General features: G+C 37.7%; 5 protein-coding genes and 1 long non-coding RNA gene across 10 annotated transcripts; 1 reads left to right on the top strand and 5 right to left on the bottom strand.

Annotated features, from left to right (window-relative positions):
- Positions 1 to 12,613: 12,613 nt before the first annotated feature.
- Positions 12,614 to 34,091, bottom strand: LOC584986 (kidney mitochondrial carrier protein 1). Its single transcript, XM_030981978.1, has 9 exons — positions 34,010 to 34,091; positions 30,845 to 31,366; positions 23,181 to 23,328; positions 21,705 to 21,885; positions 19,667 to 19,768; positions 17,272 to 17,396; positions 16,026 to 16,179; positions 15,037 to 15,117; positions 12,614 to 14,298 (listed from the first exon to the last, which is right to left on the bottom strand). Exons 2-9 carry the CDS (start codon positions 30,903 to 30,905, stop codon positions 14,257 to 14,259), a joined length of 894 nt encoding a protein of 297 aa, XP_030837838.1. The 5' UTR covers positions 30,906 to 31,366; positions 34,010 to 34,091; the 3' UTR covers positions 12,614 to 14,256.
- An 803-nt stretch (positions 34,092 to 34,894) lies between these two features.
- Positions 34,895 to 41,664, bottom strand: LOC587286 (myosin-1). The gene is made up of 4 exons (XM_795351.5): positions 41,539 to 41,664; positions 38,523 to 39,089; positions 38,108 to 38,189; positions 34,895 to 37,512 (listed from the first exon to the last, which is right to left on the bottom strand). Exons 2-4 carry the CDS (start codon positions 39,060 to 39,062, stop codon positions 37,298 to 37,300), a joined length of 837 nt encoding a protein of 278 aa, XP_800444.2. The 5' UTR covers positions 39,063 to 39,089; positions 41,539 to 41,664; the 3' UTR covers positions 34,895 to 37,297.
- A 15,826-nt stretch (positions 41,665 to 57,490) lies between these two features.
- On the top strand, positions 57,491 to 60,068 carry LOC105437288. The gene is made up of 3 exons (XM_011663731.2): positions 57,491 to 58,112; positions 58,881 to 59,114; positions 59,600 to 60,068. Exons 1-3 carry the CDS (start codon positions 57,808 to 57,810, stop codon positions 59,763 to 59,765), a joined length of 705 nt encoding a protein of 234 aa, XP_011662033.2. The 5' UTR covers positions 57,491 to 57,807; the 3' UTR covers positions 59,766 to 60,068.
- Positions 60,069 to 61,004: 936 nt separating this feature from the next.
- Positions 61,005 to 64,652, bottom strand: LOC753608. The gene is made up of 4 exons (XM_001182828.4): positions 64,440 to 64,652; positions 63,123 to 63,294; positions 62,608 to 62,756; positions 61,005 to 62,140 (listed from the first exon to the last, which is right to left on the bottom strand). Exons 1-4 carry the CDS (start codon positions 64,447 to 64,449, stop codon positions 61,962 to 61,964), a joined length of 510 nt encoding a protein of 169 aa, XP_001182828.3. The 5' UTR covers positions 64,450 to 64,652; the 3' UTR covers positions 61,005 to 61,961.
- A 3,557-nt stretch (positions 64,653 to 68,209) lies between these two features.
- LOC115922668 (hyalin-like) lies at positions 68,210 to 117,335 on the bottom strand. Of its 5 annotated transcripts, none has more exons than XM_030981972.1 (15): positions 117,076 to 117,335; positions 108,258 to 108,506; positions 106,406 to 106,663; positions 104,544 to 104,801; positions 103,971 to 104,219; positions 102,259 to 102,516; positions 101,686 to 101,934; positions 86,402 to 86,650; positions 80,316 to 80,555; positions 77,914 to 78,027; positions 75,683 to 75,810; positions 74,965 to 75,169; positions 72,879 to 73,022; positions 69,822 to 69,952; positions 68,210 to 68,582 (listed from the first exon to the last, which is right to left on the bottom strand). In XM_030981972.1, the coding sequence occupies exons 1-15, from the start codon at positions 117,290 to 117,292 to the stop codon at positions 68,394 to 68,396; spliced, it is 3,138 nt and encodes a 1,045-aa protein (XP_030837832.1). In that variant the 5' UTR covers positions 117,293 to 117,335; the 3' UTR covers positions 68,210 to 68,393. The 5 variants fall into 5 exon arrangements, with proteins under 5 accessions (XP_030837832.1, XP_030837831.1, XP_030837835.1 ...); XM_030981971.1 differs by lacking the exon at positions 117,076 to 117,335 and adding an exon at positions 108,831 to 109,605; XM_030981975.1 differs by lacking the exons at positions 103,971 to 104,219; positions 117,076 to 117,335 and adding an exon at positions 108,831 to 109,607.
- Positions 82,596 to 85,358, bottom strand: LOC105445797. The gene is made up of 2 exons (XR_004063546.1): positions 84,830 to 85,358; positions 82,596 to 84,485 (listed from the first exon to the last, which is right to left on the bottom strand). It is a non-coding gene; the product is annotated as an uncharacterized LOC105445797 (long non-coding RNA).
- Positions 117,336 to 144,179: the final 26,844 nt, after the last annotated feature.

Below are 144,179 nucleotides of genomic sequence, written 5' to 3'. Positions count from 1 at the left end.
TATTGTTATATTATTATTATTACTACTATTATCATTATTATTTGTAGCGTCAAATGAACTTTGATATGTACATCGAATTACAAATCAACCATATATATTTCCCTTTAAACTCAAAATTCTCCCCAGGCAAACCTTGGTCTGAAACGCGTTAAAACGCGTCATAATGACGCACATAGTCGAGTTCATTATTATGATGTTATTGAACATGTATTATGACATTTACAGTTCATTGTATGACCGTTCCTACAAATCTCAAATATTTCTGGTTCGTCAACACTCGGGTCAATGACATTTTCCTCGGTAATCGACATTGGAATTCCAGGTGCTTTGTTTGACTTGGATGTCTGTGAGCTGGGGGGGGGGGGGGGGGGGGGGGGGGTAGTCCGGCAGCCAAATCCAGATTATTGGCCTAACCTTGTTTTAGGGTCTATAGTTTTTTTTTCAATGGATTATGATAGCCTAACCCTTCTATTTGAATAATCCGATTGCTGACACTCTGTCAGCCTTGAGCAATTTAAGTTATGACGTCATACAAAATGGCCGCCAAAGTACATGATTTTTCTCTAAAAATATATAATAAATATATAATAAGGATTTTTTTTCAACAATTTGGGCAGCTAAATGTCTGCATCTCTCTAGGACCATCACTAAACAATTGTTTTGTGATGTTGCATGGCCATAGATGACAAGCTAATTTGCATATTCTGAAATAGCGCCCTCTATAAACGTGTTAATTTACATGAAATATTTGTGCCCGCCAGCGTTATTTTTTTATGCGGCACAGATTGGGGCATGGCGCGTGTTAAACCTATGGGAAGTACGTTCTTTCCCTTCTGAATAGTGTCTGCACGTACGTGAGACTAGTCATGTTTATAGCTAGCGCATTAGCGCTGCGAAGAAGTTTGTATATCCATCGCGAACTATGTGTTTAGATAACATACCTCTTCGTTTAAATTAGTTAAGTTTTATTGACTAATTATTGTGATGTTCTCCTTATTGACGTGCTGCCTCCTCTTCAGATTTCCAATTTGATTTTAATTGTTGATGTAATGATTTTCCATGCGGTAGTGGATTAAATATAACACTATTAAAAACTGACCTCTACTACTTATACTGTCTAGTACGCACACGACCAGTATTAGTCTGTAAATCAAGACCCCTTTTAAAAAAAAGCCCCAATCTGTGCCGCATAAAAAAATAACGCTGCCCGCCAAATGCCAATTTCTTAGATCTACGTCACGTTAAAAACATACAATTTGCTATGTAATCTTATATGCTATGTATGCAACAAATTGGGTCTAAATTTAGATACATATCAAGAAACAAAAAGGCCTATAAAAGAATATATTTTTCATCAAATATGTGAGAAGTATTTAGTTTTACGGCACACGTTATTGTTCCATTGATAAGCTATATTTAGACCGGCTCTTGTTTTAAAAAAGGGTGCATTAATTGTAACCAAGTATATTACAAGTTTGTTTGCAATGTTATGTGTTTATTTCAGCAAGAGAACAATAACTTATTTGGGTCAATGGTTTAAAGGAAATGTACATGCTGCCTTTGAGTGATCAAGTTACAAAATGTAAATGTCAATTCTATATGATCAATATAATCGACGCCTAAGTTCGCATGTTCTACATCATTGATGAAACAACCATCCACTTTCATTAGTTCATGAGAATTGAACAAAATCAGGGTGTATTAATTCATCATCAGAATACTTGTAGAACCATGCAGACTTTTTTCAGAGAACATGATTTCTTCATAGTGGCCTGATCTTTTCATGTTCTCCTGATATATCACCTTATGACGATGCAATAGACACTGCGCAAGCACTTCTCCTTTACATGAATGGTTCAAGGTAAGTTAATTTGTTACTTTTTTCATTTAATTTAGAAGTTGTTTCTGATATTCGATTTAGTTTGTTTAATGATCAAACATGATTCTTGTTTCGTGTGAAACTAATTCAGAAATAATTTGCTTGTTTGGTTAAGTACTTGTATTTATAATCTTTTAGAGGGCCTATAACCATGTTCAAAAGGATTTGTGTGATTTTGTTCTACAAGGTGTCACTAACGTTACTTTTAATTAAGCAAAGGAAATGCGATTTAAATCAATCTTAATGAATTTAGCACGTTCAGTCCCTGAGCCAGTTGAAGTTGTTGGAGATGATTCGTCACATATTGTACATTTTTGCAAGCACGTTAGTGTAAGGGTAAGTTAATTATATCACAATAGTTTATCTAGAATGAATAATTAACTATAATAAAAGTCAATACTTTTAGGTTATAACAGTAATTTGCAGGATGATGACCAGTGTCATGTGCATCCTTTTTCCTTCAGATCTGACGATTTTCAGACCTCCGGAAAGCGGGTAATGTTCCAGAGAAGTGAGAGAAAATGACACCGTCCCTGTTGAATTGAGATACAAGGTTCTAAAGGTAATTTATTATCAAAAAATGTATAAAATTACTTGATCACATATTGTACTTAATTAAACTTTACAAGTATAGACCTCAGTTGGAAAGCTTTCTCAGGGTTTCGAACAAAATATGGCTCATTATAACTTCAATTGACAACTTATCAGGTCCGTTTTGTGTTTAGTGTGAAATCTAACTATAAACCCAAAGTACAGGTATCTAAAGTAGTCAAAGAATTAGCCCTGTGGGCTAGGATATCACAATGATCATATAGCACATTTTTATGGAAAATAGAGAGTATGCAAATGAAGACTATCTGAAGCACGCATACATTTTCTTCATCATCGCTCACATGATTTTGATAAGGCTTCAACATAATATTTCTGAATGTCTTTTTTATTACAGATTTTGACGGACTGATATCTCCAAATGGAGGAAGAATGTCTCTTTAATTGGAAGTTCAAATGTGACGCAGGCAATAAGACGAAATGCCTAGGCAATGTGACAGCTAAACGTATAGAAACTATTATTAAATGTAGTGAACAATATGAGGACAACATTCATGAAGATCTTCAGACACGATATGACAGCAACAGAAACCTTGTTCTTAGAGCCCACAGGTCATGTGTTGATACGTACTGTCATCCAACTCAAGTGAAAAGGGCTATACAACGCCAGCAATCTCAAGATGGGGAGGGTACCTCGGGTATACCAACAAAGAGAGCAAGACGGTCTGAGATCCCCCAGTTTAACTTCATACAGCACTGCTTCTACTGCGGTGAACTTTGCAAAACTGAAAGAGATCAAAAAAACCCGTCCAGATGGAGGTCAGCATTTGTCTGTAGGCAGGTTGAAAGGATCGGACAAGGTCAGTCTTTGAAAGAAGAAATCCTACATAAATGTGATGAGAGAAATGACAAATGGGCATCAGAAGTCCGGCTCAGAGTAGCTGGCGCTGTTAGTGATTTGCATGCCGCTGATGCTCGTTACCATGTTGACTGCCGTACGAGGTTTACATCCCAAAGATCAGTAGCTGCAGCTGTGAATGTAAACCAAACCAAACTGGAAGAAGTAGATCAAGCTTTGGCGTGTATCATCAGGATACTGGAGGAAGACCTGTCAAGAATATGGAACTCAGTAGAATTGTACGATATGTATATTGAAAATGGTGGCTCTACTGTGTCTCGCAGACTTCTAGTAAGCAAACTATCAGAACACTTCAAAGATGACCTTCTAATCCTATCCTCTCCAGGAATTGCGACCATCTTAGCATTCAAGAGCAGAGCAAGCAAGGCTCTTCGTGTCATTGAAGATCTAGAAGACGATGATTCTGATATTGCACTAGCAAGGGTGAAGAACAAGATTTCTCAAGAAGTCAAAGACATGAGATTCAATAGAAATACGTACAATACTCGTTTGAATCATGAAATCATCACTGAGAATGTAAGCAGCACTGGACCTCCTTGCACGTCTAACACCAAAATTAGATAACACATTACCATCCCTGCTTATTGGTAATATCATTACGTCTGTCCTCACAAATCACCCAACCCAGTTACAGATCAGTTTGGCAGTACTGTTAAGAGATTCCAAAGAGTTGGTAAAGACTATGGGTGACTTTGGAGTGACCTGCACGTATGACGAACTATTACGGTTCAAGAAGTCTGCAGCTGTAGAAGCATCTAAAAATACTGAACTGACGGCAATTTCGAAGGCCGAAGATGGTCTAGTCCAGGTTGTTGTAGACAACTTTGATGCAGATATTGCATCACAGAATGGAAAATTGTCTACCCACTCTCTAGCAGTCCTGTTGACTCAACCAGACACAAATGAGCACCAACAAGCCCAAGAAATAAGACGCCTCAACAAGGCAGAGATGTCTAGACCAATCCAATATGAACTTGACATTATGCGGTATGATGGCACCAAGAAACCAGAAATGCCAGCTTTGAAGAATCAAGTCCCTCCTCTGAGTATTTTGGCTCATATGGTTGTGTCGCAACAGAGGGCCTGTGAGAGTGACCTACGTTTCCTGACAGACATTGTACAGCATGATGGCTGTCCTGAGTTCAATGGTTATAACACACGCATGTGCCGCGAGCAAGGACACGCACCACGACCCAAAACCAGGGCAGTGTATCTACCTCTGATTGACATGCCACCAGCGCATCCAGATACAATCATGACAGCCATGAGCAAAGCACAGACGCTGACAGAAAAAACAGGCCAGGATTTCACCTTGTTCACCGCTGATCAACAACTGTACAAAGTTGCAGTACAAGTAAAGTGGGTACATCCGGATCTGTTTCCATGCGTCATCCCTAGATTAGGAGGTATGCACATGCTGATGAGCTTTGTTGGTGCAGTCGGAACCCTGATGGCAGAGTCTGGCTTGACAGATATTTTGTCATCTACATTTGGTGGTGTCTACAAAATGTTATCAGGGAAGAAGTTTCCCATGAACATGAGAGCTATGCGCATGGTGGCTGAGGAGCTACTCAGAGATATCGTTGGGCAAAGTCAAATGAAGTGCCATGATGATCTTATGAAAAAGCTTGATGACTTATCCAAGAGGAGTCGCACAACGAAGATGTGGGTTGACATCTTGATCAAACCAGTGCAGATCATGATGCTTTACATCCGTGCAGAACGAGAAGGAGACTGGCCTCTTCATCTGCTGGCAGTCAAGCTCATGTTGCCATACTTCTTCGCATCCGGGCATGTTAATTACGCACGCTATGGTTTGTACTATCTCAGAAGCATGGAAGCTCTTCCATCAAATGTACTTCAGCACTACATGAAGGGTTCTCATGTGATGAGACACATCGAGGGGTTGTGGAACGGAACGTGGAGTGACATGTTCATAGAGACTACCTTCATGCGTTATGGGCACGGAAAGGCAGGCATCATAGGAATCACACTCAAGCCTGAGACCCTGAAGACATGGGCGCTTAGTTTGCATATATGTGGTCAGCTAGTTGAAGATGTTGCAGCTTTGAGAGAAAATGACAAGTCGTCAAACTCTAAAACCACTCACAAGGAAGAATCCAAAGCAAGAATATCTGCAGACAACGTTGACAGAGAAGGGTTGCGAAGGAAATTGGAAGTTAGCATCAATCCGATGGATCCAGATCAGCACCCAGAGAACATTATCAATGTTGTCACTGGACGCATTGCTCCAGCGTCAGTGGATGTAGATAGAGCTGTTGAAATCGGTACCAAGCAAATGCATGAGTTTCAACAGAAATTACCTGGTGGATTCTATGACACAATTTCCAAGAAAGTGCACACCATGGCAGCGATGAAAAAGTCCATTAATGTTGGGGGTACAAAAGTGTATGACACCAAGTTGATCTACTCCAGAGTGATAGGGTTGCAGGCAAGCTCGAGAGATGTCGATATCAAGGACATTTTGACGTGCGAGCTTTCACCAGTCCCAACAGCACTCTTTGATGATTCTGGGAACATGCGTACTCCCAAGTCAAAGGCTGACTTGAAGAATTTGACAAAGGTTGAGATGTCAGCCAGGCATGAGACACTTGAACAACCTTGCACAGTCATTGATGGTTGTGCTCTTCTGTGGATACCCAACTGGCCATCAACCACGCCTACTAAACAACCTACAGTGATGGACTTTGTGAACAAATTCAAAAGGCAGGTTGAAGAGAGATTAAAATCTGGTGATGTTTGCTTGGTGTTTGACAGATACAAGGACTATAGTACCAAGTGTGCTACCAGGGTATCTAGAGGTCATGACGGATCAAGAGTCTTCCAACTGAGTCCCAATTCACTGCTGCCCTCCCAGAAACTATCTCTCACTGTTACTGACAACAAAGTACAGTTGATCGACATCATATGCGCGAGTCTGCAGAATGATGAGGTGTTCAGAAACAGGCAAAAGCACAAGCTGGTCATAACCGGTCAAGATGAGGTTCCTGTTGAAGTGATGCCAGGCGGTGATGTCATATCAAGGGAAGATCTGTCCACAACACATGAAGAAGCAGACAACATCATAGTACAGCAAGCGATTCAAATTGCTGCTAATGAGAAGAGACATGTTAGGGTTCTGGCGGATGACACAGACGTGTACGTTCTACTTTTGCATCATTATCTACACAAAGGACTTAGAACGCCAATGACCATGGAGTCGCCAATCAAACAGCGAACTGTTATTGATATTCCTGCCACTGTAGACAAGTTAGGTGATATCATTCCATCGATGTTGGCAGGACATGCGATGACGGGATGCGACACTGTTGGGGCTTTCTTTGGAATTGGAAAGGGTACAATGCTGAAAGTGATGAAGCAGAAGAGTCGACTCCCTTTGGACTCCATTGGCAATGTTGATGCAGCATGGTCAGATGTCATCACGCAATCTACTAAATTCATTGCTTCGTGTTATGGACAGCCAACAGCCAGCTCAATGTCAGAGGCTCGTATCAACGTGTGGACATCAAGGGTAGGACGACCAGGGGCTACAAATACCCCAAACCTTGCCTCACTACCTCCAACTACTGAAGCGTTTGAAGAAAATGTCAAGAGAGCCCATCTGCAAACATGTGTGTGGAAGCACGCCTTACAGGCCCGACCCCCACCATTGGATCCTACACAGTATGGCTATGCAAAAGAAGAGGAAACCAAATCCCTGATCCCTGTCACAGTACCTACAAATGTACAACTCGCACCGGACAACATATTAAGGTTAATTAGGTGCACTTGCACGAGTGGAAGCCCATGTAAATCAACAGGGTGCCGATGCAACAAAGCGAAACTAGCATGCACAATTTTCTGTGGTTGTCGCGCCTCTGTCGAGTGTTGTAACGATCAAACTAAAGCAGCAGTTGATATCCATTGAAAGGTAACCATGTATTGTCATTTTGGATGGACATATCGCCTTATTGTTAGCTTTGTAAAGACTTACAATCTTTGATTCTTTTTATTTGAACCTCATGAACCTCTTGTAAGAGAGGAACCTTTTCATGATAAGTTTATTGTTATCTATAATTTATTGCTTAGCTGCAAAGTGTAGATGACTTGCGTGCTATTGTAAACGCGATATTTAAGCTGTCAGTTGTATCTTCACCCTTCTTTTCAAACTCTTTTGTTTCTTCACTCCCTTGACATTTACCATATAAGGAAACATACTGATAAGACTATAACTATGATACCTACAGTATAATATTGCTTAAAATATATCAATAAGTATACTTTATATTTGTAATTTTGCATGAGTAGCATTTTTATATTGATACATCATGTATCGGGCAAGTGTTTTTTTTTTCAATCTTAAATGACTTTTTAGGACATTGGTGAATGTTCATGACTCTAGATCAATCAGTCGAAATCAGACTTTTAGGAATACAATAATAACAATGTCATTTATTGCAGAAGTACTTTCAAGCCCCTCCAAAGTGTTGGGAACACATACATTGCATGACGTGGAAGATGATGAACCAAATTACAAGTACAAGCATGTACAACAGAAAAATTAAATTCTTTTATTTTTAAAAACATTTTTTCTTTGTATACATAATGAGATGTTTTGAAAAATCTTGCAGAATTAGGTGTTAAATGACACACTCTTCCGCATGGAATATTTTAGGGTTCCCAAAACTTTAGAGAAACAAATTTCTGAATTAAACTTATAAACATATATATAGTCCAGTACAATTAATGGGAGTTCGTACTATTTAGGTTCATATAAAAGAATCTATCACCTTAAAATACTAATTTAGTTTCGTAACGCTTTCACTGAAAACGGGCATTTATAACCCTATGCCACCTTATATTCATGGTACAGAATGCATGAAATTTAAGCGTGTTTTCTTCGAGTGTTGAATTGCAAAATAAAAAAATAAATCACACCAAAATGTTGAGCACAATTTCTCCTTATTGTATCCAGTGCATCTGACTTAAGAATTTTTTTAATTTCATGTTAGAAATTGGCATTTGGCCATCATTTTGAATTATGCTAGTTAACGTGTCTATAGAGGGCGCCATTCCGAATTATGCAAATTTGTGGTCATACAACATCACTAATGTTTATTTAAGTGATGATCCTAGAAAAAATCTAGATATTTTATTGCCATTTGATGTAGAAAAATGCTATAAACAATATTTTTATCATTAATTTTGGTTAAAAAGGGAATTTTGGCGGCCATTTTGTATGACGTCACATATCTCAAATTGCTCAATGCTGACAGAGTGTCAGCAATCGGATTCTTCAAATTGATGGTCTAAGGAACTGTAATCCCCCCCAAAAAAAACTATAGACCCTAAAACAAGGTATATCGCGATGGCTGCCGGACTAGGGGGGGGGGGGGGGGGGGTGTGTCTATTCTCTGGATGTAGAGGCCACCGATTACAGACAAAACTAGCCACCAATTACCGAAAAATATATTAATGTCAATGTCCCAACATCTACAAATTCAAACCTTTAAACCCGGGGCCAGGAACTAAGTTATATTTAAGTTTTCCCCCTCCCGAGCAAAGGAAGGTTTGAAACTTCATTAAATTATTTTTCTTTTCCATTTTCTCCTTTTCTTTAATTTCTTTCTTTCTCTCTAGTATAGCCATCCCCCATTTCAGGCAGTGGTAGACCACTTCGTTATTCTCATTGATTTTCCGAGTTATTATTGTTATGATAAATTTTTCTTGATTTATTATTAAATTCTGCATTAGGTCTTTTTTCATAATAACTGCTTGCCTAGGATACAGACTTTGAAAGGATGTCTGTGTAAAAAAAAAACAACGGAAGAGTTAACATCATTTAGGGCCTCAATTAAAAGACAAATTCTCCCAGCAAATCCTTCCTCCTCCTCTGTGAAATACCCCCCCCCCCCGCCAACGTACACACCTCTCTCTCTACCCCCCCCAACATACACACACCTCTCTCTACCCCCCCCCCCCCCCCCATTTCCCTTCCTCTATAATCCAAACTAGTCTCACTTGAAAGTGGAGAATGTGTTGCTATCTGGCTTTCTTCCTCTCTCCCACACTCCTCAGCTTCCAACGACAACTATCCAACCTGGGTTTTTAAATGGGTCCCCCTTAACCCTGCCATACCACACTATCTATACTGGATCTTCATCACCACCATGGCAAGGTGTGGCCTTCAAGGTATATTCAAGGTATATTCACCTCAGTCTCTTCCCTCTCTTTACCTTTCAGCTTCCTCAATCATACTGCTGTTTTTTTTAAATATTTTTCTCGAGATGAAGGCCCATCTCTACAAAGTCAAAACTTTAAAAAGTGATATAAAATTCTTAGTTTTCTTTTGTTGGTTACCATATTTATTTACTGGGTATATAATAATATACTGTTCTTGTGTTCTCTCTATGTGCTTCCAAAGGACTTCAGATATTATCCCCCCCCCCCCTGCTTTTTATCAATGTTAATTATATTGATAAATTACACTTCACTATCCTGTTATTGTTAAAGGTCAAACTCCTTAGCACTTTCAACCATCATGAAACCAATGGCAAGCCCCCAATGGCAATTTTTAAGCCAATAAAGTGGACAAATTTGCCCTCTCTAAAATATGAAACAACAAGAAGTATCCTCGTCAGAAGCTATTCCTGACGAGGATACTGCTTTGACAAAAATAAAAATAAAAGGGAAAAGCCACATCCTTGTGATAAAATGTTTATTCAAAAGAGTAAAGAAAGATAAAACACACAAAAGTGCATTTCATAATTGCATGAAATATTCAGTTATAATAGTTTGGGGAGACACTGAGGCAGAGCAGGTCAAGATTAATTGCAAAACAAAGAAGAGAGTAAAATTGAGAAAACAGAGATATAAATAGAGAAATAAATAAAAGGGGGAGGGAGGGGGAGAGAGAGAGGGAGAGTGAGTGAGGGAGACAGAATGAGGGAGACAGAATGAGGGAGAGAGAATGAGGGAGAGAGAAGAGAGAGAGAGAAGAGAGGGAGAGAGAAGAGAGAGAGGGAGAGAGAGAGAGAGAGAGAGAGAGATAGAGAGAGAGAGAGAGAGAGAGAGAGAGAGGGGGGGGGGGGGGAAGGAGATATAGTTTATTTGTTAAATACCCAAACATTCCAAACAATTTTCCAGTAACATATATATAAAAGAAAAATTAAAACCAATAATGATCACATCACTATTAAAAGTAAGGGATCATTTCTATTATTAATAAAAACATATTTTTCTGTACATACAAATATATAAACTTTCTAGAACTGACAAACCACATAAATTTCATTAAAAAAAAATGCACAAAATAATATACTAGTACTTGAAATCAAATGAAACATAAGCAGGCAAGCAAACAACCATGAAGTTGTCACACACTGAGCAATTTTGTAGCCCATTTGATTTTTTTTCCCTTCAATGTAAAATAATAAGACAATTGAACGGTTTGAACCTTGCACTTCAAAGATGGTTAAAATACAACAAAACAAATGTAGCAATCTTGATCATTTCCTTGTTCTTTTGAAAAAGATAAACTCTTATGGATTGTATATTTCCCTGCATGTCTGGTAAGTGTGCTTTCACCTTAAATATATATATAAATAGCTACATTCATAATGCCCACATATCAATCCAAAGGACTTTAACCATTTGGTAAATATCTCATAAAACCCACTAGGAAAAGAAAGAAAAAAAGGTCATTAGACCCACACACATTCTAAAACTCCTGCAAGTTTTCTAAAAATGTATGCCTCTTATAACAAGGAACCTAAAGAAAATATGTGAAACAATATTCTTGCTAAAAAGAAAAGCAGAATAATAATTATACTGTATGATGGGTGAAAGGTATCATTAAATTTGATAATGCCCTTTTTTTTAATTTCGAATTTCGAATTAAAACTGAAGTTAAAGACAACTTAATTACATTCTTTCATACAGTAGTTCTTTAATGAAAGATATTGCAAATTGCAAAATGACTTGGTTTCCATTCCTATGACAAGCAATCAGAGTCACACCCAGAGAGCCAGTTGCAGAAATCAGTTGCTGTCAGGCAATCATCACAGCATCATTATACACAATGGCACTCAAGTGCTTTAAAAAAATCAAATAAAAAAAATAATCTTATAATCCATTACAAGTGATTCCAAAGATTCCCAATAATAAGCGTAAGCTTTTTGTTTCATCTATTCTAGCTTTCTCAAAGAATCAGGCTGTATGTATATTGCCCTCAGCTATTTTTGTTTCTCTGTGGACCCCCCTGAGAAAATATTAAAGGGAACCAAAACCTTCATACTAAGTTACTTTTATTGTAAAGTTTAAGATATTTGAATAAAATCAGTGAAAATTTGAACAAAATCGGGCAAGGAATAAGGAAGTTAAAGCGTTTTGAAATGACTACCTTAGTCAATAGAGGGCGATATTCAATTTGATGCGTCATTTGTGGACAACTCTCCATGCCTTTTGTATTTCAAATTTCATGTTTTTCCTTCTTTCTTGTGATTGATATAACACAAATAAATATGAAGAAAACAAAAGAATTGTGAAATTTGAAGTACAAAAGACATGGAGAGTTGTCCACAAATGATGCATCACAATGAATATCGCCCTCTAGTGACTAGTCATTTCAAAAAGCTTTAATTTCGTTGTTCCTTGCCTGATTTTGTTCAAATTTTTACTGATTTTATTCAAATATCTTAAACTTAAACTACAATAAAAGTAACTTAGTATGAAGGTTTTTGTTCCCTTTAAGCTTAGTACAAATGAAACTGAAGCCATGGTGGGTACAATGAAGAGTGAAGTGGAATTTTTGCAAGTGAAGAGGTAAGGGTTTGCAAATACTTGATGAACAGGCTTACACTTCTACTCTTAATCATGGACACATGCAAAATGCTCCAAAAAGGTTAGTACTTGCTAACAAAAATGTCTGACATTTAGAATACCCAAACGCAAGTAATTTCATATACCCTGCAGATAAACATAATACATAACAAAGGACTAGCAAAGTGAACCTGATCACAAAACTCTGTGACTTGGTTAACATTTCAGCACAGAAAATATCTAAAGGATAGTTGTTGTGACCTCATGGAAAACGGAATAAAAAATATAATTTATGTCATCTCAAGATTCCGTATTACAGAAAATAGCATCAATGAAGAATAAATATAACTTCTCATTTTGGTTAGGCATATACTATGCATTTCTATGTGAATAGATCAAAAGATTACTGTACCTATTTTTTAAATTAATATTCTTATCTTTCATTATTTTTTTGAGTATTAGAAAGTGAAATTGGAATCGGCTCAACTTTGAAACACAATACCTTCACTTATTAACAAATATTGAGAATGGTTGCGTACACATTGTTCATACTTGTTTTCTATTAATTATATGCAGATTGCGTAGTCAATATACATAAGGAGTAGGCTTTCAACATCGATTCTTTAAGAAATTCTTTTGATAGATATCTCCTTAACTTCCAATCAAAAAAGTACAGTCGGTTAGTATTCCTACTTTCCCACTGTCAATAAAAATAAATAGTGTAGGCCTATTAATGAACAATGCCATGGGCCTGTAATCTACAACAAATTAACCCTGATGGTGTGCTTAAGAATTTTGTTGAACAAAGGAAATTAGTCTGAGATTTCAGTTTTCCTTTGATTGAATTTAATAGTAGAATATGCACCATAGACTTTTTCTCTCTCTGTTTTGTTTCAAAACATTTTCTCACTTCTTTTTAATGCTTTATGTTAATACATTTATTTCAGCATGTACAAAATGCACCTGTATTTTATATCATAAAACAAAACATAGCACAATACATGAAGAAAAGCAAATTGGTATTGCATGTCGATACTTCAAACGATAGCCAATGGAAAGTCTGAACAGTGCATCAGATCAGAGTTCTGCAAATTCAGAGTAACACGGTTTTGTTCACATACACAAAATAAATAAATAAATGCACTTTTCAAAGTAAAAGAGTTAATCTCCTAGCTGCCTCTTTAAGTATACAGTTTATCATAGCGCACTAACTGTTAGCATGCAGCAGAGTTTCATATAGTAGCTGCACTTTATAAACGGACCTATTTCTATTAGTATTGTTACAATACACCAAAGCAAACCATAACCAATGCTTAGATTTGCTACACCCTTCAGCAAAAGCTGGCCATGATGGCCCAAATTAATGAAGGTTTATCTTAACCTACGGCTTTCAATCCTCCTGTACGTGCATATTCATGTGAAAAAAAAAAGACAACAGACATGCCTCAGTTTGTAAGCAAAGACAGAGAGCTGACCACAACATGAGACTACTGCATCAAGGTTGATTAGACAATATTAAATAGTGTTCTTTCATGCACTACGACAAAGTCATATGTTCTATCCAAAATTAGGACTGGCGGCCCCTGAAGCAATCCCTGGCTGTCATCCTTGAGCTCTTGATAAAGTCGACATCTTCATCCTCCTAGTGCTCGATAGCAGACATGATTCATAAATCATCGCATTCGCTCATCCATTTAAAGCCCCACTGCACTATTTGTAGCTACTTGCTCCCTCTATATGGCAAACAATGCCTAAGCGGTGCCCGTTGGTCCCCCATGATCCTCTTTTTCTTATGTTAATTGAGAGCCAAGTTGATGAGATAACCACCTGTCAGTGACCACGCTGGGTGGTCTAATCCTTCCTGGTCAAACTAGTACAGACGGGCTTTAAAGCTATCTAATGACAAAGGTCCCTGCATCGCACTAGACAAGAAAATAAGCGAGATACAAGCTACTATGAAGTCATCTGGGTAATCTGTTTTCAGCCAAGTCATGATTTGCTCTCACTCTTATCCCCGATGGCCATCTTCATAAAGGAGGTTTGAGTGATGTCGAAGACTGCGATTACTCTAGCACTCCAAGGGCAGTCATCATAAGGGTAGCCGCTGCATTTGCTCATATGCCATGAAGAACTGATGGATGAATGCAGAGTTAAGGTCAAAATAGCTTATACTGGCAATGAAATGTCAGTTATGAATAAGATTCCTTTGTATAAGCTTGTTCCGATATATCAGTATATTCAAACTGCCATCATTTTAAAAATGTATATATATATATTTTCACGTATTCATTGAGCTGTGTCATAAGAAACAGAAATGTGGAGCGTTTTACACTTACGTTATCATTTCGAAAAAATATGGCTGTTTTCCACTGCGTAACTGAAACAAGGCTCAACGATGACTTGCAATGATTTCAATGACATAAAATCACACTGTGCAAATATCTCCCCTAGGGGATGTTAATTCAGGGGTGATAGTGAGCACTGTAAATAAAAAAATAAAAAAATTTCTTCCCCCCCAACCACACCCCCCTTGAGTAAAATAACAAAGAGGATTCAGGGGGAAAAAATGGAATCTTCCAACATTCCCCCCTTTTTGAGTAAGAAATATTGGGAAATAATAGGGAAGAATAGAGAAAATAAGGGGGAAATCAGGAAAATCAGGATAAAATCGGAAGAAAAAAAATATTTAAAAAAAGGTAAAAAAGTCGGGAAACCGATTCAAATCGGCTTTTTATCAGATCTGTAAATTTGATATTAATTTGATGATTTTTGCTTTTCAATCAAGAATGAAAGGTGGGCTGGTTGAATTAGGGCCTTTGTTAAATACTTTTAGATGTAAGCCTTAAGATGTCACATTTGAAAAGGATACAATGATGTTCCAAGGGCCAAGACGAACCCATGTCGGTACAAAGCCCTTGTAGAGTGCGATGAATCCCTCATACTTTGCAGTCTGGAAAATAACAAAACAGATGAAAATAAATTTGTGTGAATCGCAAAGTCCCATTTGACCAGGGTCCAGGGAGCTCTGGGGTTGTCTGATGCCCTCTGAGCCATAATATGAAGCATTTTCAAACAAATGTTAAGACTAATATTTTACAAATACTCATTGTTCCATTTTCCCTTATATTTTATATAACCCATGACTGATTTTGAAACATGTCGTTCAAAATGTTGCTATTGCATGTTAAAATTGCTTGGGGATCACCCTAGAATGCATTACTTAAAATATACTGATAAAGTGATCAAATTATAAAATATTAAATAAAGTGCTGTGAATGAAATGGATTCACTATGTTATAACAATTTGGTAGAGCAGAATCCTACTACAGTTTACATAATGAAAAAATTAATCATGCATCAAAAAATTCACCCTTTTGATGAGGAGAGGTAATTTTTGTTTTCCTTTTTTTCTTTCTTTTTTTCTTTAGGGGGAAGGGGGTGATATCATGAACTCATTAAACAATTTACATACCTGCCAATATTTGAAAATAAGAATTAGGAATCTTTAGCACTGGCAATACGCGGTAAATCTGTACCAAATACATATACGCTGCTCGATCATGAAGCCATTCAACGCAAAAAATATGTGAACTCTCAAATCGCGGCACTGCTTTATTTTGCTTTAGCACCTTTAAAAAACATATCAGTGAAAAAAAGGAAAAAAAGAAAAATTTGAATATCCCAGATTTTCAGGTCCTAGAAATCCAGAAAAACAGAATATTCCGGATTATTCGTAAAGGTTGGCAGGTATGAATTTAGGTCAGCCTGACAAACCTTTACAATGATTAAAAAGCTGACAACCTCAACTGAAAAAAACTGAGTTGTTATCTTTCTCCAATGGCGGACTATCGTACACACCTTCAGTAAGCACTCAATTGAATTCTGGTACACAAAGTTACTAGATGAAGAGGCCACACCTTTCCTCAGGTTTCGCTGGTTCATCAATCTGGTTCTCACCACATCAACAGGGTTGGATAAAATGGCACCAGCTAAACCAGCCGCGAAGCTTGATCTGTCAAGCGTAGAAGCAGAGAAACAAACTGATCAGCAACATACAGTACAAGCATTACATTTTTTCTTCTTCCACAGATACATACATTTTCAAAAGTTGTAGTTTTTAAGTTACATGATTCACAGACCACACAATTTTTTTCTAATATATTTAACATTCTAGAATTTTTTTTTGAAGTACACCTGTATGAGAATGTTTAACAGGCAACAAAAAACAAACATATACATGTAGTACATATTAAACAAATACTTATCATTCTAGTCATACAATGATATGAAAATTATATGTATCTTATATGTACCGGTAAATATTTCCAAAACTATAGAAAAAAACGTAAACCTGAATAAAATACATTCTATTTTCATCAGTAATTAAGACTGTTTCCTATCGCCTTTCAGACGGATTATTTATATAATATGGACTGGGCTTGAGGGAGATACCACATAATATTTCCCAAACTAGACTCATATTGCCCCGAGTCAAAGACAAGGGCAATATGGGTCTTGTGAGGGAAATATATGTGGTATCTCCCGAAAGTTAAGCCAGTCAATATTGTTATTATTATCTAAATCAGACATCTAGAGCAAATACATACATGACAATCTCATAGAACTGAACAAGCTTTGTAAAACCAGCACTGTGCATCAAGCTGTTTGACAAAATGTTTGATACACTGCAAACAGTGTACCCAATTTGGTGTGATTATTACGTCACAATAGAGTACGTGCAAAGTGCGCAGGTTCTCGTACGCATAATAGATGCGCAATGAAAATGACAAAATACGGCGCGGTGAATATGGTCTTATATTTCATGCTTTTTTAACACTTTAAGTCCATAGGCTTTTTCATGAAAGGTAAATATGGTCTCATATTCCCCGATTAGCCCTTTTAGGATTACCAGCAAGTGTAATATGAGTTTGTAAAACCACTGCTCAGATGTCTGATAGGGGTAATAATACCTATTATTTTCAAAAGTAGAACCATTAATTCTCAAAAATTGTTAAACATACATCAAACTGGTTATGATCAAAATCAACAGGTGTGAGCAGTTACAATATTGATTTGATAACAAGTAACAGGTTTATTTACTTACAAGAAGTGCAGTTTGACGTTATCCTCCATCAGCCTCCTGTCTAGGACTGTCTTTTTACACCAGTCATACACCGGTAGTGCTACACCTGCAACTATTGCTACTCTCTGTGCAGTTGGTATAACACCCTGTAGATATAAACAATGTACAAAGTTTAGTGTATTTTAACACCAGTCATACACCGGTAGTGCTACACCTCCATTAGAGGCAGCTTGCACACAGATGGGATAATACCCTGTAAATATAAACAATGTACTGCTGGTCAGTATCTTTTTACACCATTACACCAGTCATACACCGGTAGTGCTACACCTGTGAATATTGCTACTCTCTGTGCAAATAGCACAACAACTTGTAGATATGAACAATGTGTTGAATTCAGTGTATTTAACACCAGTCATACTAGGCCTGAGTCAAACCGTTTAACCGACGGTTATCCGACCGCATTCATCAAAACCGTTTAGCATTTCTCGCTCCGGTTAACCGTTATTTGCATACATTTTGGAATGTGCTAATAGCCCATGATAAAGATAATCAAAGAAACCGCAGTGTAATATTACACCCTGGCCGCTGCGCGCCAGCTTTCTGGCAGCAGTAATCACCATGAATGAATTTGTAAACAATAAAACAACCAGTCCCCTTCTCTCTTTTCTCACCCTCTTTATTCCCTTCTCTCTGCAATGTGTTCATCGCTCATGTACCTTTTCTTATTACTGCACTCTCAGCTCACAACTTTCTAAATGTTTACACATTCGATGGTCAGTTCCTCTCACATCCCTTAATCTCCCCCGAGTCTCTCTCTCTCTCTCTCTCAATATTAATAGCCATCCCTTGCCGACTCGCCCCCTAAAATAATGTTCATATATAAATAAAATACAAAAATATTGATAACAATAATAATTGAAGTTTTAGAAATATCAATCAACAAAGTCTTGGATATTATTTGTGAGTAATTTAAGTTTTTGATCATTCTTCAATTCAGCCGATTAACACAGCCACCCTTTCTTACTTCGATCTTCACTCGTGTCCCTGCCTCGTCCATGCAGGGACATGCAGGGACATGCTAGCCCATATGCTCTCTCAGTCACACACACATGTACACACAAACCTCCGGCGCCCAAATACACTGTACATACACACAGATGGAGAGTTCATGCTTGTCACATGCACACATGTGGGCGTGGCTTCTTGACCTCCCACTGAACTGGGTACGGTGAAAGCACGCGCGGTCACCAACCTGTAATTTATGCTGGTATCAAACTCCACCCACATAGCTAGAGAACCTTCCTGATTGGTCACTAACTTGGATCAGCTCATTGCAGGGTGTGTCTTGGGTGTGTGTGATACACACTTCTACATAATTTCATATGGCAATGATACATGCAGGGAGCTCTCTCCCTGATCCATGTGCAAACATTGCATTGCAAAGGCATATATAAACACGTCACAGATCAGCTAACTTCACAGAGTAACTTTGCAAGGTTAATCTTGATATCAAATTCAGATGAGGAATAATAAGACATGTTTTATGTTGTTTATTACTGGTCTCTGTTTATCAGGATGACCTAATTTGTGCCATAGTCCGGGGCTGGGAATGCTCAGCCCGACAGTCTGAAGACCAGCAGGGTTCCGAGCTACAGCACTATTAAAAATACTGTATTTTCACTTTTTCAGATTATTATTAAACGGTTAAACGAAACCGCCCGTATACTTTTAACGGTTAACCGTTTAGCACAAAAACCGTAATGACTCAGGCTTAAGTCATACACAAGCAGTGCTTGTCGAAGAAATTTAAAAACTACTATACGTATGGGGACTTCAAATTGGCTGAATTGGTAATGTCTCTGTGAATTAATTTTAACACACAAAATGAGCATGGCTTCAGAGGGTCTTTTCTTTTCACAAAACTTATAATAACATACCACCGGTGTCCACAATATTTTGAGTAGTGCCCCAGGGAAAAAGGCACTAGGGAGAAAAACAGAAACTAAAGGTATTTTTGTACACGACAAATAGGAAAGTTGTCCGTTTCTACCTTTACAATCTGCTGTCAACATTGCCAATCTGAGCAATAGTGATTTCATATTTCAGATGCTCTCTTATTATTGGTCCGATTCGTTTTAAACTTTTGCCATTCATTATGTTTTAATGTTGATGTTTGTTAACTGATGTAGATTTTCATTGTTCTTTTATGCTTATGTTATCTGTTTTTCATTTGCTCTACATGTGTGTGTCAAATGTGTACAATGTAATCTGTTACCTTGTATATTTTTCTGGTTTTTAATGTGGAAAATAAATGAAATGAAATGAAACTTATTACAAGGGTTGGATTGCCCATTAATATAAGTTTTAATGGGATTCCTGCTAATGGTAATAATGATAAGACTTTATTGCTCACCCTCCAAAGCCCTTTTGTGCCTTCCTCTTGATAAATGGTGACAAAAGAATTGAACATTCCCCCTGCGTTGGCAAAGCTTGCACTCTGGGCCTGCATACGCACCTGGATGGGGGAAAACAGACAAATAAGGGACATGTTATACAGTTATCAACCTGCTTTAGCATCCACCTGTACAACCTCAACTCAAGTGCAGATCAATCGTAAAATAAACTCTCGGCATTCGGCATGCATCATTTCTATACTGTCTACTGTCGTGGTCGAGTGGATACGTCGCCGGACAGTCGACCACAAGGTCCGTGGTTTGAGTCCCGCCGCGGCACTAATGTCCTTTGGCAAGACATCGATCTTCATTTGCCATAATCGACCCAGATGTTGTAAATGGGTTCCTGGCAGGAATTAATTCCTTGAAATGCTAGAGTGCTGTAATGGCCACCTTGCTAAAGCCAGGGTAATAATAAGAAGCCACCATTATTATTATTGATTAAGAATTGAAATGTACAACTAACAGAAGAGATTAAAAAGTTCTTGAAAACTGCACGAATTAGAGATGGTTGAAAAGAACCCAACAAATGTAATCCCTTGTATTCAAGGCCACCAACTCTGAATAAAAAGGACCCAGGGAAATTCACTGCATAGCCCACCATAGGTGTATGTCCTCATCAGCTCGAGATTGCCGAATAGCCAGCTATTTCTGATACGAAAAATAAGCCTGAAGTTACAAATCGCGTCTTCACCAGCTAGAGACTCGAGCTCGAGAAAGTAGCTTGAGATATTTTGCTCAGCGTTCGCGCATAGTGCAAGTCTTTGGGCTGGTGAAGATGCACTGGACAAGTAGCAGGATATTTTGCAAACTAGCCCAAGATATCTTGGGATGATTATCTGGACAAAATATCCTGCTAATTGCAACTGTGGGCTGATATAGAAGCAAATAAGCTGGATAATTTACGATTGGGATAGTTAAAAGAGCAGGATATTGGCAATCTCGAGCTGAAGGCAGGCCTCATGTGGGGGGGGGGGGGGGGGTTGATTGGAGAGTGCCTTGGGGAAAGCAAGATGGAAATGACAGACAGCATGGTTTGGAAAGACGTAAGAGTTTAAGAATATTTTTACAAAAACTGATTTGGATTTAGGTAAACCTACAGATGAGGTTTCAAACTAGTGAGAGGTATTAAAAGGGCTGGTTACATATCGCCAATAACGATATTGATTTGATAATAATGAATACGCCTACATACATGTATAAAAGGTAATGGATCCAGAAAAATTAGTGCTGAAGACTCAATAGCAAAAATTGGTTTGCACCAAACTATTTCTACAGAGTACAGACCAATTTTATAATTGTCAAACTAGTATCGACCATCTTTGATATGCAACTAGGGCCCTGTCTTCTAAAAAGTCAGTTTGCAGGCACAGAGTCTAATTCAACACTTATACACTATTCCATAAATCCTTGAGCCAAGCCTAGCTCTGTCAGTTTCTGCAGCAGCTAAAGAACAGAGTCTATGGGATGCAGTAGATCATACAGTCTATATAGTCTCGCAGTTATTAGACACTGTTATGCACAACGACTGACAAGAGTTTGTGCTTGCAAACTAATAAAGGGTTGCGATTGATTTGAATCAATCACAACTCAAATTCAATCGCAACTGAGTACTAAGAGAAATAGAGGAAAATAAAACTAAGACAACAGATTTGAATATTACTAAGTGGAAGAAGACAATTACTGATTTACAGTCTGCTATCAAGTAAATAGAGATATATATAATTTGATTTGCTCTCATTTAAACATGTGATTAAGTGATTTGTTATAAATATTTATGTACTACAATGTTATCCGTGATTTGATCTGAAAAAAGATTTATTTCAACAATAAAAAAAAAATTAAAAAAGAGAAATGACATTTGAATGTGCGATCGAGTGGAGGACTCGCGTATAATTCAAATTGATCACAACTCTATAGTCTATACTACATTAGATGGGGCACAGTTCTCATCTGCAGAGCAACTGTCGCTAGGGTTACGTTTCATATTACTCCTACCTTGAGTACATCAGTGGGGTTTGCTATGGCCGACGCTATGACTCCTGCAGTCATCCCGCACAGCACGTTGACCGGTAGGGTCTCATTCTCAGGGTTATCTACCAGGATCCTCTTGAAGGAATGGTAGCAGCCTATCTTGATGGTGCCATATACAGCCTGTCGCAGGACGGCAGGTCGGATCCTGAAATGAAACAAGAGTACAGTGACAGATTCAATATTTTCTCATGAGAAGCAGTTCTATTATTAAAAGGTAATACAAAGTTTTGGGAAATTTTGAAAATTGGCTGGATAGTGATTCTTTACAATTTTGATATATTTGGATGCCCCTGTGGATGTATTATAAGCACTAGAAAATTTAGCCCCTATAACACTTCTGCTTTCGAGAAAAATTGAATATAAACATTTACCGGTCCTCGCTGTAAATTTTGATAAATTTCAAATAGCGCTTACGGCCATACAATGGTAGCTGCGACCATGAAAATGTCAAACTATGTACATGTATTTGTGATATAATTTCCAAACGGAAATAGCCAATCCGTCGATTTTAGTCAAGAAACATTGTTTAATGGCTTGATTAATATCTTGACCTTGAGAGGGAGCTATACAACATAAAGAGTTTATTATTTACTATTTCATAACTTTAGACTCGATTTCAACCGCGACAACGATCACTGAATATTGTAGGACAGCATATGCTTCCAATATGTTCATTTGAACCAAATTCATGACCAGCCACCAAAACTTTGTATTACCTTTAAGTCCTATTTGTCAACCAACTTAAAAAACATTTTGGTTATAATTAATATTTGGTTTTATACATGTAAGATAAAACACAATTAAATTGGCTTGATTGCTGTAATACATTTAGCATGAGGAATCCTGTACAATTCTGAAAATAATAAAAAAAATTATAGATTTAAAGAAATTTAGGTTACTCCATGTTCATGTCGTTATCTGAGCGTTACCTTCTCTTTTTTTCTCTTATTCATTCTCTCTCTCTCCTCCATTAACCATCTTTACCTGCTTGTCACTGCTTGACACTTGTCTCCCTCTTTCTCTTCCCCCTTCCTCATCTACTGACCCTATCATTCTTTTCTCTCTCTCTCTCTCTCTCTCTCTCCTTCCACCCCTCCCTCGCTCCCCCACTCTCTCTCTCTGTCCTTGTTCCACCCCTTCCTCGCTCCCCACTCTCTCGTTCTCTCTCTCTCTGTCTCTGTTCGAACCCTCCCTCGCTCCCCAGTCTCTCTGTGTCTCTGTTCCACCCTCTCTTGCCTTCAACCCTCTCTCTCTCTCTCTCTCTCTCTCTGTTCCACCCTCTCTCGCTTCCCACCCTCTCTGTTCCACCCTCTCTCGCTCCCCACCCTCTCTCTCTCTGTTCCACCCCTCCCTCGCTCCCCACTCCCACTCTCTCTCTCTCTCTCTTTTTCCTTCCACCCCTCCCTCGCTCCATCTCTCTCACTCTCACTCTTTCTTTACCCTGAGTATAGAGCCTGGATGCCCTCCTCCTTGGCAATTCTTTTGAGGGCATGGAACATTCCTCGATACTTGAGCTCTCGAAAGCTGGCCTCCATCCTCTGGCCCTGCACTTGAAGCCTCGTCTTCGTCAGGTCGAGTGGGAAAGTCCCTACAGGGGAGAATAAATCGTCAAAATTTAAACTCTACTGTACATGTATCATTTATAACCCCTTTTTTTCCCACAGGATTTATTTTGCAAACTTTGTGAAGTGTTGTAGGGTGCCAGATTTTACAACACACCAACATGATCTGGCAATACACAAGTGAAGTTAGTGAACGAGCATACAATGGAATAAGCCTGACCAGGGACGTGATAGAGAAGGACTGGAATCAAGCCGCTCTCCTTTGACCCCATGCTCCAAGCCGCCGAAAAGTTATGCGCTAATCTGCAACTGTTGACCAGGTGGTGAGATAAAAGAGCGCATGAAATTTTAGGATTTAGAATTCCTACATCAGAAAATGGTATCACTGCAACTGTTCGCTGTCCCTTCCAATGATTTCTCATCCATTGTTGAATGTGTAAAGAGTAGAACAAGCGAACACAAACTTGTGTACTTTCATCCTTTTTTAAACTTAAAAAATACAAAAAACACGCGAAAACACGCATTAGCTAACTTAATGTTATTGAAGATTGTAAATCATGGATCAAATAACGGGACATTAAAGCATGCACAAATTAGCGCATCATCCTAAAATATTGAGTTTTTGACAGGATGTAATTTTTCTTTTACCAACTCTGGCACACAAATTAAAGGAAGGACGGAGTTCTAAATTTGAAAATTTGTTTGATGCACTATTCCCAATAAAATCCCCATATAAAGTTTTTGATTTACACTGACATTTTGCCGGTAATTTAATATTTTGTAATAAATGTAAAACTGGTGCCTGGCTTCCGAAAGTCCCCGCAGTGGAAGCGCGGTTCGGAGCATGGAACTTCAAAGCCAAGTGGAATGTTACACATCCCATTGTTACGCTTTAGAACTCAAGAATGCGTTTGAATAAATTACAAGAGTTTCGCCTCCTTTTCTTTCACCTCCCTGGCCTGACTTAATTCACACAAAAACAACAGCTTTCAAAAATATAAGTTTGAGTCACCCACATAAATATTAGTACATGTATGTACAAAAATACAATTATTCATTCACTTCATTTTTCATTTCTTTTTTCATTTCTATTTACAAAAAAATAGACAAAAAAAAAAACAAAAAACATCCATACAATAGAAGAATAATATCAAAGAACAACATGTTGTACAGTAACCCAGCCAACAAGTTTATTTTCTAAAGATAGATGCAATATGAGTTTGAGTTTTCTTTAAACAAAACTACTGTACATGTAGCATGATTGGAGGCTCAAAGACATTGTATAAGAAGTACATGTACATGTACATGTTCAGGGGGAAAATGTTTTAGGCAAGGGAAATATTAATTAATAATAATAATAATGTAACTTATATCGCGCCAAATCCACTCTGTGGAGTGCTCAAGGCGCGTGTAAACAGGAAAAAAGATCAAGACTTGAAAAGAAATGTTTTGAGATGAGTTTTGAAAGAATCAGAGGATAAACATTTTTTGATGTCTTCAGGAAGGCCATTCCATAATTTAGGACTAGAGTATGCAAAAGATCTTTCCCCCCACGTTTTGGTAATTTTGGGGGTTACAAGAAAATTGGAAGTGGATGAGCGTAGAGGTCTTGCAGGAGTGTAGTTTTGGATTAGAGAGATAAGGTATTGAGGAGCAGAGCCGTGAACGCAATGAAAGGTGAGCAACAAAATTTTGAAAACAATGCGATCTTTTACTGGGAGCCAGTGTAGCGACTGCAAAACTGGGGAAATGTGGGTACGCTTGGTGGTCAGAGAAACAATACGAGCTGCAGCGTTTTGAAGCTTCTGAAGCTTGGACACTAGATTCTGGGGTAGATTGATTAGGAGGGCATTGGCAAAATCAAGACGGGAGGAAATCAGAGCATGAACTAATTTTTCGGTGGCAGACTTGGACAAATATTTACGAATAAAACCGATATTACGCAAGTGGTACCTTACAGATCTACAAATATTAAGAACTTGGTTAGACATTGTCATATGTGAGTCAAACATAACACCGAGATTGCGACACGTTTGTGACAAGTGAATTATGTGGCCAGAAAATGAAATGCAATTGATATTAACTTTACTAAGCTGTACTTTGGAACCAAATATAAGGAATTCACATTTGTCTAAATTTAATTTCAAGGAATGTGCGAGCAACCAATCAAGAACGTCAGCCATGCAAGATTCAAGGCGATGAACGGCTCGTTCTGCAGCGGCTTGATCTGAATTGAAGGAAATCATAAGTTGAATATCGTCTGCATAAATATGATAATCTATGCCATGTTGTAACAAAACTTGTCGCAATCCAATTAAATAAATTGAGAAAAGAGTGGGCCCGCCCACAGAACCTTGTGGTACTCCACAAGAGAGAGGCAAAGCAACTGATTTGCAACCATTAATACAAACGATCAGAGAGTGGTATGACAGATAAGACTCGAACCATTTGTATGCCTCACCCTTGACACCAAGTGAACTAAGTGTGTTCAAAAGGATAGTGTGATTAACGGTGTCGAAGGCGGAGGACAAGTCTAGCAGCAGGAGAGCAGTTGAGTTACCCCTATCCATCCCTTAACTTTTTAAGATGTCTGAATGTAGATCTTCCTGACAGCATCTTTGATTTGACAACAAATAAATATCTACATGTAGATATTTATTTGCATTCTTTCTAGATGGGATTAGATTGGATTACTATTGGCCTGTAGACTAAAATACCTCTTTTGTTACAGGGAGCTATTTTCTTATTATTTGATATGATGTACATGTACATGTACATGGACATGCAGTTTTGCCACAACAGTTTTATTTGTCTTTTACATTTCAACAATAAAGCAAAAGAGCTTAAATCTCTTTTAAATAGTTACGGTGAGTCTTGAATTTAGATATTTGTCCCGGAATTTCAGTTTCAGTTTATGGGAAATAATCTAATGGCTTTTTGTTTGTTTCTTCATTAATTGTTTGTTTGTTTATATTTATTACAAGGTTTTTCCTCCCCCTCCTCCCCCTCCCCCCACTGGATTGTTGTATAAGCTACAATCAAATGTACATAATTCATACATACTGTACATGTAAATGGGATATAGCCTTGAGAGAGAAATATTCTGTCATACTCCATTCATGTCAGCACAAAGGTTTATAAAATTATAGCGATAATTTTATTAATATGTATACACAAAAGTTTTTTCGAAGTACGGGTGTATGTTACATGTTTATTAAGCTTCTGCACAATTCACTTTGTGTGCACAGGCTTATTTAAGTTTACAGCGCAGTGATGCATGCACCATATAATAACCCTGGTAAAGTAGACAGTATTGTGACCTCCAGGGTCCAGACTCAATCAATATCAAATGGATGGGTTGCCCTTTCAAGCACAATACATGTGTACATGCCCAAGACCCGATGCCTGCTGTGCTATTCAGATACCTTTTATACCAAGCAGAGTGTCTACTCTTCATAAATGACTACTACTATTGTGAAAGGCTTAGGGGCACAAGTACATGTATACCTACTTTTGTACCATGTACAGTACCGGTATATTCTATATTCATGATGATTAATGATAATAATAATAATATCGAATATTTAGAAGCACTAAAAACAATAAGTACCATAGCGCTTACAATAATAAACATAACCGCCAACCTTTCGTTTCACAGCAAAAATAAGGAATACAGTCTATTTTGCATACTTTTCACATACAGTATATGATACTTCAGAAAAAGAGAGTAATCTAGGGTAGTGCTGTAGTCAAACGTTTAACCGTCCGGTATCCGACCGCCCATGGCGGATTCCGTTTTCAATTGGACGGTTTCGTTTTCCCGATTTTTTTTTTTTTTTTTTTTAAATATTTTTTTTTTTTTTTTTTTTTTTTTTTAATAATTTTTTTTTTTTTTTTTTTTTTTTTTTTAAAGTTTCGATTTATGCCCCTCCACCTGGCACTATGCCTGGCAATGTCTCCCAGCTCAGTAATCTGTGTGTTGACTCACCACTCCAAAACTAGAACAACACTCCAATTTGTCTGTCATCTTGGTTTGAAAGTAATCTTTGTAATAGATCTCATCATCTCAATATGTAGTTTATAATAATAATTCATCCAACTTTTACACAAGGTTCTGTCCTAGGTCCTCTACTGTTTTTAATTTACATTAATGATCTTACACATTCTTCTAAAAACAACATTGTTACTATTATTTGTGACAAGTTCACAAGCACAAATCGGCCCCTTTAAATGCACCTCGCAGTTAAATGAAAGTTGCCGACAGAGGTAAAAAAAAAAAAAAAAAAAAAAAAAAAAAAAAAAACACGATTTTTTTTTTTTTTTTTTTTTTTTTTTTTTTTTTTTTAAATTTTTTTTTAAATTTTTTTTTAAAAAAATCGTTTAACCGAAAACCGTCCGGTTTTGACTGGCGGTTAAACGGAATTGGAGATATCCGTGATGTTACAGCACTAATCTAGGGTTCAAAAGACCCCAAAATAGGAATCATTCTCCCAAAACAAGAATGGTTGGCAGCTATGAGTAAAAAAAAAAATATTAATAACAAAGTAGTGACCACAGTCGGTATTAAGTTCAATACTTATCTTAAGAATATGAGTATTTTACTCAGTATCTGGCCTGGCTGAAAAACTTAGCCAGCTTCAGTATTGGCTACAAAGTATTTGACCCTATGTTTGAGACAACTTTCTATCTAGACTTGCATTTGTCAGCAGATTGTTGCGGATGCCTTGATTGGCTGGTATGTGATTTCAAATGCAGTAATTATAACCTTAAAGGGATAGTTGAGTTCTGTTGCAGGCTACACAAAATATTTTTTTGGTGAGATAATGAAGTGTATGTTACATGCAGTGTTGCATGCAGTGTGTGTGTTGTACGTGTTTATGTGTGTGAAAGGGGGTGTCACGGTGTTGGTGTGAGAGTGTGTGACAGGATGGTACTATGTAACTTTAAAACCTTCCTCTACTGTTATTTGACACTGTTACATGCAAGAAAAAATGTAGAATCATGTAGAATCTGAGATTTTTTTTAATGTTCAATGATTGATGTAACTCATGAAGTGTCTTGTATCAAAGATCTTGTTTTATATTGCTTATTTTGATGATTTCTTGTTAATGTGAATTTTTTGTTATGTGAAATTATGAGGAAGGAAATAAAATATCATTTAAAATTAAAACAACAAAAAAAATAATGAAAAACTTAGTGTCAAATTTGAAAGAACATAATACTTAAATGACAAAATCATCTTTGTTTGATCAAAATCGGTTCAGAGACGGCTGAAATATAACGATTTTTAAAACTTGTGTACCACCACAAATATTAGATATTTTGCAAAATTTGAAAAAAACGTTGAAAAAAACGAAATAATGCCTTTTACATCGTACTTCACTTTTTTGTTGGCATTTTCGTGTTGCTTATATTACCCACAATCAGCCGGCTCATGTATTGTTATTTTTAATTAAATAATTAATTAACGGTAACCGTGTTTTTTTAAAAGTGGAGCTGAATTGGTATGATCGTATTGGCTAAATTTCACACATTTTGGGGTCTAAAATTACCTTCATAGCAATTTTAGGTTCTAAAAGGGCACTATAAATGTCATAGATAAGAATAAAAGCAATTTGTAGGCATTTGCGGTCTGAAAACAGAACTCAACTATGCCTTTAAAGCCTCTCTAAAGTGTTGGGAGCCCCAAGAATTTGATGGCAAAATTTCACTTAAATTGTATCATAATGTGAAAGAGGATGTCATTTAATACACATTTTTGCAAGGATTTTCAATACAAATATGTTTGAAGTCAAATATTGATGAAAGAATACAAATTTAGGTTTTCTGCATCCAACAGAAAACCAAAAATATGGATTCTACATGTACTATCAATAGTTGTCTTTTTTTTTTTTGGGGGGGGGGGGGGTTATTTACAGAAGTGTGTCTTAAATGATATATGTTCTTTTGCATTATGATACAATTTAAGTGAAATTTTGCACATCAAATTTCTGGCAAATTTGGGGCTAGGCCTACAGTACCAACACTTTAGAAGGGCTTTAAAAGAAGCCTTAAAAATTCAACTTTCAGTCTTTTATTGGATGATTGAGACAATGTCTAGGAATAAAGTGCAATACCCCACACTGACTAATTTCTTCCTTCCTCCATGTGTTATTAGTCATACTAGCATGTGCTGGGAATCCTATGAATAGAATAGTTTCCTGACATGGCATGGCAGTTATAAATACACTGTGAATGTCTACTTTAGAATGTTGCCCAATACTAGTATGTACATCTTAGCCTAATTCACTAGACTAGCAGTGGTCCCACATCAAGCAACCTAATTTATTTTGTTTAAAGGCATCGTTTAACAATGTTAAATCTGAGATGTACATGTATGGCCCTACAAGCTATCAGTGTCTGTGATGTGGTGTAATATCACCATGTAAGGCTTCCAAATGGTACAATAAATCAGTGTATTCCATATCTTTAGCGCAGTACCCGGCTGACTGACCAATATTGTTTTTGTATTGCTCAGTCATCCAGGAACTTTAACTATCGATATCTACAGTGCGTCCCAGAAAAACGAAACCGAGAATTATCAAGGGGTTTTATCATAACTACAATGTAATTCACAATTATAAATTAACAAATATTTCACGCACGAGTGATTAAAATAACAATGTGAAGAGGGGGTACCAAAAATTCATTTGGCGGGTGGTATCTGAATTTCAAAGAGAAAAGCACATTTTTAGAAAGTTCACTTTCTGCCCTTTCATATGACACCTCAATCAGGTAAAATGAGCCAGGAATAACAAAGTTCTGTTTTATTTTAAGCAATACTTGCATTTCCATAATTTGATTAAACAAATTTGTTTTCACTGGCTGCCTGCCGTAGCAACAAACAGAGTATACACAAGTCAATTTTAAACTCAAAGAATGAATCTAAAAACAGATCACTGCTTAAATGCCTACATGTACATGTAGATGCATGTGAGTTAATATGGATTATCCAACTTTGTGTGCACTTCAAAATGAAGACCATCTTATTTTTTGTTAAAACTTAAAAGCATGAATTAAGCCTTCTGATAATGGATTCTAGCTCTGCATTCAGACTACTGAATCATGCAAAGAAAAGTTGTAATATACTGGTAAATATATAAAGAAAACGCCTGTCTGAGCATCGTTTTGAATGAAAATATGATCAAAGAATCAGCATCTCACTCTAGTCTCTGAACGTCGTATCATACGGAACTCGTATTAATGGATGGGACACATAACAGATGATTACTTACCGTTATACAGTAGGCTTACGGTTGCACCATGTGAGAGAGGGGGGGGGGGGGGGGGAGTATGAATTCTTGCAGGTTGTGCAGGTGTACCATGCAGTAAAAAACAATATCATTTTTTAATCTACATGTAATCAAATTTGATACCATATCGAATGACATTGTCATATCTTTTTGTTTTAAATACTGAACAGTGTTTGACAAAAATAACAATATGACAGATGGAGATAAAACACTTGCTTAGTTTTTACAAATATTTTTCAAATATACTTACCGCATTCTGCTAGAACAGATGCCGTCCCTCCATAAACAAACGGTTTCCAATCGGTTGGCATATTACTAGTTCACAGACACAATATTGTTGGCAAGCAAAAGTGCACTTACTGCAAAAAGTTCAATTTTATGTTTTTTTTGTCTGAATGAAGTTTCCTTCCAATGATCCTTTGCAAACGAAGGAAAAGATGAGTTTGTATTTCCTTCATATGTTTGCAAGTTTCATCTCTCTGTGTCTTTTTCGCTCACCCCCAACAATCAAGAACCTGCTAACGTTGTTCCTCTTTACTTGGAGCAGCGAAAGGAAGATGGCCATTTTCACAGCGAAGAGGAAGCCATTGAATGTTGCTTGACACCAACCGCCAATATCAAGAATGTGTATTCTATATACTGTACAGTGTAGTAACCTGCTAGTTCCAGGAGATCTTGTAAGGATTCCACAAAGTCCTAAGGTACTGGTAGCCAAGGATAATGTAGACAATGTGTGCCTTTCAGAGAGGATGCGTCCACTTGGGAATATATTCTGTAAGAGGAAAGGGAGAGATTCAAAATAATAGCATAACTGATTGTTTAAAGGGTGATGCTGGTGAATTACTGATATGAGATAACTAAAATCTATGAGAATCTCATATCAGCGATTTGGTTAGTGGATTGTGAGACGTAAAAAAAACACTTCATTTTACTCCTACATATAAGTGCCTTCTCCCTTGGGGCACTACTTGAACTATATTATGGACAGCATATTATTAAAGGTTCTCTTAAAAAGAAAAAAAAAAGAACTCTCCTGAGACACACGTTTCTAATATATTAGTCATGAGTTGAAAGTTGAAACAAATGAAAAAAATTGTCCAGCACTATGTCATAATGACATCGCAGGTTCAGCCAATTTAAAGTGCTATACATATAAAGATTACAACTGTAAAGTTCACAAGTTCTTATTTTTGTACGGCGGCCGAGAAGTTGAGGTCATATAGCTAGCCGTGTAGGCTGCTGGCGCCAGAGTATGAGCACACTTGTGAACTAGCCGCCATACTTGCACAGTTAGAAAAAGGATTGCTTTATCATGAAAAAACGCCTAAAATTCAACCAGATGAGCTTCGATGATGACCTTGGACTAGTTATTCTGCATCAAGAAGGTATATTTGATCATTTTAGTATCTTTTTAAAAGTTATTTGAGAGCATTTTTAGGATATGTTCTGAAAGTTTTACTTTTTTGCTTTTTACCTTTTGCTGACGACTCAAATATTTTTTTGTCACATCGCGATCTAAAGCAATTGACGTAAATACTAAATAACAAACTTAGAAGTGTGGCAAATTGGATAAAAGCAAACAAACTATCTCTTAACTTAGACAAAACTAGTTACATGCTATTTAAACCTATCTATCTAATGAAAACTACATGTATCTTGGAAAGCGCACACTGACAATATCTGCAAAATCATTGCTCGCAACACTGGTATCCTTAGCAAATTAAGACACTTCCTACCGTATTATATTATGTTTTCCTTGTATTCTACGCTTATTCTTCCTTACTTGAATTAAGGACTTATTGCCTGGGGCAGTGCAGCAACTTCCCAAATTAATAGACTCTTTATATTACAAAAAAGAGCAATTCGTATTATTAATAATGTAGATTTCCGGGCACACACAAATAATCTTTTTCTGAATAATAACATTTTGAAAATTAAAGACTTGTATATTTTTCAGCTTGGACAGTTAATGTACAAGCTCAACACTAAACAATTACCTTTGCCTTTTAATGATATGTTCGTAAGAAATGATTCGATTCATTGTTACCTCACTCGCCAGGCGAGCTCTTTTCATCTACAGTGTACCATTAAGATTAAATAGAACATCTTTTGCACAAAAGATGTTTGTTTTTACAGGTCCAAAACTGTGGAATTCTCTTTCAAATGATATTATACAGTGTAATTCGATACAAATTTTCAACAGGAGACTTAAAAGCTTTCTTCTGAATAGTTACCAAAAAAAAAAAGTGATTTTTTTTTGTATTACTGAATCAGTTATTGTTATTGTTGCTTTTTTCTCATAAAATAATAATTCATGATAATAACTTTTACAGGAGGGCTTACACCCTACAAGCTCTGCTTTTTAGTCGGCCCTCCTTCCCTTTCAATTTCATGTTTATTTTTTTAATGTATTGTATTGTGCAAATTGATCTATACATGCATATAAATATATGAATATGTTAAAATGTACCATTATTGTAAATATGAACGGAAAAATAAATGAATTGAATTGAATTGAATTGAATCTGGCCAGAATCTGGAGAATTTTTTTTTTCATTCACTCTTCTGATCTTCGGTAGGTTAACCCTAAGCCAAACGAGGATCGTCTTCGTTAAAGCGAACAGACGCGTCTGCAAAATTAAGGATCGTCTGTATTTTCGCAGACATTTCATATTTCCGATCCGCGCGTTGGTGATGCGAAAAAACAGATTTTGCGATGATTTTCTTGATGCATTTTATATAACCTCTGTACAGAGACTTTCACGTTATGAGCGATAAATCCTTGTGAAGACGGACAACCCGTAAAAGTAAGCGGAATCTGTTTTTTGCATTGCCAGCGCAGCTCAGACTCCTCAGAGCATCGATGAAGAAAAAAAAAACGTCTGTGAAAATGCAGCTGCAATTTGTCCGCGTTTCCAAGGATATCCTTGGTGATGCGGACGATCCTCATTCTCGGACCAGCGCCCCTGGCCCTACTGATCTTCTAAAATTAAAGAAAAAAAATCTTTTGTTTTTATATTTTTTCTGCCTCCATTTTAACTTTTTCATACAGAATCACCATTTTGGCCAAATTCATTAGGTCAAGTTCATTTCAGGTCTAGACTCTATTTAAAGTTTGGCAGACACTTAATTGGCTTATTCACAAGCAGTCACTGATTTCACTTTCACTTTCAGTAATCTCACATACTGTCTAGATCTACGTCTATTTGACGTAGAGTCTAACTTTAATAGGCCTACACAAAACAAAAATCCCTTGTCAACTCATTCACTGCATAAAACCCAACGTGCGGGACTAATAACCGGCGAAACCGCGGTTGACTAAAACAAGTTTCACCTTCTTTACGTGGATAATTTGAAAGGTTCTCGAAATAATAACAGTTCTCGGTAACAAAAAATAAAATAAGAAATAACTCACATAGAAATGATGAGGTTTCCGGAAACCTTTGAACCCAAATGGACAAACTGGTGTTTCTGAAGACCTCGGCACGTACGCATAACTTCATAAGGAAGATAACAGCTGATGAAATTGCGCTTATGCGGCATATGCATGCATGATCATGATAATACTGTCTAATTTGGCGGAGTACGAGTGCGGCGGCGCATGCTTGTTCCTTATCCCAGTGTGATTGGTTAATACAGGGGAGACACAACAAAAGCCCTGTCGGTCGCGTTATTTTTTTATGCGGCACAGATTGGGGCTTTTTTTAAAAAGGGGTCTTGATTTACAGACTAATACTGGTCGTGTGCGTACTAGACAGTATAAGTAGTAGAGGTCAGTTTTTAATAGTGTTATATTTAATCCACTACCGCATGGAAAATCATTACATCAACAATTAAAATCAAATTGGAAATCTGAAGAGGAGGCAGCACGTCAATAAGGAGAACATCACAATAATTAGTCAATAAAACTTAACTAATTTAAACGAAGAGGAATGTTATCTAAACACATAGTTCGCGATGGATATACAAACTTCTTCGCAGCGCTAATGCGCTAGCTATAAACATGACTAGTCTCACGTACGTGCAGACACTATTCAGAAGGGAAAGAACGTACTTCCCATAGGTTTAACACGCGCCATGCCCCAATCTGTGCCGCATAAAAAAATAACGCTGTCGGCGTGTGGTGAATTTTTTGCACGTACGCATTGCGTGGAAAACAAATGTGGAAGACTAGGTTCTAAAAATAGACTCAACAGGGAAAGGGGATTTCCCGACCTTGGAATGAACTGTCAATGTTGGGGCAATATTTTGAATAAGAATCGGATACTGAAATGTGTTTCATCAGAAGTCAAAGATGTTGTTTGAACTGTAGATAACAACTTTTATTAAATGATATTTGACATTCTTTCCTATTATAACATTTTCAAAATATTATAAAAGAAGACTACCGTAGCCGACAACCCGGTACTGCAATTTCTGTAATTTAAATGGAATGCAATCGATGGAAGTGCAATAGATCTATAATCAGTAATCACAGAGCTGGAAAATCTGCTCAAATGTTTCAAGTCCATTAATTTTAAAATTATAACATTAAAAACATTTAATTTCATTTTTCCATTTTTTTCTTACCCTCAAATGTATACTGAAATTTTCGTGTATCCAATTTGTTTAAACTTTCACAAATCCGTTTCTGCTTTTCCTGCTTTTTTTTAGAGCAACTTGCTATGATCAAAGGTTGGATTTCACTTTTCTCAAGCCCAATATAAAGATATAGAATTTTGTGAAAGGTATATTAAATTAAAAGGGTTAACTATACCTGCGATTGCATAGAAAATAGGGCGACTACAATAGAACATAAATAATTTTATAAGCTACAAGTACAAAGAAAATTGAGCAAGGTAATTGGATTTTCAACGAATTTTATCAAGAAAATGTCAACGACGTAAAATATCGGTACAGGTATCAAACAAAGACAACTAATGAAATACACTACATACTGTACATGAATACGCAATCCGATATGATGAAAAATTGAGGTTGGGACATTTTTTATAGGCAGGGTGGCCCATTAGCAGGCCCCCCAAAATGAAATCTTCTGAGTATAATCAGCATTTTGAAGTGAATATTGACTAAGAATCATCAGAAGATGTATTTACTTCAATTTGTACTAAGATTGATAACTTTTTGAACAAATAACAAAAATTGATTTATTAATTCTCATATTAAGTTGTGAAAACATAATCCAAGTCTACTGACCTAAAATGGCCTTTGACCTTGACTTTGTGTAATTTGATTTGTCATATTTGATAACCCTTGGTACAAGTTTCCTGGAATTTGAACTAACACTTTGGAAATTGTGCTAAAACTTCAAAATCTTAACCTTCGAATGTAACATAATGATGCATTGCAAAAAAGGGTATACCAACAACAACAAAAAGAAAATTGTTGTGTCCTTGAGAAAAACATTGAGAAAAGAAATACTGGCAAGACCAGGCAAGAAGTCGATCGTATTTTCTAAATAACTATTTAAACAATATTTTAAGATACAAAACATATGTAGAAATCCATGACAGTTAGCACAATCTGAGCTGTTCTGGGTTGGTTGTATCTGACATTCCAAAATATTCCTTACTCTTAAGGATTTTAAATCAAAACATTAGCTATTTCAATATGGCATTTACATTGCATATTTCTCTGAAGCTTTTGTGAGACAAATTACGGATTTTCATGACAAACTAAACAAGTGTTCTTTATTCTGAAAATAAAAGTAACACCTTTGAATAAATAAACAAAATCTCCAGATAGAAAGAGTTCAGAATCACACAAATTTCCTGACTAAACAGGGCAAAAGGGGTTATGGCACTAAGTAGAAGCAGTATATTATGCTGGTCTATTTGAAAGTAACTAAGAAGACTTAAACACTAAAATACACTTGAAATTTACATCTATTTACAATGTAGATAAGCATCTACGTACAAAAAGCACCAATGAACTGAGTAAAATCTTACAAAACAGTGCTTGGTGACCAACATAAACAAGTTATGATATAAAGCAGTATAAAAGACAACAAAGGAAGGAGCAAACAAACTAATTCTAGAATTTTCAGGAAAAGATATTCTATCACATCAATTAAAGAGTATCAATCACCTGAAAAATAATCAGAACAAAATAATCCAATCAGACATATTCCCTGGACAAAAAATTGTTTTCCTGAGAACAATCACCAAACTATCAGGACCTTTGGTCCTTTGCCCTCAAAAGCAACAGCCATCCAGAGAATCACCCCTAGAACATTTACCCTGTAGTGCAATCATATCCCAAACATGAGCCTTTGGACAATTACATTTCCGGGGAAATGTTAATCATCCTACAAGAAAAATCCTCTTGATGGGCAATAATCCAGATGGAAATTTTCAAAGTGGGAAATACAAATTTTCTTGGGTGTACACATAGAAGTCTCATGAATAGTTGTCCTAGTGGTAAGGACACTTTTTCTTTTAAATTTATATCACACACTTGAAAGATTATTTTTGGCAATGACTCAAGTATCATCCCTCAATGCCCGAATCCTCTGAAGCCACAGATAATCAACAGTTTATTTCCCCATTTTCTTGGCAAGTTCAGTTTCTTCCTTGTAGGCTTTGCTGTTCATGTGGGCGCTGTAAGGTTGGGGACCATTGAGCTGCCTGGAGTTGGTGCACCACTTGCAGGAGCAGAGCACCAAGAATTATCCTTCGACCCTCGACCCTAACCACGTCCGCAGCTAATCCTCGGTGTACTCCCCGTTCTCTTTGGCAAGTTGTACCTCTTCCTTGTGGGCTTTGCTGTGAATATGGGCGCTGTAGGGATGGGGGCCGTTGAGCTGCTTGGCACACCACTTGCAGTAGTACTGTGTTAAATCGGTAGAGGCGGGGCTGCTGTTGCCCGGGGTTACGTTTCCCTCCCTGTTGTAGGCCGACACGTACGCCTTCCACACGGCTGATAAAAATAAACATATTAGAGAAATTAGAGAAAGGCAAAGGTTGGGCAGAAAAAGAGCGAGGGAGATAATGAGAGTGAGCAAGACAAAGAGAAAGGGGTAGAGGGATGGAGAATTGAAAGCCAAAAGATACAAGACACAATCAAATACATAGAAAGAGAAAAGACCAATAAAGACAGATAGAGAAAAGAGAGAGGGAGAGGGGGAGAGAGATCATTATTTCTTGGTGGCAGAAATGTAAAAAAAAATTGCTGGTGTGCGTATCACTCTGAGATATATGCTTACAATTGGGGGGGGGGATCATGCAGTTGAGACAAAGTGGAATAACTTGACTTCCATTTTTTCATTATGAAGAATTGGATAAAATTGGAAGCAAAAATAAAAAAATTGAATATCCAAATTCATGGCAAAAAAAAATCATAATATAAGAATCATCAATCTACAAGTGATTTGTGAATGTTTGTTACACTATTTAAAAAAAAAAAAAATTTTCAGGGGGGGATCGTCAAGATTCTTAAACTGTTCTCAATGCAATATCTGGGTTTAATGCAATAATATTCATTTTAAGGTTTCTTTTTGTTTGGTCATACTTACGCTTGCATTTTGGTAACTCTGCCTCTTCTGCAGACTGTTTGGCAGCAAGCCAGGGTAGCTGAGTGACTTTCTCTGCGACCACCTAGAGTAACAAGATATTTAAAAAATAAATTTATAAAAAAGTCATACAAAGAAGGTTCCAGTCAGTGCATTATAGTGCTTAAGTTATAAGAATACCAAACATGGTGGACTACAGAATGAATATAGCAAACCTAAATATTCTTATAAATGCCAGTGTTCAATCAAAAGTAACTAGGATGCAAAGGCATAATTTAAGTATGCTGAATAGCATTCCTTTTGGATCATTTTAAAAAGAGATCTTTTGAAATTGATCAGGGCTCTGTTGAGAGTTTTGAGGGCAATTGCCCTTTGTTTCAAACTCCATTTTAAAACCCATTCACCTCCTTATACTGACCTCCATATAGGAAGAAGGCACGAAGCCCTGCTCACTTCCATCCTTAGTCTGGACCTTCCACCAAATTTCATTGTCTTTGGATGTCTCTAGATAGACTAGATTCTGCCCCTGCTTCATGGTGAGTTCTTTATCTCCCAAAGGACTATCAGGGTTGGCCTTATAGCTGAACTTGGCCTTCAGCAAGGCGACACCGGCCTTCAGACCTGCTGCAGAAGGGGCACTTGTGGCTGAAGCCGACCTCGCGGGGCTACTCGTTCCTGCAGAAGTAGCACCTGTGGCTGCAGACGACGACCTCGCGGGGCTACTTGTTCCTGCAGAAGAGCTGGACGGTACTTTGTTCTCATTTTCTGGTCGACTTGAGTTCAAGCTACATTTTGATAGGTCCGTTTCAACACGTGCAACTTCCGCAGTGGATTGGTCTGTCGATGGGGTACATTGTTCTCCTGGACGTCTGGATGGAGTGTAAGGCTGTTGCCGAGAACCTCTGCCACGACCTCGACCTATACTCCAGTGACTGATTGCTTGCTGTGCTTGAGCCATGGTTGATTTCCACAAATTTAAACTAACCTGAGAAAAGAGGAAGAGAACAAATGGTTGGCTGGACTTTTTCTGGAGTTTCTTATTAGGCCTAAAATAAAAACTTGTTGTATTGCCCTTTGCGACAGACCCAAAAATCTGAAAATCGCTGGTCAGCATTTTAAAAAAGTTTTTTTTTTTTTTTAAACTGTTTTTCAGAAATTTTTTAATGAATGAATACAAAAATATGTATTTTGTTTGTTTAAATGGGATATAAATGCATAAAATCAAATTATTCCCAAATTCTCACTCGTCTTCTGCCCTAGTTTCAAAATCCTAGCGTAAACATGTAAGTAGACCCAGGCCTCTTGTACGTGTGTATAGTTTATACCAGCTGCACCAGCTAGAAAACTGAGAAATATCAGCCAAAAGAGGGCAGGGAAAAAACAAACAAAAAAGATCAAAAACTGAAAAAACATCGGCCCAAAGACGGCGACAAAAAAAAAAAAAAAAAAAAAATCTTTTCCGACCGACCCATGTTTTGACACTTAAAGGGCAATACAAGTTTTTTTTTATTTTAGGCCTTACTACATGTAGTTACTACCATTGAGAAAATTTTTCACAAAGTAACATATTATATCAATGATATCTAACAGGCTTATCAGCTGACTTTCTTAACATTTACAGCATAAAGACAAGAAAAAATTTAACTGAGAGCAATTCAATCATATTAACTCACGAGTAATAATTGACAAATGCCATGACCAAAAATCCAGTTTGAATAGATCTTGGTGCACTCATTCAATTAACCTTGTAACTGTTAATGCTCACGACCTGACCTACAACATTATTCTCATTTCTCATACTTTATAGGCCCGAATTCACAGAGGAGGTTTGTCAACAAGTCTACGTTTTATGTGTGTCATATGACACATTTTGACGCGTTTCAAACAAAGATTTGTACAAACCTTGGGCTTGGTTTGAAATGCGTCGAAATTCGTCATCTGATGCACTTAAACCTAGTTTTGTTGACAAACCTCCTTTGATTATACGGGCCATATTTTCTCTTTCTCATTTCATCGTTTCAACAGGAGAAACATCAAAATCAGAAGCATCATCCCTCTACTCTAGCTCTGCTCCTCTACTGGCGTTTCCTCTTGAAGTATTGTAGTACAGATCTCTGGCTACTCTTCATAGAATCTTCTCTTTCCTAAGACGATGAGGAACAGGAAGGTTGTGGTTAAGACTTCTACTCTCAAAATTTGAAACCTTACCTTATGTCTGGTTTCCTTAGTCCTCGATTGCTATTCTGGAGTAGGGGCGGGCGGGCGGATTTTTTTTTTGGATTCTATTTTTTTACTTCATGTTTTGTGTGTCTTTTTTTGATTTTTTTTTTTTTTTTATAATCTTTTTTCCATAAAAAAAAAATAATTGGGATTGTCAAGCATTTAAACAAAGTCTATAAAACACTTTAATATGGTAAAAGACTAGTTTAATGTACAATGAACATCAAGACCAACACAGAAAGTATTTTGGGCTTTGAAATACAGCACCTTTTAAATCGCCATTGTACTACTTATAGCTACTTGTGCCCTCTATGTAGCAAATAATGCCTAATAGGTGACCATTGGTCCCCCATTATCCTCTTTATCTTATATTAACTGAGAGCTGATTTGATGAGATAACCACCTGTCCAGTGACCTTATAGGGTGGTCTAATCCCTCCTGTAAACTAGTACAGATGGGCTTTAAAATGAGTTTAAGAAAGCTCAGAACCTGATTTGAATGAACAACATTTTGACATAGAAAAATAAAAAGTTCAATAAATACCTAATTGCATACTGAAAAGACCAACCTGGCAACGAGACGCATTTTGATCCTTGCAAATGCATAACATGGTATGTTTGGTTTTTAAGATTGCTCCCCCAAAAAAAATATTAAAAAAAAAAAAAAAAAATGAATTTAAAAAAAAAATATATAAAAAAAAAAAAAAAAAATACGAGCGGCCCGAAAATGACGAGCGGGCGGTCGAGGACAACCAAATGATTTTTTATTTTTGGACTTACCCTGACACTCTGACACAGTGACTTTCTTCGTCACATTACTCGTACGGGCTGAGTAATGAACATGATGCATACCAGGATCTTTCTTTAAGGTACATCTGCCTCAGCAAAGCGTAAAGATTCTGGCATGACTATGATTATCTTGTAATAATTACTTCCATGTGCAATCGCCGCGCCGGCCGAGCTGAGCTGAGCTGAGCCAGACAGCAGCACACAGCAATCGTTCAGCTTCGGGACCCCAGGCCGCAGCTCAGCCGCCCGTTCGCCATCGGTCCGCCTCGACCTCCACACAGGCTAGCTGGTGTTTAGTTTTACAACTTTCAGAATGTCATAGTCTAATCATAAAAGCAATCGTTTTTGTATTCATATAATCATGCTGTTCATCCCTATGTTAATACTCTATAATTTTAAGATACAAAACAGATCTAAGCTACTTACAAATACAAATTTCCTTGCGCAAGTTGAGGGCTCGAGTTCGAAGAAATCAAAAGAGCTCACTTATTGCTACACACAAGTATCATTCACAACACGTGCGATCGTAGTCTTATTTCACAGGCACTGCATATAGTCCCTGCACCCGACACCATGTAGTACCATCAAGCTGCTCTCAAGTTTCTTTATTGCTGCCTTAGGCCATGTAAAATTGATTTCATGTTGATCGTCCCCGCCCGCTTCCTTTTTGGGGGCCGCCTCCTATTTTTTGTTATTTGTTTTTTTTTTTTTTTTTTTTTTTGAATTTTTTTTTTGAATTTTTTTTTTTTTTTTTTTTTTTTTGAAAGAAAAAAAACATGAAAAACACTGCTAAAATGGCTCTATTTCTGATTTAAAAAAAAAAAAATTGTCGGCGGCCATCTTGAAAAAAAATAGCCTCGACTGTCAGGGAAAATGTACCGAGCGGCCATTTTGAGCGGCCATTTTGAAATATCAAATATCAAATAACATGGTACACCCTCCTCCTCTTTTTAAAAAAATCCGGACGATCAACATGTAATCAATTTTACATGGCCTTATCCGTATTACGACAAATGGCGACGAGGATGGGATACGGATGTTGGTGGATCATCGCAGGTTATCGCAGATGCTACGACTGAGTTATCAGCTGAAGGAGGAAAACCCCTTGGTCAAGAAAGACACTTGGAGTGTCACAGGACTTTAACGAGTCGAAGTTTTTTTGCATGCAATATTAATTTGTTGCAGTTCCAAGTATTGGTGTAAGTTTAGTTGTAAACACAGTCATTATTGCCAATAAACATAATTATTGCCAATTGTTTACTAACTTGTACTTGCAGTTTTAGTTTCATTTAGCCCTTGTAACGATGACTGAAGATACGAGTATGGCAGAGATGCTGCAGGCGTTGACAGGTGTCATGCAAGGACTAGCTCTACGACAGACAACTCCTGCACCAAAGATTAAACTTCAAAAGTTTAAAGGTCCACCAAGAGCCCCAGGGGAACCTTCATTAAAGGAATGGCTGGATGATTTTGCTGTTTATGCCAAGAGGTACAGGCTTGAAGGGAAAGACATTAAGGCTCAAGCCTTGATCGATCATCTTGTCGGTGTCGTGAAGGAAGAAGTTCTGTGTAGGGATCTGTCAGTAAGAGAGGACTTTGATCAGCTAGTAGATGTGCTAAATTCACTGTTTGGACCTGCAGAATCTGTTCAGTCACTGAGTGCTGAATTTCACACGAGAACCCAGAGAGAAGGTGAAGGTCTTGCTGATTATAGCCGTGTATTGATGAGACTGTATTCACGCATGGAAAAGGCAGCCTTCTCTACAGATGAGAGGAGGGCCCTTGAGCTTCTTCGCGACAGTTCTCTAAGGGAAAACTTTGTACGGGGAGTGAGAGACACCGGGATAAAGAGAGAACTTCGACGAATAGAGATGGCCTCTAAAGGAAAAAAGTTCCTGGAAATGCGTGAGGAAGTGTTGGATCTTTTCAGGGATCAGGAGCCTTCAACAAAAGTGAAAGTCCAGGAAGCACTGGTGGCAACCCCTCAACTACAGAGAGAAATGAAGTCAGAGAACTGAAGGACGACCTATCTTCTTTAACGAGACAAGTGAGTGAATTAGTAGAGGCTGTAAAGAATTTACAAAGGAACAGTGGTGGACAGAAGGAATACAGTGGTGGACAGAAGGAATGGCAAGGAAGAAAGCTCATTTGCTACAACTGTGGTGAGAAGGGCCATCACAGGAATGATTGTTCATCTAGCAGAAGGTGCTTTTCTTGCAAGATGCTGGGCATCTTAAGAAGGACTGTCCCTTAAACAAGAGTACAGAGAACACCCGAGAGAACTCTCAAGCAAACATCAGTTTGATCCAAGGTCAGAAGGAGGGGTCAGTAGATCCATTGATAAAGAGACTTGTATCACGAAGTCCAAAGTCGGTAGTGACCATCGGGGGCTTGGACATAGGATGTGTATTAGACTCGGGAGCGGAAACGTCCATAATACCCGCTTCGGTATACCATGAACAGCTGATATCGAAGGTACATCTGGGGGAGCTGCACTCAATGTCTGGACTATTTCTAGATATCGTGGGAATTGGTGGGATAGATATCCCAATTGAGGGCTACATCGAAGTCCCAATACACCTGGAAGGACATTCCCTCCTTGGAAGTTTTATGATTGCAGCGGACAGGGCATGCCACAATGCTACGGCAACTACACCGGAGTATCCTGTCCTGATAGGGTGTAATATCTTTGACACTATCGGTCCGTCAGGGTTAATTGATGTTCTGAAGTCTGCGAAGCAGAAAGTGAATGAGAGAACAGCGGCCTCCTGCTCACCTATCCCTGTACAGACTGGGCGTGTTGAAGTTCTCCAACCCTTTAGCATAAGAAGGGTAAGGTGTCAAATAGAGACGGGTGGTCATTCAATAGGAGAGATATTGGTGAGAGATGCAACACGCCCAGTCTACGCAATCAATGCCGTAGAAGGGTGCCAAGAACCTGATGGGAAATTAGTGGAAGTGCTGCTGGCTAACAGATCGGAGAACATTATTCATTTACCATCTCACACTCAGGTAGCAGAAGCAGTAATGGTCCAAAGAAGGAAAGAGGTTTGTCTTGACCTTGAGGAGGACAAGATATTGGTTTCTGTTCGTGATGTGGTTGCAGAAGCAGAAGATGACAAGGTATCTGAAAGTGTAATGTCGGATATTGACATTAAGGAAACAGATGACGGTCTTCCGAATCTTCCTACTGGAGTCAAGTTGGACGGACTTTCCAGCGAAGCTAAGATGTTGGTGACACAGTTGCTCGACAAGCATGCTACAGTGTTTTCATCAGGAAGCTTTGATTTAGGGGAATGCAGTGTTGTACCTCACGTGATACAGATGACTGAAGGACCTGCGATTAGGCTCCCTTACAGGCGCATATCCCCAACGTTGGTCAATGATGTCAAGAAGATGCTCCAGGAGATGTTGGATCAAGGGATAATCCGCCCATCAAAGAGTCCGTATGCAAGCCCCATTGTTCTTGTGAAGAAGAAGGATGGATCACTCAGATTATGCATTGATTACAGGAAGGTTAATGAACGCATTGTAATAGATTCGTTTCCATTACCTAGGATAGAGGAAACTTTGGATGCACTGACAGATGCCAAGTATTTCTCCACAATGGATCTAGCACATGGCTACTTCCAAGTAGTGATGGACCCTGCATCAGTGGACAAGACGGCTTTCCGGGTTCCTTGGGGACTTTTCGAGTTTACCAGGATGCCCCAAGGACTATGTAATAGTCCAGGTACATTTCAGAGAACGATGGAGTATATACTGGGAGATCTTAATCTTAGCAAAGTTATATTGTATCTGGATGATATTTTGGTGTTCTCTTCTACTCTTGAGCAGCACTTGGAGAGGTTGGACTTGGTCTTAACACGACTTGAAGAGAACGGACTCAAGGTGAAAGGCAAGAAGTGTGAATTCTTCCGCCAAGAAGTCAAGTACCTTGGACATGTAGTAACAAGTGAAGGAGTCAGGGTAGATCCTGAAATGGTGAATAAAGTTCAGGAGTGGCCACGACCCAAGAATGGCAAGGAAGTTAGCTCGTTCTTAGGATTAGCATCCTATTATCGTCGCTTTATGGAAGGATTCTCTCACATGGCTGGTCCTCTGCATAAGGTTGCTCTGAAAGGGAAAGGCAGCAAGAAAGACTTCGAGTGGGGACAAGAACAAGAAGATGCATTTGTAAGTTTGAAGTCGCGACTTACTAGTGCCCCAGTGCTAACCTACCCCAAGTTTGACAAGGACTTCATCGTGGAAACGGATGCTTCCCTGAAAGGCTTAGGGGCATGCTTACTTCAGAAAAGAGATGATGGTCGACCCCATCCTATTGCATACGCAAGCAGGAATTTGCGAGGGGCAGAGAAGAACTATGCAGACTTGAGCAGTTTCAAACTTGAACTACTTGCCCTTAAATGGGCTGTGACGGAAAAGTTTGCACCCTATCTCATGGGAGCTCACTGTACTGTGTTGACAGATAACAACCCTTTGGCGCATTTAAACTCGGCGAAGTTAGGAGCCACTGAGTCCAGATGGGTCGCACAACTGGCACCCTTTGATATAGAGGTGAAGTACAGGTCGGGTAAGAGTAACCGATGCGCTGATGCTCTTAGTAGGAGACCAGAAGACATGTCGAGTGCAGAAGTCGCATCAGTGCTAAGTGAGGTGACATGTTCTACGGAGCTACCCAAGGATGATCAATCTTCTTTGAGAGGATGTCAGAAGATTGAGGTGAGAAGGGTTAGTGAAGAGCACAGTGTCAATGTATTGCCCTCTTACAGCAATGCTGAGCTTGCGGATCTCCAAGAGAAAGATGAAGTTCTGCAAGAGGTCTCGCGTTTGTGGAAGAAGGGATGGATGCCTGGTCAGGACTTCGATACCTCGATGCCGTGTTTATCTGGATGGCTGAGACAGTGGTCACGATATCGAGAATATCGAGGGGTTTTGTATAGGGAGGTGGATGATGCCATTCTTGGCAAGGTACGACAGCTGTTAGTACCCCAAGTGTTGAGAGAAACCATGCTGAATTTGACTCATGACAGATGGGGCCACCAAGGAGTGGACAGAACAGTGAACCTACTGAGAGACAGATGCTATTGGCCAGGAATGAGTGGGGAAGTAAGACTTTACATCAAGAAGTGTTATAGATGTACTATGTCAAAGGTACCTACGCCAGCTATCTGCCCTCCCCAAAGGCATCTACTTGCATTTCGGCCCCAGGAGATAGTAGCTGTTGACTTTCTGAAGCTGGATAAGGGCAGAGGTGGTTACGAGGATGTGTTAGTAATCACGGATGTATTTAGCAAGTATTGCCAAGCAGTGCCCTGCAGGGATCAGACAGCGTTGACAGTGGCCAAGACTTTGCGTGATTCCTGGTTTACACATTATGGAATTCCCGGAAGAATCCATTCCGACAAAGGAAGGTCTTTCGAGAATGCGATTATTCTGGAACTTTGCAAGTTGTACGGTATGAAGAAATCATGTACTACAGCGTACCACCCTGCTGGTAATGGTCAGTGCGAGCGTTTTAACAAGACGTTGTGTGGGCTGATTCGATCTCTATAGAACCAGGGGAACGACGTCGATGGCCAGAACTTTTGCAGCATATTGTCTACATCTACAATACCACCCCTCACAAGGTAACCAGGGTCTCACCTTACTTTTTGATGTTTGCTAGGAAGCCGACCCTACCCATTGATCAACTTTTGAACCATGTGTCCAATGAATGGGAACAAGACTATATCCAGACACAAGCAGACTTGATCGACATGGCCTACCAGATTGTTTCAGATAGACTGAGTGAAGCAGCTGATAAGGCAGCAAGAGCGCAAGATGATCACGTCACTAATCCTGCATTGGAAGTTGGTGATAGAGTGCTCCTGAAGAGAAATGCTTTCACTGAGAGACACAAGCTAGAAGACAAATTCTATGAGATACCTTACGTTATTGTCGAGAAGAATGATGAGAATGATCTCTTCAAGATACGACCTACCATGGGAGGAGTACCTAAATGGGTGAATCGTAGAAGGTTGATTTTGGATCCTCGAGCAGAAGTAAATGAACTAGATGAAGTACTACCAGATGATGGCAGAGACGATATTGACAACGATCATGAGAACGATGTCGAAGAAAGTGACTCAAGTAGTGATGAAGATGATGACAGTAGTGATGAGGATGATCAGAATGACTTTCAATGGATATACGATGGTCAAACTGAAATAGAAGATTCACAAGTAACTGTCAATCAGGAAATACCTAATCCAAGGCGATCAAGTAGATCATCAAAGGGAACGCACAGTAATCCTCATCAACTACCCAGATCGTCAATAAGGTAGCGCATTGTTGTGAGTTGGAAGTGTGTATCCTGAAACAAGCGGGGAAGAGCTTGGACCTGTTTATATATATTCTACCCTTTCCTATTTCCTATTTCCTATTTGCTGAAATGTTTGTGTTCAAATTCAATACCTTATGTATTTTGTGGAGTTGATGAATATGGAGTTTAGCTTCGAGTATTGAAACAACGAATGTCAACTTTCGGGTATAAATATGTGAGAAGAAGAGAAGAAAATTACTGTTTTGATGATACTTTGCATATATGCTTATTCTATTGGCATTTAAATTTGTATGTGTAAATGCATAAAAAAGAATATCGTTTTATCAGATGTTTGCATACAGGTATTAATGTTGGATTACAGATTATTTCCAGGTCATCTGAGTGCAACAAATTGTATTAAGAGTGTTTTGGAATGTAAACTACATGTATATATAAACAAAACTGGTATGTGTATAACATATGTAAAACAATTTATAATAATGTAAATCATATACAAGTATGGTTGTAAACAGAGATGAATTTGAAATTTACCTGTAATTCATTTTATTCTTTTGTGGGCAAAAGATTCCCAAGCGGGGAAAATGTAGGAAATTGGATTTATACGTGTTTTTCTTATGCAAATGACTTTGTATAATTTGCATAAAACTGCCGTTTAAAAATACGGTGAATGAAATGTAGTTCCTCGATTTATAAGTTTGTTTTGGTATCTTGAGGAAGAATTGATATATTGTGAGTCTATGTCAAAAAGGAATAAGATTGCTTATAATGTGTAATAACTAATTTTTACTTCATTCAAAAGGTGTTTCTACAAGAATAGCAAAAAGAGGAAGGATATTTTGTTTATAGAATTGTGATAGGTCTTTATATGTGGGCGCGGGAATCTGCCTGACATAGCAGATACGTAGGCACACATTGCATCTTGTCATGGGCGAAGGAGGTTGTGCGTGTGTCGGGCCGTCTATAAGTGTGCAACGCCCTTAATTGTTACGTTTTTACACCTTTGAAAGAAGTAAGTTGTTTTCTTTAAATGTCAGTTTGATAGTAAAGATTGTAAGCTTTGATACATGTCTATGAAATGTTTTTATGTCCTTCAGGAGAGGAAAATAAGGATTATTTTGGAAGGTGAATGTATTTGATTTTGTACTTGACAACTTCCGTTAGTTAGAATAGTATGTCTTCATAGGGATATGGTATCCAGTTAATCAAATTACATTGATCGTTTAAATAAATGTTATTACATTTATTCTATATGATGTTTAGATAAATTGTCATTTAAATGGTTAGTGGTTAACGCCTACCTGTATTTAGTGCGTGAATAATTGATTGTAATGATTTCGCCGTTGAGGGCGAATGGTGTTAATATTGTGATAAAGATGGCGGCGCCCATGGAATATTTGTATGATAATTTAATTGGTGAGTTACTTTATATAATATGTTATTAGTATACTATAAGGATGTTTTAATGATTTGTTATAGACGACATGCTAGCGAGGTTTGCTGGAAGCTGTAGTGTGGTCTAGCTGGGACTGCGTTGTATTTTGGGAGCCGGGAGCTGCTCCGGCTTGTTGCTTCAGAGACCTTGGGTAGGATATGATTTAATACACACATTGTTTAATTGGTATAATGTTGTTTATTAATGCATTTTGAATATGTACTTTCATATAATATGTGTTAATTAAAGACAATGATATTGTCTTAATTATTATATTATCATTGATGTAGAATACATTAATGCCACGTACAGTTTATGTAATGTAAACCAACAGCGTGATAATTTACTGTCTGTTTATCTCGCCCACATTGTACTATGTATCAGATATATGTTGATAAGAATCTATACTTGTCTTGTATTTATGTTTGGCACATCTGATTGATTTGCAGGGTTTTCTTTATGCGATGATGATGATCAACAAATAAATGGGCTCATCACCCAAACTACCATCAAGCTGCTCTCAAGTTTCTTTATTGCTGCCTTATCCGTATTACGACAGTAGACCGAAAAATTCGGTCTAAACATGTAGGGCCCCCCCCCCCCCACTGAGTGTTATTTAGGGCATGTTCCCTCCTTTTGAAAACACCCCCCTAAGTCCGGTGTGTAAAGTGAATACTGGCCGGAATTTCGTGTACTACGAGCCGGACTTTGGTGCGTGAAAAGTACCCCTTTAATATACCGGACATTTTGGGAGCACGCATGGTAGCTCCGTTGACGGAGTGGGGGCGGGTATCTGAGAGCTGGGCTGAAAGCCCGGTCTGAGAGTCCAATGGAGAGGTGTCTAAAGTGGTAGGTGTACTTGTTTGCACTGAGGGAGGGGATGAATCAGGAGGTGGCTATGTAGTTGTAAAATGTAGCTATCTAAACTATATAGGCTACTGGGGTGGGTTGTGTGTGACACAGTGGTGTAATAAACCAGAAAAATGGGGGGGGGGGGGGGGGGGGGGGGAAGAAGAAAAAAAGATGCATCGATCACCATCACTCTTTTGCGTGCAGGTCCCGCGGAACGTTTTTCAAAGTTGGGGGCCGGGGGGGGGGGAGCCAGGCGCGGATCCAGGATTTCTTAGGGGAGGGGGCCCAACTCTTTTTTTTTTTTGCTCCCGGAAATTTGAAAATCGCGCCGGCCGAAAAGTCGCTCAGTGGGGGGGGGGGTGGGGGGGGGGGGGGGGGGGGGGTAGAGCACATTTTTTTTTTTTGATCCTCAAAAAAATTTCAATTTTCAATTTTCAAAATCACGTGATTTTACATGATTTTTTTCCCAAAAATAAATTGAACCATGACCAAGTAAAGAAAGAAAAGAGAAGAAAGAAGGAGAGAAAAAAAGAAAAGAAAGAAAAGGAGAAAGAAAAAAAAAGGAGAAAAAGGAAACATAAGAAAACAAACAAAACAAAACAAGACAAACGAAAGAGAGGAGAGAGAGAGAAAGGGTGGTATTAAGAGCCTAAGAGAAGATGGGTGGGAGTAAGAGAGCAAAGGGAATGTTGGGTGGAGTCGCCACGTCGAAGGGGCAAGAAAGATACGCATAGATAATTATGTTGCTGTGTCGGGTCCGCTGTGTCGGTATTCTTGCTCTATCTAGCTCGTGTACTATATCAATTTAGAAGTTTGAAGTCGGTGAGATGTTTAATGTCGGTCGGCCGGCAATTTTTTTTTCTCCCTACAAACTGTGAATTTTTATCGGACAAAGAAAAGAAAAAATTAATTCAGACAATTTCTCTGATAATTTAATGAAACGTCAAAGCTTCCGCGCATCGCGCGGGAGGGAGGGAAACTGAATTCAGACAAAGTGAGTAGAAATCAGTACAACGAATCGTCTTCTTTCTCTAATAATTTAATTAAACTTCAAAGCTCTCGCGCTTGGCGCGGGAGGGCGAAAACTGATTTCAGACAAGGATTAAGTGTCGAAAACAATACAACGAATCGTCTTCTTTCCCTAATAATTTAATGACACTACAAAGCTTCCGCGCTACGCGCGGGAGGGGGAAACTCTATTCAGATAAGGATTGAGAGTTAAAATTTAAGGAAACGCATCGTATTTTTTTCAAATAATTTAATGAAATGTGAAAGCAAGGATTAAAGGTACGTAATACAAAGTTTTGGGAAATATTGAAAATTGGGTGGGATAGCGATTCTTTACAATTTTGATATATTTGGATGCCCCTGTGGATGTTTTATAAGCACTAGAAAATTTAGCCCCTAAACTACTACTGCTTTCGAGAAAAATTTAATATAAAAATTTACCGGTGCTCCCGGTAAATATTGATACATTTCAATAGCGCCTACGGCCATACAATGGTAGCTGCGACCATGATAATCTCAAAATATGTAGTTGTGATATATATAATTTCCGAACGGAAACAATTAATCGGTAGATTTTAGTCAAGAAACATTGCTTTATAGGTTGTTGGTTGATTCTTCGTTTAGATGGCGCTCTTCAATCTCAAAGATTATTTGCGCCAGTCAATTTCGTGTATAGCTTTGGCGTGGGCTTCGGAAATCAAGCCCACGAGCGACTTTCCTTGGTGAAATGAAATTAATAGTGATATGGTTTTATAAAAATAAAAAAATAAAAAAATAAAAAAAAAATAAAAAAAGCTGCAATATTAAAATTGCATAAAATGCACATAAAAGGCGAGATGGGAGTTAGTTGCAATTGTTCATGGAAAAACCGCAAATACTTCATTTTATATATTATTACAGGATCGACATAAGTTAAGGGGATCCCTGATAGCTTTAAAAGCTATCTAAAACGATTAGTATCGTATATGTAACCCAATAATTCACGAGTAAAAATTGGGTTAGACATCAATAATTGTTTCAGATTGGGTTGTTCAATTTAATCCTTTCTTTTAAGAGACGTCTATCTTTGTCGTATTTTGTACAATAGAAAATAAAATGTTTAATTGTTTCATCTTCTTGACAAACTTCACAAAGACCAGTATCGTGTTGGTTAATTTGAAAAAGGTAATAATTTAAACTACAGTTACCTACTCTTAGTTGTTGTATCAAGCATTCTTCTCTGCGAGATAGGCCTTGTCTATGTATGGGCTTTGAAACGTCGCTATGCAAAGCATATAAAAATCTACCGTGTTCTGCATTGTCCCATTCTGCTTGCCATAATTTGTTATAATGGATCAAACGAGAGGCTGCCAATTCACTTCTTGTATTTGGTATAAGGTATATATATATATAGCTTAATTTACAACTTGACCTTGAGAGGGAGCTAGACAACATGAAGAGTTCTTATTTACAATTTCATAACTTTAGACTCGATTTCAACAGCGACAACGATCACTGAATATTGTAAGACCGCATATGCGTCAAATATGTTCATTTGAACCAAATTCATGACCCCATACCAAAACTTTGTATTACCTTTAAGAGTAGAAATCAGTACCACAAATCGTCTTCATTCTCTTATAATTTAATGAAACACCGAAAGCTTCCGCGCTTCGTGCGGGAGGGGGGGGGGGGGTGGGGGAAACTGAATTCAGACAAAGATTAAGAGTTAAAAAAAAAATCATTTAAAGAATCGTCTTCTTTTCTAATAATCTAATGAAATGTCAAAGCTTCCGCGCTTTGCGCGGGAGGGAGGACACTGAATTCAGACAAGGATTGTAAGTCGAAAACAGTACAACGAATCGACCTCTTTCTCTAATAATTGAAACGTAACAGCTTCCGCGCTTAGCGCGGGATGGGCGAAAATGAATTCAGACAAGGATTAAGAGTAGAGAACGGTACAATGAATCGTCTTCTTTCTCTAATAAACAAGAATAAAAAGTCTAGAACGGTACAACGGATCGTATTCTTTTTCTAATAATTTAATGAAGTATCAAACCTTCCGCGCGCGGGAGGGGAAAACTGAACAAATAACTTAGTTCCTGGCCCCGGGTTTACAGGGTTAAATTTGTAGACATTGGGACATTGGCATTAATATATTTGTCGGTAATTGGTGGCTCGTTTTGAAGGTAATCGGTGACCTCTCCCCCTCCCCCACTGAAAAAGATCTAGCAACGCCCCTCATAACAACACAGTTTATACACTCGATATAATTTTTAGTACAACTGGTACCGGACCACCGTCTTTGTGCATTGTGCGGCAACGAACCTAATACAACGTCTCATTTCAGGAAGTGCCGGTGGACTATTATTGCGCAAAAATGTGGTTCTCACATTGTAAAAGATTCCTACTTTTGGAGGGGGTAGGAGAAAGCAATTTTATGTCATATTACTCCAGGAAGTGCCTGAAAAGGCGTCTAATGTGGTTCTAAAATTGCAAATGCTTCTACTCCGGGAGGGGGTCAAAACCCCTCCCAGACCCACCCCCGCTTGGTCGTTCCCCTCGCCGCTAAAGCCTCGCTCTGTCGCTTCATCAGGTTTTACATATATTTCACCCATGCCACCCCCGTAAGAAACTCCTGGATCCACCACTGGTGCCCATACCCATTGAGCTTCGGGGGCTCCGCCCCCTGACCCCCCTGATGGGGCTTTGCCCCTAGCCCACTTTGAAAAACGTTCAGCGGGTCCTGCATGTTAGAGTGGGGTGATGCGGATTTTTTTTTTGCCAGCCCCCCCCCCCCCCCCAACGTTTTTGCTCATTACGCCACTGGGTCCAGGAGCAAAATGGACACGTATAGAAAATAACAAAATGAACTTATCCTTTTTGAAAGGGGAGCTTATGAGCAGGGGCGTCGCTAAAAAAGGGGGGGGGGGGGTGTGGGGTGCGACACACCCCCACCTGTCAGGATATTGTCGGTAAAATTGCGCTGCCGTCGGGGAAAAAAGAGAAAAGGGGTAGAGGGAAAAAGAGAGGGAAAGGGAAAGAAAAGAAAAAAAGGAAAGGAAAAGAAAAGAAAAAAAGGAAAAGAAAGAAGAAGAAAGGAAAAGAAGGAAAGAAAAGAGAAGAAAGAAAGAGAGAAAAGAAAAAGAGGGAGGAGAGGAAAGAAAGGACAAGAAAGAAAAGAAAGAAAACGAAAAAAAAAGAGTATAAAAGGGAAACAAAAGAAACGGGGATGAAAGAGAGGAGAGAGAGGGCATTCAAGATCCTGAGAGAGGAGTGGGAGTAAAGGAGAGAAGGGGGTTGTGGGGTGGAGTCGTCTCGTCGAGGGAGCAAGAAAGACACGGGTAAATATGTTGCTGTGTCGGGTCAGCTGTGTCGGTTTTCTTGCTCGATCCTCGATCGTGTACTATCAATGCAGAAGTTTGAAGTCCGTGAGATGTATATATTGTCGGTCGGCCGACAAGTTTTTTCCCTACGGACTGTGACTTTTTATCGGCTGTGACGACTTCTAGAGTGACTACAACTACAATACTTGTATTTTCTCGAAGTTTCACTTTCCTATAATATCAGCTAAAGAAATCAGAGGTTTAAAATTTTAGGGGAAACTAAATTCAAACAAGGCTAAAGAGTCAACAACGGTACGACCAATCGTCTTCCTTTTTCTATATTGTGTTGAAACGCCGGAAGGGGAAAAACTTCATTTAGACGAGTCGAGAATGGTACAACGAATCGTCTTCTGTCTCTAATAATTTAATGAAACGTCAAAACGTCCGCGCTTCGCGCGGGAGAGGGAAACTTCATTCAGATAAGGATTAAGAGTCGAGAACAATTCACCGAATCGCCTTTTTCTCATAATTTAATGAAACGTCAAAGCTTCCGCGCTTCACGCGGGAGGGGGGGGGGGAACTTTATTCAGACAAGGATTAACAGTCGAATACGGTACAATAAATCGTCTTCTTTTCCTAATATTTTAGGAAACGTCTAAGCTTCCGCGCTTCGCGCGGGAGGCCTATCACCCACCCCCTAATGAGCGGGCTTCGCGCGCTTTTTAAGTGATTCGCTTGCTCACTACCCCCCCTCCCTATAGAGATCCTAGCTCCGCGCCTGCATTAAAATATATATAGCTATGAAATAATTCGTATATTTGTGTCGTCGTGGAAAATGACCATTTGCGCATACGCAAGTAGGCCTACTATTGTAGTCCATAGGAAAAACAATTTAGCCTTCGGCCCCGGGTTAATAGGGTTAAATTTGTAGATATTGGACATTTAATTTTGTCGGTAATTGGTGGCTAGTTTTGTCAGTAATCGTTGGCCTCTACCCCCCCCCCCCCCCCCCCCCCCCCCCCCCCCCCCCCCCCCCCCCCACTGAAAAAGGTCTAGCGACGGCCCTGCTTATGAGGAAGGAATAAAGAGTAGGAAAAGGGTACTTATCAGTAGGAAAAAAAATGGCACGAGTCAAAATAAAAGGTGTACCTAAGAGAATTGGATATAGGTCCACTTAGCAGAGGTGACATCGGAGGGGCATTAAGAAGAATTGAAAGGGGCACCTATTACAAAAGGAAAAGGGGCTCCAATCAGAAGGGAAAGGGTACTTATTAGACAAGGAAAGAGGCATATGTCAATGTTAATGAACACTTATCAGAGGTTAAAAGAGGCCCTTCTCGCACCTGAAAAGGAGCACTTGTCAAAATAAAATAAGCATTTTTCAGATTGGAAAGGGGGCATTTGTAATAAGAGGGAAAAAGGCACTTTTGGAATACTTAGAAAAAGTGTGTGTGTGTGTGTGTGTTGGGGAGGGGGGGTGGGGGGCTGTATCCCCTTGCCCCCAGAAGCACGCCCCCTGTTCATATGCAAATGTCTACTTTTTCCCCTTTTGTATAAACGCTTTCATTTTGGTGGATTGTATTATCAACTGCAGCTTGAGCAAAATTTAAATAATTTACGTTCTTTGCAAAAGAGATTTTACGGCATTGAATCGTTAATTTGATGAAGTCGTTCACTCATTTCCATATATATGCTTTTAGTAAAGTCAACTTTTAATGTCATAAATGTTGGGTTGAAATATTTCTGCAAGCATTTCGAAATAAAAGCCTTTTAGATTAATGTGTCATTCGATGGCTTGCTTAAGTGATAGTTTTAAAGGATTAAAGTAAGACAAATTTATTTATTATAATAGAAGCAAAATTTATTCCCGAAGTAAAACCAATTACAAATTACAACTTACAAATTAAGGATAATTCATTACATGAAATAGCAAGACCATGTTTACACCATTGATTCGAATAGAAATATGTCCCTTTAGTATGAAATTTCTTCCTTTCAGCAAGAATTAATTTTGGACTACTTGACAAAATGTTTATTTCCTTAATTCTTTTATTTGATGGTGACAAGAAAAACAAAACAATGAAGCTTAAAAAAAAGTGTCTTTACTTTTATCATGAACACGCAAACATAATCTTGCTATTACTTCCTATACCGCACACTATATATTATTATAAAACTACTACAATTTTCTATACTTATTAACACATTAGGGAATATTACTGAATAAATGTGTGGAGATTAATTAAAAATATAATTTCGGTGTATATACCTTATGACTTTTGAATAACCTACATCAGTGCATATTTTCATTGCTAAGGTATTGCTCGATGTAAAGCCTATGGGTGTATATGACACATGCACTCGCACACACATACCTTTTTAAAATATTTTTTTTAGTAATTGTTGTTTTATCCCTCCAACTGTAATACAATTAAACAAGAACAACATATAATTGAATAAAATAGAACGTTTTCAATATTAAAGGGATAGTTGAGTTCTGTTTTCAGACTGCAGATGCCTTCAAAGTGCATGATTATTGCTCTTATTCCTATCTATGACATTTCTAGTGACCTTTTAGGACCTAAATTTGATATGAAGGTAATTTTAGACCCAAAATATGTGAAATTTGGCCAATACGATCATACCAATTCGGCTCCACGTTCCAAAATATATGGTGACTGTTAATTAATTAATTAAATGATAATAACAATACATGAGCCGGTTGGTTGTGCGTAATATAACCAACACGAAACAGCCAACAAAAAGCCAACATCGGCATTGTCTGGAATACAACGTAGAAAGCGCTTTTTTTTCCCTCAACGGCTGGTTCAAATTTTGAATATTTGTGGTGGTACACACATATTAGAAACCGCTATATTTATGGATATTTCAGCCGTCTCTGAACCGATTTTGATCAAACAAAGATGATTTTGTCATTTAAATTGTATGTTCTTTCAAATTTGACAATCAGTTTTTCATTATCTCACAAAAAATATTTTGTGTAGCGCCCTCTGCAACAGAACCCAACTATCCCTTTAATTGCTTATTCATAAACATACTCAAACTAAAACTCATTTGCATTTTGCAGCATATATAACTGAGTAGCATATTAAACTTAAAGTACATAAACATAATTTATAAGACAATTTTACATGATATTCACTCTATATAAAAACAAAACAAAAAAACTTTAACAAATCCGGAGGTTATATACACATGCCCCAATACAAATGCATGGACGTACTCGTACACTGTTAGAAAAAAATTAAACAAGCTGTTTAAAATTGTAAACAACCCCGAGTTAACCGGTGAATCGCTCAACGTTGTTTAAAAATTAAACAAATTAAGGTTGTTTACATTTTGAACACTTAGTTGTTTAAAAATTAGGAAACCTTTTAAACAACAGTTGTTTAGTAATAAAATTGCACAACTCGGTTGTTTAAAGACCTTGACCGGAGCGTAAACAACCATACATCCACAGACGGCTAATGAAACACAAAATACAAATACAAGAAAGAAAAAATTAAATACCCTTTCATTACTGAGAAAAATGAAAATTACAGTACAACTGCCGCCCCCTCCCAAATTCGCCTCGGTCAAGAGCCCCCGCGCCGCACGGACTTGGGTGACGTCATTTCGTGTAGACTCGAATTGTTTGCTATAATTCTTCGCCGCGCGATGTTCGAGATCTACATTGATTTTGCGTACCGTGAATCCTTTCTGCTTTTTATCGATTGAAGTTTGAGAAGTTTTGAGAAGTCTTTCTAAAGAGAATGGCTACCCCAGTCGTCAGGGCAGATGCACAAGATGATTTAGTTATGGAATTTGAGTGTGAGGAGGATGGCAGTTGCGGGGAAAGCGGTGAAAATGACAGTGTCAGTGGTAGTAGTGACAGTCCGGACAGTACTGGCAGCAGCAGTGATACCGACAGCGATGCAAGTGATGCAGACGCCGGAGAACACGGGCGTATCGTCGAGTGGGAGTATGAGCCTTTACCTCGTGGTGAACCTGGGCAAAATGTTGGCGATGCTGGAAGGGCCAACAACGCAAATCGGCTTCATGAAAATGTCGAGGATTGGTAATTAAGACTTATAAGCTTATTGAATTTGTTGTGCATTCTAAATATTTATTCCCCCCCCCCCCCCAAATTGAAATCAAATACCGTAGATCTCTAGACTCGGTCATAAATGGCATGTCTAATTCTAAAGTTAACTTGTTAAAATGATTCTCTAGATCTATGTCTGCGCACCTAAAATTCGACCTCGATTTCATTACACAGTAAGATATTATTTTTAGAATCATCATTGTTATTCCGTTCTTCATATTCTAATGATTACTGAAACAAAAAAACTCGACAAATTATTCACAAGAACAATTTTTTTTAACGAATTTCAGACGGGCTCGTCATTTTGTGTAGCAAAACTGAAAAGTGCCCATGTCTGCGCACTCACTATTTTGCACGCAATTCAATCAAGCACAGTGAAGTTTCATACCAGGGACAACCCCCTGTTCAGACTTTTCTTTTTTGACAATGATTGAAATTTTCAGGGTGGCAAATGAAACTTGCTAAAACTCATTTTTAATCTTCCCAATTATTTTCACAAATTTTGGTATCTAAATGAATTGTTGAGGTTAAGATTGAAAATTGGTGTCAGTTTGATGTTTTGTTCTATAAATATCGCGCATTTACGTGGGTGCGCAGACATAGGCACTGCCTTGGGCACTCTTACCATACTACGACTACGAGAACGATGTCATTTTTATATTTATCAGGAAGCTGTAATAAAATATTTATAAAATTATAGTAGGTGTATTGATTTTTGTTTGAATCTTTCTGTATTTCAAGGTGTACATGTGGAAGATGTCGTGTGCCTCCATCTTTCAATGAAGGTGATTGTGTCTGTTGTCAGGAAATTGCAGAGGTCAAGGCAGAGGCTGATCGACAGGGTTCAAGTTGTCTGGTGGATTCTGAGGAGTTTGAGCCGGCCATCCTAAATGCGACAACATTGTACATCGGATGGATGGAGTACACAGATAGGTGGCGCCGAGCAGCCAAAGCATTTGGGGACAGGAACAATGAGTAAGTTATGTTTCTCCTTTTCATCATTTTGGCAAGGGCAAAAAAATAAATGGATTGATTTTGAAAGTTTATTGGGTGAAACTTTTCAAAACGAATTGAGTCACCGCAAGATGAATTACTAGTTTTGACCAAAATTCTTGCCTGGTGACCACTGGTGTACTAGCTGCCTTATCTGCAGGTGCTTCGGGGCACTTTTTCAGGAAATGTATACAAATAGGCAAGAATGACCACCGGTTTGTGAGTTTTAGCATGTTACCCCCCCCCCCCCCCCCCCAATAATCTGTAGTTATGAAACACAAACTTTATATGCGATTTTGAATGTTGCCCCCCACCGCCCGACAAACAATGACTAACCCTTGGTCATTTTAGTTTTTTTTAATCATTTTTATTTTCCTGAATTAATTAATAAAGAATTAATATTTTGACATCAAATCATCTATCCTAAGAAAAATAATGAATTTTTTTTATTGCTTTTTATTTTACAGAAAATACAGGTATGTGGCCTACAGGAAAGTCGTGAGATGGTGTTGGGGCTGGCTCGGGAAGGACATCAGGGTGCAACTGCCAGCATGTGTCCATGCCTCAATAATGGAAGCGTATCCTGATGGACGTGGTCAGTACAAAGGGACCATCCTGCGTCGGTTGAGATGAGGATGTAACATCAACTATTGTCTTGCGAACTTTGAATGACTGTCATCTTCTATGTGATTGTCAGCCATCTTCTGTACGTTATTTGTGATCATCGGCTTTCATCTTCATATTCATCACAAATACTATTGTTTGTACTTCTCATGATGGTATGGTTGCTATGAACTTTGATCTCGACATTTGATTCTAATTTCCAAGAGCTGATATTCGAACTTTTGCAAAACTGTGATCAAGCAACGATTTCTTACGAGGAAGAATGTTGAAATCTATATAAACAAGCAACAACAAAAAAAACAAAAAAAAACACAACATGCCTTGTTCCTTCTCTTTTGTTATACACCCTGCAATGTAATTTGTTTTAATAATTTGAGCATTTCATATACAGTCAACCTGCCGAGTCAGAAAAGGGGAGAGAAAGAGAAAATGAAATTGAAAGAGAAAACGAAATTGAGAGAAAGAGAAATAACAGCATGGACACAACAAAGATAGACAGAGGAATAATGAGAGTAAGAGAAGGGAATTGCGGTTGACGAAATTTCAAATGTGTGATAAATGGTAAGCATCGTAATAAATCCAGGAAATCCTTTATTTTGCATCAAATCTATCCTCCCAAAAAGGATAAACCTTAACCCTATCTCCCACTCTGTCCCTCTTCCTCTCTCTTTCTCCTCTTCCACCCTCCACATTTCCCATCTCTCTATCCCACTTCCTCACTCTGTTTCCTCTTCCATATTTCCATCTCTCACTCTGTCCCTCCTCTCTATCTCCTCCTCCACATTCCCATCTCTCACTCTGTCCCTCCTTCTCTTCCACCCTCCACATTCCTATCTCTCACTCTGTCCCTCCTTCTCCTCTTCCACCCTCCACATTCCCATCTCTCACTCTGTCCCTCCTTCTCCTCTTCCTCCACATTCCCATCTCTCACTCTCTCCCTCTGCCTCTCTTTTCCTCCTCCACCCTCCACATTCCCATCTCTCACTCTTTCACAATCTCTCTTTCTCCTCTTCCATCCATCACATTCCCATCTCTCACTCTTTCACAATCTCTCTTTCTCCTCTTCCATCCATCACATTCACATCTCTCACTCTATCCCTATTGGTATCTATCTTTATCCCTCTTCTTCCTTCACATTCTCTATCTCACTCTCATTTTCACAGCAATTTCCATCTTTAAATTATGAAGCTTCCTACAAGACACCTATAATAGAAATAAACAAACAAGATTTGTGTTCCTTTAGATGAATTTTGTTTACCTTTGCTCAAAATATTCTCAGAACATCCCATTGACGGTTTTTCCCTCCAATCATTTTCTTCTCTGTTTGTGCAATATATTTCAAAATGATGCATCATTGGAACAAAAACTTTGATGCAACATGTACATTACATTCATCCTTATTTTATGTAAAGTTTACAGGATAGATGACTATTTTTATTATATCTGCAAGGATGATTATTTTTCAATCTTTTATAACCAGGTTTTAGGACAAACAGGAAACCGCTGTTAGGAAAAAAAGTATGGATGCGATGAAGTATCATCACAATGTTTCCTCTTCTGTGATAATATGGCATGATCTTTAAAACTACTAACTTTGAAAATGAATAACACAATTCACCTCGGCAGAAAAGGGAAAAAATCAAAAACAAAAAATAAAGTCATATCTGGTGCAATACATCAAATGGTTCTTGAATAAGAACAGTTTAGATGGAAAAAAAAAATGCATTTTTTAATTTTTTATTTTTTGCAAATAAGAAGCAAAAAGCATTGGCCAAGATGAAGGACTGTGAGAAAAATCAGATTATATTTGGTGCCAAATTCATGATCAACAGTGATTTACTTGGTGTTTATGAAAATCTAGTGCATATGCTTCAGAAATTGTTTTTAATTGAACTAAAAATGTAAGTTTTACAAATTTAATAAGTATTTTACCTATTAAAACCAATGACTATTGATGTGTACCATGGACTTTGGCTTGTGTAAGTATGTACAAGCTTACAGACAAGTTTCTAGTGCTTTACACTCACATAGAATCGGAATCCACTACTCACTTGCATAGAGTACTTCCATGTTACTCTCCATAATTATACTGGCATAAACATAATTTAGGGTCTATGAAAAACATGTCTTGTACTGAAATAAAACAATCAGTGGTTAATGTTCAGGTAGCTGACACAATCATCATAGTTTCTATCACCAAAAGAACTAGTTTCTATCGCCAAAGCGATGATGTTGTTCAAAAGCTTGCACGGCTTCTCCATTGTCGGGGTGATGATGAGAGGCACTCCGTGCTGGTTGAGGCTGTAGCTCCTCCATGTTGTCTCTGAGCTGCTCCCTGTTTTCCACCAGTTCTACGACAACTCTCATCAGGGCTTTCACATAACCTACAAGATAAAATCCAAAACTATACCTTGAAAATTCATCTATACGGTGTTAAAAAAATACATTTTGATAAGAGGAAAAAAGGAAAAGAGAAAAATAAGAACATAAGAAGAGAAAACTCTTTTTCTCACAAATATTGAATTACCTAATTTTACACACTATTTGTAGGTGGATGACCAATCATTACCAATGGCATGCACATGTTCTTTGCTGAATAGGTAGTTCACTGACTTGGGGACTGACATATATGCCTGTTTCTGCTTGCTATTCAATATTACACATTTGCAGAAAGTAACCCAATACATGTTTATAATTATCAATTTAATCAACAGATTAAATTAAGGGCATATAGGCCACAAGAATCTACTAATTTGAATTCTATTGATCATGAAGTAATAAAAGATTTCTATATATAATTGAGCTCTTTTGTTGAATATTGATATCATTCACTAGACATGTGGCTACTTACCACATGTGCCAGCTGTCAGCACTCTCTCCACTGTGTGGCCTCCTTCCTTCGAGCGTGGATACTTCAACCTGTACACTGGGTTCCCTTCGGCATCAACAGCCTGGGCTCTATCACAATTTTCGTTCCAATGTAGGACAGCCAAATATAATCTGAAAAGAGTGAAGTTAAAAATAAAGGTCACATGAATAACATACTTGTGACAGTTGATTTTATCTTTTTGGTAATGTAATGTCTATCATCATAAACTCGTTACCTACTCTCCAATAAGTGAAGGCAAGAGTTAGTGTAAAAAGCATGTGTTACAAATAATAAATAAAAAAAAATAAAAAAAACCAACAAAATATGAAATAGAAAGAACCTGGCTATAACAAAAAGAAAATAATAACTTTAAAACATAAAACCAATAAAATCAAATTCAGAAGAAGAAGAAGAAGAAACAACACTGCCCTCTGTGACGTTCTTGTTAAATTTATATTAGGGGAGCATAATGTTGATGAATTAATTGCCTAATTTACCTGCACTTCATCCCTTGATATGAGTATACAAGCAACTTGGGGCAAAAGTGAAGGAGGATGTTGTGGAATGATTCAACCTTGCTGGTTTGGGCATGTGGGGACATCATCCCAATGTCGTTCATCAGTCTGGTCCTCAGCCATTCCTCTCGAAGCTTGTCGTACACCTTTGTACCTGTAATAAGATTGGGAATATAATATATGCGGTAAAGGTGAAGGAGAGTTCATTTAAATAGTTAGCAATCATGATCTCGGCATTTCCAAGCATCTCATCCCTTCGCCAAAACTATTTTTTCATTCCACAATGAATATTAATCATTTAGAAAATTGCAAAAAAAAAAAATATGAATGTCATGATCAAAATTGAACTAAATTAAACTTGAATGTACATTATTAAAATAAATGTAAATATTTTGCTCGCATTTTGACAAACATCTTCAAAGTATTATTACACCGTATGCATATAAATAAGGATTTTACCCACATCCAAACAAAAAGAACAACTTGAGGCTAGTTTCATAGAAAGAAAAAAAGCAAAGTTAATCTGTAGTCGGATAAAAAAAACAACAAATGACCGATGATTTTGTTTTAATAATCATCCCTGGCAACAACACTAGATCTAGACTCTAGACCATTTTGATTTGAATAAAAACAGTGTTTTCATCACGAGAAAGTATCAAGAAGAGGCACCCATGTGATTTCTGACATCAATTCAAAATAATTTAGTTCCTGGCTTCACTGTACTGCAGTGCACTGCCACTGGGCGGCACGAGTCCAAGGCCTAGATTCTACCAACTACCTAGTTTTCTTTTTCTTCTTTTTTAGGCCCAATTCTTCTTCAAAATCTCCATTTCATCTTCTTCTTATTTTTCATTGTTTACAGACTATATTCTAGACAATAAAACAATGTAGATCTAAATAATTCTTTGATTTAATGCTGGTAAACCATGCAAAAGGAAAGGCTATCTGTGCGATAAAAGCGAGCGAAACTTAGTTTTGTTCGAGAAATATTCCACGACCACCAGCATGACACGGCGCGGCAAGTCAGGCCGGCCCGGCCGCGGCCCGAGTGCTCTCGCGAGGCTCAGCGATAGATTGCTGAAAGTTGTGCAATCGCAGACCGAGGCAGGCAGCCAGCAGCGCAGGCAAATGATTCGTTTCAATCTAATTTAGTGGAAATTTGGGGTTGATATTCCATATTACGTAGCGTGAAATTAATACAGATATAAAATGTCAACATTCTAATCGTAAAATGTCCAAATACAGCTTCGACATTGATATTTACAACAACAAAAAAAGAGAGAAGAAAACTTCACATACCGACCACCATGCGAAGAACCAGCTGCAATACCGAGTGGCCAAATAACCTACACGTTATGACGTCATCAGAAACGGGTAGAAACGGCCACCGGCTAGCGCAGCCGAAACTAAATCTCCGGGGTGCCCCTCTCAAATCCGTGAATCCTGGGGTTCGGATGCTAAATACTTCTTTCAGAGGCCGTGGAATCTCGAGAAGTTTGCATTTTCATATTCAGTAAATATTCACGAGTCCGTACGTATATAATTTGTCTATATAATGCTCTGCTCCGGTCAAGGTCTTTAAAGCAAGTTGTTTAAATTTTAAACAATAATGTTTAAATTACTAAGCAACTGTTGTTTATTCAGTATTACTGCACAACTGGGTTGTTTAAAAGGAGTTGCTTAAATTTTAAACAGAACTGTTTAATGGTTATTATCTGGTTGTTTGAATTTGTGAAATGACCTACTGGAACCACTCCTGCAATAATCACAACGATCTGCATGTTGCCAATTTACTTCAACATTTGTTCATCATATTCATGGCAGTGACAGACAACATTATTATTTGTCTCTATAACTTCACCTAAACCCCATCGGCGAAGCCGAGAAGAACCAAGTCGTCGCCTTGCCCTTGTTCCGCCATTTTCGTCTGCACTGCACTGCACTAGCCCTTGCACTGCACACACTAGCACTGCATGCTTGCATGCATGTATTATGTACGTACTTTGTGCATATCGCATGTGTGTGCGCAAATAGCAATCGCGTATCGAGAAAATATCAACGACGCCCCCGGGACTTTTTAAACAACTCTGTTTAATTAAATATTTTTGTCTTTTAATACATAGTTGTTTAAGTCAATAGAGCACTGATTTTTCGATTTTGAACAACGTTGTTTACTTTTTTAAACAACATTCTTTTAAACAGTGATATTTTAAACACCGTTCTAACAGTGTACGGAGTTCAAATTCAGATTTAGATTCAAATATTTCCTGTATGTATTGAATTAATATGAAACAAACGTCTACATTTCAGTAAGTATCTAAAGACTAAAGATGATAAATTATAGTAAAGTTTACTGTAGAATTGTAAATAAATGAGATTTCCATGGAAGAATTACAAAAAATTAGAACAAAATTAATAATTATTTTGCGTAAGTTTTCTTTAATGTGCTTCCACTCTAAAAGACTATGGGCTAAGAATGATTAACTAGAGTAAGAAAATTTTCTTTTTCTTTAACATAGAGCGTGAACAAGGGAAATGCTCTCGGCGGTCTCGCCTACATTACGCAATTCGATATGAAAAATTGAGGTTTTGACATTATTTATAGGCAGGGTAGCCCATTAGCAGGCCCCAAAATATGAAATCCTCTGAATATAACCAGCATTATAAAGTGAATATTGACCAAGAATCATCAGGGGAATAATGTACTATTAGTTGTACCAGGCATGTATATAACGCAGGGGGGGGGGGGGAGTGGGTGTTTGGGGGTCGAACCCTCCCCTTAATTATTTTTTGTGCGTTTGTTTAGGAGTCCTATGTCTCGCTTTTTGCTATGCAGCAGATAAAAATGTCACACAGTGTTTACCTGAAATTTGCAATTTTTTTACAAATATTTATAATTACGTAATGATTTATCAACGTTTTACAAATTCTTTTTTTAAATGGGTTTTCCTTTTACATAAGGTATATTACGGTAAGAACCGTTTGCATTGAAATCATTCATTCCTTTCATGTAATTTTTCACATACTTGTAAACTTCTGCTAGAACTAACTAAATGATACTTTCAATTGTTAGACGAACATTCTGGAGTAATTCAAAAATATGTATTAGTAGACAAAAATAGCAGACCCAATAACCATCAATATGAATACTCGTAATATAATAATAATATATGCTATCCCCCTTTTTTTTTAAACATATGATCAAAGCTAAGCAGGGTATAATAGTATAACAAAGTAGCATACATTTCCTAAAATTAAAACTTTGAAACACCATCCCATTAGGAGGGAAGCTTACCGTTTTTCCCCAGTAGCTACGCCAATTAAGGCTTATATTAAACCTTAAAGTGTACCAATTACCCCACAAAATAATCTATAAACAGCTGGAAATAAACCTAAAACTAGATGGAATTTTGACTGCGCGCAGTCGAAAATGATGCCTCCGCCATAGAGCAATTTAAACAAGTTTGGAGTTTAAATCTCCAGTGGTTCTTGAGATATCATGATAACAATCTCAATGTATGGAATTTCATAAGTTGACCTCTGTGACCCTTGACCTTTGACCTACGTGCTCCAAAATGTAATCAGATTGTTTTCCTATAGTGATACACACTATCATTAAGTTTGAAGTTTAAATCTCCAGTGGTTCTTGAGATATTATGATATGGTGATACATACTATCATTAAGTTTGAAGTGAAAATTCTCCAGTGGTTCTTGAGATATCGCGATAACGATCTCAAAGTATGGAATTTCATAACTTGACCTCTGTGACCCTTGACCTTTGACCTACGTGCTCCAAAATCTAATCAGATTGTCTTTCTATGGTGATACACACTATCATTAAGTTTGAAGTTTAAATCTCCAGTGGTTCTTAAGATATTATGATAACAATCTCAATGTATGGAATTTCATAAGTTGACCTCTGTGACCCTTGACCTTTGACCTATGTCCTCCAAAATCTAATCAGATCGTCTTCCTATGGTGATACATACTATCCTTAAGTTTGAAGTTTTTACATCTCCAGTGGTTCTTGAGATATCATGATAACAATCTCAATGTATGGAATTTCATAAGTTGACCTCTATGACCCTTGACCTTTGACCTACGTGCTCCAAAATGTAATCAGATTGTTTTCCTATAGTGATACACACTATCACTAAGTTTGAAGTTTAAATCTCCAGTGGTTCTTGCGATATCATGATAACAATCTCAATGTATGGAATTTCATAAGTTGACCTCTGTGACCCTTGACCTTTGACATACGTGCTCCAAAATCTAATCAGATCGTCTTCCTATGGTGATACATACTATCCTTAAGTTTGAAGTTTAAATCTCAAATGGTTCTTGAGATATCGCGCTAACAAACTCAATACAAGGAATTTCATAAGTTGACCTCTGTGACCTGTGACCTTTGACCTACGTACTCCAAAATCTAATCAGATCGTCTTCCTATGGTGATAAATACTATTCCCGAGTCTTAAGTTTAAATTTTAAATGGTTCTTGAGATATTGTGATAACGGTCAAACGGGACGGACGTACGGACGGACGTACGGACGGACAACCCGAAAACATGATGCCTCCGGCACCACCTTCGGTGGCGGAGGCATAAAAACAATTACGTAACATTGCGCGCATAGAGCCCAAGGCGGATTTGGGCTTTTAACCTTAAAGTTTACCAATCACCCCAAAAAAGTAATCCATGAACAGCTGGAAATAAACCTAAAAAACGATTAAATAACATCGCGCGCACAGAGCTGAAGTCGGACTTGGGTTCCGTACGAGCCCCTTTTTTGGCATTGATTAGTCCCGTCACAAGTTGCTTTTACCTCCTTGCTAAAAACGCACTTTTTAAATTCATGAATTCATGAATGATATTCTACACGGGTGCAGTTGTGAGTCGGTCAAAGGAGGTGCACCGCACACCATCTTATTCCTTGTTTGTTTGGTCTTATGTTTGACCTTATGTTTGCTCTAAATTTTTATTTTTATTATCATATATGCATGATTTATTGAATAAAGAATAGATTTATAATTTGTGTGTTTATTATAAGTTTTAGTTGGTAATTTTAGTTTTAGTTGGTATTCAGACAATGATGCGCTTAGGAAAAACACCAGTATCAAGCGCCTGATAAATGTCGTGTATTATTATTATTATTATTGAGTTAGTTGAGAATATATTTGTATGTATAGGCCTACACATGTAGTATCATGAGATGGAACTACAAGATACAGAACAACATATCTTTGATGCACTTTAATATCCCATAAATTCCGACTTGGGAGTACTCCCGCGAGTCCCGCCCACATAGCCACGGTAAAGATTGTCATCATGTCCGAAGACATCCCCCGGGCGCCCGGGACCTTGACGTCGTGCCCTCTGGTCTCCCGCTCTTCTAAAGGAGGATAGATGCACATTAGTCTGGGGGTCCCTTTTCCTCTGTGCCTACAAATTGTGAGAAATAATAATAATAACTCATTGTTATGGTCATGATATTGATATTATTAATACTGTGCTATACAATCCATTTCTACAACTACTTGTACTATACTGCTGCTACTAATATTACTACTACTACTACTACTACTACTACTACTACTACTACTACTTCTACTACTACTACTACTACTACTACTATACTACTACTGCTACTACTACAACTATTACTGGTCCTACTACTATACTACTACTATCAACAGTAATAATATTAGGGACTTTTAGATTGAGTGGACGAGAATGGCGTGAACGGCCACTGATCATGCGTGTCTATGGAAAGCCATTTTAACATGTATTCCTATTTCTTGATATCAAGAAATGATTGTCTGTTGTAAAGCAATGGTATTTCTTGACATCAAGAATTCAATACTTGATATCGAGAAATGATTTTCTGTTGTAAAGCAATGGTAATTCTTGGTATCAAGAAATAGTAATAAATGTTAAAATGGCTTGTCATAGACAAGCATGATCAGTGGACGTTCACGCCGTTCTCGTCCACTCAATCTAAAAGTCCCTAATATGTGTAATCGTAGTAGCTGCAGCAGCAGTAGTAAATATTAGTCGTTGAAATAGTAATAACAAAAACAACAAAAGGAATAAGAATAGCAATGATATACTAAAACATAAGTTATATTAATAATAACAATATAAATAACAACAATCATAATGATAAAAGCTACAAATCTCATTTTTTAAATGCGCATCCCAGGGGATGCTCCAGTCTCCAAGAAATATAGTGCTCCGTCCATGCAGGATTAAAGTTCGGTTTTTAGTTACCGTAGTGTAGGAAATAAACATCAGTGTAATTGTTGCCCGGGCATTTTGGGGGGCACGAAGATGAAACATATAGGGGACAAGACTTTCTTCTTGTTGTATTCTCAGCATCGCTCTCAAACGTGCTTATATTTTTGTGCATGAACAACTTTTGACATTAACCCATTTACAATCATTCATATCCATTCATTATAAAAAGCCATAGGATATAACGATTATCATGAGAAGTAATTAAAGTGAGTCGATATCTTACGTAAATATAGAAAAAATGATCAGGGTGTGTTTCATCAGCTTAAATTGATTTCGATATTGAGACCAATTTTATGGCTTATTAAAACCCCCTAAACATAAAAATATTGGTTACATTTTTTTGTTTCTGAAGCAAACTGCGCAGAATTCATTAATTGTACTTACGAAATTGTTGTGGGTCATTCTCCTCACAGCAATTATACAGCACGAAAACAGTATAGCCATGAGAACACTCGCTCCTATAGCCACCCCAATTATGCCACCAACACCCAAGAAACTGCCCAGTGAAGTCAGCTCTGTGAATAAAATTACCAGTATTGGAAAATATTATCTTTTGAATGTAATATAATAGGGGCACAAGTGCTTTGTGAGCAATAGACCAAAATCTATATTCATCAATAGCTTATCAATAATTAATCAATACATCTACACGAAGTAAACAAGTTAAAATGTTTGCAAACAGTACACTTCCAAGTAAGCTCATGAAGCCCTGATCACAATACACTCCTTCCAGATAATAGACTCCTCTAATTACTACAATTTATGGCCTATTTTAGGTAATAATTATTTGCTCAATGGCGCGCTGGTTTACCAATCCCCACCCAATAGAGGGTTTACCCATTATAAAAGAGGGTTCGTTTCGGACTCCCATCAGAATACTTCGGACCATTATCAGAGAGAACATTTGAGACAGCCAGGAGGAAACTTCATTGAGAGAGTAAACTCTCAGACATCAGACTTTCTCTAGACTTCAACGCATCGGTACATTGTATTGTATATCTTCATGTCAAGTTTTACATGTATTTCATCGTGATAAATGGGATGCTGTACATTCAATTATATTCAACTTGTGTCACCATTCAAATACTCTAGAATGTATACTTTGTATCGTAAAACCAATCCCAGCACATCACTAGGAGGAGGAGGATGGGGGAAGGGGGGGGGGGGGGGGGGGGAGGGAACTACCGTTTGGAATGAACAAATATGGTTTTATTTGAATCTTTTGAAAAATATTGTCAACATACATTTAAACTTATGTTGATAAGTGCAGGTCTTAATCCATCGATTTGTAATTTTGTATCCTTTCTGCAAAAACTGGAGTGAAAAATCCCATTTTGCATGTTAAATGAATACATGTGCTTTAAATGTCAAAGTAAAACAACCTTTTTGTCTTGTGACTATACCATTGTTCCTGCTAAAGTTGTGAATAGTTTGAATAGGTTTTTTTTTTTTTTGAGGGGGGGGGGGGGGAGACATCTACTCTTACTAGAAGGATTTTAACAAGGGTAAATTAAACCTCATTAGGATTACGGATTATGTCATCAAAATGTTCCCACATATCATAAGGTGATGCTAAGGCTACAAGCCGATTGCCTGTCTGATTATCAAGATATTTATGATTGGAATTAGAAATTTGAAAAAATGTTTTCCCAACATTTTTTTTAACACTACAGTCTATTGAGAATAGACACTACAGTCTAATCCAGAAATAAAAAACCCTCGCGCAATTTACGGTCATCTTCACAATTAAACCTCATGTCTACTTCTGTTTCAACTCTTTCTTATGGTAATCGCTCTTTTTGCAAAGCTTCTGCTGAACTTTGGAACAGATTACCTTTAAATGTCAAAAACTGTCAAACTGTTAACCTATTCAAAACTAGTCTAAAGACACATTTATTCAAAATTGCTTTCGCTGATTAATTAACTGTTCACTTTAATGTTTATGTATTGTGATTTGTAGGTTTATTTGCACTTTTGTTTTGTTTAATATGTAAATGTTTATCAGTCTATTTTGTTTGTTATAACAATATAGCACTTAGAGACTTCGGTGGTAAGCGCTTTATAAGTAACGTTTTTATTATTATTATTATTGGGGAAAATGAGTCTGGTAAAACCGGGCACTCAAAGATTTTTACCTTTTGAGGCACTTCATGATCATTTTGAAGCGCATTTTTTTAGGGCTTCAATATAACACCATCACATGCAGACACTGATAACACATAGGGCCACGCATCTCAGATTTGTAAAACTGGAAACATTGTTAAACAATGCCTTTCAATAGGCTTGATTTAGCTCTTGTACTGTTAGATCCTGCATGTTAAAAGTGCTAATCTACCATTCTAAAAATGTTTCCACTATGATCCCGCCCCCTCCCCCTCCACTCAGCATGCAGGCGTGTAGGAAGCAGTTTGGGATGGGGGGGGGGGGGGGGACAAACATTCCAGGGGCTCACCTTCCAGGGGAAGTGGCGTAATGAGCGTAATGGGGGGCGGGAGATAAACAATCTGCATCACCACCACTCTTAAAATGTGACATGCAGGCCCAGCGGAACATTTTTCAAAGTAGAGTATTAACGATTAGGCAGAGCGTAGCGAGCACAGCGTAAATTTGACTGGGGTCCATGGGCTTTGCCCTGCTGGGTGTCAAGGGATAGAGCCCCCAGAAGCTCAGGGGTTTTAGGCATTTAATTACGGTCAGATGAGCATCCAGGGGCCCTCCTTAGGGCCCTAGATGGGGTCTAGGGGGGCAAAGCCCTCGGCAGCTCAGAGGTTTTAGGTATTTAATTGCGGTCCGATGAGCATCCAGGGGTCCGCCTTAGGACCCATGGTGTAGTCTAGGGGGCAGAGCCCCCGGAAGCTCAGGGGTTTTAGGCATATACGGTCAGATGAGCATATTTTGATACCTAATTTGTGAAACTGGCAGATCACTCATTTTTTCTTTCTCTTTTTTTTTTCTTTCTCTGTAACATACTTTTACAAAATAGTGAGGGGGGGGGGGGGGGGGGGGGCTCAAGCCCCAAAGCCCTGCCGTTCTGCAGGCCCTAACATGAAGGCTTCTAAATAAGCATTTATCTTGCTTGACTGGGAATTTGTAATTTTCCAACAAAACGCATACAAAGGAGTATAATTTACATTTTTTTAAGGAAAAACCCCCGGAAAATCATGTCATTTCAGCAATATCTGTAAATCACTGGTATAGAAATAAACATTTGAATTTTTTTGGGGGGGGCAACTGCCCCCCCCCCCCCCCGGTATGTATAAGTCAATATGGGCCAGATTTCGTTGCATGAAAATCACCCCTTTACCGGAAATTTGGGAACACAAATGCGGTCCCAGACCCCAGAGTGGAGGAAGGGGGGGGGGGGGGGGGGAAGGGAGGGGCTGGCACTTTGAAATGTTGAATTAATTAACTTTTGAGTTTTTAGAGCGTAGGTAATCTTACCGCATACTCTCGCGGGGCCAACCCCTGCAGGTGATCTATCCGTGTAGCCAAAATGACAGGTGCAGGTGTAGGACCCAACCATGTTGGTACAATTGGCATTCTCCGAGCAGTCATTGGTAGTCGTACTTGCACATTCATTGATGTCTAAAGAAGTACAGGAATAAATTATTGACGTTCAAGTTCATATTCATTTATTTTTCCACAACAATAACGAATACGTATAAATAAAAAGCTTTTTACGCCACATTGGTGTAAAATAGCATGAAACATGAGGACAAAAAGATAACAAAGGTGTCGACTTATTAAGCGTTTGGTTTCTATAACTGCTTTTTAGAGGAATCCATACCCAAGCCATCGGATGCCCACATGTACGTTCTCCACTCCCTTGGGAATTTCACTGAATATTCAGGCGCCTTATTAGAGATAACTAGTCAACTGCAAAGACTTTAGCACCCTATCGCTTACTGGCTAGAAATGTATATTTTTTTTAATGGATGGAGTTGACACAATGCCTTGCCTACTGAAAGACTCAGGTGCCATGCCGGGGATCGAACGCACAACCCGACGCATCTCCAGTCAAACGTTTCTACCACTCGGCCACGACACCTCTATTTGCAGGTCATCCAACACTTTGTCCGGCGACAATTGCTACAGGCTTAATTTCTTTCATCAAAAGTATAGGTTTGGGTTTCAATGGGTTTTAGGTTAGGTATATTAGGGCTATGCTTAGGTTTAGTTACAATGTCGTGTAGATACACGGTGGGCCAACTGTCGCAATTAAGCAGCATTCTTCTTACACCCCTATTGCCAATAATAATAACAATTATAGTACAGACATTTACAATGTGTATAAACAAAATATAATAAACTGTTGTATATTCCCATTTTTTAAGTTATAGTCTGTGTGATCTTGAGTTATATGTCATTTTAAATATTAGCTAATATTCTTTCTAAGGATATCTTATTTATGACTCTGCTGATGACTGAGCAGAAGCGTTTTCAAAAAAACTTGTCAAAAATTCTCTTGTACCAATTTGAGCTAAAGCAATAAAAGTGGGTCAAAAGTCCTCACACATTGTTATTTCATTTAAAAAAAAAATCGTGTTCTTCCCATTGATTTTGAGCCTTGGAATAGAAAAGGTAATAATGTAAACCCAGAGTCAAGAAAGGACCCATTTCCAAGCAAAACTTATGATATTATATTTTTTATGACGAAACGACCTTGGTTTCTCTGGCAAATCTTGTTTAAGATAAGCCTTGTCAATAAATCATTAAAAATAGACAAAGTTTACTCGGGATGCTATCTCTTTTTATGAAAATCGTTATCTTTGGTAGTTATCATCATGGCCATCTTATTCTTGCAATTCCTGGATCAATGAGGTATGTAAGTAAAACTCTTTAAAGTAAACTTCTTTTAAAAGGATTGGAAGACAAAAGTAACAGACCTGCCAACCTCTGGAGTTCAAAAACTGTATTCTTTAATCCCAAAAGTTGTATTTTACTGACAAAAGTTGTATTCTTAAAAATAAACACGGACAGTTACGCGGATCAATGCCTCTTACAGTTCCTACATACAGGAAGAAATTTTTGTATGGATCATTGGTTGAATATGCATGATTTCGTCAAGACTGGTGTGTTCTATGAACCAATAAACATCCCCAAATTGCCAATGTGAGATGCTTGTAGGATACTTTACAGGACAGAATGGGGATTTTGCTATTGAAAATGGCACACACATACACAAAATATTTTTTTTTTTTTAAATCGTATTTTATCGAGGAAAATCCTACTGTCTTATTTGCTTCTAAAAATCGTACGAAATACGACTAAATAGTACTGCTTGGCAGGTCTGAAGTAACATGTGCATATGTCCTAACCCATATGCACATTTGGTGCATATCAGCCAAAACTTGGTAAAATGATATATGACAGCACTTTTTAAAAACCCTGGTGGCAAGACATCCGTGGCAAAACAGTTGTGAATAGGGACAAAAAACAAATTACTTTTTTTCGATGAAATAGATTTCAAGGTCACATTGATCTGGACTTTTATTATAGGCTACCAAAGTCTGCTGTAAATGCTTACCCGCGATGACAGTGTCGTCGGGAGCAAAGGATATGGTCGTTGGTCCTGCGGTAGTCGACCCCTCTTGAATAGCACTATCTATATCTTGTTGAAGTTGGGCCATCGTTGTAGACGGTTCGGTGATGGCTTCAGCTACGAATATCAGACTCCCTCTCTGAATTTCAATAACCGTAACTCCATAAATCGTATCAGTGTTTTGCATCATCTGTATAAGCACGCAAATAGGAAAGTGTGATTGTAGAATCTTCGATAAGGTTTTGCATTAGCAGATCTTGGCATTCGGGTAGCGCTGATGACATGGGAACTATATCATGCATACATTCTAAAGAATAAAATGTCAAATCATATTTAGAAAGGGCTGAGGAGTGACCTTTATTTCTAAATGTTGAACCTCGATCATTTTGTGTATTGCTGGAAACACTATAGAAGCTGCATCCAGCATAAAAAAGGGTTGAATCTACCTTTTTGAAAACATTGTCTTTGAATTTTAGTGATTAGCGCAAAGGCTTGTTCAGATATGGCGAAGTAAACACTGCGAAAACCCATTGCATTCATTTTACCTGTAAATGAAAGCTGTTTTACAGAGATTCAGAAAAGTCAAGTGTATTATACTTTACGTCCTCATGTCGATCTGAACAAGCCTTAAAGCAGGAGAATGGATGAGAAAGAGAGAGAGAGAGAGAGAGAGATCGGTACACGGATCAGAATTCAGACCTACCACGATAATGAAATTATTAGCCTCTGCTTGGAATTCAGGAGAATTTGGGTCACTCAGGGCATCAGTGTATTCGTAATCAATACCGTTGAGCGTTAGGGCTCGCACTGAAATGCTGAATTTGTTTGCCTCTGTCAACATAAAACAAACAAATAAACAATCAAAAAAGAAAAAACATGATTAAAAACGATCGCACAAAATATCAAACTAAGTCATCCTTTTTAATCTTTTTCCTCATCATTTGAAACAGTGCAAAGGCATATCACACAATCTGAACATGAAGGCAGTCAATATGATAGGTGTTGAAATGGCCCTTAAGTTGATCGATTTCTAGGAAGTAACGAATTAAGTTTTTTCGTTTACTCTAGTTCATTATTCTTATTTCTGATTTTAAGATCTGGTTGAATCCATGACACATGCTCCGCCGACATTTTCTCTGCAAAACATGACAATTGCTTCGTGACATTTGCTTGGCGACATATGCTCCGTTGTCAAATGCTCCTCCGACAGTTACTCTGCCGACAGTTGCTCCGACGACGATTACTCCTCCGATATTTACTCCTACGACACTTGCTCTGCCGGCAATTGCTCCACCGACAATTTCTCCGCCGACAATTGCTCTGCACGAGGCGATAAATGCTCTGGTTACAAATGCTCCCCAAACAACACTTGCTCCTAGCTCAGAAAGTTGCTCCTCTAACAATTGCTCCGACGACATTTGGTTCCCCCTCCAAAAAAAATTGTCCCGTGGAAGACAAATGAACTTTTGGATCAGAGAGCAATTTTATTGTCTTTAACGTTGTACTTTTGCGGAGGAGCAATTGTCGTAGTAGCATTTGTATTTTACGGGGCGGAGCAAATGTCGGCGGAGTAAGTGTCATTTGAGGAACATTGTCACCGGTGTATTTATCTCATCATACGGAGAAATTGTAGAAGTAGTAGAAGTGGTGGTTATTCTACCTGACTGCTAAGAAAGCATAAATGCTTGTTAATTAGAGTCGTAGGAGCAAATATCGGCGGAGCAATTGTCGTCGGAGCAACTGTCGACAAAGCGATTGTCGGTGGAGCATTTGACGTCGGAGCCAATGTCGCAGATCACATGTAGCCGAGCAATTGTCGTTTTTTGCAGAGCATTTGTCACCAGAGCATTTGTCACCGGAGCATGTGTCGGGTTACTGATCTGGGTCCCGTTGTATAAAACTTGCCATTGATGGTAACTTTACCCATTAATATAAACTTCAATAGAAACATTGATTGGATTGGCTGTTCAATGATATTGCCATGGTAGTAAACGATTTGTGCACTCTCGCAAACAATGCCTCCTGTTCATCCAAGTGTGAACACATACCACACCAAAATGGTACCAAATGATTTGGGATAAAACACTCTTTCATAAGATGTATAATAATTTACTGTTCATAGATGATTTTTTAAATAATTAGGTGTAAACTTTTTTTGACTCACAGGGTATAGAGCGGAAATGAGGATTATGAAGGAACCTTTGCAAAAGCTAGGCTTGTTCTTTTCAGGTTTAAGAGGGCAACACAATAACATGTATATGAGTTACAAAATTGTTCAAATGAACTAACTACAATGTTAAGCAAATGTCAGTTTTTTATAATATGAATAGAGTGTATATCAAATATAGTGTATTAGGTCATATTCAGCAGACAGTTATAAATGTAAATTGATGAATTTTAATTTCGCAATCAAAGATCGAATATTAAATTCTTATAAATTGTGCTATTGCAAGAAATATAATCATATGTTCAAGTCGGAATGTTTTGCCTCTCATGTATGAGTGATCTTCAAATTTTAGAATTCAACACAGTATATATTCAGGCTTTCATATACCCACCTACCATATATAAAATACCCCACTCAATCCATATATATATATATATATATATATGTATATATATATTTGTTAAATCGCACTATTATCTGTCATGATTTGACGCTCATGACTTTTAGACATTATTACCACGGTCATTGCCAAGCCGCCAAAGTTACTAGCAAAGAAGCATATCAGGTACCCTTTTACACCTAAACGGAGAGTGGCAAAATTGACATCCTACTAAAGGACATCAGTGCCAGCCTGGGATTTGAACTCCGTACCTTGCAATCCACATGCTCTGTGACTTATAAACTAGACCACAACAGCTCTACGAAATGTCAAAATAAATATGAAATATCAACAATTTCTTTTTATAAAACACGAACACAATAAATACCTGTGCAAACATCATTCAGTCGGATGAAGGCAGGCCTGCACCGGCATTCATTCTGCACACACGTTTCTGTGTCCCGGCAGGATATAAGCTGGCTAGTGGAGCATCCCAGAGGAGCTATGTCAAAGAGAATGTTAGGTCACAGAAAAATGTATTCATTTTTTCTTTAAAAAATAGTGCAGCATGCATGAATAAAGAGTACCGGTACGCAGACCAGCTCATTATCTGCCACACATAAAAATATCATTGCTACTACTACAACTTATGATTTATAATAGCAGTGGAGTCCATTCCTGGCTGGAGTGTGACAAAATATGTAGATTAATGTCTTGCCAAAATAAAAATAGTGCTGTGACATATTGTGCCACATCGGTTTCCTACATAAATGCTTATAGATTCGTGGAATATAGGAGTAGCTTAATGAAGGTCATTAAACTGATTAAAGACAGGAGATGGGGCATATTACGTGACGTAGCGTCTACAAACTGGGTTGTTCCTATTTTTATTTATTTGTAATTTTATTTATAGAGGGTAGCCTTGTCAGTTACAAAACTGCCTTCTACAATTGCCCTATAGGTCTTGATTATTAAGTACATACAATACGGTTAAAGATTGCAATTATAGAAATATTAATTGCTATGTTATATATATAAATGAACTAAATAATGAATTTAAGGCAAACTAGGAATAATCTAACAATAATGAAGATGAATTCAAGAATTCCGTTGAAAGTTACAACAAAACTATTAAAAGAATCCCAAAACCAAAAGACAAACAGATAAACAACAGCAATAACAACATGATTTTTTTTTAAATAGCAACTTATTTTTAGGATTTGATCATATCTCAACGTTTTTTCTTTGATACATATTTATATTTATATCTAAATTTGGGACTTTTTGATTGTTGGGTCTTGAAACATGCCAGAAAATGGATCTATGTCAAACCTGTCTATAGTGACCGTCTTTGTCTTTGTAGACAGGTGGTCTTTGTAGACAGGTTCCTTTAGTACATGTTTCAATGAGAAACCATTTTCACGGGGGAAACAAATTGGTCATTGTAGACAGGTGGTCACTAAAGCAGATTTGACTGTATATGCATTTGCTGTATAATGTGGCAGATAAAAGGTAAATCATTAATAATAAGGCACAATTTTTGAAACTTCGTCCATATTGAGGACCGACTTTGTGAAACCATTCTAAAAGTATTGGAAGTTCTTACTGGTTCTTTATATATTATTCTATATAATTTTATTTCCCCATATGAAAGAAATTCATCCATGCCGACCTACACTTTGTGGAGTAAATTTCCATCACTTTTTCTATGATCATGTGCATTTGGAAGCAATTTGCTTTCATATTGGATTGTGCGGTCACCTAAAATACATCGCTGGCATAAAATATATACCTACTATGAAAGAGAACACATCCGTGAAAGTGAAATTGACTCTGGTGAGCCCACCAGAGTCAGTTTCTTTCTTACTATATAAGCATGTTTGAAGGAACTCCTTTTTTCTGGTACTTCCATAGAAAGGAACCATGCATAGATGATAAGAAATTCTCAGTTTAACACATAAAACACGTATTTCTGATTATTTATCCAAAATGCAAATTAAATCATATCGGAAAAATTAAAGTGTCTCTCATAGTATATTCTTTTCACACTTGTTTTGCTTAGCCCCGTACTTTGCTTAGCCCCGTACTATCCTTAACCCCGGACTATTTTTGGGGGCTTTTCTCACTGCAATTCCTTAGCCCCGTACTAGCCATGGCCATGGAATTCATTAATTCGCTTCACTGCGTAATCCCGGACTATTTTTCGTTTCTGTTCTCATTCATTTGCTTGGCACCGCAATTGCGGAGTTAGCAGGAGTTAGCACCACAATTGCGAGGTTAGCCCTGCTATTTTGCAGGGTTAGTTAACCCCGTACTATAGGTGGGGTTAGCCCACTTTGGTAAATACGAGTCTGAACAGAAAGTGGAATAGGCTTAACCCCGGACTATAGGTAGGGCTAAGACCCCCCTTTAACCCCACCTATAGTACGGGGTTAAGCAAATTTTTGCCAGTGTGAAAAGAAAGTGGAATAAGCTTAACCCCGTACTATAGGTGGGGCTAAAACCCCCCCTTTAACCCCACCTATAGTACGGGGTTAAGCAAAATATTGCCAGTGTGAAAACAGTAGTAGTGTATTTTCTAGAAGTAAATATAAGGGAGTCTTTTGAGAATATATATAAATTTCACGGGTTTGGAGACTATAAGTATGTTATGTAATAGTGAGAGTAGTTTCTTTTCTTGTTCAGAAATCTTTCAGGAGGGACAAATTGTGCCTCCTTAGAATGCGCTAGAGGCCTCAAGTTGATTTCATTGATAGGTCTGTGCTATCGTGTTAGAACTAAACCACTTACCCATGACTGATATAACAAAGGTGCATGTTGCCGTGTTCCCACTCGGGTCTTGAGCCGCGTAAGTGACTATGTTTTGACCGACGGGAAACGCATCTCCGCTACGACTCGGGGTCAGGGTCATACTGTTGGAATTATCGGATGCAGTGGGCTCCGCCCAAATCGCCGTGGCTGTTTCTGATCCGAGCTCTGTCGTTAAAGTCTGAGAGCTCGGGCAGTCAGTGATAATCGGGGCTTCATGGTCTGCAAACGTAAGGAACACAATATTTTTTTCAATATATGTCACAATTTTCTTTTGTTTAATTTAATTTAGTTTTATTTATTTAATTTGTTTTTAGGGAATAAGCTCTTAAAAATGGTATGTTAATAAATTATCATTAGGATTCATTTTACGTGGTATGTTAATAAACCGTCATGCAAGGTTGCAGTCTACATTCAACTGTGTCAGGGTTACTGGTGAGTTGCTAGCGTTTGTGGTCTCATAAGATCTGTACCTTCATTTTAGGGACCACTCGCAAAACAAGGACGTCCTTGGTTCGAGAACCATGTGAAATTGTTAAAAGTTTCATATAGGGGGTCGTTTATTAATTTGCATGAAGAAAGTAGGTCCTCGGTTATGCGGTAATTAAATTTCCAGATCTTTCTCGGGGTGTTATATTTCTACACAATCCTGTGTCCTTGAATATGTAATATCTTACTGACGTGTACTGGGTATTATGAGCACTTGATTTACAAAAGAAACGTGTGAGACATATTTTCAAAACTCATCTTGCTGTTACAGATAAGTTTTGAGATAAGTTTGTGAGGTCTTGCATATCCCTGATAGCATTACGAAAGGCTCTCGTACTACTATAACACAGGAACCAATTAAAATCACGTGGGGTATCACGACCCTACTTTTGTTTCTCTCGTTAAAACTTTGACAGAGCCTTGCAGCTCTTCGCATCTGTACTCTTCATCATCTTACGTAATAGTGTAAACATACTTTTAGGAGTAGTGAAAGTCAAATGGGGGTTTCAATTTTAAACGACGAGTTTTAGTCATGAGGGGCTTTAATGGGAACACTTTAGTATACGTGTGTTCTCAGGTACAATCCTTCCTCAGTGCTTGTATATTTTGAATCTCATATTTTTGTAGATGATTATGCATTATCTCATCTTTAGCTTGTACTTTCTATCATACTTTTTCAAACAAATACCTCAATGAGCTATTCATCAAAGTATTACTTTTTCTTCTTCATAATTACCCCCACCATAATACTAGCACTCTGCCTGTACCCTTTGCAGTATGTTCTTTTGTTACCACATTATACTATTTAATGTTATTTTCAATCATTGTTTTGAAGGTATAATTATGACTCTCGTTATTAGTTATCATTTTTCCTGTAGATTATGCACAATTGAACATTACGTTGCGACGCATGACTGATAAACAATACCATATTTTATCCGTCATAAGGTAAACACACCCCAGTCGTAAAAAAATAGGAAAAAAATAGGGGAAAAACAGGGAAAAAATAGTCCCGAAAATATATTTTTTTTCTATTTTTTCCCTATTTTTTTAAAAGGAAAAAATAGGGAAAAAATAGTTTTGGTAATAGGAAAAAAATAGGTTTGAAACAATTTTTTCTATTTTTTCCTATTTTTCAGACCTGAAAATAGGAAATAAATAGGGAAAAAATAGTGTAGAAAAAAGTGAAGAAAATAGTAAAAAAATAGTGATAACTAGGTGCTTAGTGAACAGTGAAAAGTAGTGAGGAAATAGGAAAAAAATAGTGAGAAAATAGGAAAAAAATAGTAAGAAAATAGGAAAAAATAGTAAGAAAATAGGGAAAAATAGTAAGAAAATAGGAAAAAAATAGTAAGGAAATAGGAAAAAAATAGTAAGAAAATCAGGAAAAAAATAGTAAGAAAATAGGGGAAAATAGTAAGAAAATAGGAAAAAAATAGTAAGGAAATAGGGGGGGGGGGAATCACTCATCCTTTACTTTCATGGATTTCTCAAGCACTACCATCTCACACATCCAGTCAACGACTCTGTACATTCAACTAAATCATACAGTACAAACTTGATATAAAGAGATCAGTTATACCTGAAATGACAAGGTAATTTACCAGCTTTTGGGGGTTAAGATTTCTTGGTTGCACATGACCTCATTGTCAAAAGTTTCCACTGTAGAATAGTCACCCTACTCCTACAGCTCTTTTCTCTGCATCGATGCACCTACTCAGTTTGCCAAATTCACTTCATCTTTTCAGTCCAATCCATTCAGTAGAACATTTAAAATAGTCAATGGGTATATGGAAAATGTTATACAGTCCACTCCTATTATAACAAACATGGATACACCAAGATTTTATTATCAGGCAATTCTCATCAGTCCCAATTTTAAACAAACCAATGTGTTCAGTAACTTGAGTATAACATGATTTCATTTTAACAAGGAAATTGGCTTGGTCCCGAGCACCTCGTTATAATGGCAGTGGACTGTGGACTGTAACACACAAAAAGAATAAAAGGGAATGTGTCAAATAAAATACATGTACTTTATTTTCGAGAGGTGAACACAATGACATGAGTTTAGTATAGTATGTGTGTTCATATAAGCAAATAAATAAAAGAACTTAACTGATATTTACAATCTTTGGTAAAGTACTGTAGTGTACATGTTGTAGTAATAGAGTTGTTCATGGTTTGCTATGATTATACACTAAAAAAAAAAAAGACCAATGCGACTGCGTCTCCTATATGCCTCCGCCTTAAAAAAAATATCATCCACCTAGAATGTAGCTTTCTATTTTTGTTCAAATAAAGTATTCAGGTGAGTTTCAGGACTATTACTGAGCCGATGCGGATATATGCTAGGCGATCACAAGCTCTCTCCCTCACTAGTAACCAAATAAAGCAGTATTCTGGACATGAGAGTGTTGTTTTCTGTCTCTTTTATTACAATTTAATATTACAAAGTGCTCTTAATAATGTAATAACATTTTCAAACCTCAAGAAAATCATGACAAATAATATTTTTTTCTCGTTATTTACAAAGATAACAAAATAAAATAAATCTTAAAACAGATTTTTCAACAATGCATGCATGCTTTATAGTACAGTTGACATGTTACATAATTTTCTCAATCTCAATTGAACTGTCAAAATCTTAATACAATCATCATAATCTAGAAACACTTACTACAAAATCAATGACATGTCATGTCATTGAGATATATATAAACAAGAAAATGAAAGACTTACATGCTACTATTTTCAAATAGTTTTACAAAGTATACCATCATTACCATGTATCATAAGTAATGGTCTTATGGTCCTTTATCTTCACAATATGCAGGCACTCATTGTGTACACATACATGTTGTACTTGCCTATGAATCTCAATGATTAGACATAAGAATTACATAATAAAATGGAAACAAATACTAATGTAAAGGATACAGATGTTGGTCTTGCTGTTCACAGGCATCTAATCAAATGGTGGTTGTATGTTACATGTACATTGTAGCTTGATTAGTTTCAATGGATCTGTAAAGATATAAATGAAATGTGAGTTAGGGGTTAGAATAATCATGCATTGGTACATTTATGAACATGCAATTAATACTTAGTACAAGTATTTATGTATTTCATAATGAAAAATTCAAAGGCACAGAACATGTGTGTACAAAAGTATGATAGCAAAAAAGATGCCAGGCTGACGACGAACGGATGGTGAAACAACGGAGTCATCAAAGAGCTGTCAAGGTGCATGAAATGTAAACCACTCAGGTAGGCAATTAATTAGAGTTATTTTATTCTTAGATATATCGGGTGAACATACATAAAATAAAACATAAAACACAGAAAAGAAAATAGTAAAGGAACAATTTTTTGAAGAAAAAAATAAAAAGGAAAGAGAAAAATAATGTAGATCTAGGTAGAACTTGTGCCACCTGCAAATTATTGTTCTAGCATAATGATGAGGTAAACTACTCTAATATTTTGATGTCAGATCTTAACTAACAAACATGAAATAAATATACCCAAACAAATTATCAACAATAGATTTAGATTTCTACTTAGTAAGGACATACCTCGCAGACACACTCTCGGACTTGGAAGACTTGCTCTTCTTAATCTTGCGTGGACCGTGGTGCTTTAGCAGGTTGTGTTTTCTGATTCCTAGAAAAATAATTTGAGATACAATTTAGCCTAAAACCACATCAAAACATTATATCATGCAAGGCAATATAATTGACAGACGTAGTAATGGTAAAAAATCTGAAATTTCTACGTGGATTTATTGTAATCACGTTTGTTTACATTCACTCATTCACTAGATCTATACAGACACTACACTAACACTGCACTTGGGGATTCACTTCACTCAGCACTACATGGGAATATTGATCCGTAAAAAAACATTCTATAAGCCTACTATGTCTATGAAGTAGCATTATATTCAACAACAGACACAATAAAAATATATATATCATAATATAATTAAGTTTCAGAAATAAACGTACCTTTTCAGCTGTTTTCTGGTGCCAGTTCCGCTCGTCGATCGTCCGTCATTCGACAACAAACTTGTTTCTCTACGAGTGGGACTAGTAATATTTTGAAAATTTGTCGGGCTCATTTTCTTGGGAAGAATCACTAAAATGGGATAAGGAGGCATCGGAGTATGAGGAGTCACTATCTCTTGATGAAATTTCATCGCTAGAATAATTGCTGGAAGACATTTTGGTGTGATTTGGAGACGTTTGATGAACGGAAATCAGCAAAAGTCCGATGCGCACATCAGTGCGCCAGTGGGGAAAAAAAATAACGGGTAATTTTCAAATTACGTCCGGGTATTTGCGTACTGTCCTCTACGTTGAAACTTTACTCACACATAGAACGGGAATATCTCGATCGAATGCTTTTTTTTCTTTTAATAAAGGAGATTTTTTTTTTGAAATTTCTATGTGTACATTTTCTTTTTACACATGGTTTATGTATGGTTATCTTTGAGTGCACTAGTCACTACTATAGTTTTGTAAATAAAATCAAGAATTTTAATAAAGGAACAAAATTGAAATTTCGTACATTTTCTTTTTACACATTGTTTATTTATAGTTATCTTTGAGCTCACTATTCAATATGTGACCCCACAGCTAAAAACCACCAATAAGTCGCAAAATGAACAACAGGAGATAATGGCAGGAGAAACGGGCTTTTTGAATAGGATGCCAGTCATAAACAATGAAAATATGCAAGTTTAGAAAATAGACAAAAAATAGTTTACAAATTTGTATCATGTCATAAAAAATGTAAGTGCAAAAAATAGGAAGAAAATAGTACTCGCAAATAGGTAAAAAGAAGTCTGAAAAAGATAAAGGTGAAAAAATAGGAAAAAATAGTCTGAAAAAGATTAAGGTGAAAAAACAGGGAAAAAATAGTCTGAAAAAGATTAAGATGAAAAAAATAGGGAAAAAATAGTCCTATTTTTTTCATATTTTTTTGGAGAAAACTAGGAAAAAAATAGTCTGAAAAAGATGAAGGTGAAAAAATAGGGAAAAAATAGTTTGGTACTCGAAAATAGGAAAAAATAGAACTATTTTTTTCCTATTTTCTTTAAAAAAGATAGGAATAAAATAGTCCACAAAAGTTGAAGGTGAAAAAAATGGAGAAAAATTAGTTTGTGCTTGAAAATAGGAAGAAAATAGGACTATTTTTTTCCTGTTTTCTTATAGGAAATAGGAAAAAAATAGTCTGAAAAAAAATATAGGTGAAAAAAATAGGGAAAAAATAGTTTGTACTTGAAAATAGGAAAAAAATAGCCCTATTTTTTTCCTATTTTCTTGAAGGAAATAGGGAAAAAATAGTCTGCATTTCCAGAAAATAGGGACAAAATAGGGAAAAAATAGGGAAAAAATATATTTTCGCAACACACAAAACTACTAGGGCACATACAGGTATGTCCCATTTGGCCCACGTGAAGTAAATAGGTACCTGGCAATGCTGGGGTAACAATAATTGCAGGGACCTCAGGAAACATACTGATGATCGAGGCTACCGCGATAAAATGAAGACAATATATTATTACAAATACTTACCACTGACAACTATGGCAAACATGCATGTGGCTGTATTGCCTTGAGCATCAACTGCTGTGTAAGACAGAGAGGTGATTCCGATTGGAAAGTTGCCTGGATTGGTCCCCTCTCCATTGAATTTCTGTGTAAAGTCATTAGAGTTATCTGTCACACGGGGTTCTACCCAGGAAACCATTGCAAAGTCCTGGTTAAGTTCTGTGCTCACAGACTGTGTGGATGGACACTGGTCTATCACAGGCTCTTCGGTGTCTGTAAAGATTAAAATGATATAATATCATAATAATTTTTCAAAGAATCATCAGAGAAATGGTCTTGAAAGAGACTGTTGGTTATCTTTCTTAGCTTATAGTTCTAAGGAGAACTATGGCGCCAGTTCGAGAGGATATGTGGTAGGAGCTAGTGGCTCGACGTTTCGAACAGGTTGACTATCCGTTGTCAGGAGTGGGAATAGCTGGCGTGCGTGAGCTTAAGTCACCGGGTTGCAGACGTGGGGGGTACTGTAAGGACCCACACAAGACAAAAGTGGTCTTACATGTTTGATGACTTGAGCTGCACTATTAGATTTTATTACAACCACAAAATGGCTGTCAAGATGGCTGACATGCAGTCCATGAAACAATAATCACCAATCACAAGATTGGAAATAAGTAAGTAACCAATAGAAAAGCTTGTAAAGGTAGAGTGCCATATGTGCCATGTGTTGAATAGCTAAGAGATAGGAAGAGTGTGTGTGTGTGGTGCTATAGCAGGTAATGTGCATGAGGATGATTGAATAGGGACAGAACAATAGAAGCCAAGAGCTAGCTGACATGAGAGAATGAATGTAGGTCAGAAGTGCACTGAAGCATATCGGAGTGGAAAGCTAAATGTACAGTGTAAAATAAACAAGTAACCACTTGGATCAGTGAAATTAAAACCTTACATAATATTCCATCTTCACAGAAAAATGTCCTCAATTTAAAAGATATATCGTATTAACATGCATTTGTTTCCGAAGAAAATGAGTCACATAAAATTAGCTTGAAATACCTGATCAAATCAAATCATGTAGTTTTCCTTCTGTACAATTCTCTCTCTTTTTAAAAAAAAGAAACAGCATCTATTAATATTAGGGAAAATTAAACTGTTTAAAATGAAAGGTCACATATATAGCAAATACAAGAAAATGGTATGCTTTCATCAATGAACATCTTCCAAACAACTTCCTAACTTCAATGGGTTTTATTCTTTATCACCCTGAAAATTCCAGTCTAATCATCTGCAGACATAAACACTTAATAATTCCTTCTTTTTTTTTTTTCCCTGTCATAATCTACAAAATATCAAATATTTCATACCCAATTTGGCAACTGTCAATAATTTTACAAAAAATACATGGCAATGTCTTCACCTAAAAAAAAGTATCACTGTTTTGTGAATCTCTGTTAAAAATTCTTTTAAAATAAGTTAGCCAATTGAACAATGAAATACAATGTACACAGAGAATATGCACGCATTCTGTATAACTCTTTCATAACTGTCTCAGATTTAAGGAGACATTATACAAATACAGTGTCTATATGGTCGATAAAATCTCGACTACAAATGATTAATGTAATGAAAAAACACATCTTATGAATTCATGTATCGAAAATCTGTTTTAAATCCAAATATCTAATAACATCAATATAGGTCAAATGACTAAAAAAATATTGTTCAGAAAATGATGTACCCATGTACATGTACACACGTCGACTAATTACATCAATTCTTTTGACACATTTATATAGTCATCGTTGTAAAATAATTCAGGTCAACCCTGTGACAAATACAATCTGAATCTCACATTCTTTTTTTGTTTTGGTATCTTAAAATTCAGCACAATTGCAAAATTTGCATGCATGATGTAGTACGGCGTCAAACCTGTTGAGGCATGAGTACTTGTGTTGTACGCTAACTGAACTTGATTGATGTGAGTGTCCCATTCTCCTCCTTGATGAGAAATGTACTTCGCAAGTTGATCTTTGGTGGTGCGATTACATCATTCGACTATGCCAGCTCCTTGGGGATGATAGGGTGTCGATCTAGACTTTTTGATGCCCAATTTGCTGCATAGTTCTTGCACTAATCTTGATTCGAACTGTCGACCTTGGTCTGTGTGCAAAGTCTCTGGAATACCATGTTCTTTCACATATTCTTCAAACAGATGTTTGGCGATGGTTGGAGCAGTCTGATCTTTCATAGGGAAGATATTGACATACATGTATTTGCTGAAATGATCGGTCACAACGAGTATGTAGCGAAATCCTCGTCTTGTAATTGGAAGCTCAGCAATGTCGGCAAAGACCATTTCCAAAGGGCGAGTAGTGGTAATGGGACGTAAGGGTGCTTGATGCTTAGGGGTTGGTAACCGGAAGGACTCACAAGCTGTGCATGTGTTGCAGAAATCAGTGATTTCCTTCTTCATGAAGGGCCAATAGCACATTGACTCTGCTCTCTGTATTGTGCGATGAGCGCCGAAATGTCCGGATGATGGGTCACCGTGTAACTCTTGGAGTACCCTTGGAATGAGGGAGTTTGGTACGACAAGTTGGAATGAGAGATTACCAAGCTTGTCTTTCTTCTTCCTGTAGAGTATATACCGTCTTGGAGGATGAATTTGGGATACTGCCACAAGAGACGTCTAACCCGGGGGTTGTGTCTACGGATCTGTCGAATGGTTGGCCGCTCACCATTGTTAACGCATTCGATGACTGTACTGATGTCTTGATCTAGTTGCTATTCATGTTGAACATCTACATAACTGTCAAGGATGAAACCACGGTAAGGATGAAGGACATTTGGTGCAGACTGCCTCGTTGAATCCTTGGGAGTAGATGCTTTTGTTGATACTCGTGATGAACGAGTCTTGACTGCATTACACAGTGGATTGGTCACCATGTGCTTGAGTAGCTGATCCGTCAATCTTGGAGTGACTTGGCTCTCTTGACTCGGGAGTCTAGATAATGCATCTGCATTTCTGTGTGAAATTGTCCTTTCTTGTGAATAAGGCTGAACGTGTAGGAATTGAGTTCCAATATCCATCGTGTTCTCTTCCCAGTTGCATCGTCTTGAATTGGGAACTTCCTGAGAGCCAAAAGAGGTTTGTGGTCTGTCAGGATAGTGAAGTGTTGGTGTCTCAGATAATGACGAAAATGGCGAACAGCTGTAACAATTGCCCAGAGCTCTCGATCATAGGTAGACCATTTCTTCTGCGTAGCACTGAGAATTTGGCTGAAGTAGGAGATTACACGTTCTTTACCATCTTGAGTCTGTGAGAGGACGGCACCAACTGCATGAAGGGATGCATATGAAGATAGGATGAACTCCTTTTCAAAGTCTGGATAGGAGAGGTGGATTGGTCAGAGCTTCTTTCAGATGTTGAAAAGCCATTTCACACTCTGCTGTCCATACAAACTGTTGACCTTTCTGTGTAAGGGTCGACAAGGGAGTTGCAATCTTAGAGAAACTCGGCACAAAACGTCGGTAGAAAGATGCCAGGCCAAGGAAGGATCGGACATCAGTGGGTGTCCTCGGCTGAGGCCAGGACTTGACTTTCTCAACGTTGTTTGGTTCAGGTTTCACTCCTTCGGTGTTGATTATGTAGCCAAGATACGTAACTTCTTTCTTGAAAAAGCCACACTTTGAGGGTTTGAGTTTGAGTTTGAGTCCAGCGTCTCTGAATCGTTGCAATACTTCTTGGAGGTTCTTGCAATGATCATCGAAGTCCTTGCCCATGACTATGCAGTCATCAAGGTATACAAGGCATGTAGACCAGTGGAGGCCATGTAGAACGGCTTCCATGAGGCGCTGAAATGTCATGGGAGCGTTGACCAGTCCGAATGGCATGACAGTGAACTGGTAAAGCCCTGTGCCTGTGGTAAAAGCAGTCTTCTCTGTATCTTGGGGATCGAGCTTGACCTGCCAATATCCACTTGATAAGTCCATGATGCTGAAATATGCTGATGAAGAAAGGGAGTCAATTGAATCATCTTGACGTGGAATAGGGTGAGAATCTCGAACAGTTACTGCATTGAGTTTTCTGTAATCCACGCAAAATCGGTATGTGTTGTCCTTCTTCTTCACCATGACGATTGGGCTCGCCCATGGGCTGAAGCTCTCTTCAATGATGCCTCTTTGCAGGAGTTCGTCCACTTGCTCCTGAATTTCCACTCTCATTGCTGGTGAAGTTCGGTAAACCCTCTGTCGTATTAGAGTAGCTGTGGTAGTGTCAATGTGGTGATGAATAATGTCAGTCTGACCAATATCCTGAGACGTCGTGCTGAAAATATCACTGTAGGTTTGAAGAAGATGTTCTGCTTTCTCGTACTCTGTTCTCGTGAGTTCTGAAGAAGGGAGAACGCCAGCAACTGGCGACTTGTCCGTCACTTGTGAATCTGCGTCAGTAGTTACGCTCATGATCTTGTATTCCTCTTCAGAATCCCCAGTAATGGAGAAGAATTGACCAAGGCAGGTGTCTGCAGGTAGATCGACTGCTTCGTCAGAGGGATTAATGAGGCGTACTAGAATAAGACCATCTTGAGGCTTGAACAGAGATCTGGCACCGATAACAGGAATGTGATCTTGCAATGTTGGTTCAAAGTAGCCATCGTAGTCTCTTGGTATGATGTCGAACTGTGGCGACGACAATCTTCCCTGGACGTGAGTTTCGCAGCTTGGAGGAATCCGAGCTTGTCCAACAAGAGAAACTTTACATTTCAGCGGGGCTTGGTATTGCTGACGATCGATGAAGGGAATAACATTTCCAGGCATGTTGAACGATGTTGACGATATGCAGGCATTCTGGCTGTCAATAAAGTCCCATCCAAGGACAACTGAATGAGTGATGTTGCGTGCAACAACGAACTTGTGTTGTGTAGCCTTGTTCCCTAAGTGCAGAGATGGTACGATTGTTCCTATGTTGTCTACCAGCCCACCTGTGATAGTAGATGCCATGGATGTCAACTTTTCCAACGGGCTCCTTTGCGATGCTGGAATGGATGACAAAAATTTGGCACTCAACAGAGAGATGAATGATCCACTATCTACGAGTGCCAATACATAGACATTGTCGATAACGATAGGGATGTAGGGCGATTTCTTTGGCGAAATAGGTGTTATTCTTATTGGGGCATTGGTGTGTGTAGCTGATGAATGGCCCTCTTCCTCAACTACCAGAAGTTTCCCTGCTGCTGGTCTTCAAAACGAACTTGACGATAGGGAGCCTGTCTATGGGAGTCAACTTGATAACCTGCAGTGGAAGGATGCTGCTGATTTCGGCTGCTAGACGATTCATAGGGCCGTCTAGAGGGTGAAGTCCTAGATTGATGTGCGTAGCTCTGATTAGGGCTTGGAGATATGCGTCCTGCATATTCTGGAGATCTCTGTCTTGCATATTCTGGCGACCTGTGTCTTCGGTAGTCACGGCTTGGTGACGGAGACCCACGACGTTCCATGTGTCTTCCCTCATGGCCACGTCCTGATGGGCTGCCACCACGTAGCTGAGATCTGCTAAGCCTTGCAACTGTCTCTAACTTTAAGGACATCCTGTCCAGCTTCTTTTCTAACTCGTTGAGTCTTGGCAGTAGTAGTCGTAAGACTGATGATTCTGCATGCGTCTTGTCCTGGACCCGATCATCTACAGCTGCTACTATACCAAAATCATGTGCTTGGTGTGCTCTTTCTACACGAAGTGCAATCTTCAACGCCTCGTCAAAATCAAAGCCTCCGAGCTCGTGGATCTTCACTTGAAGCGGTTTGTCTACCCCGGCAACAAATCATCGAAATCTCTCACCACCTTTCGCATTGTCATCATAAGACTGGAACGCTTCTTCTACTAAGGAAGCAGTGGCCGATGCAAACACTTCTAAAGGTTCACCTGGTTGGCGAGTTCGGGCAGTAATACAAGACTTGAATGTGTCAATAAACTGTGTCCGGCCGAAAACCTGAGAGAGTTTCTCTTTCATCTTCTTGAAATCCTTCTTGTCCGAAGCAGACAAGCTCTCCCACACGATGAAGGCTGATCCTGCTAGTCTTGCCGGAAGGAGGAGGGTTAAGTTGATAGAAGTGTCCGAAAACGCCTGTGCAGCAACTTCAAATCGGCGTATCCATTGACGGAAGTCTTTGCCGTTCTCTCCCGTAAATACTTCTGGCAATTCCATGTGATAAGACGCCATACTGAAGGAGTTAGAAGCAATCGACTCAACAGATATGATCATCAACAAGGTATCAACACAGTAAAACTTACTGAATGAGTGTGAAGGAGGGGGGGGGGGGGGGGGGTCACTCAGAGTGCAGATGAAGAAAATGCAAACTCAACAGTTGAAATATCTGTGGCGAGCGGCTATGATGGAAGGAGGGTGTATTCTGCAACTGGTTATGTTGCAACGCCAACACTATGTAGAATATGCAGGTTGATATGGCAGAATGCTGTAATGTACGGCAGCCAAAGGCAGACTACGGTATACATGCAGACTGAATGTGATAAGTTGCTAGAAAAATACAGAACTGTATGAAGGGTGAAGAAAAGAAACCTCACTCACTGATGAATCGATGAATGCAGGAATATTCACCAAAATACAGCTCCAGTATGAAGAAGGGAAAAAGAAATCTCACTTACTGACGAAGGATGAATGAAGGAATTCACAAAATTACTGATGTAGGAAGAAATCAAGGCTCGCAAAAACTCAAGATAAAATTTCAGTAATAATGAAGGAGGTTGAATACACACAAAAACTAACTGCCTCAGCTTAAAATGAAGGGAGGTCAATCAGTGACAAGAAGGGTGATATCATGCTCTCAAACATTCACATTCATACACAGATGGAGGGAGAATTTCACTCTGCAACTCACCACTAAAAACACTGCAGGAATTTCTACATATGAAGGAAGGCTGCAATTACAGTTTAGTGCAGAAAAACCACTGCTGGCACCAGTTGTAAGGACCCACACAAGACAAAAGTGGTCTTACATGTTTGATGACTTGAGCTGCACTATTAGATTTTATTACAACCACAAAATGGCTGCCAAGATGGCTGACATGCAGTCCATGAAACAATAATCACCAATCACAAGATTGGAAATAAGTAAGTAACCAATAGAAAAGCTTGTAAAGGTAGAGTGCCATGTGCCATGTGTTGAATAGCTAAGAGATAGGAAGAGTGTGTGTGTGTGGTGCTATAGCAGGTAATGTGCATGAGGATGAATGAATAGGCCAGAACAATAGAAGCCAAGAGCTAGCTGACATGAGAGAATAGGGACTTTTAGATTTGCGTGGACTGATACGTGGTACTTCCATTCACGGCAGTGCTTTAACAGTACGTCGATCGTAGCATAGACCTATTGTCTTCGTGCGAATCTAAAAGTCCCTAATGAATGTAGGTCAGAAGTGCACTGAAGCATATCGGAGTGGAAAGCTAAATGTACAGTGTAAAAATAAACAAGTAACCACTTGGATCAGTGAAATTAAAACCTTACAGTACTATACATGACCGTGTGGGCTTGAGTCACCGGGTACGTGTGGACTTGGGTGAGCTGCTTGTCCGTCTAGGCTGGAGTCTCTGGGTTGTGGACTTGGGGTACTCCGAATCTATGAGTGGGGTGGCGTTGTGGTGTGGGCGAGATGCTGTGTGTGCATGTCCCCGACATAGGGGGCGTTGTTGTGTCGGCGAGACGCTGTGTGTGCATGTCCCTGACCTAGGGGCGTTGTTGTGTCGGCGAGATGCTGTGTGTGTCCCTGACTTAGATGGCGTTGTGTGTCGTCGAGACGTTTTGTGTGTACCCGATGTAGGCGGTTTTGTAGTCTCCTGTGCATTGTATCTGTGAGGCTGGCGGCTGCTTTGTGGATTCGGCAGGTGGTGGTGGTGGTTGATGTACGGGTGTCTGCGACTGGGGTCTAGCTAGTGGTGGTGGAGGCGTGTCCGTGTACTTGCATGTTGATGAGTGGTTTCCAGATGTTGTTGATGTATAAACCTGAGTCTTGGGGCACAGTGTTGTGGCAGTGAATTTTGATGGCTTCTCAGATTCGGCGTGTGTGCCAGTGCTTCGATCGATCATTATGGAGATGAGATGACTGATGTTGTTTGGGCCTGTTTGAGGATGGTAGACTTATTCAAATTGCTGAGTCTGAAGCTGGTTTTGTGCTCCTTGAGTCTTGTTTCCAGATTTCTCCCAGTTTCAACAATGTAGACTTTTCCACGTTTGAATTTGTAGACTCCAGCTTTCTTTTGGTTTGGATTCATGCTTGTCTTTGTGGGTGTGAATATCAATTGGGGTTTGTTGGAGGAACTGTGCCGAACTTGGATGTCTGCTGCTTGAAGGATCCGTTGAATCTTGTGAGAGGCTTGGCCGATACAGGGTAAAACAACAGTTTGTTTCTGGGGTGTAGCTACGGGTTGGTTCTCTTCATGGCTGGTGTTGGTTGCGGGCTTGCTGGCTGGTGTCCTAGCAGGACTTGATCTTATGTCTTGGGTATGTGTTGATGGTAGTTAGAGTTGAGTTGATGGGCTCGGCGTATGAGGGTGTTAAGGACTAATTGCAGTTCAGCTGGATGGTGGAAGGATCTGTAGTGAAGATATCTATCGGCGTGCATGAGTTTCCTGTAGTTATATAGCTTGGTGAGCAGGCTTGCCGGATGGCGAGTTGGTAACGCGGACGTCTAGGAAGGGGATGCTGTTGTTTTGCTATTCCCCACTCCTGGCGACGGATAGTCAACCTCTTAGAAACATTGAGCCACTCCCTTACAAAAATGTCCTGTGGTAATTCCTGTGGTACCTGATTTTACCACACAAAATACCACAGGAATATTATGTACCACAGGAACTTGTGTGGTAATGTCACTAGACTCCTGTGGTAATGTCAACGGCTGGCTGTGGTAACTTTGTATTTCCTGTGGTACTTGATGTTACCACACAAAATACCACAGGAATATTTAGTACCACAGCAACTTGTGTGGTAATGTCACTAGACTCCTGTGGTAATGTCAACGGCTGGCTGTGGTAACTTTGTATTTCCTGTGGTACTTGATGTTACCACACAAAATACCACAGGAATATTTAGTACCACAGCAACTCGTGTGGTAATGTCACTAGACTCCTGTGGTAATGTCACTAGACTCCTGTGGTAATGTCAACGGCTGGCTGTGGTAACTTTGTATTTCCTGTGGTACTTGATGTTACCACACAAAATACCACAGGAATATTTAGTACCACAGCAACTCGTGTGGTAATGTCACTAGACTCCTGTGGTAATGTCAACGGCTGGCTGTGGTAACTTTGTATTTCCTGTGGTACTTGATGTTACCACACAAAATACCACAGGAATATTATGTACCACACGACTCGTGTGGTAATGTCACTATAGACTCTGTGGTAATTCAAAAGGCTGGCTGTGGTAAGTTGATATTTCCTGTGGTACCTGATATTACCACACAAAATACCACAGGAATATTATGTACCACACGACTCGTGTGGTAATGTCACTAGACTCGTGTGGTAATGTCAACAGCTGGCTGTGGTAACTTTGTATTTCCTGTGGTACTTGATGTTACCACACAAAATACCACAGGAATATTATGTACCACACGACTCGTGTGGTAATGTCACTATAGACTCCTGTGATAATTCAAAAGGCTGGCTGTGGTAAGTCGATATTTCCTGTGGTACCTGATATTACCACACAAAATACCACAGGAATATTATGTACCACACGACTCCTGTGGTAATGTCAACGGCTGGCTGTGGTAACTTTGTATTTCCTGTGGTACTTGATGTTACCACACAAAATACCACAGGAATACTTAGTACCACAGCAACTTGTGTAGTAATGTCACTAGACTCCTGTGGTAATGTCAACGGCTGGCTGTGGTAACTTTGTATTTCCTGTGGTACTTGATGTTACCACACAAAATACCAAAGAAATATTTAGTACCACAGCAACTCGTGTGGTAATGTCACTAGACTCCTATGGTAATGTCAACGGCTGGCTGTGGTAACTTTGTATTTCCTGTGGTACTTGATGTTACTACACAAAATACCACAGGAATATTATGTACCACACGACTCGTGTGGTAATGTCACTATAGACTCTGTGGTAATTCAAAAGGCTGGCTGTGGTAAGTTGATATTTCCTGTGGTACCTGATATTACCACACAAAATACCACAGAATATTATGTACCACACGACTTGTGTGGTAATGTCACTAGACTCGTGTGGTAATGTCAACGGCTGGCTGTGGTAACTTTGTATTTTCTGTGGTACTTGATGTTACCACACAAAATACCACAGGAATATTTAGTACCACAGCAACTCGTGTGGTAATGTCACTAGACTCCTTTGGTAATGTCAACGGCTGGCTGTGGTAAGTTGATATTTCCTGTGGTACCTGATATTACCACACAAAATACCACAGGAATATTATGTACCACACGACTCGTGTGGTAATGTCACTATAGACTCCTGTGGTAATTCAAAAGGCTGGCTGTGGTAAGTTGATATTTCCTGTGGTACCTGATATTACCACACAAAATACCACAGGAATATTATGTACCACACGACTCCTGTGGTAATGTCAACGGCTGGCTGTGGTAACTTTGTATTTCCTGTGGTACTTGATGTTACCACACAAAATACCACAGGAATATTTAGTACCACAGCAACTTGTGTGGTAATGTCACTAGACTCCAGTGGTAATGTCAACGGCTGGCTGTGGTAACTTTGTATTTCCTGTGGTACTTGATGTTACCACACAAAATACCACAAGAATATTTAGTACCACAGCAACTCGTGTGGTAATGTCACTAGACCCCTGTGGTAATGTCAACGGCTGGCTGGGGTAACTTTGTATTTCCTGTGGTACTTGATGTTACCACACAAAATACCACAGGAATATTATGTACCACACGACTCGTGTGGTAATGTCACTATAGACTCCTGTGGTAATTCAAAAGGCTGGCTGTGGTAAGTTGATATTTCCTGTGGTACCTGATATTACCACACAAAATAGCACAGGAAAATTATGTACCACACGACTCGTGTGGTAATGTCACTAGACTCCTGTGGTAATGTCAACGGCTGGCTGTGGTAACTTTGTATTTCCTGTGGTACTTGATGTTAACACACAAAATACCACAGGAATATTTAGTACCACAGCAACTCGTGTGGTAATGTCACTAGACTCCTGTAGTAATGTCAACGGCTGGCTGTGGTAAGTTGATATTTCCTGTGGCACCTGATATTACCACACAAAATACCACAGGAATATTATGTACCACACGACTCGTGTGGTAATGTCACTATAGACTCCTGTGGTAATTCAAAAGGCTGGCTGTGGTAAGTTGATATTTCCTGTGGTACCTGATATTACCACACGAAATACCACAGGAATATTATGTACCACACGACTCGTGTGGTAATGTCACTAGACTCGTGTGGTAATGTCAACGGCTGGCTGTGGTAACTTTGTATTTCCGGTGGTACTTGATGTTACCACACAAAATACCACAGGAATATTTAGTACCACAGCAACTCGTGTGGTAATGTCACTAGACTCCTGTGGTAATGTCAACGGCTGGCTGTGGTAACTTTGTATTTCCTGTGGTACTTGATGTTACCACACAAAATACCACAGGAATATTATGTACCACACGGCTCGTGTGATAATGTCACTAGACTCCTGTGGTATAATACGGCTGGCTGTGGTAAGTTGATATTTCCTGTGGTACCAGATTTTACCACACAAAATACCACAGGAATATTATGTACCACACGACTCGTGTGGTAATGTCACTAGACTCCTGTAGTATAATGTCAAAGGCTGGCTGTGGTAACTTTATATTTCCTCCGTTTCCTGATGTTACCACACAAAATAGAGAGCGAGATCTTTATTTTCAATTTCAATTCCCAACGGCGCATTTCCACCATTACTTTGCCATTTCACCAGATTTGTCTTCCTTTAATACCCAGAGTATGGAGGGAAAAGGTTAGATTTACACCAGGAAAAACGAATTTTAAGTGTATTCCAAAGCAAGAATTCAACAAAATGGGGCAGGATCGCAGAGTTTACCATAACAGGCCAAGTTTAATACATATGGCTCAGACTGTAGTCCCACACAACCACTCTTGTGTGGGGAAATACAAATAGTCGGTCTGCAGAAAACGATTAACTTTGCTGCTCTGGACAGCTAGCTGCTGGAGCTACTTTAAAGATCATCATTTTGACCAGGAGGTGAGTAATAAAATTACACATAATTCAAGACAGAATGGTGTTTGCTTTCTGTACAAAATAGGAAATTTGGTTAGTAAATCTTACTCTTATAAATTTGGTTCATGAAAAAATGAAAACCGATCGCATTTGATGAAGGTCGTAGATGGCCTACTGTACTGCATCTAGACAAGTCTACATAATTATAGTCATCTATATTCTGTGTACATAAGGCTTTTCATTGGAAGTGAAATAATAAACATGAATCTTAATTAGTAATTAAGAGAATGGGATTACTAGTACAGACGTACTGTCAGTAGTCTAATCCACACATAGCTGCATAGAGCATAATAGAATACTACAACGTGCTTACTTTTGTATTTGTTTTTTTAATTTTTCAGGGTATCTTCGGCTGCTGGAAAGTCATCAATGTGGACTGTGTGGTACTGGCATGCTTGTCTTCTGGTGTACATGCAGACATGCAGTCTTAATTTGTAAGACAGAACTGTCCAAAATACATCAAGGAAGTGCAAGACATGAGTGAGAGTGTGAGACCCATACTGGGTAAATGTTCATCGGTATGGGATTTCTATATTAAATGGAAAGCATTTCGAAATGATGTAAATTATGCCGACCAACAAACATTCAGCAAGTACTTCCAGGTCGCCACGCCCTGTCATAATCACCTTGCGTTCGGTCGGAATGAATCTGAGAAATAAATCTTCAATACACATCTTTGTACCAAGGCAATCTCGACGAACATAAATTGAATTAACTTACAGCGTAATAAAATATTTACATATATCCTATATCTATGTGTGAATATATCTTCATAACTTTATTTCTCTACACTTTTTGCCATGACAGCTCATTGCTGGTATAGTTGATGCCAGTATTGTGTAACACTTTATAGATGTGTATTCATGTATCTATAGCCTTTTTTTTAAATATTCATTTAAATGCATCTGAAGACTATTCATGTTTGACAATTGACATCTTTTGACACTTGACAGATAGACCATAGCTGCAAGTGCTATTAATTAACACTTTTAACATTGTTATGGATGTAAACTTATTTATGTATTGTATACCTTTAATTGCCTTCACATGTATTCATATACATTTTTAAAGAATTAATTGTTGGACTGTTTATGTTCGTCATGATATCTCATTGAAACTTGCCAGATAGCCTTGCTACTGGTATGTAACATTTTATAGTTAATATATATACATGTACATATGTATCCATGCACTTGTACACATATCCACTTAAAGGTAGTGAATACTTTTTGCTGCCAACATCAACTTGAATTTCTGTAGATCTTTGCAGGAATTTTAAATATATCACGTATCTGTGAAATTTAAACGTTAGCAGTATCCAAGTTTTCAAATTATGCAAGGAAACCCATTTAGTTTCTAGACTTCACTGTCAGACACTATGAGTGACTGACTGACTTCTTTTTTTCTTGGGTAATACCCCTGCATAAAATGAGCTGTAAAGGGTACATGAGCATTTGTACACATCAATAACCTGCTTCTTGTAGTGACCAAAAAAAAAAACGCATACATTTTCAAATTTGAACCAAATCTGACTTTTTTCTGTTGTAAAGTGTGCATTGAATTTATTTAAGAATATATCAAGGGTTTTATTCTAAAATGTTTGTTTTGCATGTTATTTTTTAAAATTCTAGTTTTGTCATCTCAAATTCCTGTGGTAGTGCTTGGAATATGGTAGGCATGCTAGGTAGTCCTGTGGTACCTGCAATGCGGGAATCCTGTGGTAACTGGCGTGTGGTAATCCTGTGGTACCTGCATGGTGTATGGTAATCCTGTACCCTGTGGCAACTGGCGTGTGGTAATTCTGTGGTAACTGGCGTGTGGTAATCCTGCGGTAACTGGCGTGTGATAATCCTGTGGTAACTGGCGCGTGGTAACTTTCCTGTGGTAATGTCCCCAAAAACCACACAAATTACCACAGAAATATTCCTGTGGTAATTTGTGTGGTAATTTATGTGGTGACTGGCATGTGGTATTCCTGTGGTAATCCTGTGGTAACTGGCGTGTGGTAATTCTGTGGTATTCTGTATGGTAACGGGCGTGTGGTAATTCTGTGGTACCGGGCGTGTGGTAATCCTGTGGTAACTGTTGTGTGGTAATGTCCCCCAAAACCACACCAATTACCACATAAATATTCCTGTGGTAATTTGTGTGGTAATTTTAAGTGGTAACTGGCGTGTGGTATTCTTGTGGTAACTGGCGTGTGGTAATCCTGTGGTAAGTGGCGTGTGATAATCCTGCGGTAACTGTCCTGTGGTTATGTCCCCAAAAACCACACAAATTACCACAGACATATTCCTGTGGTAATTTGTGTGGTAATTTTAAGTGGTAACTGGCGTGTGGTAATTCTGTGGTATTCTGTATGGTAACTGCTGTGTGGTATTCCTGTGGTAATGTCCAAAAAACCACACAAATTACCACACAATTATTGCTGTGGTAATTTGTGTGGTAATTTTATGTGGTAACTGGCGTGTGGTATTCGTGTGGTAAATTGAAATGTCCCAATTTACCATTATGTGGTAATTCATGTGGTACAGTCCTGTGGTAATGTCCTGTGGTAAAGTCCTGTGGTAATCATGTGGTATTACCACAGGACATTTTTGGTAAAGTCCTGTGGTACAGTCCTGTGGTAATCATGTGGTATTACCACAGGACATTTTTGTAAGGGTCCTACTACCCATCCTCTCCATCGGCGCTAGCGTTCTCATTAGAACTATAAGCTATAAACCAACAGTCTTTTCAAGACTGCACCAACAGTCCTTTTCAGGACTATACACACACTCAAGAAAGAAAGATTACAAAGAGCCCTAGATTTTCAGGGTTACTCCCCAATCCTTCCCCTCTCCCCCATGGTGCAACCCCAAGCCTGTCTTTCTACATTACCATGCAAGTCGATACTTATGAGCAGCAATAATAATAGTATTAATATTTAAAATAATAATGATAACAGAATATTTGAAAGCGTGCATAAAACAAAAGAAATACATGTACATTTACAAGATCAACCTACCACTGACTACTATCTCGAACATGCAAGTAGCTCTATTTCCGGCAGCATCAACAGCTGTGTATGAAAGAGAGGTTATTCCCAGTGAAAAGTCGCCTGCATTGGTCCCCTCACCATTGAATGTCAACGTAACACTATAAGAGTTTTCTGACACTGTTGGTTCAGTCCAAGACACTGTAGCGAAATTCTGACCGGGCTGCATGGGAACGGACTTGGACAATGGACAGCCAACTATAACTGGTTCCTCAGTATCTGAAAAGAAAACAATTGCATGAAAACAATTATAATATAAATAATAACATTAACTGTAATGATGATTATGATGATGACTTAAGGTTAATATAATGATAATAATAATAATAATGATAATATCAATGAATTATAATGTATAACGATAAAGTCAATACTACCACTTTTAATACTACTACAGCATTTAGATATCACAATATTAATTTGAAATTTACAACAACAACAAAATATTTTGACGATCAATTAATAGAATTTCTTTAGACTTAAAACCAAAATATTCAAAAGCGTGCATGAAACATGAAATACACATCCACAAGATTCACCTACCACTGACTACTATCTCGAACATGCAAGTAGCTCGATTTCCAGCAGTATCGACAGCTGTGTATGAAAGAGAAGTGATTCCTTGTGTAAAGTTGCCTGGATTGGTCCCCTCTCCATCGAACGTGACGCCAATCTCATCAGACGTATCTGAATTATCTATCACTGTTGGTTCAGTCCAAGACACTGTAGAGAAATTCTGGCCGAGCGCCATGGGTACGAACTGGGAGGATGGACAATCACGTATAGCTGGTTCTTCATTATCTGGAATGAGAGAAAATTAATGATAATGATAATAACATTTCTAATACTTTTATGTTGCTGGTGGCTAGCTAGGCCGGAAAACCTTGAGCTTGTTCGACCTGGCAATTATTGCAGGCTGATGTATACGGAATGAGCCTTGGCGGGGGAGACCCGGCGATCTTTGGTCTCTCTGGTAGCAGACATGTGCAGGATTTGATGCACGCTGACGATGGTCTAGTACTTAATTTATACTGGGTATCTTGCTCAACAAGCCTAACTTTTTCTGAGATTCTTTTTTTCCCCCTCTCAGTTAAATCAAGCAATATAAAATATTTTGTCTTATTCTCTACTTAAATGTACTCTGTAAACTTATTTTATTACACATGCTCATCAGTATTTTGTTACTTGTATAATTCATTTGTTTTATTAAATATAGTACAAAATGTATGGTTTATATATGTCATTTTAATTTGTAGATGTTCGAGTGGAAAAATAAATAAAATAAAATAAATTAAAATCAAAAAATTATGTGTACTAAAAAAATGAAATTAATGATAATAGTATCGATCATCACACGATGATGATGATGATGATGATGATGATGATGATATTAATAATATTTATAATGATGGCAAGGGAGGGGGGGGGGGGCATTACGTGGCCTCTCCCCCCCCCCCCCCTCTGCGATTATTCTGATTGATCAGGAATACGTACAGATGGCGCCCGGCCACTCACTTACTTTTTTCTTTCGAGTCTTGCGCATCTTTTAAAACAATTTTTTGAAAATCGGACGTACAGTTACAAAGTCACGTGACCTTTTGTTTTTGCATGTCAGCCCGAAAATCCCTCATTTTCGTGATTTGTGTACAAAACATACGGAAATGTCGTTTTTCATAAAAAGAGATAAAACATTGTTTATTGTGTCTTGTTTAAAGTTTAGGTGTTTGTTTTGGGAGTCAAAATAGTTAAATTGTAGTAAGAAATGAATTTAAAAAAACAAAAATAATCAAATACACAAGTTAAAAAAACAATGAAATACATAAGAAATTATCAAAACAAAAGATAACATTAGGAATAACCTTGCTCTTCCTAAATGTTGTTGTCGTAGTATTGTTTCAAATGGTCTAACGGGTACATGTACTAAAAAAGAATGCTTAAATATAAAAAATATATGATTTATGGGTAAAAAGGTGAATGTTATGACCTTATTTGCATAAATTACCATAAATATGCACATGAGTAAATTTTTCCAAAAAATTAAATTTACCATAGTATTCTATACACTTCACTTGACATGCGTGCAAATTTTCGAGGTGATCGGCCGTTTCACGGCTGAGATCTTAGGGGGAGGGGGGGGGGTATAATGGCCCCCAGCCGTATTAAAACCTCAAATACTCCGGCCTATTTAGGGTTAAGACCAAAATATTCAAAACCGTGCATGATACATAAAATATACATCCACAATATTCACTTACCACTGACTACTATCTCAAACATGCAAGTAGCTCTATTTCCGGCAGCATCAACAGCTGTGTATGAAAGAGAGGTTATTCCCAGTGAAAAGTCGCCTGCATTAGTCCCCTCTCCATTGAATGTCAACGTAACACTATAAGAGTTATCTGACACTGTTGGTTCAGTCCAAGACACTGTAGCGAAATTCTGACCGGGCTGCATGGGAACGGACTTGGACAATGGACAGCCAACTATAACTGGTTCCTCAGTATCTGTAAAGAAAACAATTGCATAAAAACAATTATAATATAAATAATAACATTAACTGTTATGATGATTATGATGATGACTTAAGGTTAATATAATGATAATAATAATAATAATGATAATATCAATGAATTATAATGTATAACGATAAAGTCAATACTACCACTATTAATACTACTACAGCATTTAGATATCACAATGATAATTTGAAATTTACAACAACAACAAAATATTTTGACGATCAATTAATAGAATTTCTTTAGACTTAAAACCAAAATATTCAAAAGCGTGCATGAAACATGAAATACACATCTACAAGATTCACCTACCACTGACTACTATCTCGAACATGCAAGTAGCTCGATTTCCAGCAGTATCGACAGCTGTGTATGAAAGAGAAGTGATTCCTTGTGTAAAGTTGCCTGGATTGGTCCCCTCTCCATCGAACGTGACGCCAATCTCATCAGACGTATCTGAATTATCTATCACTGTTGGTTCAGTCCAAGACACTGTAGAGAAATTCTGGCCGAGCGCCATGGGTACGAACTGGGAGGATGGACAATCACGTATAGCTGGTTCTTCATTATCTGGAATGAGAGAAAATTAATGATAATGATAATAACATTTCTAATACTTTTATGTTGCTGGTGGCTAGCTAGGCCGGAAAAACCTTGAGCTTGTTCGACCTGGCAATTATTGCAGGCTGATGTATACGGAATGAGCCTTGGCGGGGGAGACCCGGCGATCTTTGGTCTCTCTGGTAGCAGACATGTGCAGGATTTGATGCACGCTGACGATGGTCTAGTACTTAATTTATACTGGGTATCTTGCTCAACAAGCCTAGCTTTTTCTGAGATTCTTTTTTTCCCCCTCTCAGTTAAATCAAGCAATATAAAATATTTTGTCTTATTCTCTACTTAAATGTACTCTGTAAACTTATTTTATTACACATGCTCATCAGTATTTTGTTACTTGTATAATTCATTTGTTTTATTAAATATAGTACAAAATGTATGGTTTATATATGTCATTTTAATTTGTAGATGTTCGAGTGGAAAAATAAATAAAATAAAATAAATTAAAATCAAAAAATTATGTGTACTAAAAAAATGAAATTAATGATAATAGTATCGATCATCACACGATGATGATGATGATGATGATGATGATGATATTAATAATATTTATAATGATGGCAAGGGAGGGGGGGGGGGGCATTACGTGGCCTCTCCCCCCCCCCCCCCCCCCTCTGCGATTATTCTGATTGATCAGGAATACGTACAGATGGCGCCCGGCCACTCACTTACTTTTTTCTTTCGAGTCTTGCGCATCTTTTAAAACAATTTTTTGAAAATCGGACGTACAGTTACAAAGTCACGTGACCTTTTGTTTTTGCATGTCAGCCCGAAAATCCCTTATTTTCGTGATTTGTGTACAAAACATATGGAAATGTCATTTTTCATAAAAAGAGATAAAACATTGTTTATTGTGTCTTGTTTAAAGTTTAGGTGTTACAAAGTCACGTGACCTTTTGTTTTTGCATGTCAGCCCGAAAATCCCTCATTTTCGTGATTTGTGTACAAAACATACGGAAATGTCGTTTTTCATAAAAAGAGATAAAACATTGTTTATTGTGTCTTGTTTAAAGTTTAGGTGTTTGTTTTGGGAGTCAAAATAGTTAAATTGTAGTAAGAAATGAATTAAAAAAAACAAAAATAATCAAATACACAAGTTAAAAAACAATGAAATACATAAGAAATTATCAAAACAAAAGATAACATTAGGAATAACCTTGCTCTTCCTAAATGTTGTTGTCGTAGTATTGTTTCAAATGGTCTAACGGGTACATGTACTAAAAAAGAATGCTTAAATATAAAAAATATATGATTTATGGGTAAAAAGGTGAATGTTATGACCTTATTTGCATAAATTACCATAAATATGCACATGAGTAAATTTTTCCAAAAAATTAAATTTACCATAGTATTCTATACACTTCACTTGACATGCGTGCAAATTTTCGAGGTGATCGGCCGTTTCACGGCTGAGATCTTAGGGGGAGGGGGGGGGGGGGGTATAATGGCCCCCAGCCGTATTAAAACCTCAAATACTCCGGCCTATTTAGGGTTAAGACCAAAATATTCAAAACCGTGCATGATACATAAAATATACATCCACAATATTCACTTACCACTGACTACTATCTCGAACATGCAAGTAGCTCGATTTCCAGCAGTATCGACAGCTGTGTATGAAAGAGAAGTGATTCCTTGTGTAAAGTTGCCTGGATTGGTCCCCTCTCCATCGAACGTGACGCCAATCTCATCAGACGTATCTGAATTATCTATCACTGTTGGTTCAGTCCAAGACACTGTAGAGAAATTCTGGCCGAGCGCCATGGGTACGAACTGGGAGGATGGACAATCACGTATAGCTGGTTCTTCATTATCTGGAATGAGAGAAAATTAATGATAATGATAATAACATTTCTAATACTTTTATGTTGCTGGTGGCTAGCTAGGCCGGAAAAACCTTGAGCTTGTTCGACCTGGCAATTATTGCAGGCTGATGTATACGGAATGAGCCTTGGCGGGGGAGACCCGGCGATCTTTGGTCTCTCTGGTAGCAGACATGTGCAGGATTTGATGCACGCTGACGATGGTCTAGTACTTAATTTATACTGGGTATCTTGCTCAACAAGCCTAGCTTTTTCTGAGATTCTTTTTTTCCCCCTCTCAGTTAAATCAAGCAATATAAAATATTTTGTCTTATTCTCTACTTAAATGTACTCTGTAAACTTATTTTATTACACATGCTCATCAGTATTTTGTTACTTGTATAATTCATTTGTTTTATTAAATATAGTACAAAATGTATGGTTTATATATGTCATTTTAATTTGTAGATGTTCGAGTGGAAAAATAAATAAAATAAAATAAATTAAAATCAAAAAATTATGTGTACTAAAAAAATGAAATTAATGATAATAGTATCGATCATCACACGATGATGATGATGATGATGATGATGATGATATTAATAATATTTATAATGATGGCAAGGGAGGGGGGGGGCATTACGTGGCCTCTCCCCCCCCCCCCCCTCTGCGATTATTCTGATTGATCAGGAATACGTACAGATGGCGCCCGGCCACTCACTTACTTTTTTCTTTCGAGTCTTGCGCATCTTTTAAAACAATTTTTTGAAAATCGGACGTACAGTTACAAAGTCACGTGACCTTTTGTTTTTGCATGTCAGCCCGAAAATCCCTTATTTTCGTGATTTGTGTACAAAACATATGGAAATGTCATTTTTCATAAAAAGAGATAAAACATTGTTTATTGTGTCTTGTTTAAAGTTTAGGTGTTACAAAGTCACGTGACCTTTTGTTTTTGCATGTCAGCCCGAAAATCCCTCATTTTCGTGATTTGTGTACAAAACATACGGAAATGTCGTTTTTCATAAAAAGAGATAAAACATTGTTTATTGTGTCTTGTTTAAAGTTTAGGTGTTTGTTTTGGGAGTCAAAATAGTTAAATTGTAGTAAGAAATGAATTAAAAAAACAAAAATAATCAAATACACAAGTTAAAAAAACAATGAAATACATAAGAAATTATCAAAACAAAAGATAACATTAGGAATAACCTTGCTCTTCCTAAATGTTGTTGTCGTAGTATTGTTTCAAATGGTCTAACGGGTACATGTAGTAAAAAAAGAATGCTTAAATATAAAAATATATGATTTATGGGTAAAAAGGTGAATGTTATGACCTTATTTGCATAAATTACCATAAATATGCACATGAGTAAATTTTTCCAAAAAATTAAATTTACCATAGTATTCTATACACTTCACTTGACATGCGTGCAAATTTTCGAGGTGATCGGCCGTTTCACGGCTGAGATCTTAGGGGGAGGGGGGGGGGGTATAATGGCCCCCAGCCGTATTAAAACCTCAAATACTCCGGCCTATTTAGGGTTAAGACCAAAATATTCAAAACCGTGCATGATACATAAAATATACATCCACAATATTCACTTACCACTGACTACTATCTCAAACATGCAAGTAGCTCTATTTCCGGCAGCATCAACAGCTGTGTATGAAAGAGAGGTTATTCCCAGTGAAAAGTCGCCTGCATTAGTCCCCTCTCCATTGAATGTCAACGTAACACTATAAGAGTTATCTGACACTGTTGGTTCAGTCCAAGACACTGTAGCGAAATTCTGACCGGGCTGCATGGGAACGGACTTGGACAATGGACAGCCAACTATAACTGGTTCCTCAGTATCTGTAAAGAAAACAATTGCATAAAAACAATTATAATATAAATCATAACATTAACTGTTATGATGATTATGATGATGACTTAAGGTTAATATAATGATAATAATAATAATAATGATAATATCAATGAATTATAATGTATAACGATAAAGTCAATACTACCACTATTAATACTACTACAGCATTTAGATATCACAATGATAATTTGAAATTTACAACAACAACAAAATATTTTGACGATCAATTAATAGAATTTCTTTAGACTTAAAACCAAAATATTCAAAAGCGTGCATGAAACATGAAATACACATCCACAAAATTCACCTACCACTGACTACTATCTCGAACATGCAAGAAGCTCTATTTCCAGCAGTATCGACAGCTGTGTATGAAAGAGAAGTAATTCCTTGTGTAAAGTTGCCTGGATTTGTCCCCTCGGTCTCTCCACCATCGAAAGTGAAGCCGATCTCATCAGACGTATCTGAATTATCTATCACTGTTGGTTCAGTCCAAGAGACTGTAGAGAAATTCTGGCCGAGCGCCATGGGTACGAACTGGGAAGATGGACAGCCAAGTATAGCTGGTTCTTCATTATCTGGAATGAGAGAAAATTAATTATAATGATAATAACATTACTCATAATTTAATGTTGATGGTGGCTAGCTAGGTCAGAATATCCTTGAGCTTCTTTGTTCGACCTGGCAATTACTGTAGGCTGATGTATACGGAATGGCCGCCTTGGCATGGCGATGGCGGGGGAGACCCAGGGATCTGGCGCGGGCAGGTGAGTTCGCATGTCTTTTATCTCTCTGGTAGCAGACATGTGCAGGATTTGATGCACGCTGTAGAAACACCTGTTGAGTACAGATACTTGGAGCATATCACAAGTAGTAGTTCAAATATTGCACAGCACCCGTAGAAAGAATATGTAAGACCATGTACAAAGTAAGGACGCTTCTTTGCGAATTAAATAAGGAAGAAGAAACTTATAATCTCTATAAAGTAATAAGCTGACAATCTAGTACTAATTTTTTCTGGGAATCTCGCTCAACAAGCCTAGCTTTTTATGAGATTTTTTTCCCCCTCTCTCAGTTAAATCAAGAAATATAAAACATTTTGTCTTGAACTTAAATGTACTCTGTAAACTTATAATATTATGTACATACTTATCAGTATTTTGTTACTTTTTTCATTTGTTTTATTAAATATTGTAAAAAATGTATGGTTTATATATGTCATTTTAATTTGTAGATATTTGAATGGAAAAATAAATAAAATAATATAAATAAAAAAAAAAAATTACATGTACTAAAAAATGAAATTAATGATAATAGTATCGATCATCCCAATTACGATGATGATGATGATGATGATGATGATATTAGGCTAGATGATATTAATACTATTTATAATGATGATAAGGGATGAAGGGATGGTTGTCTGAATGAACTTAAAGTTTGAAACTGTGACGTTCCCTTATGAACACAGCTCAAGAAACATGAGCTACATGCGTACCTATATCAAAGTTACAGTAAAACTCCAGGATGCAGAATTTCCCGAACTGTCGCTCGCAACGTACAAGATGTCGTACGCAAATCCTACACGATATGTATCAGAAGCAGCAATTCCAGATAACTCAACTGAATGAGCACCGCTGTTGTCGGTAATGTCAGGGCTATCCCACTTTATATATTTGTTGTTGGCAGGCGCGTACGCAGGATTTTTTCAATGAAAAAGTTTCCAAACTCAAGGCGACTGCATTTACATTACAAAATGTCATGTTGAAATGAGACATAATTTAAGCCTACGTACCCCACGCGCTATGACAAAATATTTGTTAATCACTTCTCATCTCCTCGAAACAAAAGGTTTTTCTTAGTCTTCTTAACTTGTGCCCTTAGTTTAAAGCAACCATAAGCAATTTCTTCTTGAATCCCCCCTCCCCTCCCTAAAAAAAAAATACTCGCTCGGTAAGCTAGAAAATGAAAAAGTTTCCAAACTCAAGGCGACTGCATTTACATTACAAAATGTCATGTTGAAATGAGACATAATTAGCCTACGTACCCTACGAGCTATGACAAAATATTTGTTAATCACTTCTCATCTCCTCGAAACAAAAGATTTTTCTGAGTCTCCCTAACATGTGCCCTTAGTTTAAAGCAACCATAAGCAATTTCTTCTAGAATCCCCCCTCCCTAAACAAAAAAGTACTCGCTCGGTATAAGCTCACTCGCGTTGATAGTTTATCAGGTTACTTAATTCATGAAAGGTTTCACTATGAGGTTGTGCTTAACCCAGGACCAAAATCCAGTTGAAACCAATTGGAGCAAAACCAATTGAAACCAGTTGCCAACTGGTTTCAATAGGGAAATTGGAACAACTGGTTCCAATTGAAACCAGTTGAAACCAATTGCCAACTGGTTCCAGTTGCCTAATTGGTTTCAACTGGAACCAGTTGTTCCAATTTCCCTATTGAAACCAGTTGGCTTCAATTGGTTTCAATTGGTTTCAACTGGTTTCAATTGGTTTCAATTGGATCCAATTGAAACTTACAGTTGGCACACTGTAAAAAAAGTTGGGCAATATTTTTTAACACTTTTCAACCCAACCATCTATTGGGCAATATTTTCGTATTTTGCCCAACAGCTGGTCAGGATTGTCCCAACAAGTGGGCTACCGTAGTCGGGCATATGGCAAGCCGTTTTATCATTTAAACATATTTCTTGATATCAAGAAATGAATTCTTGATATCAAGAAATCGAATTCTTGATATCAAGAATTACCATTGCTTTACAACGTAAAATCATTTCTTGATATCAAGAATTTAATTCTTGATATCAAGAATTCGATTTCTTGATATCAAGAATTCGAATTCTTGATATCAAGAAATGAAGTTTAGATATTAAGAAATGAATTCTTGATATCAAGTAATCGAATTCTTGATATCAAGAATTGATTTTACGTTGTAAAGCAATGGTAATTCTTGATATCAAGAATTCGATTTCTTGATATCAAGAATTCATTTCTTGATATCAAGAAATATGTTTAAATGATAAAACGGCTTGCCATATGCCCGACTACGGTAGCCCACTTGTTGGGAAAATCTTGACCAGCTGTTGGGCAAAATACGAAAATATTGCCCAATAGATGGTTGGGTTGAAAAGTGTTGAAAAATATTGCCCAACTTTTTTTACAGTGCATAAACTTAATTAGTTATAAGTTAATTAGCTCTTGCACTAATTATCGCTCATGTCAACACAGAAGCATTGTTATACGTGTCTACATTAAGTACAATGTAAAGGGCATTATAATATGCAGACCATATAATATACTTAACAAGGAAGGCATTGCCATTATATATGTTTGTATTTGCTGTATTTTGTACATGGTTAGTGTTTTACTAATCAACTTTTAATCTGTGTAATTACAAAAATATGTTACTAATGAACATGCTTATCATTGCTAATTAATCTTTATATTTATCTAAAACAAATGCATTACTTGCAAATGAAAATTAATTAATAAGTACATTGTAAATCACAATAAATTACATAAAACATTGATCTGCACACAAGCAGATAATATGCAAATTAACTGGTTTCAATTGGATCCAGTTGGGTAACTGGAAATATTTCCAATTGGAACCAATTGTGTAACTGGAAATGAATTCTAACTGGAACCAGTTGGGTAACTGGAAATTACTTCTAACTGGAAATGAATGCTAACTGGATCCAATTGGGTAACTGGAAATGAAACTGGAACCAGTTGGGTAACTGGAAATGACTTCTAACTGGAAATGAATGCTAACTGGAACCAGTTGGGTAACTGGAAATAAATTTTAACTGGAACCAGTTGGGTAACTGGAAATGACTTCTAACTGGAACCAGTTAACTGGAAATGACTTCTAACTGGAACCAGTTAACTGGAAATGACTTCTAACTGGAAATGAATGCTAACTGGAACCAGTTGGGTAACTGGAAATGAATTTTAACTGGAACCAGTTGGGTTACTGGAAATGATTTCTAACTGGAACCAGTTGGGTAACTGGAAATGACTTCTAACTGGAAATGAATGCTAACTGGAACCAGTTGGGTTACTGGAAATGACTTCTAACTGGAACCAATTGGGTAATTGGAAATGAATTCTAACTGGAACCAGTTGGGTAACTGGAAATGACTTCTAACTGGAAATGAATGCTAACTGGAACCAGTTGGGTAACTGGAAATGAATTCTAACTGGAACCAATTGAGTAACAGGAAAATCATCTTACTGTTTCCAGTTGAACTTCTAACTGGAACCAGTTGGGTAACTGGAAATGACTTCTAACGGGAACCAATTGAGTAACTGGAAAAATTACCTTACTGGTTCCAGTTGCACTTCTTATTGGTTTGAACTGGAAATGAGTACCCATAACAATATTTTCCAGTTCGGCAATTGGTTTCAACTGGAAATTTTATATTCCAAATGAAACCAATTGAAACCAATTGAAACCAGTTGGAGATTTCAACTGGTTTCAATTGGATTTTGGTCCTTGGTTATATTAAATTTAGGAATGGTTATTTCATCTTATACTAGATTTAATCGGTCGCAATGCGAACGCCCAAATCTATTTTTTGCTCACTCGCTTCGCTTTCTCATCCATGAACCTTCAGACTACCACACACAACTGCAAAGTATGGTCCAGAAGCAGTCCCTAATTGGACCATGCGAAGATAAATTTTTGATGATCATCCCTAATAATGTATTTACTACAATGTTGGGGTATGGACCAATGTCAAAATATTGTATTTGTTCGCGTTGAGGTTACCCTTTGTAGGTGCCCTTTTGTTGGTGCCCCCTCCCCCATTTTGAAAGGCATTCGCCACCACTGATTGCGCATCGTCGTCGTCCTTCAAGTCATGACTGACCCTTTATTGTGTGGCTCGACAATACATAATGAAATAGACTTCTTTTAGAGTTAACCCTAATAAGGCCGGGTTGGGGGGAGGGGAGGGGCATTATGGCCTCTCCCCCCTTGCAATTTTCTCATTGTTCGGGAACGCATACGGATGGTGCCCCGCCGCTCACTTACTTTTTTCTTTCGAGTCTTGCGCATCTTTTAAAACAATTTTTTGAAAATCGGACGTACTATTACAAAGTCACATGACCTTTTGTCTTTGCATGTCAGCCCGAAAATCCCTCATTTTCGTGATTTGTGTACAAAACATATGGAAATGTCATTTTTCATAAAAAGAGATAAAACATTGTTTATTGGGTCTTGTTTAAATTTGAGGTGTTTGTTTTGGGAGTCAAAATAGTTGAATTGTAGTAAGAAATGAAATAAAACAACAAAAACAATATAATACACAAGTTAAAAAAAACAGTGAAATACATAAGAAATTATCAAAACAAGAGATAACATTAGGTATAACCTTGCTCTTCCAAAATTTTTGTTGTCCTATGATTGTCTCAAATGCACGTAGTAAAAAAGAATGCTTAAATATAAAGAATATATGATTTATAGGTAAAAAGGTGAATGTTATGACCTTATTTGCATAAATTACCATAAATATGCATATGAGTGAATATTTCAAAAAAATTAATTTTACCATAGTATTCTATACACTTCACTTGACATGCGTGCACATTTTCGCGGCGATCGGCCGTTTCACGGCTGAGATCTTAGGAGGAGGGGGGGGGGGGCATAATGGCCATAATGCCCCCCCCCCCGGCCGTATTAAAACCTCAAATAGCCCGGCCTTTTTAGGGTTAAGACCAAAATATTCAAAAACGTAAATAAAATATACATTCACAAGATTCACTTACCACTAACTACTATTTCGAACATGCAAGTAGCCCTATTTCCAGCAGTATCTTCAGCTGTGTATGAAAGAGAAGTAATTCCTTGTGTAAAGTTGCCTGGATTGGTCCCCTCTCCATCGTATGTGAAGGTAATCTCATCAGACGTATCTGAATTATCTATCACTGTTGGTTCAGTCCAATTCACCAAAGCAAAATTCTGACCGAGCTCCATGGAAACAGACTGAGAGGATGGACAGTCAAGTATTGATGGTTCCTCATTATCTGAAATGAGAGCAATTTATTGATAAAAACATTACTCATTACTCATACTAAAAAATTAAATTAATGATAATAGCATCGATCATCACAATTATTGAATTGATGATAATGATATTAATATAAAATATAATTAAAATGATGAAAATGATAATAATAATTATAATAATGATATAATGACGATATTGCTCATTAAATGATGACAATAACATTAATGATAATTGATAACATGAAAATAATAAAAAATAATTCTAGAAGTTTCTATAATATCAAAGATATCAACAAGGTTAAAATAATAAAATTGCAATTTTGTCACAATTAAAATCATCTTAAAATCATGGCATGTCAAGGGGCTCGACAATAGACATAACTGCAATAAGCCAATAGACTTCTTGTAGACTTGAGACCAAAATATTCAAAAGCGTGCATGAAATATAAAATATACATCCATAAGATTCAACTACCAATGACTACTATCTCGAACATTTGCAATTAGGCCTTGGTTAAGTCAAATATTGCGCCAAAGACCGCGCCCGCGTCCAAGACACTGTGACAAAATTGGCCGGACTCTAGCAATTTATTAACATATTAGAGGTCTTACTTTAATACTAAAAAATATTAATAAAATTTGTTATAGTATTAATCATCATAATTATTGTAATGATGATGAAAATAATGACACTAATATTGATAATGATAATAATAATAATAATAATAATGAACATAATAGTGATAATAATTAAGTAATATTGACTGCCTTCTGGGCAATACGACATATATCGCCCGAATCGAAGGTGAGGGTGATATATGACAAGTCGTATTGCCCTGAATTAGGCAGTCAATATTACTATTATTAACCACATCAGACATCAAGAGCAAACAAGAAACTCTTACTCTCTTATACACTTAAATTATGTAGCCTACACTGCACAGGGTTTCCTAGCATTAGAAGTTGCAGAAAACATCGTCCAACCAGCACTGTGCATCCAGTGCTTGACAATTTTTCGATACACTGCAAACAGTGTGCCTAGGGTGTGATTGTTACGTCACATTAGAGTTCGCGCAAAGTGCATTTTCTTATACGCGTAATACCAGTAGCTGATGCGCGATGAAATTAACAACTGGCTCTATATTATTGCTCACTAGTTTAACACACATTTTGCCATCGACTTTTCAGATCGGGCAATAATATGTGTTCATTGGTTTACTGTATAACCGTATTGACCGGCAAATTACACACAAAATCCCATTGAATTTTCAGATCGGGCAATAATATTTGTTCATTAGTTTACTGTATAACCGTATTGACCGGCAAATTACACAGAAAATCCCATTGACTTTTCTGAGCGGTCAATAATATTTTTTTTTCGCATGTAGTTTTGTTAAGGGCAATACTGACATTTAAAAATTGCCCTGCTAAGATGTCTGATACGTTTAATAATATAATAATAATCATAGCAATAATACAAATCATAATAATAATAATAATAATAGTAATAATAATGATAATAACAATAATCATAAAAATGGAATTTCCAGAAGTAACTACAATATCAAGGATATCAACAGGATCAAAATAAACAAAAAGACTTCAAATTTCGAAATTTTACATTTCTAATTTTTGATGATAGCGATCTTAATAATATTAATGATATTAATGATGATAATGATATAATATCAGTTCATCACTATTATGTTAGCTATAATAATAATAATAATAATAATAATAATAATAAAAATAATAATTATCGTCATCATTATCATTATAATCATTTTGATATTAAATACAGAAAATGGTGATTATAAAATTAAATTTTAAGAAGTAACTACAGGTTTAACATGAAGGAAATCATATAGGGTTAAAATGATACAATTTGAATTCGTTCAAGTACTAATGTCTTTGTCACAATTGAAATCATCCTAAGATAATTACCTGACGAGGGGCTGTAACATTGAATTTCATAGATTTCTTTTAGACTGAAGACCAGAATATTTGAGAGCATGCATGAAAAATAAGAAATACATGGCCCCCACCCCCCTATGATTTAGGGCATTGAATGTCCAATGAACACGAAAATTTGTATGTTTGTAGATATTTATGTAAGTAACAAGATGGTACTATCAGTTTTTTCCTAATATGCAAATTTTTGTCATTATAGCCTAATTAATTATGCAAAATGCTTATTTGATGCATTTTAGAAAAAACTCTACATATTTGTCTGTAGACTTGTGAAGAATCTTGAAAATGTATTGAATAAATGTTTCCTCCATCTCAAATTCATTAGGTTTCATTATTTCTATGATATTTAAAAATGCATAGGTTTATTTGCATAAATTATGAATACGCAAATTACGCACTCATGCATATCAAATCTGGAAATATACAGGGAACTAGAACATGTCGAGGGGGGGGGGGGGGCTGGGAGCCCCCCCCCCCCCCCAGTACAGCAAGACCAAAATATTCAAAAGTGTGCATAAAAAATAAGAAATACATGTCATTTACAAGATCCACCTACCACTGACTACTATCTCGAACATGCAAGTAGCTCTATTTCCAGCAGTATCTTCAGCTGTGTATAAAATAGAAGTAATTCCTTGTGTAAAGTTGCCTGGATTTTTCCCCTCGGCCTCTCCACCATCGAATGTGACGACGATCTCATCAGACGTATCTGAATTATCTATCACTGTTGGTTCAGTCCAAGACACTGTAGAGAAATTCTGGCCGAGCTCCATGGGTACGAACTGGGAGGATGGACAGTCTTCTATGATGGGTTCCTCGGTATCTGGAATGAGAGCAAATTAATGATAATGATAATAACATTACTCATACTTTTATGTTGGGCGCTGGTGGCTAGCTAGGTCGGAAAAACCTTGAGCTTGTTCGACCTGGCAATTACGGTAGGCTGATGTATACGGAATGAGCCTTGGCGGGGGAGACCCGGCGATCTGGCGCGGGCGGGTGAGTTCGCGTGTCTTTGATCTCTCTGGTAGCAGACATGTGCAGGATTTGATGCACGCGGACGATGGTCTAGTACTTAATTTATACTGGGAATCTTGCTCAACAAGCCTACCTTTTCTGAGATTATTTTTTTCCCTCTCTCATCAGTTAAATCAAGCAATATGAAATATTTTGTCTTATTCTAGAACTCAAATGTAATAATAATAATAATATGTCTTGTTTACCCAGGGTAGCCTCGTCAGTATTCATACTGTTCCTTCTGAGGGCCATGCAATCATATTACCGGTAGACCTATATCATATCTGTAAACTTATAATATTACATACATAATTATCAGTATTTTGTTACTTGTATAATTCATTTGTTTTATTAAACATTGTCCACAAATGTATGGTTTATATATGTCATTGTAATTTGTAGATATTTGAGTAGAAAAATAAATAAAATAAAATAAATTAAAATTAAAAAATTATGATAATAGTATCGATCATCACAATTATGGAGTGGCGGAACCAGGGGGGGGGGGCCAGCCCCCCCCCCCTTGAGAAAAAAAAATCATGTAAAAACACGTGACTTTTACCTTTTTGGGGGGTTGCCCCCCCCCCTGGCGCTCAAAGGGGGGGGGGGGGTTGCAAATTTTTAAATTTTCGAGGACAAAAAAAAAATGTGCTGACTAACCCCCCCCCCCCCCCCTGTGCGACTTTTCGACCGGCGTGATTTGAAAATTTTCGGGAGCAAAAAAAAATAGTGCTCACTATGAATGGACGGCCATTCATTATGGCCCAAGGCATGGGCACACAGAATATTTTTTTATGTTGGGAACCGGGTAAAAGCAATAAATTATTGAATTTTTTTTTTTCTGTGTGTTTTTTTTTTATTGATGGAAACTGCCCCCTACCCTAGCCCCCGCTGCGTACAGCCATGGTTCAGTGACAAAGCAATGGCCTCGTAACTGTGAGGCCCCAGGATCAAACACGTGTCGATGTGCTATATTAGTGCCCTTTTGTGGGGTATTAATCCTCATTACTGTCATTTATGACTTGAGGGCGTAAGTCCCCTAGTTGATAAGCATAGTAGCATACACATGCTTTAGCAGTCCCGCAAAACACACATTGGCAAATTATTATTCAATTAAATCTGAGAATGTATACTATTATCTAGATCTATTATTTTTAAATTATTTTAAACATAATTCCATGAATTGGGGTAAAACTAAAATATTCCAACTTTATGACCGACAGTGTAATTAGCTTACCCTACGCGCTATGACAAAATATTTGTTAATCACTTCTCATCTCCTTGAAACAAAAGTTTTCTTAGTCTCCCTAACATGTGCCTTTAGTTTAAAGCAACTGAAGCAATTTCTTCTTGAATCCCCCTCCCCCTAAAAAACAATATACTTGCTCGGTAAGCTCACTCGCGTTAATAGTTTGTCAGGTTATATAATTCATGAAAGGTCTCATGAGGTTGTGCTTAAATTCAGGATTGGTGATTTCATCTAATACTAGATTTAATCGGTCGTAATGCGATCTCCCAAATCTATTTTTCGCTCACTCGCTTCGCTTTCTCGTCCATGAATCTTCAGACTACCACACACAACTGCAAAGTATGGTCCCGAAGCAGTCCCTAATCGGACCATGCGAACATAAATTTCGATGATCATCCCTGATAATGTATTTATTACATTGTTGGGGTATGGACCAATGTATAAAAAAAAAAAAAAAAAAAAAAAAAAAAAAAAAAATCGCATTTAGGTTAGGCTTACTCTTCGAAGTTGCCCTTTTTTGTTGGTGTCCCCCCCCCCCCCATTTTGAAAGGCACTTCACCGCCACTGATTGCACAGTTCATTCATGGTTCATGAATAAGAGTGATTTAATCAAACGTAATCATTGAAATATCTTAATTGGAGTGAAATTTATAATCACTATGGACCCCGTTCAAAGTCACTCCATTGGACCGGTCCTAAGCTGGAGTGGTCTTACTAAAGGCGTCTAACCATCGGGCCAGGAAGCATGCCCCTGGACTGGTCCAGAAGACAACATCGGTTATGTGGTCTTCCGGACCGGTTCTAGACCGGTCTAACGTGCAGTGTGAAGACAAACCGTTACAAGAAGCGTACGTACTCAACCAGAAGTGAGGAAATAAATATATATGTGAAGAGGTAACAAGGGAAACGCTCTCGGCGGTCTCGCCTGCATTACGCAGTTCGATATGACGAAAAATTGAGGTTGGGAAATTATTTATAGGCAAGGTGGCCCATTAGCAGCACCCCCCCCCCCCCTAAAAAAAAAAAATGAAATCCTCTGAACATAATCAGCATTTTGAAGTGAGTATTGGCTAAGAATCATCAGAAAAAATATTTATTATAATTTGGACCAAGTTTGGTAACTTTAATGGAATATGAACAATTAGTAAAAATTGATTTATTAATTCCCATATTAAGTTGTAAAAACATAATCCAAGTCTACTGACCTAAAATGACCTTTGACCAGGACTTTTTGACCTGGAATTTGCGTCATATGATTTGTGTACAAGTGTACAAGTTTCATGGAATTTGAACTAACGCTTTTGAAATTATGCTAAAAATTCAAAATCTTGAGGTTGATACCACAACAAAGTCTAAGTTTGCAGACCTTAAATTACATTTGACCTTGACTTTGTTACCTAAAAGAGTAATCGTTTCATAGAATAGGAATGTATAGGCCTACTTTCAAATTATGATAAAAATTCAAAATTGTAACCTTTTGTTAAAGGTAATACAAAGTTTTGGGAAATTTTGAAAATCGGGTGGACAGTGATTCTTTAAAACTTTGATATCTTTGGATGCCCCTGTGGATGTATTATTAGCACTAGTAAATTTACCCCCTGAAACACATCTGCTTTTGAGAAAAAATGAATATAAAGAGAAATGATAGAATGGTACAGATAAGCATAACATTATGAAAAGAAAAGATGGAAGGAGAAAAAACGCAGAACTTTAAAACTAAGAATAATATGAGGAAAGACGGAAAGAGAAACGATATGAAAAGAAAAACAAAGAATAGCAAGAAGGGAAGAATGAGAAGGGTAAAACCAAAGAAGAACATAAGAATAGATAGAAAGAGAAAGGAAAAACGACAGAAGAATAACAAAAGTAATAACATAAGGAAAGAAAGAAGGAGAAGACGATGGAAGGGTAAAGATAAAGAATACTAAAGGGAAATATAAAATAGAAGATAGAAAGACACACTAAGATTACCATATTAAAGTAAAGACAGAAAGAGAAAACGATAGAAGAATAAAAACAAAACATGAGGAAATATAAAAAGAGAATACAGAAGAATCATGAATTAACGAATTCACATAATGAAAGAGTGATGAAATAACCGAAGGATGAAAACAAAGAATATCAATAACAAAAGATAGAAAGAGAAAATGATAGAAGGATAAAACAAAGAATAACAAAGATAAGAAAAATAAGATAAAATGATTTTTTTTTTTAAATAGGATAACGTAAGAAAACAAAAACAAAGAGAAAATAATAGAATGACAAAGATAAAGGATAATGAAAAGGAAAGGAAGAGAAGATGAAAGGAAAACAAAACCAAAGAATAGAAAAGGGAAAATAGAAGAGAAGTCAACAGAGTAATAAAAACAAAGAATAACACAAGGAATGACTATAATAGAAAACGATAAATGAATATAAACAAAGATAATGAACAAGGAGAAAGTGAAAGGAGAAAAACAAAGTATTAACAAATAGAAAGAAGAGATGATAGAAGGATAGCAACAAATATTAATAGCATAAGGAAAGATACAAAGGTAGGATTAAAGGTTGGTCAACTTATATGATTACATAATGAAATGAGGAGAAGGGGAAAGTAGAAAAGCAGAGGTTAACAAAGAGAAAGATTACGCTAAAGCAGCTCAAAATTAGAGTTGAAACGAGAAAAAAGAACAAGAAACTGAATACTAAACGAGGAATTGAAAAGTTATTTTGTGAAGGAAATAAAACAAGTAAACGCAAGGCGTAGCATCCCCTCGCAGGGTACAAATGGCCTATTGGAATATACTATTATATTACAAGGCAACGAAGTTAACCACATTTTCACATACATAATTAGGTGTTTTTGCATATTTAATGAACTATGACCTTTCACCTTTGACCTACATACTTAGGCTGTACATGTATTTTGATACCATGTACCTTCATATCTAATTTCATCAAAATTCGTCAAACATTACTCAAGTTATCGAATGGAAACCAGATTCGCATATTTAATGAGCTATGACCTTTGACCTACATACTCCAAAATCGAACTTAGGATGTGCTTTGATACCATGAACCTCCATATCAAATTTCATTAAAATCCGCCAAACAATACTAAAGTAATGAATCGGAAACCAGATTCGCATATTTAATGAGCTATGACCGTTGACCTTTATACTCGGAAATTTAAATTAGGCTGTGTTTTGATACCATGTACCTTCACATCAAATTTCATCAAATTTGTCAAACATTACTCAAGTTATCGAATGGAAACCAGATTCGCATAATGAGCTATGACCGTTGACCTACATACTCCGAAATCGAACTTAGGCTGTGTTTTGATACCATGAACCTTTATATCAAATTTCAATAAAATGGCGTCAAACATTACTAAAGTTCGATCGGAAACCAGATATGTATTTTTCGCATATTTAATGAGCTGTGACCTTTGACCTACGTACTCCAAAATCGAACTTAGCCTGTATTTTGATGTCATGTGCCTTCATATCAAATTTCAGTAAAATCCGTCAAACGTTACATAAGTTCTCGATCGGAAACCAAATTTGTTACCGACGGAAGGACGGACGGCTTCGTTACTATATCCCCTCCGACTTTGTCGGCGAGGGGATAACAAAAGCATGAGTTTTCGATCAAGCCGGCAATACATACAGTTGGAAAATAAATGATACCATGACCCATGCCATTAGGGCAAAAATATATGACAAGTGTGAACACAAACGAAGGGTACTTCTGATACTGTTTTGACAAGAGCGCTCTTGTTCGGGTGTGTGAATGGGGTCTCATCATACTCCCGAATAAAAGGTTTAGGTTATATATTAGTTAGGTAATTGGTTATATTTATTTAAACAATAGAATTAGTTTTATTTTACCAAACATTTATCAATATTACGTTCTATGATCGTGTTTATAACGTAGAAGTCAAGTATATGGAAATTGCTTTGAATTTATCATGTACAGAAAATAATTGAGTTTTGAATCAATTAAATAAACTATATTCCATCTGGGTTGTATGACACATGCTCCTAGACAATTGCCTCAAGCTACATTCCCACACTAACCGAATTCCTAACTCGATCTACTCTGAACCCAATATGGTTAGGTATACCCTATTTCCCCAACCCTAACCTTAAACCTATCAGTCATAAAATCACCCTATATTTTTGATGAAGATAAAGCCCGGAGCAATTGTCGCAGGAGCAAATGTCGGTTCACCTCTATATATCTCACCTATGACATGAAATTCAAATGAGCAATTGGCGGTGTTTTGAGAATCATCAGTTGCTTCGTACATGACCAAGTAGCTCCCGATCTCAAAGCTCAAGCCGTTCCACGTGTTGGTGTTAGTTTTATTCATTTCTCGAGTGATGTTGTAGAACAAGCTAAATGATCCCGAGTTGTCGGATACGATAGGTTCAATCCAACCAACGTTGGCAGCCGCATCACCTTGAGCTGGAATAACGGTTAGGGCTAGTGGACAGTAACTAAAGACTGGATCTTCTTTATCTGAATAGTCGGAAATTAAGTTAAAGAACAAGAGATGTATCAGTCCTTTATCCTGTATATCAACAAAGATAAATTGTAACCCATAGCAGTACAGTGTCTCCTTTCAGTGCTGTTTTTGCAATATCTTTTAATCCAGAAAGCTAGGCATTACACTTTATACATGAGCATAAAGAAAAAAATAACGTATAAGTTCTGAGTCTATTTCCAACGCAGTATGTTGTGCCGTTTTCAAATAAGAGCGATTTGATTGTAACTAATGGCTATTGGCAAACATTTGTAAAATGAAAAAGCACTATTTAGGTGTACAGTGTACATATTGACAATTTTATTTCACATTGGTTCATTTAGTAGGGGTGAACATTTTTATTATTCCAAATTATGAAGGAGTGGGAAATAAATCTGACTGTTGCCAATTTGAGGAGAGAAAACTGAATAATTCAGAAATAAGAAAACAATAAACTGGTATGGGTTAATAAAATAACATGTACCATGTATTTTTACATATCACCATCCCCCCCCCCCCCCCCCCCACTCAGTGTTATTTAGGGTACGCGTATGCATGTTCCCTCCTTTTGAAAACACCCCCTTAAGTCCGGTGTGTAAAGTCAATACGGGCCGGATATTTGTGAACTACGAGCCGGACTTTTGTGCGTGAAAGGTACCCCTTTACCTGACATTTTGGGAACATGCATGCGGTCCCTCCGACCCCGGAGTGGGGGGACGGGCACCATCCGCATCGTCTTACGTAACACGTGCACACACGTTGTAGGAACCGGCGAATCGTTTTCATAATAAAACTCTTGTCCATCATTTGCAAACTTCAGTGATATAATGTTAAGGATACTAATGATAGCATAAACTGGATACATAATAATAATGACATTAACTGGCTCGTTTTCGGGTGGAAAATGAAACAATGCTGCCTTGATACAACCATATGGCCATATTGAAGGCGACTTGTATTTTTTTCCGAGTCATATGTACTGTGGCCCACAAAGTTGTAACAGCTTTACTAATTCCCCTTTTCATGAAATGATTGTGACAATATGATTTATTCTTGATAGATAGAAGCTGAATCTTCTCAGAACTATAATCAATAACGGTTGATCAATAAAGTTTGATCAATAACATTCTGAGAAGATATAAACTTTCTCTATCAGAATGAATTATTTTTTTACAATTATTTTTTAATGAAATGAGATAAGAAATATTGATTACAACTTCATGGGCAACAATGTAATTTCGTATCCGGCCCCTCACGACCAATTAATGTCATTGAACGGCTGTAGAACTGTCTCATGATTTATTCCATAACCATCTATCACTATTCACTTTATTTAGACCTAATTTCTTCATGCACATTTGACGTCATAATGACATCAGCAACTATGGCACCTGGCTTGATATTTTGCGATCAATGCAAGAGTGACATTGTACCCCCCCCCCCCACAAAACAAAAACATCCCCCTCACGATCGCAACTACTTTCAACGCAACAAATTAAGGGCACTTTCTCTACCCTGTTGTATGTCCCAGAGTATGAAATCATATTCGGATTACGAAATTTATCATTGTACTGTTCGCACATTTCCAAAGGATATTGCAAAGTCATTGAAACTTGGTTGATGATTTCGAAAGTAGTTGTTATCGTCTTTAAAACCTGAATGCTAAATAAAATTGGGCAAACATTAATTTGATTGCTTTGTTTTTCTGTTTATTAGCGCAATTAATGACGCATTCCTATGGCAGCAAATGAACACTAATTAGAGACATGAAGCACGTTGCATAATACACCCTTTTACGGTTAAGGCCGCCATTTTCATTTGCGCGTAAACATTGCGTTATCCATGTTTTCAGTTGCGCATGTATTGTTGCGTCACTGCCTGCGCTGTGTGCTCACATCTACATGAGCGCCATTTTAAGTTTGTTAAATTTTTGTTAAATTAAAATGGCGCCCATGTCTGCGCATGCACACTGTTGTAACCGTAAAAGGATGTATTTATGAGATGTCATTTTGCCTGACGTACGTAGGACCAGGCACGTAGCCAGAGTTCGATGTTTGGGGGGCACCTACATGTAATCGATCGAGGTAAAAAAAAAAAAGGGGTCTAAAAAAGTTCAACCGATGTTGGAAATTTTAGGGGGAAACGTGCCCCCCCCCCCCCCCGGTTGGGGGTGGACTTTAAAAGATTATTATTATTATTAAAAAGAGATTGTTGAACGAAAAGTGCAGACAATGCCTTTATAACGCAAGTATAGACTGTTTGTCTTCACATTCTCGATCGGGGAAGGAAATAAGACAATCAAAATGACATCTTATGTGCAAACGGAATAAAGTTAAAGGGGAAGTCCACCCTGAAATTAAGTTAGTTTTAATAGGAGTAGAAAAATGAGAGAAACAAGTCAGTGAAATTTTGAGCAAATTCCGATTAAAAATAAGGAAGTTAGGATTTTTGAAGTTGTGATCAATCAAACACAAATTGGCAACTCTATGACGTATCATGCGAGCTCAACTTCCATTTGCTCAGTACTAAAAAAATCTAAAATTTTCATTTTCCCTGAAGAAAAATTTCAACCATACATGCACCCTAAATATAATAATTGCAAATACGTTTCTATACTCCCCCTGCAAGAAACAAATATATATTCCGTCATCAATAACGAAGAAAACATAATTTATGGAATATTATGCACAAAGCAAATGAAGGAGAGCTCGTATAATAAGTCACAGAGTTGCCAATTTGTATTTGATTGATCACAACTTCAATAATTCATAACTTTCTTATTTTCATTCAGAATTTGCTCAAACTTTCACTCACCTGATTTTCTTATTATTCTGCCTCTATCGAAACAAACTTATTTTGGGGGTGGACTTTCCCTTTAAAGGCCCAATGACAAAATCGTTAACTATCAATCGCTATACTATATTTTATTTCGTTTCACACTTTAATGAAGGGAATTGTGGTGCTTACCTACGACAGATATATTGAATTTACAATCTGCTTCTTTGCCGTCCTCGACCCTGGCCTTGTAATTCGTCGTTGTGATTCCTATCGGGAACGCACTGTCGTTTCTCCCCGGTCCTAAGAACTCGATGAAAGACACTAAGGTAGAGTTTAAGATTGGTTCGGACCAAACAATGTGTGCCGTCGCGAGACCTCTTTCGGTGGAGGTAGTAATTTCAGCAGGGCAAGTTAGATCGGGACGCGGTGAATCCGCTGGCATCCAAAAACAAAAAAAATATCATGTGAAAGGAAAAGGAAATGAATGACCGCAAAGACTTTCAAAAACAACTTTAGGGTACGTGATATCAAGACACTATTAAATACCCTAAAACATTTCTCATTACTAGTTAAAGGTAATACAAATGTTTGGGAAATTTTGAAAATTAGATGGATAATGATTCTTTACCATTTTGATATATTTGGATGCCCATGTGGATGTATTATAAGCACTAGAAAATTTATCCCCTAAAACACTTCTGCTTTTGAGAAAAATTGAATATATAAATTTACCTGTGCTCCCGGTAAATCTTGATAAATTTCAAATAGCGCCTACGGCCGTACAACGGTAGCTGCGACGATGAAAATCTCAGAATATGTAGTTGTGATATAAATTTCCAACCGAAAATAGCTAATCGGTCGATTTTAGTCAAAAAACATTGTTTTATAGCTTAATTAATATCTTGAACCTGAGAGGGAGCTATACAACATGTAGAGTTAATTATTTACAATTTCATAACTTTAGACTTGATATCAACCGCGACAATGATAACTGAATATTGTAGGATCACATGTGCTTCCAATATGTTTATTTCAACGCGAATTCATGACCTCATTATACCAAAACTTTGTATTACCTTTAATGTTTTATTTATAATTTATGTTCGCAAATTTCAACGGTGATGGACAACGTTACTGAAATTGCCTTGGTTTCATTTTTTGCTTAATAGTTGCGGTCGTATAACTATAAGATGAAAAGAAGATTAAAAATTAGGGAATAGTATATGTAGGCAGTGGCGTACCTAGGGGGTAGGGGCGTGAAGCAAGAGCTACGGGTGGCATTTGAAGAGGCGCAAAAAAAAAAAACCGCAAAAAAGAGGGGGTACAACCAACAACAATGAAGAGGGAAAGAGAAAGGGGGAATAGGAAGAAAAGTCATAATTGAAGAAGAGTCGCCATTTTTAAGTATTATGCGCTGCCAAAATGAAATAAGAAAATGTTTTAGAAATAGAATTTCTTAGGGGTCGAGACAAGCTCAGTCCCTTAGCTCCCTCGCATGTGTTGTTTCGCACCCCAATATCGATTATTGCTTATATGACGAAATTTAAAGGAAATGTTGTTTTGCTTCTTTATTGCAGCTTATTATACTGCAGTGTAAAAAAAAATGATTTAGGAAAGTTCGGCAATTGAAAGAAATCTAAAATTACCTTGCTAAAAATTCTGTGACTTTATTCTTCTTGAGACTTCGTTAAACGTGCGCCCCGGTTGAATAAGAAGTGAATTGGAATTCGTTTGTCCAAAATTCGCAACTCAATTGCTCTGTTGCAGTCATATGCTTACGAGGCAAGGCGATTTTTAAAGTTCCAATTTTCGAGCAACCATCACCTCACATTAAGGTAGCAATATGCCCGAATATCCTTATATCCGTGCACCAAGGTGCCAGAACAGTTTATAAGCTGGTGATTTGTTGTTGTTGATGAAATACCATTTGAAAGAAGCCAAAGTCTCAAATTAAAAAACAGCATGTTTCTTAGAATTGAGTGCTAGAAAATCCTTATATTCAGGGAGCGTGTATTTTGATAACGAAGCGATGTCTATCCAACAATGAAAGTATAACTTTTTTCCTCACTCGCTGCGCTCGCTTGTACAGTAACTTGTTATGTCAATAAGTTTGGGCGGGTGCGCGATTCCAATGCTTGCCCCGGGTGCCCAAATACCTAGAAACGGCACTGCGGGGAGTGTTGAAGTATTCCTACTGATGAAGAAGAAAAAAGTAACAATCCGATCTGCAAAAGGTAATTAAAAGAACTTCTATAAATTGCAAAGGAGTACAAAGGAATGTTTTGCTTGCAATGTCTCATGAAGACCTAAACCCACAATATCCAAGTGTTCGGGGCTGCTCTCTTCAATGAATGTTGTTAAAGTAGATATTCATTGATTTTAAAAACGAACTTTATTTTCATCATTGCAAAGTTGAAACTTTGATTCGACAAGGTTATCAAAATTCAATGCTTGGAAACATTCGAAGTAACGATTATTATCAATTACAAAACGCTTAAATACAGCCCCGGCATAGCACCTGATGAGCTATCCGAACGCTGCTGAGACGTGTGAGATCACAGTATGGACATGACTTGCACAAGCAGACGATGCCCCATGACATCTCACACATTTTCAGTGCCTGTGTTTTCATCTTCTCTTGAGTTCTTTCTCTTACTTCACTACCGTCAGGCTAAATGTATAATCTATTGCCTCACTCTAAACCCTGCACATGGTTTTATTTTGATGACAAATGCAGCGATACGAAAATAAAGGAATCTGTCGCATGTAAACAAAATAAGACGCCATTGTATATTCAGCTGCACACACCGGGGTATGTTCGGCGTTTCAGGAGAGAACAAATGCCGTCCTTAATATCATTCCGGGGGCTTTTCAATTTGAAAGTCTGGTTTCTTTGATTGTTAATTAACCCCTATCCTGTGTATTTACAAGAAAAAGATTTTAGTTACCAGAATCGGGTCATATCCCCTTTTGAATGGTTTGACATGCCATTACATTTATATAAACTAAACTCATTATAATTTGACAAATAATAGCTTTGCTATTATGTTCATTCTCTATGGGATGTCGTCTGCTTGGGCAGTGTTGGTCCATATAGTGACGTCATTAAAACATCGATATTTTTCCGGCGAATCTCTCGTATATCCCAGCTGCTATGGAGGAAGTTGTATTCGTATTTGTATAAATCACCCGATATGTAGTTGACCTATAACTTGTACGATGGCCATCTGTTAGCTTACCAGTTTCTAGTGATACTTTAGTTGACATATTTGGGATTTTCTTTGAATTTCACCTTTAAACATTTTACCTAAATATATGTGTTGAAGTGAATCTACAAAACTAGAAAACAAACATTGCATGTAGGTTTAATAAATAACTTGAATGAAAGCCTTGTCGTTATTTTTCAAATAGATTTGTTCTTCATTATAACATGTTTGAATTTAAAGGTGTAAGTGGAAAAACCTAATTGCGTATGAATCAATATTATGTAGGCTCGTCCGATTAGTGAAATATATGCAAATTAATGGAAGTGATAGTTAGGGTTGTCAGGCATTCGCATGGGCATGTTGCCCTGATTACGTCAGGGGCCTGATTTTCTCGATGTTGCGAACGAACGAAGCAATCGGTGGAATATTTCAATACCTCAATATAGACAATGTATTTTGGTAATCAAGACTACAAAATAAGATTCCAAAATACAAATAGACCGCCTCGCTGCCCGAGTGTGAGGTGGCAGTTGCCACAATATTGGTAATTTTATTTGTCTACGGAAGAGCGGGAGTGCATACCCCTAACTCCCTCTTCTCTCCCCTTTATACGCCTATGGGCTTACATGTCTTAGGATACTGTTTGAAAGTGATGCTTAACAGATTATTGGTAATCCACAAAGACTTTTCTCCTTTGCTGATTTAATTCCAGGAGGCTTTGAAGATGTCATTCAACAAGTGCCACGAATTGGTGAAAGGGGGCATGGGCGTCGCCGGGGGGGGGGGGGGTGGGGGATATCTGGAGTTTGATAACCCTACTCCAATTTTCTGCTGGAAAACTTGTATTATTTATCCTTGTACGCAAATACAGAACCTGAGGACCATTTTTCCCCACTGAATCTGTAATAACTGCATGTAGCTTCAATTAATTATACACTTACTTGTATGTAACAGTTTTCAACAATTTGGACTTTGCTAATATGTATAAAATTGTATACCAATCAAAATAATATTATACGCGTATATGACTCTATCAATGGTATAAATCAGAGCTTATCTGTTTACAGAGAATGATGACAATGGGTCGCTTCTGATTGGTCAATTATTCCATAGAGCTTAAAAGAGTTCCCTCTAAAAAAGATTACACGTGGGAGGGAAGGATTAGGAGCTCCATGATTTAACGGTCCTATATGACCACGCTCGCGTATGCGAATATATACGCGTGTCACAACTATCTTCTTCAATACGCTGTGATCTAAATAATATATTTAGGACACCGTTAATTGAGCTACTTATAACAGTCTCGTATTTGTACAGAGCTTATACAAATGTTTCTAAGCGCTTTAAATCAGTTTGTAAAAAACGAATGTGAAGCATCTTACACAATTAACATAAATTTAACATTTATAAACGCAATTGATAAGGAGGTACATATATATTGTAATTTCACTTTTTTCTTCTCAGTAGTTGGAAATAATTCGAGGAGCAGGTAGTTTTAACTTACTGGGAATCCTAACCCGAAACCGATCAGAGTGCCAGAAGAAATGTTCTTCTCCAGAATCAGTTTCAAAGCTCGTCCTCTGCTCGACAAGCGATTTATCGGGGATACTGACGATGGAGAGAGCGAAGTCGTTGAACTCCGTGTTGAAAACATCTTCGTGAACGAATACCAGATCACCGTACTTGGCGATGTTGAAGAGCGACGAGGAGGATCCAGGGGCTATGTATAAGACCGTTTTGTTAGTCCCGTCGGTGTTGATGTAGCCTAATTCCCCAAAATCAGAGGCATAGTACAGATGTACACCTGCACGAAAAAAAAAAAAAACACCAGGGCTTTGTTTCACGAGTACAATAAAGTAATAGGTATAAATAGTGAGATTTTCTAGCTTCATGAAATAAGAATGCTGACATTTTAAATGATTCTTTTAATGAATTCTTTCAAAAATATTATCCAAAATAAATTATGGGTTTAGGCTCCTAAATCTTTTGACTTTTCTTCAAAGAGTTGTTATTTCTGGAAATTTATTGGTGTAATGCAGCATATATGTACAGTTTATTCCTTGTTTATTCTTGATTGAATTCAATTGACCCACCGCTTTGTTTGTCTGGATATTGTCCGGAAAGTGACAGGCGAAATATGGTACACATTGATCGTTTGGAGAACCTATAATTATGTATATGTACCATGTATTTACTGCTATTTTTCCCCCTCTGACGACGGGGACCTACCATCATAGTGCATGTCTCTAATAGGCATCGCATCCAAATCGCTGAGAGTGAAATTGTCCTCTCCACTGAGGTTGGTTCTGATTACGTGGAAAATGTCTGTTCTCATGGATATAAAGAGATAACTGAAGAGATAGAAAGAGAGGGACGAAGAGGAAGAGAGAAATTAGGAGGAGGGGTGATTTATAAGTATATAGAGGGAGAAAAAAAGAGATGAGTAACATCTGCAATATAGCACACACACACATATATATACGAGATCGCAAAGACTTTCTGAAAATTGACAAGATCAGTAGCATCATGCATCACCCGTTGAAATACACTGTGCACTTATCACAGTGACTTATTACGTAATCTGAACAGGGTTTTAGTATGAATTACAATAGGGTAGAAAAATAGCCCTAGAGTTTATTTCTTCGTTAATTGCTATCATGTTTATAAATTTTAGCCAGAGTTCAAGAACGTGGAATTGGCTTCATGACACATAAATAATATCCCAGGTCGAAATTCCAGTTGATACCAGTTGAATCCAGTAAGGATTTCCAACTGTTATCTACTGGTTTGAACTGGTCTCAACTGGTACCAGTTGATACCAGTTGATACAATTTGGAAACCAGTAGAACAACCAGTTGACATCTGAGACCAGTTGATATTACCCAGTTGATTTACTAGTTGCTTTACAAGTTGAAAACCAGTAGATGATTACTAGTTGATTTACCAGTTGAAAACCAGTAGATGATTACCAGTTGATATACCAGTTGAAAACCAGTAGATGATTACCAGTTGAAAACCAGTAGATGAGTACCAGTTGAAAACCAGTAGATGATTACCAGTTGATTTACCAGTTGAAAACCAGTACGATTACCAGTCGATTTACAAGTTGCTTTACCAGTTGAAAACCAGTAGATGATTACTAGTTGATTTACCAGTTGAAAACCAGTAGATAATTACCAGTTGATATACCAGTTGAAAACCAGTAGATGATTACCAGTTGATATACCAGATGAAAACCAGTAGATGATTACCAGTTGAAAACCAGTAGATGAGTACCAGTTGAAAACCAGTAGATGATTACCATTTGATTTACCAGTTGAAAACCAGTACGATTACCAGTTGATTTACAAGTTGAAAACCAGTACGATTACCAGTTGATTTACCAGTTGAAAACCAGTAGATGATTACCAGTTGATTTACCAGTTGAAAACCAGTACGAATACCAGTTGATTTACCAGTTGAAAAACCAGATCAATGTATCTTATTTATTTATTTATTTATTATTCATGTTTTCTTTATAAAAAGCAGGGTAGTCCCATTCAAGCCACAAGGCCTGCTTTACAAGGGAGCCCTGCTGTCACAAACAAATTACATTTCAAATATCTTACGATACATACAAATACACAAAATATACAATAATAAAAAATAAAAAAACATAATGTAAACAAACTATAAAACATTTTATAAAAATAGGAATTTTAAATGAAAATGGAAGAGGAGAGAGAGTTAACTAAAGAGAGAGAGAGATCGCAAAATCAACTCACTTGAGTTTCACGGACATTTCGTTAGAAAATGGATTGTTGAGGCGGAACATTTTGATATGAATGGGTAGTGAGTTGAATAACTTTGCTGCTGTGTACGAGAAGGTCTGTTTTTTTAAATCGGTTCTGGGTTTGGCAAGGTACAATTGATGCATTGAAACTGATCTTGTGGGATACGGGTTAGCACTTTGAGGTAGAGCTTGTATTAGATAAACAGGAGCAAGATTATTCAGGATTTTATACATAAGTACTTGATAGTTGTATTCCAATCTGTGTTTGACGGATTGCAACCTTAAAGAATTTAACATAGATTGTACAGGCTTATAATAATCTGCATCTAATACTAAACGACAATATTTATTTTGACATTTCTGTAGTCGCTTTAAATCTTTCATTTTCAGTGATCCCCAAACAGTTGAACAAAAATCAATGTGAGGAAGAATTAAAAAATAGTATAAATTAGTAAATAAACGTTTTGTCAAACAGTGCTTAATCCTTCGCATACATATAAGCGAGTTCATGATCCTCTTGACAACATCATTGACATGGAGAGACCAATCTAAGTTCTGATTTACAATAACACCCAGATATTTAAATTTTGTTACATTTTCTATAAGTTTACCATCCATTTTTATTTGTAATTTGACTGAATTCTTCTTCCTTCGACTCGAAAATAACATAACTTTAGTTTTGTCTGTGTTAACAACTAGTCCATTTTCATTCATCCATTCACATAAAACTGGTATGTCATTTTGTAACTGGGTTTGAACAGCTTGTACTCCATAACCAGAGGAGAAAATGGCAGTGTCATCTGCGTACAAAGAAATATTAGTAGTTGAATGCAAGGCTAGATCACATATGTCATTTATGTTCATAAAAAATAGTAGCGGGCCCAAAATTGAACCCTGCGGTACCCCAGAATGAACTGGAAGGAAATCACTTCTAATGCCCTTGTATGACACACATTGGTTTCTTCCCACTAGGTAAGACTCAAACCATGATAATTCTGTTCCACTGATGCCGAAATAACTATTTTTTTTAAAAAGAAGATCATGGGGGATGATATCAAATACCTTTCTCAAGTCTAAGAAAACAGCACCGGTAAATCGCCCTTTGTCAAGGTTATCGTATAACAATTCACAAATCTCCGTTAAGCATGTTGAGGTGGAATGTTTACTCCTAAAACCGGACTGCCGATCAGACATCAATTCTTCATTATGAAGATATTCCATCAATTGAGAGTGGACTGCTCTTTCCAACACTTTGGAAACAGTGGACAATAGCGAGATAGGACGAAAGTTACTTAGTTCGTGACTAGTCTTTATTTTGGGAATAGGGGCTATGTTAGCCATCTTAAAGTCATTTGGGATACGCCCAGATTGTATTGATTGATTGAAAATACAAACAATAGGAATGGAAACCAATTGAGCACTAAGTTTCAACAATCTAGGGTGGAGGTCGTCAAGTCCCACAGATTTCGAACAATCAAGGTTATTTAATTCCTTTTTAACAAATTCGGTGGTTATCTTTTTGAAAACGAAACGTGATTGTACTTTACTTAGTCTTTTAATAGCATTTACACCGTTATCTTTTATTTCATGAGAGCCTTCTTCTCCATGGATCGATTGAAAGATATTGCTGAACATTGTATTAAACTCTGTTGCAATTGTTAAGGGATCGGATACAATTTCGCCTTCAATTAATATGTGTGAACATTGATTAGCCTTTGTTATCAGGCAACAACTCTTTCACAATTTTCCAGGATTCTTTCATATCTTTGCTACTCTCTATTTTACTTCGATAATAAGCCTTTTTCAACTTGTTATTAAGGATATTAGCTTTGTTTCTCAATGAAGTATATTTCTTCCATAGAGCGGTAGTTTTATTTTCATTTCTGATGATATTGCATTTAATTTTATAAAATTGACTTTTTGCAATAGTCTCTATCTCTTGCTAATTCTTTATAAGCCGAGGTTATCCATGGAGACCCTTTAACTTTTTTACGCACTGATACATAGGGTGCATGTTTGTCAGAGAGTTTTAGAAAGACATCTCTAAACTTGTCTCACATAACATCAATATCAGTAACATTTATAAACATTTCACTCCAATTAATATCTTCAATATCATTGAGAAATGCATTTTCATTGAAAAGTTTAAAAGACCGAAAGCGTGAAATTTGAGGCAACGAAATGGGTGTTTTTAGTTTTGTAACAACATATACTAAGGAATGGTTGCTAAACCCAATAGGCTGTACACCTGAGTGTAATTCTCCTAGTGCCTTTGATACAAAAATCAGATCAATCAGGCTTTTACTGAAAGGAGTCACACGAGTTGGCCTGTTAATGAGCTGCATTAAACACAGAGATTCACCAATTTCAGTTAACCTATTGGACAAAGAATTAACTGTTAGCATGTTACAATTCAAGTCACCAAGCAGTATTATTCTATCTGAGAGCGAAAATACTTGTTCTAGATTTTCCTCTAATTCTTCGAAAAAGGATACGGAAGAATTTGGTTTACGATATATAATGCCCACGTACAAACTAGCTTCATTTCTGGGCTTTAATTCAATCCACAGTAATTCTAAGCCTTCGCATTCCAAATCCTGCCTCCTTATGTAATGCCTCAGTCACACCTTTGCGTATTTGGCTTGCGTATTGCTGCGTATTACCCGAACGCAGACAAAGGCAGTCATACCCAATAACGCGCAATAAAACGTGCTCACTACGTACTCAATACGCAGACTAGCGCATATGCCTGCGTTGATCGCTCGCCAGTTTTAAAATTTTCTAAACTATCGCAAGCAAACGCAAGGTCAAATCGCATACGAGCGGGTGCGAGTGGCAACCAGTGAATGCGAGCGACAGCGAGTGGCTTAGCGCAGGTAAACGCATTCAAACGCACCTCTTTTTCGGAGCACGTATAGCTGCGTTTCCTGCATGATTTACCTCGCTTTAGCTCGTGTCCATATGCATAATTGCGCGTATTGTTGCGCTGTTCCTCGCACATCGCTCGCAGCAGCAAAAAACCCTTGCGATTGCCGCTCGCTACGCTGCGAGTCTAGCTCGTACGCCGTTTGCTTTAGCTCGCAGTCGCTGGTTGCAGCACGCTTTAGCTCGCTATCACTGCGATTAGTTGCCTTTGCGCTGCGTATCGGCAGTCAACATTTGAAGAATATACAACTACTGAACAAGAAGATGCCGAAAGCCAAAGCGAAAAAAAGGGGGGGGGGGTGACGACGCCTGAGGACGAAGCCAGTCAAGCCGCCTAGGTCCCATCGTCCCCGCCGGCCCCGGAATTACCATCGCTGGGTAAACACGAGGAGACGAACGTGGCGAAGAATCCACGGAAAGACCTAGTCAACTTCTAAAGTGACCAAGAGAAGGAGCTTGCCTATTGGTAAGAATGCCGAAAGCATTCTCCACCAATCTCGTTGCCCGGGACAGCCGGTAGTTGTAAATTCTCTCTGGTCTAGCCATAGCCCTCCTTGCGTACGGCTTCATTAGCCATGTCGTCATGGCGAAGGTCTCGTCGGCCACAAAAAGGTAGGGGGTGTCTTCATCATCGTTGGACATTGGCTCTGGCAGAGGCACTCCAAGGGTTTCAGATTCAAGACGTTGTTTTAGTTCACACGAGTTAAAAAGCTGTGCACCAGACATCTATCCACACAAATGTGTACTTGGCGTCGACCAGGGCCATGAGTACAATTGAGTAGAAACCCTTGTATTTGTAAAATATTGACCCACTATCCTCAGGGCACTTGATTGCAACATGCTTGCCGTCCAAAGCACCAAGGTTTGGGGAGAATTCCAGCGGTCTTCGAAGCCCTGTGCGACTGCTTTTCATTCCTTTGTGCTGGTTGGTCACCTCACCAGCTTATCACCGTATTCCTTAATGATGTCCCGCAAAATGACTAGTATTTTTACATATGCCGCAGCCCGAACGAGCTGGAACGCTGTAGCGCGAGTCGACACGCATTAGAACGAACAACAGAAGAGCCAGAGCGAGCGAACACGCGACGAGACCAACTGCTGCGAGCTGCTAACGAGCAGCAAACGAGCATCAAATGAGCTACATACGCAACATGGCGAGCAAACTGCGTACTGAATCGTACTGCTATGAGCAACAGCGAGCTATAGCGTGGCCATAGGCAACCGTAGGCAGTCTTTGTACGAGCGGCATACGAGCTACCTACGAGCAAGATACGCAATAGTGTGACTGCTACCTTCAAATTTGCTGCGTATTGCTAGGCACGGCTGCCTATTGATATACCACGCAGAGCGCAGCAATACGCAGCAACATACGCAAAGGTGTGACTGAGGCATAAGGTACACTATTTATAATGTAACAACAAACACCTCCTCCTAAATAGTCTCTGTCTTTCCTCTCCAGATTATAACCTTCTATACAACATGTATTACTACCAATAGTCTCGTCCAACCATGTTTCAGATAAGGATATCAAATCGTAATGAGAGCGTTTTACAAAACAGTTAATGTCGGCCGTTTTATTACGAAGGCTTTTTACATTTAAATGAGGAACTTTAAGCCCCTGTTCACTGGGAAATGTAAAATCAGCATGGTTGAACTCACCCACATCTTGATTTGACATGTTAACATTACTACCAGACAAATCTATGTTTGTCTCGTGTTCATAAACTGTATCATATATAAAAGGTAATTGGGAAAATAAACATCTTGTACACTGCCAATTAACAAATTTCTCGCTAGGATCATTACAGTTAGCACGTCGAACATTCCACATTTAATATGAACCTATTTTGAACAATTAGTGTAAAACACTGCTTTCTGATTTCTATTTACAGTTTTTTCACATATAGAACAGGGATTACATGTAGTATTTAACAGGGCTTCGTCCAACTCACGAGATGTAGCAGGCATATCATCTATGTCTTCTAGTTGTGGTATTAATGTTTCATGGAACGGTAGTTCTTGAAATATACATTTATTACAAGTCCAATCAATGTTTCGCTCATAGTCAGATATTGGAACTCCACATTTAACATGGCACCAGGCGCGTACACAGGGGGGGGGGGGGCTTGGCGGGTTAAACCCCCCCTTTTGGTATTTTTTTTGGTGTAAACCCCCCCCCCCCTAAATTTCCCTAAAAAAAAAATATATATATATATATATTCCCAAAAAGATGACCTTACCCTCCACCCCAACGAAGCAAAATGTCGAATTTTCAAATTTCGATACAAAAAAAAGAAAAGAAAAGTGTCCTCTTACCCCCCCCCCCCCGCTTATTTAGCGGTCGGCTGAGTCGTTGCGATTTTTTTGGGACCCCAACACGCTTCTCCTTGATTTTGTTGACACAGGCACCGACTATCTCCTGTCTTGATGAAGTTAGATCCTCTTTGATGTATATTTTGGATCCTCGAAGTTTCGACTTGGCTTGGTAGACCAACATCCTCATGTTGTAGCGGACAAACTTCACTATCACAGCTCTCGGACGATTTTCTGAGCCACGGGATTGGCCATTTGGTCGTGGGCGAGGTGTCACTCGATGACTTCTGTCCAGTTCTGTAGGCATGAGGTCAAGATCCAACTTATCTTTGAAAAAATTGAGGGCAATTTTATCAGTATTATCGTTTTGAGATTCTGGTATTCCGTATATCCGTAACGAGTTGCGTCTAGTATATTGCTCAAGGGATTCGATTGCTGTCTTTTCCCTGTTGAGGCATTGTTCGAGTGTCACCATTTTGTCTTTCACGTCTCTCACCTCTCTTTTCTTGCTTTCAAGTTCAAGTAGTAGTCCATCATGCACATTTTGTGAGATTTTTTCTTCGAGTCTCTTACACACAGTTTCATATACAGAGTCAACGCTCTGATCAATCACAGGGCCTGACAATAGTACCTTTGTGATTTCATTACATATCACGTCTTTTACTTCACTACTCACGCATTCTTCTTCCACGGCTGAGTGACCAGCAGACTGACCGTCTCTATCGTGAGTTTCGTCGCTGAGAGTTCGGCTAGATCTTCAGCTCTACTCCGTGTCTGTATACACTCTCTATTTCTTCCCTTCTTCCTGTCTTTTTTACTCAACATTTTTCCAAAATTCGTGTTCCAATAATGGTGCACAATGTAACAAATATCACCAGCACAGGTAGGTATAGCACAATGAAATCTCGAATATAGCGGTAAAAAGTGAAATTTAAAAGGTTTTCTTTGCGTTACTCTTTGCGTTGCGTTGCTCGTTGAAAAGAAAATGTCGTCGACGACGACATATTCATGATTAATTTGCATGTTTTCACAGAAAATATAATCATCATGATCTGTCAAGGAAATGTGACAATGCACATAAATGTTGTGATTTATATTTTTTAAGTTAATTATTGACAAATATATTACACATTCATAATTGCTCCGGTTGTCTCATTTTCGCTCGCTGGAACATAATTGCCAGCACAAACCATGAATATTCATGTTTTTTCTTACCTCGGCAAATTGCTTGCCTTTACTAAATGGAAAAATTACGGTGGGGTTGGATGAAATGGACATAATGAACAAATCAGAACTGATCTATGATAATTCATGCTTCTTATCCTTCGTGTGCTTGACTTGTAACCTTACAATCGCGTGGTAAATTGAGTCCAAAGTTCGACTTGTTCGACATATGTTATATAGGCAACGGCGAGCTTGCGACCTTTTTTGATGAAATTACGGTGGGTGAACTTTCAAAAGTCAGAGAGACATGAGGGTTCCAATGAAAGAGCTAGTGATAACGTACGTCGGGGTGGATGTGCTTTTCGTTTAAAAAAAAAAAAAAAGAATTTTTAACGATTTTCTTGGTAAAAGTTCAATTGGCTAACATGTTAGGCTGCTGACTCTGACGGTAGGGGGCGTTGTCAAATGAGACTAAATGGAGCTATATGTCTGATCATGTTTTTCATCTAATTTCAGACGTAAAATTAGGTATATTGATATATGTAATTACTAACCAGGAAATAAACTGTATACATTTGTATATGTATGCACGAACTATAAATGTAAACTCACATGATACACATCTGTAATCTACTTCAAATGATCATTGTGATGGGGTAATTGCAAGAGTTATACGTGGTTGGTGGCCAGATGCTAAAAATTATTATTGATTATCAGTTGATTGATTACTGGATAATCAACTGGTAAATTTTAGTTTTAGTTTATTTTATTTATACACGGTAAAAGCCCGAAACAGTTCGCAGACTGGTTTCAATCAGGGCCGTGTCGATAAAAAACAACAACATAATCATGACATATAAACAAAAGTAATATAACACTGACAAATTCACAACCATAACACGACAATATTTAGGAAATAAGCTAAAAACACTTTACTTAATTAGAACTATATTGGTAGGCCAAAAAGATAAACAATTGAAATAAGTTAAGATCATCATAGTTTGCATATATTATATAAAGTAAAAACAAAAAGAAGTTTAACAAGATTATAAATAAGTTTAGAACATATTATGTATTTATGTTAAATATTAAATAATCAAACTTTAAAACAATAAACAAAAGAAAATACACATAATGTAGAATGTGTAATAATTATGAAATTAAAACAAATGCAAATTCCATGTTAATTAGAAGTAAAATGAAGTATGAAATAATAATAAATACTTAAGAGCATTATGAATATGTATCAGTTAGATACTACATCTATAATTGTTTTTGTTTCTAAAGAGACAAAAACTGATATCGTATTGCAAAGATCATATTGCACACGATTAGACATTTAAAACATATTGCGTGGGAGTAATATAACATAAATAAGAATGATAAAAACGTTGAAATTATGAAGATATGTATAAAACTATAAAACCTTAAAAACAAACAACAACAAAGCTCTTTTAAACTAATAAGTAAGCCCCTCCCCACACAATTATTTCGTATTACGTCAGCTTTGCCTTAAAAATATTTAACGATTTAGCACCTTGTACATCATGTGGCAAGTTATTCCATGTTAAGGCCCCTCTATATTTAAAAGATCTTTTCATAGTCTCAGTCTTTGGTCTTATTGTTTTCACATTATACAATAAATCAACTGGTAAATCAACTGGTAAATCAACTGGAGATCCAACTGGAAATTCAACTGGTTAATCAACTGGTAAATCAACTGGTAATTCAATTGGTTAATGAACTGGTCCCAGTAAGCGTTGTCTCAATTTCCATATTAAAAACCAGTTGAACCTACTCGTTTCAACTGGTACCAGTTGACTACTAGTTTTAAAGGCAAAGACCAGTTATGGTCATGCGATTGCATTGTGAAAAAAACGTTGTGGAATCGATCAGAAAAGGTTGATCATCTAGCATCTAGCATCTGCAAGGTTCTGGAATCATCAAAATGATAAGATTTTTGGCCCATTCTTCGTAAAGTTACAAGCACTATACACAGAAAGATGTATATGGGACTACCCTATATCTCTCACAGACCATGAGAGAAACAAATTTACCAAATATATGAATTAGTAGGCGGTTTCCCGGCAAATTTTTTATCATCATGTATTAGTCAAAACATATTCTTTCACATGAGTGGTAATGAGAGCTTCCATTTCATTTTTTGAAATTGGGGCGTTTCCAATACTGGTCTTTACCTTTAACTGGAATTCCGACCTGGGATGTAATGCAATCTAGCTAATAACTATTTAAAGTCACAGCTCTAATTCTCAACGTATCCGTTGGACTTCCTCGGGAGCACAACGCAGTCAAAATGTATGAGCCGAAAAGATATTGATATAATATTGACTGGACTTGAGGGGGATACCACATATATTGCCCAAACTAGACTCATATTGCCCCGAGTCAAAGACGAGTGCAATATGGGACTTGTAAGGGCAATATAATATGTGGTATCTAACTAAAGGTAAGCCAATCAATATTTGTATTGTTATCCAAATCAGACATCTAGAGCAAATACATAAATCAAACATGACAATCTCAAAGATCTGAACAAACTTTGTCAACCAGCAGGGCTTGGCGAAATTTTAGATACACTGCAAACAGTGTATTTTTTATGTGATAATTACGTCACAATAGATTGTGCGCAAAGTGCGCAGGTTTATTAAAACATTAATAATGTAAATAATGTACATACTAATTTTGATACAATCAAACTTTTACATAAGGCCCGGCCTGTCTGTCTTGTCTCCAAATACTTTCCTTCAAATAATGTTCTTGTCTTCTCCGCTTGTGTTATTCTTATGTTATATAGTGATATTATTTTTGATCTTTTGCCTTTGTTTATTTTTAATGAAAGTATTGAATGAAGTGAACTTGAACTTCAAGAAGAAATGGTGTCACATACCTATTTTCCTCGTCGATTTCGAGCGCGAGTAGTGCATGTCCTCTATTGCCCCTGAAATCACATCCTGTGTCTTCTATATAGCCGAGGATGTCGATCTCCTGATAATTCGTCTCTTCATCCCACGATTTTAGGAGCCCCTTGTATTCAATCCAGTACACTCTTCTTTTCCCTGAGTGCAACCTCATTCCAGCCACTTGGCCTTTGTAAACAAACAAAATAAGTCCGTTTTCTAATGGGCTTAACCAAAAAATATGATCGCCACTATTTGCGAAAAAAATAACTTTAGGCAGTTTTATTTAGCCCTGTTCATGTACGAACCATACAATGGCGTATTTTCAGAAAACGTCACAGCTCCATGGTATTATGAAACCAAACGTCATTTATGTGAGTTATGTAAAATTGGACCTATTACTGATGGACATTCGTCGTTTAGCTAACGAATTCATTGTGATTGTCTCCGTCAATGTCGTCTCAATAACATTCCGTACAATTGTCTTCACTTTGATCTCATGAGGGTCACCGCTAATAAGCTGGGACAGAATCAAGACAGTGATTTTACACATGTTAATCTACATGCGCAGAAGATAATAAATCGCTTAAATCATTGGAAATCGATATTCAGTTCTGGTTTATAATCGGAAATTGTTGTTCCGTGTACTGTATTTATTTTGGAAAACATATTGATATTACCAGATAGAGGTTATATTTGGATTGGTTGTGATTTAAAATCCCGTTCCCCCAATTTCCTCATAATATTCCAAACTACAACGCACAGGGCTTATAAAGATCATGAACTTCTAATTGTTTTATAAGGTCATGGGTGTGTGTGAAAGTGTGCGAATCAGTAATAATACATTTCATATCACCAAAATCGTCTGCTTTCCAACTTTGCTGCTCCCCATTGGGGATGTTTTTATTTAAGACACACTCTTACAGAGCACACCATCCAAACAAAACCCAAGAGAGGAAAACTGCTCCTTTGTCAATGACCGAAAATGCTTACGCAGTCGTTATTGTTAAAACAGCTGAAAAATGTTCTCATTAAGATGCACATAATCAGAAGGCGGTGACTCTCATTGGGTCAAAGAAAGAATCCCATCGAATGTCCATCCGTAATAGGTCCATGGTACATTGAACTATTGAAATTACCCTTCAGTTTATTTTTCAAAAGTAATTGCAATCGCGTTAATTTGGAAGTTAGTCTGAGATCTAAATTTTCCTTCGTTAACCCTTTTCTGTTGCAAACTGACACATTTGCTGATGAGCCACAAGTTTGTTTGTTTTACAATTTGTATTAATTGAAATATGATTAACCCAGTGTGTTTTTAACGCTCCATGTGACGTATTACTTTCCGTATCAGGACAATTACCACCTAGAAAATCACACCCGGAAAATTACCCCAAGGACAACTCCCCCCCCCCCCGAAAATTTACGCCCCCGAAAATTACCCCCCCCCGAGGAAAACTATCCCCTGAGGACAATAACCCCCCCCCCCGGAAAACTACCCCAAATGACAACTACCCCCGGAAATTTACCCCCGGAAAATTACCTACCGAGGACAATTACCCCCCCCCCCCCAAAAAAAAAAAAAAAAAAAAAAAAAAAAATATATATATATATATATATATATATAAATTATTTGATTCGATGTGGGGGAAGGGGTGGAGTTTCCCAATTTCCCCTGTACTTCTGCCACTGAGTAAAGTACCGAAATTACATTATTTAGAAATAAAACAATCCATTGTGCGCAGATGAGTGCGCGTTACAACCTAGCTGTCTCCCCCAAAATGGCCCAACAATGAAATTAGGATGTAAGA

Source organism: Strongylocentrotus purpuratus, unplaced genomic scaffold (assembly GCF_000002235.5).
Source record: "Strongylocentrotus purpuratus isolate Spur 01 unplaced genomic scaffold, Spur_5.0 spur5_scaffold_12, whole genome shotgun sequence".
Taxonomy (NCBI): domain Eukaryota; kingdom Metazoa; phylum Echinodermata; class Echinoidea; order Camarodonta; family Strongylocentrotidae; genus Strongylocentrotus; species Strongylocentrotus purpuratus.
Note: the sequence above shows the minus strand (reverse complement) of the source record. Positions and strands in the feature narration are given on the sequence as shown.

Coding starts and splice junctions, on each gene's coding strand:
- LOC584986 (XM_030981978.1), bottom strand. CDS start 30,905: ATGCCAACCGATTGGAAACCGTTTGTTTATGGAGGGACGGCATCTGTT. Junction 21,886..23,180: donor ATCCAGGCTCTATACTCAGG/GTAAAGAAAGAG, acceptor GTTTCATTTCAG/GATCCGACCTGCCGTCCTGC. Junction 16,180..17,271: donor AACGTCAAACTGCACTTCTT/GTAAGTAAATAA, acceptor TACGCTTGACAG/ATCAAGCTTCGCGGCTGGTT.
- LOC753608 (XM_001182828.4), bottom strand. Junction 62,757..63,122: donor TATCAAGGGATGAAGTGCAG/GTAAATTAGGCA, acceptor CACTCTTTTCAG/ATTATATTTGGCTGTCCTAC. Junction 62,141..62,607: donor GCTGACAGCTGGCACATGTG/GTAAGTAGCCAC, acceptor TTTATCTTGTAG/GTTATGTGAAAGCCCTGATG.
- LOC105437288 (XM_011663731.2), top strand. CDS start 57,808: ATGGCTACCCCAGTCGTCAGGGCAGATGCACAAGATGATTTAGTTATG. Junction 58,113..58,880: donor CATGAAAATGTCGAGGATTG/GTAATTAAGACT, acceptor CTGTATTTCAAG/GTGTACATGTGGAAGATGTC. Junction 59,115..59,599: donor TTTGGGGACAGGAACAATGA/GTAAGTTATGTT, acceptor TTTATTTTACAG/AAAATACAGGTATGTGGCCT.
- LOC587286 (XM_795351.5), bottom strand. CDS start 39,062: ATGGCTCAAGCACAGCAAGCAATCAGTCACTGGAGTATAGGTCGAGGT. Junction 38,190..38,522: donor TGCCTTCTTCCTATATGGAG/GTCAGTATAAGG, acceptor TTGTTACTCTAG/GTGGTCGCAGAGAAAGTCAC. Junction 37,513..38,107: donor AGAGTTACCAAAATGCAAGC/GTAAGTATGACC, acceptor TATTTTTATCAG/CCGTGTGGAAGGCGTACGTG.
- LOC115922668 (XM_030981972.1), bottom strand. CDS start 117,292: ATGGAGCTCGGCCAGAATTTCTCTACAGTGTCTTGGACTGAACCAACA. Junction 104,220..104,543: donor GTTCGAGATAGTAGTCAGTG/GTAGGTGAATCT, acceptor TTTTCTTTACAG/ATACTGAGGAACCAGTTATA. Junction 101,935..102,258: donor GTTCGAGATAGTAGTCAGTG/GTAGGTGAATCT, acceptor TTTTCTTTTCAG/ATACTGAGGAACCAGTTATA.